We start from the raw sequence: 117,954 nt of genomic DNA, 5'->3' as shown, positions 1-117,954 counted from the left end.
GTAACCCGGACCCAATTTTTAACACGGCATGTTATATACCGAAATTTTCGTAGAAGTTTGTAGACTGTGAAAGTGCCGGCATAAATTGGCATAAATGGTGGCGAGCTGGCGAGCTGAGAAACCCAAGATGGCGTCCAAGATGGCCGCCATAAAATGAAAAAGGTGCTACATTCACTTTTGATGAAATAAAGTGCTGGCATACATTGTTTTGCAACACACCTTTCACGAAAGGTAAAACATTTAAATTGTTACATTTAAAGGTAAAAAAAATGTCAAAAGGTCAAATTCCTGCTAAAAATACAAATTTTACCCATTCATTATCACTAATTTGTAGTTTTGAAAATTAGAACTTATAAATCCTTTTGAAAGAATTCGAAGAATGACACAAAAAGATTATCTGATACAAAGAATGACAATTATTGATGTTTTACAGTAAAACATTAATAGCAGGTAAACAGAAAAGTACTTGAAGAAGTTGATACATATTGATATGAGCCGTGCCATGAGAAAACCAACATAGTGGGTTTGCGACCAGCATGGATGCAGATCAGCCTGCGCATCCGCTGTTCGCTTTCAAAGCCTATTGCAATTAGAGAAACCGTTAACGAACAGCATGGATCCTGACCAGACTGTGCGGATGCGCAGGCTGGTCTGGATCCATGCTGGTCGCAAAGCCACTCTGTTGTTTTTTACATGACGCGGCTCATATATGTGTCTAAGTTTCTTCCTCAAGTTATGCAAGTATGAAAAACAAATGTTGTGGTCAGCTTCTAGTTCTATTTTATGTTTTGTATTCCCCGAAGGATAGGGATTTTTTTTTTGTATCCATTATGAGGTCAGAATATCAGAATAGTTACATATTTGGTTCATTTACGATTCTGTATATCAGTACATTTAAATACATGTATTTGTTATCATGGACACTATCCATAGACAGGTTTTCAATGCTACTCAATTACTGTGCGCATATTGCCTCAAGCAAAGATTTGCATACAAAAATAGAGTATATTTTTGCATAACTTGAAATATATGCACCTTGATAGAACATTATAAAACGTTTTTAAAACGTTTCGACGATGTCACTGAAATAATTAAAAGTCTAATAAATAAGTTTTACAGGAGCTGAAAAAATAATCATCGTCATTTTTTCCAAAATATTATATAAGCATATTCGGTTTTAAATGTCAAAACTGAAAACAAATTGACAATATTTCCCTGCTTAAACGTAAGAAAGATGCCATATATAAACTATTTCTTCAATCCCAATGTTTAAAAGTTGACTGATAACCTATCCCAAAAAGGGATATGGTAGGTTGACAAAAATGTCGCTCCTTTTTCGTGAGAGAAAGGGGCATCGATCTGTGATGCTATAATGTTGGGTCGCATCAATTAATGTGTCCTGGTCATGGTAATTTCATAAGACTTAATTGTGTAAGCTTTCAGGTCTTTTAAGATATGTCAAAATGATCACATTGAGTATTTTCTACGGAAGCATTATCATCTATGTTTCACCGGTTATGTGACTAAAACCTACCTAAGGGTAGTGTTACGGTTACTGTGATGCTCCTCATGAGAGGGTCACGCACGTGTATGCTACTGAGTAGTGTGTCACATTACCATGGTACTGTCCCTAGTTATTCAGGTATGGTGAGTGCCAAAGTGTTACCACGGTGAGTACTCTATGGTGGGTTCACATATATTTCACCGTGACTGCTCACTTATTCACTTACGGTGAGTATTGTCCACTCTGAGTTTTTTCACGAACTTGTCATTAGTAGTGTTCACGGCGCACGTAGTACTCTACTGGTAGTGTTCACGGTATGTGAATGCGCTCATTGAGTAGTGTTCACGGCACCCGAGTACTGCTCACTGAGTAGTGTTCACATAGGATATGCACAATGTTTCAACGGTAATGTGAGTACTGCTCCACTGAGTATTGCACGTAGCTTAACATCACATGAATTTCACGCATGATTGTTCATGCGCTGAGTCTAGCCACAGTAGATTCCACGGTCACGCTGAGTACTTGCTCACTGCTGATTGCTGTCTCTAACGACGACTGAGATTTTCACAAGCGTCTATACCTCTTTACCTTTACGCCCTAGTTTGCTACTGAGTAGTTCCACTGAAGCTTTTCAAAGATAGCCCTCTGTTGCTGTAGCTCTAACATCAGACATGAACATTTTCACAAGCTCTAGCACCTCTTCCCTTCTCGCTGCTACTGTCTCCACTGCTGATTGCTGTAGCTCTAACATCAGACATGAACATTTTCACAAGCTCTAGCACCTCTTCCCTTCTCGCTGCTACTGTCTCCACTGCTAAATTGCTGTAGCTCTAACATGATAACATTTTCACACTCTAGACCTGTTCCTTCTCGCTGCTACTGTCTCCACTGCTGATGCTGTAGCTCTAACATAGACATGAACATTTTCACAAGCTCTAGCACCTGTTCCCTTCTCGCTGCTACTGTCTCCACTGCTGATTGCTGTAGCTCAACTCACGAATACATTTTCACAACTCTACACCTTCCCTTCTCGCTCTACTGTTTCACATTGTGTAGCTCCAAACATCATTTCACAAGCTCTAGCACATCTTCTCTTGTCGCTGCTACTGTCTCCACTGCTGATTGCTTTAGCTCCATCACCGATATTACCATTTCACCTCTAGTACCTGTTTTCTTCTCGCTGCTACTGTCTCCACTGCTGATTGCTGTAGCTCTAACATCAGACATGAACATTTTCACAAGCTCTAGCACCTCTTCCCTTCTCGCTGCTATTGTCTCCACTGCTGATTGCTGTAGCTCCAACATCACCGATATTACCATTTTCACCTCTAGTACCTGTTTTCTTCTCGCTGCTACTGTCTCCACTGCTGATTGCTGTAGCTCTAACATCAGACATGAACATTTTCACAAGCTCTAGCACCTGTTCCCTTCTCGCTGCTACTGTCTCCACTGCTGATTGCTGTAGCTCCAACATCACCGATATTACCATCTTCACCAACTCTAGCAGCACCTGTTCCCTTCTCGCTGCTACTGTCTCCACTGCTGATTGCTGTAGCTCTAACATCACAGACATGAACATTTTCACAAACTCTAGCACCTCTTCCCGTCTCGCTGCTACTGTCTCCACTGCTGATTGCTGTAGCTCCAACATCACAGACATGAACATCTTCACAAATTCTAGCACCTGTTCCCTTCTCGCTGCTACTGTCCCCACTGCTGATTGCTGTAGCTCTAACATCAGACATGAACATTTTCACAAGCTCTAGCACCTCTTCCCTTCTCGCTCCTACTGTCCCCACTGCTGATTGCTGTAGCTCTAACATCAGACATGAACATTTTCACCAACTCTAGCACCTCTTCCCGTCTCGCTGCTACTGTCTCCACTGCTGATTGCTGTAGCTCCAACATCACAGATATGGACATCTTCACAAGCTCTAGCACCTGTTCCCTTCTAGCTGCTACTGTCCCCACTGCTGATTGCTGTAGCTCTAATATCAGACATGAACATTTTCACAAGCTCTAACACCTGTTCCCTTCTCGCTCCTACTGTCTCCACTGCTGACTGCTGTAGCTCTAACATCAGACATGAACATTTCCACAAGCTCTAGCACCTCCCCGCTTCTCGCTCCTACTGTCTCCACTGCTGATTGCTGTAGCTCTAACATCAGACATGAACATTTTCACAAGCTCTAGCACCTCTTCCCTTCTCGCTGCTACTGTCTCCACTGCTGATTGCTGTAGCTCTAACATCACTGATTTTATCATATTCACCAACTCAAGCACCTCTTCCCTTCTCGCTGCTACTGTCTCCACTGCTGATTGCTGTAGCTCTAACATCACAAGCATGAACGTTTTCACAAGCTCTAGCACCTGTTCCCTTCTCGCTGCTACTGTCTCCACTGCAGATTGCTGTAGCTTTAACATCACTGAATTTACCATCTTCACCAACACTAGCACCTATTCCCTTCTCGCTCCTACTGTCTCCACTGCTGATTGCTGTAGCTCTAACATCAGACATGAACATTTTCACAAGCTCTAGCACCTCTTCCCTTCTCGCTGCTACTGTCTCCACTGCTGATTGCTGTAGCTCTAACATCAGACATGAACATTTTCACAAGCTCTAGCACCTGTTCCCTTCTCGCTGCTACTGTCTCCACTGCTGATTGCTGTAGCTCTAACATCAGACATGAACATTTTCACAAGCTCTAGCACCTGTTCCCTTCTAGCTGCTACTGTCTCCATTGCTGATTGCTGTAGCTCTAACATCGGAAATGAACATTTTCACAAGCTCTAGCACCTCTTCCCTTCTCGCTCCTACTGTCTCCACTGCTGATTGCTGTAGCTCCAACATCACAGACATGAACATTTTCACAAGCTCTAGCACATCTTCTCTTGTCGCTGCTACTGTCTCCACTGCTGATTGCTGTAGCTCCAACATCACTGATATTACCATCTTCACCAACTCTAGCACCTCTTCCCTTCTCGCTGCTACTGTCTTCACTGCTGATTGCTGTAGTTCTAACATCAGAAATGAACATTTTCACAAGCTCTATCACCTGTTCCCTTCTCGCTGCTACTGTCTCCACTGCTGATTGCTGTAGCTCCAACATCACAGACATGAACATTTTCATAAGCTCTAGCACCTCTTTCCTTCTCGCTGCTACTGTTTTCACTACTGATTGCTGTAGTTCTAATATCAGAAATGAACATTTTCACAAGCTCTATCACCTGTTCCCTTCTTGCTGCTACTGTCTCCACTGCTGATTGCTGTAGCTCCAACATCACTGATATTACCATCTTCACCAACTCCAGCACATCTTCCCTTCTCGCTGCTACTGTCTTCACTGCTGATTGCTGTAGTTCTAACATCAGAAATGAACATTTTCACAAGCTCTATCACCTGTTCCCTTCTCGCTGCTACTGTCTCCACTGCTGATTGCTGTAGCTCCAACATCACCGATATTACCATCTTCACCAACTCTAGCACATTTTCCCTTCTCGCTGCTACTGTCTTCACTGCTGATTGCTGTAGCTCTAACATCACAGACATGAACATTTTCGCAAGGTCTAACACCTCTTCCTTTCCCGCTGCTACTTCATCCGCCGTTGTTTATTGTATCTCCAGTACCACTGACATCATTAAAATCTTCACTTGACGTTGTTGGCTTGATGTTTGGAGGAATCGAAGGTTTTTTATTCATTTATTTTATTTATTTATTCTGTTATAGGTAAGTGACGTATGTATTGCCATGACATCTGCAAACAGACGAAAGTTGATATCTAGCATGCAAGAATGATGTCAAATTATCGAGACTATATAAATGACCTCCCACAAAACGACAGTTCCAAAGTCCGTCTGTTTGCAGATGACACGGCAATATATCTAACTCTGTCATCTGCAGACTAATCTGTCACTCTCCAAAATGACCTAAAACTTCTAGAAAAGTGGGAGTTGGAGTGGGATATGAAGTTCAACCCCTCCAAGTGTCAAGTGATCCACGCCACTAGAACGAAACATCCTATCCCTACCCAGTATTACCTACATGGAGTCCAACTTGAATCGGTCAGCTCTGCTAAATACCTAGGCGAGGATATCTCAAATGACCTATCATGGGACAATCACATAAACATGTCAACAAAGAAAGCTAACCAAACCCTAAGTGTTCTTACGAAGAAACATTAAGGTCAAATCCCAACCCATTAAGACCATTGCTTAGAAGACTCTAGTCCGACCCCAGCTCGCCCAGCCAGCATTCTATATCGGCCCGATATCAAACCGACGTCGTTGTCTATAACGGCCCGATATCAGCTTGAATTTCGGCTGCAAATAGGAATGATGTCGGCCCGACGTCGGCAGACGGTATCGGGCCAACATCATAATGACGTTGGTCCGATATTGGCAAACGATTTTTGGCCAACATCAAAATGATATCGGCCCGATATTGGCAGATCATATCGTGGTCGCGAAATAGTGTGATACGCAGTGCTTTATCAAAGTTTTCTTGAAATATACACTTTATAAATTCTCAGAGTAATTTTCTTGAGAACTTATGTGTCTCGCATCATGTGTATGATACTTATTTGATTTTATTGATATAATATTTTTCACAACTATATACTGCATGTTTTATACAGTTACGTAAGGTTATTGTATATTCTTGACACTGTTAAAATTGTTCAATTAGGATTTTAAACATATTTATATTTTCATTTGTTGTAAATATAGATATTTCTATGGCGGTATTTTACATATAAATAAAATTGCATTTTAATTATCACCTCTCTTTATTACATATAAAATTTTGATAAATACCGTCTACAAATTTTGTCTGGAACCTAGTTTGATTAATTCTGGCATACATCATATTTGCTTAATAAATTAGCACATATAAACAATTAGATTACTTTTTACGTTTATCAATAACATTTTGAAAAATATAGTTATATTAGAGAATCCAGTATCGACCGGATGTCAGTCCGACGTACGAAATAGTTATAGTGATTGATGTCGATCTACTGATTTCAATATTTTGCGGCACTACAACGGCCCGACGTCGGCCCTACATCGGCAAATTTTGCCGACATTCCGACATTATACCTATTTCGGGCCGATATAGTCATGCTGGCTGGGTCGAATATGCCTTCGAGGTATGGTCGCCCCACACCCAAACTGAAATTGACCAAATTGAAAGCAACCAAAGGAAAGCCGCCCGTTGGATCAAGACCGACTACGGCCGTACATCCAGTGTAATAGATATGCTACACTCACTAAACCTTCGTCGACTGGATTTAAGGCGTATAGATTCTAGGTTATCACTCTTCTATAAGATTCATCATGATCTGGTTGCTATCCCAATCGTAGATTACCTGACACCCGTTGTGTCCGCTATGGCCATTCCCTAAGTTATAGTTAATTACTGCAACCACCGACTATTACAAGTTTTCTTATTTTCCGAGAACACCAACTTCCCCCAGTGTCCCCCACCTTCCTACCCTAGAGCAGTTCAGTGCTGCAGCTTGCAGCATTGAACATGTCTCGCCCTAGTTATCCTGCAAACTCAAGTTTTAACCTTTTTATATCACCAAAGTTATTTTTAGTTTCCACCACTCTAAATTTTTTTCACTATATTCTTTCACTTTTTGATTTTGACGCGCAAAACGTCTATGTTCCTGCAAGGGGTTTATTGACGTCAACGGCAGATAGATAGATATACATGTAGGATATATCCCTATGTTACATTTGTAATTTGCTTCTTGAGAGTGTGGTTGAAATATTAATACACTTTAGCCTCTAACTATTTATATTATCATAAATAATAATAATAATAATAATAATAATAATAATAATAATAATAATGCATGAGCAAATTATCGGTGCAATTCACTGAGACCAAGATGACTATTATCTAACTATCGTCTCGGGTACAAGCCTAGGTCATGCGACACAGTGATAACCTGGGTTATAACTCCGGCCAGGATTTTAAGAGAAGTGAAAAGGTGCTTGACATGTTCTAAGAACAACTGGAGCTTAACTGGATCTCCTTGGCGTCAGTGAACAGACGCAAATTGCGTAAGTTGTTGCGGCACGTGCACCAGAAGGCCACAGATGGTATGAGTTGTCATAAAAGTTGTATGAACGGCGTAGATGGATTAGCTAGTACACTTGATGTGGTACATCCCACGCAAGAGTTTACCTCCAATAATCACCAAATTTTGTTGTTTTACATGATCAAATACAATTGCTTGCAAGGACAACATGTACCTGATTACCTAAAACTGCCACTCATAGCCGAGGCTTTATATTTGAGGCAACATGTTCTCCCAAGGTACGAGTTGTCATAAAAGTTGTACGAACGGCGTAGATGGATTAGCTAGTACACTTGATGTGGTACATCCCACGCAAGAGTTTACCTCCAATAATCACCAAATTTTGTTGTTTTACATGATCAAATACAATTGCTTGCAAGGACAACATGTACCTGATTACCTAAAACTGCCACTCATAGCCGAGGCTTTATATTTGAGGCAACATGTTCTCCCAAGGTACGCCAGAGTGTGCCATTTCCTATAAATATTTAGAAAAAGATCGAACATCGACAAGGAGTCTTCCCTTCCCGCACCAGCCCCCATCGCGGCCCCAATGTCCAAAACCTTCATACGCCCCTGCATTTGCTACAGAGGCATCTTGAGTGTTAAATGCCCGTCGTACAGAACGCACTCGAGCAAATTAATGACAAGTTATGGTTTGATATATATAGTCTAATGAAAGGGGAACACCCCCTTGATACGCACAAGTTTAGCGGAATTATAGATAAGACCAAAGAAGTATAAAGCTCTTTGATAAGACTGCTTGATCCCAAAGGACACGGAATTAGGTAATTTTGAATATTTTTCATACATTTTAGTTGAACCTTTCTAAAACTGAATTAATTTACTCACTACAATATCATTTAATGTGTACCTAAATTTATTCTAATTCAACGACAAGCTACGCCTCTGACATTGTTTTGCCAAAACCAAAACAAAAGCACGTGTTTTATAGCTATTTATAGCTCAAACGTGACAGTTCCGTGTAAACGTAATGCATTGTGGGGGAAAAGTTCAATAGCGAAGTAAAATACAGGCACCTGTGTAACGGACTTTAAGGAGTTTTAATTGCATAATACAGGGTGATGGCATCGCCCGAAAGCAAAGATGCCTCCTCCAAAGATCCTCGGCTTATCACGCATGAACTTAAAGATGGTAAGAGCTCCTAAATTTGATCTTATTCTCGTAAAACGACTGCCCCGGGTCGACGTTTCTACAATTTACACAACTGTCAATCAAGTCGCCAACTGTCAAATATTAGTGTATTGCAAAAGCAGGTGCTATGTCTTAATTGTATTTTGGTGCAAGGTAGTTTAAAAATGCACTGCCCCTTTTGCAACATGCGTAGTTAGGGAATTTGCGCACAGAATTTATTGGGAAAGGGAGGTAACAATTGCTTGTTAAAATAATTCAGACAATGAAACAGCTGATTCCAGTTTTTCTTCCTTTCAAGGAAGTTATGAACAGTCTAGAAAGTAAAATATTAGTACAAATGACCTTACAGAAAAAGGTACTACTTTTTAAACAGTACATGATAGATGAAAGCCATCTAAATTTTTAACCCATCCTTGTGATATTTGCACTTAAAGACATTTATAAGAGTCAGACATTATAAAGTTGATAGTTCACTTTTCTGAACAATGATAATTCAAAATATATGAATGGCTTATATTTACTGCAGTTTTTGAACTAGCTGTATGATGTAATGTGGTCTTGACTAAACTAACCTATACACTTGAAGAACGTATACAGTAGCTGAACGTAACAATGGAATTTTGGTATATATGTTGCATGTTTATATGTATTCCAGTTGTAAAACACATACATACTGTATATATAGGTCAGAAACCTTAATTCTAAGCAGAAAAATTATGAGTTAATTAAATTTTAATTTAATCCATTGAAATGAGAACAAGTTACTCAGTACATAAATCTTGCGAAAAAAACTTAGTTTTATTATTTGCTCATAGTCTGGGATTTTAAGTCAGAGAAACAAGATACTACTGTAGAATATGAGTTGGTTTTTTTGTAGGGTAATGTACAATTGCAGTTCATTTTTATGTATGTCAGGGTGTAGAACTTGAATATTAAAGCGGGGAGAAAGTGTGTAGCGGCCGAGTAGCTCAGTCGGTAGAGCATCAGAACGGTATTCCAAGGCCCCGGGTTCGAGTCCCGGTCTGGCTGCACATTTTTCTCACCCTGTGACATTTGGTGCCCAACAGGGGACCGTGACGGCATTACACTGGTTAGTCTCCGACGCCTGTAATCATGGTAATTGCCTATAATATAAAGTACCCGCTGAAATTCGAGGACTAATTTCAAAATGGTGGGGAAATATGTCATGGTATAGAACTTGAATATTAAAGCGGGGAGAAAGTGTGTAGGCGGCTGGGTAGCTCAGTTGGTAGAGCATCTGAACAGTATTCCGAGGCCCCTGGTTCGAGTCCCGGTCTGGCTGCTCATTTTTCTCACCCTGTGACATTGTTTTGGAGAATTCAGTACATTCACATCATTTATAAACATTTTTATTTGGATGCATTGGCCGAGAGGGCTATGATGCTTTCCTATGGAGTTGAAGGCCCTGGGTTCGATGAGGGCTATGATGCTTTCCTATGGAGTTGAAGGCCCTGGGTTCGATTCCTGGTCACTATCGTTGCAATGTGTCCTTGGGTACATGTACTTCATCGCAATTGTCTCAGTTGACCGAGCTGTAAGTGGGTACCAGCGTCTTGCTGAGGGTAAGGTGTAATTGGTTTTAATTGTTCTTAAAATAGGGTCGCAGTTGGAAAGCAGGACGTCTCTGGCAAATTTTAAGTGCATTTGTATTTTTATAAGGAAATATTATAAACTGACAACTTCGAATACACAAAACGTTTTTGCAGACAGATCATTATCCTGTTGTTTTCATTTTCCAGTTCTTTTATGAATGGGATAAACTTTGGCGGACAAATTTCATAACACTGTGCTAAATGCCATATTTTTACACATTATTTCGTTGTTGTTTTTCTACAGATTTTATGCGGAATAGGTTAAAGCACTCAGAATATAACCTAGAGCAAATTAAAAGGCTTTTTTGTTTCTTTATTAAGTTCTTAATAACTTATATTCTTAAGCATACAATTTTTGTTCGGCTGTGAATCAGTACTGGTTATTCTGTTTTTGCAGTGTGGCTAAATTAGACATTACCGGTATATCAGACTGAAGTGAAATGAAAGTGATAATTACGTCACTAGTAGTTAGACTATATCGTCACATGCATTCACATTTAAAGATTTTAACTTAGCTCTAATGAAAAAAATGAAAATGACAAAAAATCACTATAACAAAAAAAATAAATCCGTTTGAAAATCTTGAGCATTATTTTTATGTACAGTCAAACCTGTTTATAGTGGTCACCAAAGGGACTGACTGAAAGTGACCTCTTTCAACTGTTAATCCGATTCACTATATCCAGGTTTCCAGTGTAACACATCAACATTTTATTAGCTCACCTGAACTGAAGGTTCAGGGTATGCTATTAGTAAAGTTGGATGGTCTGGTGTACAGTGTCCATCGTGCACAATTTACATAAACATCTTCTCTGAAACAGCTGGTTAGAATTACACCTTACTTGGTGTATATCAACCTGGCAAGGTCTTCTGTCATATTTGTTCAAATGGTTTGGCTTGACCTCCTTTAAGGGGCCACTAGAGCTATTTGAAAAATTGAAAAATCTTCAGACATTTTCTTCTCATGAAGCACTTGATAGATCTTCATTGAACTGTGCCTGTAGCTTTGTTATAAGGTCCCCGCCAAAATTTGTTCATATGGGGACACTCAGCCCCTTTTACATAAGAGCTAAAAGTAGAAATACCTTTAAACAACCTCTTCTGATGAACGGCTTGACGGATCTTCATCAAACTTAGTCTGTAACATGATGATAAGATTTTCTTCCATTGTTTTTTTGCCCCCTGGTCATATACCGGTAGCTATCTGTATGAACCAGATTGCCTACAGCCCACATTAATTTCCCTATTTAGTTCATACTCACACTCCACAATCCTTGTGGCAAGCCCTGCAAAATGATCTAATTATGAAGGACCTTTACCCTCAATTGACCTTCATCTTTAAACTTAAAACCTTAATAAACAACATTTTTGGTTCTACAGCCCACATAAATGACCCAATTTAGTTCATACTCACACTCAACAAGCCTTGTGGCAAAACCTACAAACTGACCTATATATAGATGACCCTGACTGTCATAATGATCTTCACCTATAAATTTAATACCTAAAAAAAACAACATCTTTGGTCATACACCCGGGGGCTTGATTTTGCATTTTGAAAACTCAGCTCCTTGTTTCAAATGGGGGCACTCAGCCCCTTTTAGCAGTAGCTAGAGCTAAAAAAAGAAATACCTGAATAAACTTTTTCTCACGAAATGGACCTTCATCAAACTTGATCTGTAGCATCATTGTAAAGTAACTCATTATAAGGACCTCTCCCAGTTGATATAGAAATAACTTGAAACATCTTCATCAAACTTGCTCTGCAGCATTATTGTATAAAGGTCCTCTCCCACACTTTTTCAAATGGTGTTCGGCCCCTTTTAGGGGCAGCTAGAGCTAAAAATAGAAACGTCTTCAAATGACTTTTTCATGAATCACTTAATGGCTCTTCATCAGACTTGATCTGTACCATCTTTATAAGGTCCTCTCCCAAGTTTGTTCAAATGGGGCTCTTGGCTTCTTTTAGGGGTCTCTAGAGCTAAAAATGGAAAAATCTGTTAATAACATGAACTGCTTGATAGATCTTCATGAAGCTTGGTCTGTAGCATCATTGTAAGCTCCTCTCCCAAATTTGTCCAAATGGGGGCACTTTGCCCCTTTTAGAGACCAAGTTTATAAGTTGTTACCATTCATGATTTAGTGTGTCATACATACAAAATGTATATTCCAAAATCAAACAGTCAAGGTCAGGTGAGTGACTTAGGGACACTATGACCCTCTTGTTACATTTTTAATGTACATGAGGTATATTATTTCTTATAAAGTACATATTTTTATATATTTTTAGCTCAATATTCAGGTGATCGCTCAATGTCCAGCGTCTGTCTGTCATCTGTCAACTTTTAGCTTGTGTATGGGATAGAGGCTGTATTTTTCAACTGATCTTCATGAAATTTGGTCAGAATGATTACCTTGATAAAATCTAGGCCGAGTTTGAAAATGGATCATCTGGGGTCAAAAACTAGGTCACTAGGTCAAATCAAAGAAAAACCTTGTGTATGCGATAGAGGCTGTATTTTTCAATTGATCTTCATGAATTTTTGTCAGAATGATTACCTTGATGAAATCTAGGCCAAGTGCGAAAATGGATCATCTAGGGTCAAAAACAAGGTCACTAGGTCAAATCAAAGAAAAACTTTGTGAGTTTGTGTATGCGATAGAGGCTGTATTTTTCAACTGATCTTTAAGAAGTTTTGTCAGAATGATTGCCTTGATGAAAGCTAGGCCAAGCTCGAAAATGGTTCATCTGGGTTCAAAAACTAGGTCACTTGGTGAAATCAAGGAAAAACCTTGTGTATGAGATAGAGGCTGTATTTTTCAATGAATCTTCATGAAATTTGGTCGGAATGATTGCCTTGATGAAATCTAGGTTGAGTTTGAATATGGGTCATCTGAGGTCAAAAACTAGGTCACTAGGTCAAATTATAGAAAAATCTTATGTATGCGATAGAGACTGTATTTTTCAATTGATTTTCATAAAATTTAGTCAGAATGATTGCTTTGATAAAATCTAGGTCAAATTTGAATATTGGTCATCTGGGGTCGAAAAGCAGGTCACTAGGTCATATCAAAGAAAAAGCTTGTGTATGGAATTGGGACTGCATTTTACACCAAATCTTCATGAAATTTGATCACAATATTTGTCTGGATGAAATCTAGGTCAGGATTGAATGTGGGTCATCTTGGGTCAAAAACTAGGTCACCTGGTCAAATTAAAGAAAAACCTTGTGTATGCAATAGGGGCTGCATTTAACACTTGATACTCATAAAATTTGGTCAGAATGATGAAATCTAGGTCAATGTCGAATACAGGTCATCTGGGGTCAAAAACTAGGTCACTAGTTCAAATCAAAGAAAAACCTTGTGTATGCGATAGAGGCTGTATTTTTCAACTGATCTTCATGAAATTTGTCAGAATGATAGCCTTGATGAAATCTAGGCCAAGTTTGAAAATGGGTCGGGGTCAAAAACTAGGTCACTAGGTCAAATCAAGGAAAAACCTTGTGTATGCAATAGGGGCTGCATTTTACACTGGATTTTCATAAAATTTAGTCAGAATGGTTGATTTGATAAAATCTAGGTCAAGTTCGAATATGGGTAATTTTGGGTCAAAAACTAGGTCACTAGGTCAAATCAAAGAAAAAACATTGTGTATGCGATAGAGGCTGTATTTTCAATTGATCTTTACGAAATTTGGTCAGAATGATAGCCTTGATGATAGTCTTACTGAAAATTGGTCAGAATATTTGTTTCCATGAAATCACTAGGTCAAATATATTTACACTGTTATGGTGTGTTTCTCAGGTGAGCGACCTTGGGCCATCTTGGCCCTCTTGTTTATCATGTTGCTCCTAAATGATGTCCTCTTAAAAACTGATACATGCAATTATGTACATGTATCAGTGTTTCCCCCTATCTTGTTTAGTTCAAAATTCAGCTGCATGCCACTCTATGGAAAGTTAATTTTCTCGCTGATTCTCTGTTTAATTCCTTTCTTTCATCTAAAAAAAACCCCCACACACAAAACAAAGGTGCAGTATCCCTTTTGGAAGACATAATTATAAATGATCGTTTCTTTCCCAAGTGATGATAATTTTAACTTTGTTCTTTTATAACAGTTATAACATTTTTATAGTTTTTCTTTTGAAAGTTTTAATTAGGTTTTAACTAGTGTATAATATTGAGTGCACAAAATATTTCAACCTTTTTTGACATTTTGATGAAATAATGTCTACCTTTGACTATAGGTTTGCTCAAACAAGTATAACGGGCAACATTTGGTGTCATAGAAGCTAAATCACCTGAAAATTTGTTTTCAGCCATACAGTAGAAAAAGTAACACTCTGAATTTACCTCATTATGTTTTTAGCGACCAGTGTATCACATTTTTGTTGCTGCCATGCTTGCAGCATATAAAATTCCAACTATTGACCATTCTAAGTTTGGTCAAGTGCCTCCATATTGAAAAGCTGTCCTAACGTCGTTAAGCATTACAGTCTGTTTGGAAAAATAAAACAGTAAGGTTATATTTCTTTAAAATAAACTTTATTAAAAAAAATAGAAAAAAAAGGTATAGAGATAATAATAATTTTCATACAAGTTTACCTGCAACCTTACTTCAGAAACAAGGTAAAAATAATTGGTGGGACAAACTTTAATGCAGGTATTAAGCCTGTATGAATTTCATATGGAAAATTGTTGAGAAATGTTCCTTTATAAAAGGTATAAACAAAAATTGAATATTTTATTACGTATTGCAGATGCAATATCGTAACAGCTGATATATATGCTTGAATCTAGCCTGGCTCCCTGGCTGCATGGTTATCTTTTATATTAATACTGGAAACATTTTTTAAGAAACTTTTAAACCTCTAAAATAGCACAGTTTTATTTGATTGCTGAACCATACCTATGTTTGGAGCCAGGGGCAATAAAAAAATTCAATGCAGAAACAACCTTCTGGAGTTACTTCCCTCTTAATGAAGAAAACTGATATATGTAAATAAGAACAAACATAGGGACGGGAGCCAGTCTAGCTTGAATCCACAGGCTCTCCAAAGTTTGTTTTAACATCACAAAATAAAGACATCCTGCATATAAAAAGTAAGGATTGGAAGGCCCCTAATTTTTGTGTGCATACAAAAATGTACAAATGCCTTCATTTTGAATCTCAGTGTCACTTAGAATAATTGTGCACTCAGGAATATGATAATGATTTATCGATGCATTGTTCATGTTCAAGCCAGGATGATATGACCAGGCTTCAAACATGGTAATAGCCCATTACCTGAATATATACATGTATTTGAGACATGGTCATTTTGATTGGTAATATGATTGTCGTATGACAATCTGAATGTCAGAATGAAATGCTTATAAAATGGTCATGGTTTTACTGCGGTTAAACTGTGGGCTGATGATGAAGACATTAAAGGTCCAATACCTAGGAAAGTGAACATTTTAATTTCTTTTAAAAAGCACAGGAACTATTTCATTTTATTGGAAAATGAAAGTTGGTATGTAGAAATTCGAAATAAATCGCAGTACATGTACAATTATTTTTCTATGAAGTATGAAGAAAGTTAAAAAGACCTGGGGGGTCATTCTGTCGATTCATTGAAATTTCAACATAATACACATACATTTCTTTGAGTTCCAAAGACCTTCTGTAAATTTTGACCTGCCAGTCTTCATTATTTAGTGTCTTGCAGAAGTCTATGCACTGGCTATGAAAAAAATTGCCAACTCACTTTCCCTTAGTAATGGACCTTTAACATATCCATTTCATGGGAGACATGTTTTTGCTATTTTGCTCACGCTGTCTCTCTGACCGTCTGTATGTCCATTGGCTTGTCCATACATATACTTCTTTAAAAAAAAACCCCACTGGCCGACCAGTAATACTATTTCAATGAAAAATCACAGGAGTTATGGATATGAAGTCCAGCCTAATTGATTTTCTGCAGAGTTATGGCCCTTTATTTGTCATATTTTATGATGTTTTGACTATATCTCTTACACCAGTGGTAGATTTCTACCAAACCTTAATACTGGAGCTATCATTGCCAAGCCTAGTAATGCATAATTGTCGGCATGTTCTGGTTTTCATTGATTTTCACTGTGTTAGGCTCTTGATTTGTTGTATTTTACAATGTTTTCACTACTTGCTGTATGCCATGGGCTGAATTTCACCAAAACTCACAAGTGATCAGTGTGAAGTGTAGTTGGCATGGTCTGGTTTAAAGAGTTATGACCCTTGATTTGTCAAATTCTTTGACATCTGTGCTACTTCTCCTATGCCACTGGTTGGAATTACACCAGACTTCACATAGTGATCAGTGTCAAGCTTAGTTGTTTATATGGAGTTAAAGCCCTTGATTTTTGGCATTTTACTACATGTATGTCTACATTAGAGACATATTATGTTTGTCTTACAAAAAACAATCTCTAGTTTAATTTTAGATTGATATCAGACCTCATTTTCCAGTGAATTTCAGTTTTGTATGCCTATTGACCTGCAGTGACTTCCAGTGTGATATTGACTATCTGCCAGGAGAGAATAACCAAAGGTTTATGACCCTTTTTCAACAGTACACCTGGAATTATGTTGCAAGTACTATCATTAAATCTATAGTGTCAGAGTTAGTTCATTTACCTTCAAGCAGAGGTGAAATCTTACCATATATATTCTCTAGTATTTAAGGAAATAAGGCCTTGTGGCAAAGTTATTTCTTTCTATATACTGGTTATAAATTAATAAAACATATTGCTTATATTGTACAAGATTTTTTAGTGATTATTTTTTCTTAGATATATTTTCTCAATTGTGCTCTTTTTGTTGCAAAATTTGAAAGAAAGGATTATTTTGTTTTATGTTTATGCGCTTTTGGATATTAGGTACATGTTTGAAATAGATGTGCATTCAATGATGGGCATTCTAGGAGGTAAATTGTTATTTTATAAGTACAACTGTTATATTGATATTAAGTTATTTATTAGGCAGTCTCTTGCAAAACTGTATGTCTTATTCACTTTTAAGATTTTCTTTTATATAAACAAAGAATGATTTTACTGCATGTATAATTATTGTCTTGTCGATTAGAACACATTTCGCAAAATGACCTACTTCTGGCTATTCGTACTTACTCCCTCCTATTTAAAACCGCATTTTATTCCAGAATGGTATCCCTTCCTTGTGTAATTTGGAAATAGATTTTAGTTTTGCGTGCTTTGTTGACAAATAAAACACTTTTTTTGTTCAGATACGTCATAATTAATCACTCAGGCCTTCGGCCTTCGTGATTAGATTACTACGCACCATGTTTTATATGCAAACAAAGCACTCAAAACTAAAATCTGTTTCCCAAATTAAAGGCAGTCATATACTAGCGCAAGGTCTTAATTATGTGAAATAATGAAATAATTGAATTTTATTACTTAGCATAAAATTCTCACCAAAATAAAGAAAAACAAAAGTGCAGAACTTTCTTTGTTCTTCAGAATTCATCTTAGTGGGATATATAAAACCATAAAATTCAAGAAAATGACTCATCTACATTTTGAATTATACAGATTTTTAAAGTAATCAAAGTGAAAACAGTTTATTTAACTGAAGTATTGGTATGTTTTGAGCAGTTTCAGTTGCCATTTATCATTTGTGACAAAACCCATCTATAAATGTATAGTCTACTTTTTGCCTAGGTTCAACAATGAGTTTTTGATGGTCGGGCCATGACCTTGAGCTCCTTCTGTTAAATTACACACCATTCAGAACAGTTTGTAATTAATTTGTTTTGAGCAGAGCTGAAAACAATGGCAGCAGAGTAATCATACCATCTGATAAACAGCTTCTGTATGAGCCTGGAATTCTCTCTATTAAATCAATGATGAGAAAATATGATCCGTTTTCTGGCAGGGATGGTCCAATGTGACAGTCAGACAAATGTGTTTAATGACCAGTCATATAAAGAAAAATATGAAAAAATGATCATTCAATTTTGTAAAATCTCAGTTTTATAGCTAATGGCAAATAATGGTTCTCTGTTGTACAAGTTTTAGCATATTTTAATACAAGGTTGTGATTTCATTCTTGTAATATTATATTATTACAATTTTTGTCCATTATCTCACCAGTTCTCTGAGTCTGCAAAATATTATTTTAAATTTGTTTAGATACTGTTATAGATAAATATTATTATTTCCCTTTATTTTTTACTAAAGCACTGTTTAAATGCCCAAGATTTGCGCCCAATGCAAAATTTGCACCAAATCAAATCTTTCTGCATGTGCACAAAAAATATACCCTATGCAAAATCTCAATATTATTTGTGCATAATTATGCAGGATTTTGCGTGGTGTTTTTTTTGTCATGTGAACCAAAAATGAAAATACAGCGTGCATAATATTGTTGAAAATTCATTGTTATAGTTTTTAAAAGAAAATAATTTCACAAATGAAAAAAGTAAAAATAAAAAATTCTACAACCAAACATGTTCCATGTTACTGTTTTAGTTTATTAAAAATAAAATATGGAGAGGACTTCAATAAACCTACTGGCTTCCAGTCCAGTTCAACATTCATCTATGTATCTTTAATACATATTGGGAAATAAAAATATTTTTAAACCAAAAACAAAATATAGTCTAGCATCACATGTCAGAAACATTTTGTTGGCAACATTGATATCAATATAATTGTTACTTAAGGGTCTTTGTGGCCCAGTGGTTGAGTAGACTTGCTTTGAGTCACTTACCCGTCACTGCTATGGGTTTGAAACCTGAGACACTCTTTGGGTTTGGCAATTTTCATTTGAGGAATCCATCCAGTTGGTTTACAGAAGGTCAGTGGTTATACTCAGGTGCCCACCCATGCCAGAATTAATGCACAAAGGGGCACTTAGGATCTTCCTTCACCATTAAAAAAGCTGGAAAGATGCCATATGACCTGTAATTGTGTGAGTGTGATGTTAAACCCAAGACAAAATGGTTAGGTTTAATGGAAAGTATTGAATGAATCCATCACTAATGAATTTCATAAGCAAAATGATGAGAGTATAATTACTTATTTGCACCCCAAACCCAGATATTAAGTTGAATGCATGTGTACCAGTCCTGATAAGTATTTGTGTCTATGCAGATATTGCTTGGGTGCAAATTTTACACCTGGTGTATTAAGTTATAATTTTGTCATGTAAATCGAATATTAGTAATCCTTTGTTTTTTTAGCAATTTTTATGTGCCCTGGCCTACGTCACGTGCAGATGAGCTTATATTGTCAAAAAGGTGGTTCTCTTGTTCATATAGAGCGAGTTCTTATATTGTATTACTACTCCTAATATTTTGTTGATGCATACATTGTCGAAAATATACAATTTGTTTTACATTGTGTTGAAAAATATTCAACATTTCTTATTGATGTAATTTTGAAGTTTGACCCAAGTTACGTGTAAAATTTTATTTTTAAAGATTAATAAAGTTTTAGATATTGGTCCAGTAGAATTCGCCTGGGTTAGCTATAGTCTTGGGACTGTGATAAAATATCATTGACTAGAACACACTGGATATTCGGCTGCCTACTCGTGTGAGAGATACCATCCTGGTGTGATTTATATACATCTAGGCTGTATAGGGTAAATAAAAACAATGCCAACTTATGACACATATTTAAGGATGTTGAATATTTTATAAGCAGATTCATCCGAGGCAATGCATTAATTCATACTGGAGAAAATACCAGCCATCAATAATATTGATTTGACTACAAAATTTGAAGAAATGTATAGAAATTCGTGTATTTTGAGGTTTTGAGACATTTTTTTCTTTGTTCAAAGTTCAGATAACTGAATTTGTCACTCTCCTTGGTAGAACTATACATACTCAACTACAAAACGTATGGATCCTATACCTGCAATTTATTTTTGTTGATAAAATTTCAATTATATGCACCCTGTCACTGTATTTGATGATACTTCTGACGATGGATGAAAATAAACAAAGATACCTACCCATTTGCACATAGATTATACCGCCCTCGTTATGTCAATGAACATTTATAAAACTCCCCGCAGCGACTTCCCCTTATGGTACACTAAATGAACGCAATGAAAGGTACCGCTGTGAGGAGCGTGGCAATTTATAAGAACTAGATGATGGAGTACATCATGTAAAACCTGACCTTTAGTAGATCTATATGATTAGAATGTTAACTTTTAAGATGTAAGGAATTGAGAGTGGACGGTTTTGACAGTATTTCATCAATATTAAGCCTTCCATAACACCCACCCTCTACTCCTACACTTTATATCTTCTCGTCTTCTTGAAGTTCCTCATCTTTTTCTCCTTCAATGTCTTTCTAAAAACGGCAAAACTTGTGGACGCACCGTGCACCTGTGCATATGGTAAGACCTTCCTTTTCTTCGCTAAAGTGAATTCGGACCCCCTTCTCCTAATCTTCGCATGTATGCGTATAGGGAGAGGCTTCGCCTTATATCATATTGGGTAATATTCGTCTGTTTATAGGCGCAACCTCCATTAAGGTAGTGCTCATTACGCGACTTATTTACAAGTGCATACAATATACACAAATTGGTTTGTTCATACTTCAACTTACTACCCGGCTTCAGATTCATAATCACCATTTGCAGTACATGAATTCACAACATGATGACAGACGCCAGAACAGGTAAGATGGTATTTTAATAAAGTTTAAGTTTCAGACCAGTCACAACTTGTAATAACTTTGAAATAATATACAAATAGTTACCTAGAACAAGCATAGGGTGGATCCAGGACTTTTATCAATGGGGCCAAACTGCAATATATAATGCAAACCAAACTTGCCTAGTCATTACGGTCAAGTCCTCTGAAGAAGTTCACAACTGCTGAACGAAACCGGTCAGGGAAGATGTCAAACCAACAAGAGAGCATGTCCTCCATGGCTCACACCCAGCCACATCAGACTAGAAGCAACCCTACTTGGGCCATGGAGACATGCTCCGCAGCAACTCCAACTACGAATCCCACCTCTGGGAGTAACTCCAGCATCGGCAACTATCTATGCAACCTTACACTTGCCTCTAGCTACGCCAGCACGACAGTTACTGCAGGCACTAACAATACAGCGCCGCAGAACAGAGAGTGAAAATGGAACAACTCCAAAGATGAGGATAACCTTAGACATACCCAATATATGTATGCAGCTTTAGAAAGAAGCAACATAGACCCTAAGTATATATGTAAAGTCACAAGTCATTAAAGACTACACACTAAAGGTGCAGTAATAGTATATCAAATCAAAATCATTGAAATCATGCAGAATGACCCAGAGACAGCAAATAACACAAAGATATAAGATGAAACAGGTAATACAATTGGATCCACGAGCTTCGTACTCTCAACCCAGTAGGGATCAATATTTACGGATAGAATGGGAATACTCAGCTATTTGCAAAAAGTATATAGTTTCACCAAAATTTCTTGTCGTTTTCACTTTTTAGCTCGACTATTCATAGAATAGTAGAGCTATTGGACTCGCCCATGCGTCGGCGTCCGCGTCCCGATTTGGTTAAGTTTTTGTATGTAAGCTGGTATCTCAGCAACAACTTGTGGGAATGGATTGAAACTCCACACACTTATTCACTGTGATAAACTGACTTACATTGCACAGATTCCATAACTCTATTTTGCTTTTTTACAAAATTATGCCCCTTTTTTGACTTAGAAATTTTTGGTTAAGGTTTTGTATGTAAGCTAGTATCTCAGTAACCACTTGTTGGAATGGATTGAAACTTCACACACTTATTCACTGTGATAAACTGTCTTACATTGCACAGGTTCCATAACTCTATTTTGCTTTTTTACAAAATTATGCCCCTTTTTCGACTTAGAATTTTTTGGTTAAGGTTTGTATGTAAGCTGGTATCTCAGTACTCACTAATTGGAATGGATTGAAACTTCACACACTTGTTCACTGTCATGATCTGACATACACAAAGCAGGTTCCATAACTCTATTTTGCTTTTTTACAAAATTATGCCCCTTTTTCGACTTAGAATTTTTTGGTTAAGGTTTTGTATGTAAACTGGTATCTCAGTATCCACTAACGGGAAATGATTGAAACTTCACACACTTGTTCACTGTCATGATATGATTAGCACTATGCAGGTTCCATAACCCTATTTTACTTTTTTACTAAATTATGCCCCTTTTTCGACTTTCTTATTCATTCAAGCGACAAGGCTGTTAAATAGTCGAGCGTTGCTGTCCTCCGACAGCTCTTGTTTTCATTTCCCGCCATTTAAGGTCCGATTTTCAACATTTTGATAATTAGCAAATTTCTTGAGGCTTTAATTTGTCCGACAAACCTGCAAACCTACTGGAGGGGGTAACAATGAAACATCAGTCTCAATTTCAATTTATGCAGGGCCTACGGTCCTGGGTCTCTTCGGTTCATAGGGGCGTAGGAATGGGGGTGGGGGCAAGGGGGCACGTGCCCCTAATCCTGGCCAAAACTCGAGTAGTAGACATTAACAAAAGGGAAGGCAAATTTACATCTCCTGTCTATAGGCAATACTTCTATCTGTAGACACCACTGCAATGAAATATTAGTGGAACAGCCGAATTCATATCTTCTTGATGGGTAAATATTTTAAACAAGACCAGACAACACGTACTGACAGACTTTGCTGCTCAGAAGTAGCAATTCAGTCGGTAAGTACACACAAGAAAGGGTCTATGTGGATGGATCTTGGTAGCAAATTTGAAGAAATTATGCGAGAAGTCATTTTCTTCGGATAGTCTGCTTCCAGTAGCTGAAGGGTATAGAAGACCTAAGTTTTATCTTTGCATATTTCGCTGAATTTTAGAAAAGGGGTCTCTGTCAATGTAATGTTCATTTCTATAACGAGGATGGTATCCACTCGATTGACAGAAACAACAAGGATGGTATCATGGTACATCGTCAGAGGTATCCCTTTTTCTGCACAATGTCTTCGGAAAAAACGCTCTAATTTTACTATGCTTCCAGTTTTTGTGAAATGAAAGCAATGGCTAACTTACAGGATGCCTGCTTTTCATTTTCTTATCAAAAATTTCCTAATATAGTCCTAAATAATACCATTATTTATGAAAATAGATAGCATCGCCTTAAATATCTTCATTTTCACGACAAAAATCGTATTTTTTTTCACAATTATTCATGTCGTATGAGATAGAAATTTGACATGGATATAGTTAAGGTATGATCTTACACATTCAATACTAAAACTTTTCAAATCATAAAATACAGAATAAATACATGTTTTAGGTGTGAATATCCAGTACAGCTACATGTATATAAATCACACGACTATATCGCTCACACGAGTAGGTAGCCGAATACCAAGTGTGTAGAATGAATGGCAGTTACTTTCACAAATAAAATATTTGTTTATGGCCAGTAGAAGTTTAGTATCATACTAACAGCTATAAAACTTTTAAGTTTAGTGAACTTTTCTGTTCAATACATAATATAGCCATAATACTAACATTCCTGACCTGAATGAAAGTTCCTTCCCCTGGTCAATGGCCTTGATATTGGACAGGATAAGGCCTTGTACTGTAAAATATTGCTAAATCCTTATTTACTTTACATACTATGCCAATTAGGCAGCTGTAGAGTACTATATATTCTAAAATACTGACTTCCTGTGTGTGTTTATACCATTTTGTGATTCACACTTAGAAGCTGGTCAGCTCACAGTACTTAGACTGCAAGGTATAGCCATAAGAGAGTCCAGTCTCCAGGCCAGGCAATGTGCTTACATGTAGCAGACAGAATATCTTAATAAAATCTTGGAAATATCTAACACAACTAAGTGGAATAACAACAGTCTTATTACAGCACATGTAACGAAAAGTGCCAAACCCTTTATCCCACGTACCGCTGACTTAAGCAGAATTGTGTCTTTCAAAAACATTGAGTGGACTAGAAAATATAACAACACTTAGTCCACACTGTTTATATTCTCTACCACTGATTCATGTGAGGAAGTTGTCTGTTACTTGCACAGAACAACTTCTGTACCAGGTTCTAAATACAGTATACGTACTTACCACTGGCTAGGTTGTCTAACTGTTAGTGTAAAAAGCCATGTTTAACCCATTTCAAATATATTTGGTTGCTTAGCACACAAAATTTAATGAGATGTAACACTTGATTTGACGGACCTTGATGAAGTAGAAGAAACCTTTAACTTGCAAAGCTAAATCCAAGGACAGCTGCTGCAGGAATAAGTTGTCAGCAATTAGGTCTTAAAGAGTTGCCAGAAGAAGTCGCGAGTAAATAGATCCTTTTCCCCATTTATTTTGCATATTTTCATGTGGAATGGGTGCATTAATAACACTTTTTATACGCCCGTCTCTGAAAGAGCGGAGTGTATTATCTGAACACCCGTGGCGGACGGGTGATTGGCGTCCAAAGCATTTCACTCCCTAAGTCGAACAGTTTTCATCCGATCTTCTCCAAACTTGCTGACAATGTTTGTGGGCATAATATCTCGGCCAAGTTCGATAACCACACAAATCGCCCCAGGCACTCTTGAATTATGGCCCTAATATTACTTGAAAAACTGTGAATTTAGCCTTGTCCGCTCTCTTAAGCCGAACAGTTTTCATCTGAACTTCACCAAACTTGCTGACAATGTTTGTGGGCATAATATCTCGGCCAAGTTCGATAACCACACAAATCGCCCCAGGCACTCTTAGATTATGGCCCTTGAATTACTTGAAAAACTGCGAATTTATCCTTGTCCACTCTCTAAGTTGAACAGTTTTCATCTGATATTCACCAAACTTAATGACAATGTTTTTGACATAATATCTCAGCCAAGTTCGATAACCACCCAAATCGCCCCAGGCACTTTTGGATTATAGCCCTTGAATTACTCGAAAAACTGCGAATTTAGCCTTGTCCGCTCTCTTAAGTGGAACAGTTTTCTTCCGATCTTTACGAAACTTGCTGACTATGTTTGTGGGCATAACACTTGGATTATGGCCCTTGAATTAGGCCAAGTTCGATGACGGGCGTATTTTATGACAGTCTGGCACTCTTGTTCAGTGCATGCTGGAATCTGTTCTATAGGATAAAATAAGGTTTTCACATTTTGCAGATCAAAACCGAAATTAGGGGTTTTAATATCATATGCATCTCTTTGAGGGTAGCAGACCACTGTTCGTTGGATCTTCATGAGGAGCTATTCAAGCTCCTTTTTTACTTCTATAGATTCATACATTTGGGATGTAGGAAAAAGTTTATATTCTCTAAAGATAATTAAGCAAACCATTTTTAATGCTCTTAATTCTATGGACTTCCTTTTTTTAAGCAAAGGTAACGTTATCTTGAGGAAGTTTTAAAGAAGTAATTCATCAGTTTAAAGCTTTATATTTATTGGTCGATTACAACCACTTCCTTCCTACTCTTCCAAGAATAAGAACAATAATACAGATGACAATTATTTCAAATTAGTAAATGATAATTGTGCAACTTTAAATTTCAGATTAAGCCTTTTGTGAACTTTTAACCTATAAACATATATGTTTATTAACCTATATTTGAAACATACAGGAAATAATATCAGTTATATTATACCTGAACGTTTTTCGAAACGCCTTCATTTTTTTTTTACAAATTTTCAGAAAATTAATTTCATTCATGTATTCTAAGTAAAATTTATATATGCATGCCAACCATGTTGGCCTGATAGCCCCTTAAATAGATTTATTTTTTGTAATATATATTATACATGTACAGAAATTTTATGTTCATACTGAGTTATATTTTTTATGCAGTTGAAAATTTAATAGCTTTATGAATATTCAAAAGTACATGAGTCATGGTTTGAACAAATTTAGCGAGTACCTCATTTTACGTACCTACTTAGTTTTCAGGTCAATCAGTTCAGTACGTTTCACCATACCTTGCCAATATATCAGTAACATTTAGTAAGGTACTTATTTAGATTCTTGCATTAGTATATTACATACCAGGTATTTTGTGAATGAAACAAATGGGTAATAAAGTGAAAATTTGTCCTTTGGCAACTGACCCATTTCTGATAGATGCGGGGGTGGGGCGGGTGTCAGTGGCATGTAATTCCCCTGGTAATAGTTCAGGCATTGTGTCCTTGATGATATTTTGTGAACTTTATTTCTGTCTTTATCAATTCCCATTGTTATTTACTTTTAAATTTTTGCATATGATTCAACTCTTAATTTTAGAATATCAAACTGTTCACATTGGGATACTGATAGGTGGATAATACTGCGAAGTGGATAAAAATAGCTTTGAGCTGGGAAATTTAAAATTAGAACGAAACAGCTGACTTTGTTTATCATGATTTAACTGGTTTACTTTTATCTAACACAAATGCTGTTGCTTTATTGTTATATTTTTTACCATAAGTGGAGTGGATGTAACATTTTAATTGTGAGATGACTTTCCAGTGTAAGTAAATGTTTTTTTTTAAAGATACATGTATGGTTTAAGCATAAATTGAAATTTATTTGTACAGGTCTTTACAAATTTATAAATAGTCTTCTTTTAGCTAGCAGTTCTCTTTGGTTTTGTCAAGGTCAGGTTCTTTTATTCTAAAGTACACAATGTTTTATTTCAGCAAAATATTGTTAATGTTGGTTGAGTTGTGTTTTATGTTATTTTTGCTTCAAACTGGGTCTATATTCAGTCTGAAATTAAGTCAGTCCTTTAAAAAACTTCCTACAAAGGCAGATGTTTATTTCCCATTTGATAAGATTGCTTGTGAATTAACTTCTACAGAGTAGCAACAACCTACCTGTGCAGAGTAACAACCCAGCTACAGCTATATATAGTAACAACCTCCCTCTGCAGAGCAGTAACCTACCTCTGCAGAGCAACCTCTCATTGCAGAACAACCTTCCTCTGCAGAGCAGCAACCTACCTCTGCAGAGCAACCTCTCGTTGCAGAGCAGCAACCTAGCTGTACATAGTAATAACCTCCTTCTGTAGAGCAGCAACCTCCATATACAGAGACCCTACCTCTATAGAGGAACTATCTACCTCTACAGAGCAACAACCTCCCTCTACAGAGCAACAGCCTATAGCTACAGAGCAGCAAACTTAGTACAACAAACTTACTTGAGTTTTGCCAACAGTACATATATATATCATTTATATAGTACATAGAGGTTGAATTGTAAAAGTTTGGATTAACAAGTTCTCTGTTTTCATTTCAGTTAATATCGAGACCAGTGAACATGTGTCAGTCAGGGACTTCGAATTGCTGAAAGTTCTCGGAACAGGAGGTATGTTGATTATCAAATATTGCTTTTATTGCTGGGGTTATTATAATTTCTTTCTTGCGGTTGCCAATAAAGTTCTTGGTCTTCACAGGGAAAGGTTGAGTAAAAATTTCTTTTTATATAAAGACAATTATATTACTTTTGTAGTTTAACCCATTTTACATTTTAGATGAAATCAAGATATCGGAGCAAAGACTGCAATGAAATAATTTCCCAGTTTATCAGAAGAGAAAATAAATCAACTTGAGTCTTAATGTTCCTTGAAATGTGTAAAATGTCCTTGACTATTAGTATCCTTGTATGAAACTAATTTTAGATAGATGTAGATTGTAAACAATGCCCATGTTTTATAATGTGCTGCACAGTCAGTTTTGATTCATAAATGAGAGAATGAATATCAAAAAAAGGATTACTTTTGTTGTATAAGTTCGAAAATTTGAGTGTCAAAACTCAATCATTTGATTGGCTGTTTCTGAACACAATTTTTCAAATTGACCAATGTCTGGGCAGGATTCTGAGACTAGTCTCCAACCTCAGCTACATATATTTGACCTTGAGATCAGTCAGTTCCAATTATTTGTATTTTTGATTACCTCCCTTGAAGAGATACATAATTGTTCAAAATCATTTAAGAGAATGAGTTTTGGTAATGTGATAAGACACTTTCTAGTAACATTAGAGCTGTACATGTAGATCTTAAAGTACTAAAGAAAAGAAAAAAAATTGTTACAGCATATGGTAAAGTGTTCCTCGTACGTAAGCTGCATGGTTCGGATGAGAACAAGTTGTATGCTATGAAAGTGCTCAAGAAGGCTTCTATAGTACAGAAGACAAAGACTACAGAACATACAAAGACAGAGAGACAAGTGTTAGAGGCTATAAGACAGTCACCATTCCTCGTCACACTTCACTATGCATTTCAGACAGATGCAAAGTTACATCTTATATTAGGTAAGTTTACAGGAAGTTTTTTTTAAATATGGAGACTGTTGCTCTGTCCATCAGTGCGCATTAGCTTTTCCAATACTTTGTTCTTCTGAAATACATCCTGTCTCAGCTATTAAGTTTAAGATGATTCAAGGGATTCCATGAAGCTTTAACCAAATTAAGCATGATGAAGAGGGTTTGTAGTGCACAATAGTCAGGTCTGTACAACCAATTTTAAAGTTTAGTTTCATTTTGAACAGTATACTAGTGATTTATGGTGGTCAGTTAATGTTATAGTGTTATTCAGTTTCATACAGTATATAGTAAGTAACGACTTCCCCACATGTGGAAGACAAGGGACGTTTATATTGTATAAATTATGAGCCGCACCATGAGAAAACCAACATAGCGCATTTGCGACCAGCACAGATCCAGACCAGCCTGCGTATCCGCGCAGTCTGGTCAGGATCCATGCTGTTCGCTTTCAAAGCCTATTGCAATTAGAGAAACCGTTAGCGAACAGCATAGATCCTGACCAGACTGTGTGGATGCGCAGGCTGGTCTGGATCCATGCTGTTCGCAAACCCACTATGTTGGTTTTCTCATGGCGCGGCTCAATTATACGATATCATTCTCTGTTCATTAGAGAAAATTTGCCATGCCAGAAGATCCATACTGCTGGATTTATACTGTCTGATTACTGAAGAGCTCCAGTTACCAGTTACACTAGACATCTGTGGAAGTCTTGTCCTAGAAAAAAAAAAGTTGACAAATAAGATATTGGAAATTATCGTTCCAGCTTGGTAACTTGACTTTTCCAGTTAATGGATGTCTTGGGACTGAAATAAATTTCTTACCTAAGTGAAATGTCGTGTATTTCAAACAGAATTCATAGTATGACATGATTGTATTCATAACTGTAGTACACTCTATATTCTATATTAATATGTATAGGATTTACACTCTAACATCAATCCCAGTTTATTCAAAACAAGAGCTATGTCAATAACACCAGAACCCAGTCATGTGTCCTTAATTATAATACATTGCCCTATGAATGAACAGCTTGTGAAGGTAGACATTGATAAGCATTTTCTTTGTATAAATTGCAGACCCATTTCAATGGAAAAAATAGGGCCTATTTTGAATATAGCAGTTAAATGATTGAACATTTATGCATTTTAGAATATTAAACAATTTGTCTAGCATGCTACTTATACTAACACTTGTAACATGAGACATAATTTTGCTTGCATTTGCATAAATACATCTGTACCGGTATGTATTGTCTTTAAAGTAGATCGGATCTTTGTAGTATGTGCTCAGTGTGCCCTATTCATATTCATTGTTAATTAGAAAAGCAGAGAGAGTTTTTTGTCGTATTAATTGTTGCATGAGTAGGACAGAAAGTTCATTGATGATTTGTAGGGGAATTAATACAGAAAATGATTTAAGTGGCTTTAATAGCCTGAAATAGCTGATGTTATGCAAAATTTATTATATGTTGTTTTTTTTCCGGTTTCAATAATTTGTATTTTATGGCTTGTTTTAAACATTAAAGGGTTTGAGAAACTCAATATGTGCATGTTAAATTAGTTTATACTAATTTATTTTGCTGGATTGTGAGGAAAGCTTTAAGCTTCCTGCAGAAACCAGCACTGGTGTCATTATAAGAAGATGTGCTCATGACTCCTGTGGGGCTTAAACCCATGACTCCCGGGTTGAGTGGCCGACAGCTTAACCACTAGACCATGGCTCCCATACATAATTATGTCTCACCCAGTGAGAAGGTGGGGGTGGGGGGTGGAGACATTGGTTTTGCCCTGTCCGTCTGTCCGTCCAACCAGTTCATTTTGGGTCAATAACTGGAGAACCATTTGACCTAGAACCTTAAGGTTCATAGGATGGTAGGGCTCACGGAATAGATGACCCCTATTTTCTTTAGGTCTCTGGATCAAAGGCCAAGGTCACAGGGGCCTGAACATTGAAAACAGTTTCTGATCAATAACTTGAAAACCATTTGACCCAAAATGTTGAAACTTCATAGGATGATAGGACATGCAGAGAAGATGACTCTCATTCATTTTGGTGTCATTCAGTCAAAGGGGCCAGAACATCGGAAACCAATCAATAACTGGAGAACTATTTGACCCAGAACCTTCAAACTTTATGGAGTGATAGGGCTTGCAGAGTAGATCCCTATTGTTTTTAGAGTCACTCATTCAAAGGCCAAGGTAACAGGGGCCTGAACATAAAAAACCATTTCCGATCAATAACTTGAGAACCATTTGACTCAGAATGTTGAAACGTCATAGGATGATTGGACATGCAGAGTAGATGATCCCTATTGCATTTCAGTCACTGTCAACCATCAGTGTCCATTTGAATTTCGCTCCTGTCCCCTGTTGACTACTTGCCTTTGGGGGAGATATGTGCTTTTCTGCAAAAGCATCTTCTAGTTATTGATAAGTGCATGCTAAAAATTGTCTGTCAGTTGAATCAGTCAAGTGGCTTACTATAAGTAATTGTAATGTGGTTTTGAATTGCAGTTCCAGCAGTTACAAGTGTTTTATGAATATGTGTGTTTAAATTTGGCTTGAATTATAATGTTCTTATTATTGACATGACTGGTGCTTACTGAAGTATGTGTAATAAAATGTTACACATACAAAATTTACACCTTTGGTAAATCACCTATTAAATATGTGAGAGGGTCTTTAAGAAACAAACACAGAATAAAGAAATACTGAAGCAAAGGTATTTTTCAGACCAATATACAAATGAGCGTTCATGGATAAACAACATAGTGGCTTTGCGACCAGCTGGATCCAGACATGTCGCATTCGCAGTTGGTCAGATCATGCTGTTCCTAACAGTTGTGTAATTTCAATAGAACTTTATAAAAAAAAGGCGAACAGCATGGAGCCTGACCAGACTGGCGCGGCATGCGCAGGCTGGTCTGGATCCATGCTGGTCGCAAACCGACTATGTTGGTTTTTTCATGGCACGGCTCAAATATAATTGCCTATTGATCAATGAAAGATTAAGTTTGAGGATATATATTTATTTTAAGTAAGTCAATAATTAGTCTGTCTGTCAAAAACTTTATCCAGACTACTCGGACACTACCCATTTGATTTCAACCAAACTTTGTAGGAATATTTAGTACTCATTAAATCTGTAAGAAGATCCTTTGGAAGCGTAGAATGCTAGACTAAGTCTAGGTTTTTGTATTAATAGCATTTTTAGGATGGATTTATGACTCATAAAAGGTCCTTTCTTGACAAAGTTTGCCAAGACAACTTTTCCTATACCACTGTGTTTTGAAGAGTGCTTAGATTAGCCTTTGGCAGTCTTGTTTTTAAGTAGGAGATTTTTGTCGCTCACATGTAAAAAAGTATTTGACCTAAGAGTCATCAAACATTGAAGGATTGTTATTCAGCATGTGAATTAAGTTGTGTAGCTGTGGTTTTGTTTGGGATTTCGATCAGTAAAACCAGAGTTATAGCCCTTGACTTTGTAAAAAAAGAAAGTATTAAAGAAAGTTTAATATTTTTCCTTTAGGACACAATTGTTCGTTTCCTAGGCCTAGTTATGAATGCTTTTCTAGCTGTTTTTGATACATCACATATCTGAACGCACTTACTGCGTTTGCTGCTTATTGACCGAGACATTACAAACCGAGACTAGGCAGTTAATTTGTCATGAAAGGATAATGAACTTTATTTACTAAACTGAACTTTTCAAAATTGAAATAATTTCATAATGCAAAATACAGTGAAACACTGCTTACTTGAGCATCAATGGCTTGAGCACCCCTTCTGGCTCAAGCAATTAATGAAGTCCCCAGCTATTTTTGTGATATATTTAGCTAAAAGTGAGCTATTGTGATCACCCTGAGTGCGTCAGCTGTCTGTAGTCAGTCATTCATTGTCTGTCATCAATATTTTGACTGTTAACACTCTGGAGATCACAATTTTGGTCAAATCAGAATGAAACATTGTCAGAATGTTACACTCAGTAACATTTGGGACAAGTTTGGGTCATCTGGGGTAAAAAACTAGGTCACTGGGTCAATCAATAGGAAAACCTTAACCCTTAACAAAGGCTAGTTTTCTACCTCATATTCATAAAACTTTGCCAGATTGGTCCTCTCTATGAAATTTAGGTCAGTATTGAAGCCAGTTCACCTGAGGTCAAAATCTAGGTCAGTAGGTCAAATCATAGAAGAACCTTGTTAACATTGTAGAGGCCACATTTTGCATTTGATCTTCATAAAAAAATTGTCAGAATGTTTGTCTCCATGAAATAACGTCAAAACTATGAATACTGTGAAATCATTAATATTCATGGGGGACTAAATTTCGTGGATTTTGTGGCTGAGTCAATCCACGAACTTTAATCCCAACGAACAAGTAAAATTCCCATTCATTTTATATTCAAAAGTTAAAATCCACAAATTCATATCCCCACAAAATTGCCGTTTTGACCAAAACCACGAAATTTCATGCGCACGAAATTAAATAATTCTACAGTATGTGAAATCTCAGAAAAATATTGTTAACACTCTAGAGGCCACATTTTCTGCTTGATCTTCATAAAAAAATTTCAGAATGTTTGTCTATGAAATCAATGTCATGGTTTGAAACTGGATTATTTAGGCTAAAAACTAGGTCACTATGTCACTAGGTCATATCATAGAAAGACATGGGTAGCACTCAAAAGGTCACATTTTTTACTTGATTTTCATGAGTCTTGGTTGGAATATTTGTCTGTTTAAAAGCTAGGATAAATTTGTAACTGGGTCACTAAGAAAAATCTAGTTCAGTTGGTGAGATCATAGAAAAACTTTGTTAATACTTTACAGGCCACTTTTCAATTTGATCATCATAAATCTTTGTCAGAATTTTTGTCTGTATGAAATCGAGGTCAAAAACCATGTCATTAGGTCAAATTATTGAAAACCTTGGATAGTGATCTAACTTATTTGCATGAAACATGGTCAAAATATTTGTCTTTATGAAATCTAGGCCAAATTAGTTACTAGTTTATCTGTGGCCAGTACTAGGTTAGATGAGCGATTCAGGGTCATCAGAGCCCTCTTGTTTTCATCTTTGAAACGCTTGATAACATGAGCATTTTGCTCATCCCCTGGGACCTTAATTGATCCATATTTACCATAACTCACATTTTTGTATCCTGGCAAGTTAATTTAAAAAAGCTCTAAGTTCTTATGTACTATGTGGACTTATAGTAGATCTTCATTTGAATTTGGTGAAGTAACTGGCCATACTGTTGTATACCCAATTCCATACTTTAAATTTCAAAACTTGCTTTTAAACTATGTCTTAGCAAAAGTTCGGCAAAGTTAAAATTTTCCATTTTGCTAGTATAATTAACTTTTCTTTCTTTACTAGTCTATGCTGGTTTGAATTAATATTTGTGTTTATTGCAAACATAAATGACATTGTTTGCTTCTATTGAAAAAGAAAGATGCTGCTGCCGGCCTCCCTGACCCAGACCCGTGTCTTCAATGAGTGTACATTAAATGCTACCATAGCTATTCCCCTTGAACAGCTTGATAGATTCTTACCAAACCTGGTGTGTTACCTCTTTGCATTGCACTTCTTCAGGTTACTGTGAAATCATTTATATTCATGGGGGACTAATTTTTTTGTGGCAGAGTCAATCCACAAATATTAAATTCTAATAAAAAAGTAAATTCCCTTTCATTTTATATTCAAAAGTTAAAATCCACCAATTTATATTCTCATGAAATAGCTGTTTTGGCCAAAACCACAAACTTGCATGCCCACGAAATGAAATGATTTTACAATAGTTCAAAAATGGTTTTCTTCTTCAGCACAAATAGAGGACCAGAGCAGCTACAGATCAACTGCCATCTTGTTTGTTTGTTTGTTTTGGGTTTAACGCTGTTTTCAACAGTATTTCAGTTACGTATCGGCGGGCAGTTAACCTAACCAGTGTTCCTGGATTCTGTACCAGCACAAACCTGTTCTCTGCAAGTAACTGCCAACTTCTCCACATGAATCAGTGGTGGAGGAAGAATGATTTGAGACACAATGTCTTTTATCAAATCGTCACGGAGATCATACGCCTTGCCCAGGTCTCGAACTCGCAATCCCCCGTTTTGAGCTTGATTCTTAGTTTGTTTCATATTAACAGTTATCTATACATTATTAAAATGGAACTATTTTTCTTTCTAGATTATGTAAATGGTGGGGAACTGTTCACACATCTGAATCAGCGAGAACATTTCACAGAAGCAGAAGTGAAAATATATATAGGAGAGATTGTTCTTGCTCTTGAAACTTTACACAAGGTAAATTATTATTAGGTTATTTAACATTGTACCATACAATATGGCGATACATTTGGACAAGTACCTGTTTGAAAAAAACTTATTGGGTGAGTTGATAGGCAAGTCCAATATGTTTTGCAGATGGGTAAGAGTCCAAACATATCTTGTATTGTATACTAAATAATCTTTTTATTTTATAAATGGACACAATTTCATGTAATAAATGTTCACAGGAACATTGCGTCAAGTGTTTACAATTTTCTCTTATTTTGAGTGATGTTAACACATCATTTAAAGTTCACAATTATGTATGTAGAATATTGGATACATAAAGCTTTCAAGTGTTTAATGCTCAATAAATATTGTTACTGTGGTTGTTATACGCCGGAAGGGAAATATTATGTTATGATGCCGGTGTCCATCTATCCGTCCGTAAGATATTTCGTGTCCGCTCTGTAACTCTTGAACCCATTGAAGGATTTCAAAGACACTTGACACAATATTCACCACGTATAGACAATATGCAGAGCACATGTTTTGGATGGCTCGTTTTAAGGTCAAGGTCACACTTAGGGGTCAAATGTCATATGACTTTGTTTTGTGTCCGCTCTGTAACTCTTGAACTGCTTTGAGGATTTTAAAGAAACTTGGCACAAATGTTCACCAAGTCAGTGGCTTTTATCATTTAGTTAACATTGGGATTCAGACCAAAATTGTTTCATGATCCAATATGATATATATATCATATCCAATATGGAAATATGGTACAAATTTGAAGTGCTGATTGGAAGAGAGAAATAGATATAGAATGATACTTAAGTATACCCCCACAAACGAAGTGAAAGGCTTGACGGGTTTAAATGATTCTTGGTACACAGGTGTAATGTCATAAAGTACAGGTCAAGTTTGATTTTGGCTACAAAACACCATTTTTTGACTTAATTTTGGCCCTTTACAACTTAAAATTTGCCAAACTCATGGTTTCCAGACAACTCATGAAAGGCTTGAGAGATTGAAACAATATTTGATACACAGGTGTAACAACATAAAATACAGGTCAAGTTCCACTTTGGCTACAAACCAACAATTTTTTGACATAGTTGTGGCCTCTTTCCAATTTAAAATTTGCCATACTTCTGTGACAAGGCTGTATTGTGGGGGTATTATTCATCACTCCTGTGACAGCTCTAGTTTAAACTAACTGTTAATTGTGTAGTGGCCTTGACCAGTAACAGCATGGATACATTATTGTTTGTAATAGAAGAAATAACACATTCATTTAAGTCATTAACCTTTATATCAGAAACATATAACTGTTTGTCTCTTGTATTATACTTTTAGTTAGTCCATTGTTCACTGTTGTTCAGATATAAATTCATAGAAAATAATTGCATGATTATAATGAAAACAGTAGTTATGACAATAGGAGATTATTGTGCAGGTGATAATTCAAGCAGCCACAGTTTGTGAAATAAATGCCAGAATGTCAAATAGACTAAGTTTCAATTCAACAATGCATGTCTATACATAGAAAATTTTGGCATACTTATTAAAAACCACAATTTTAATTTTTTATCAAAACTGCTCCAAAAGTAAGATCAGTATTAGTATGCAAACATTACAAAATGAAAATACCTCCATCAGTATTCAGACATGTTCCAAAAATATGGCGGGCCTTAGAATTAAAGCCCCATATTAAAAACAAAACAATGCAGTATTATAATATTTATATTGTATCCAGACATCAACCTGAAATTTAAAACGGATTGCAAAATTCAAATTTTGTTGGGCTCTGTTTAACGACTATGGCTGCATAAAGCAGAGTAAACAAATAAAAACAGATAAAACAAAACAAAAAGTTATAATTCAAACCTATTTGTTTACAATTGTAGAGGTACTATGCTCCATGACTGTTTCCTGGACTTCTGACCACTCCCACCAGGATTCATACTTGCAACCTCTCGATCTGGAGTCCAGAGATCTAACCCGGCACCACTATGATAATGTTTTGATTTGTTTGATGTTTTTGGCTATATCATTATACATAGACTTGACCTTTTAGAAAAATTCTTGTGCTGTGTGCTTGCGGAAGACGTAAGATGGCGTACTGATGTATATATTTTTGTATGTTTCAGCTTGGCATAATATATCGTGACATAAAATTGGAAAATATATTGTTGGACAGTAGTGGTCATATAGTGCTTACAGATTTTGGTCTCAGTAAAGAATTTCTGCCAACGGATCAACTACATAGGGCATATTCATTCTGCGGGACCATAGAGTATATGGCTCCTGAGGTGGTTGAGGGAGGGCATTCAGGGCATGACTTTGTAAGTATGAAGTTAAAAAAATCCAGGGTTTGTTTGTAGATTTTGGACTAGATTGATAAAATTGATTAATTGATTATCATGTATGTGTGTGCAAGCTTATTTATAGTCGCCACTGATGATCATATGAGTGACTCCTCCAGAAGACTGTTAGTAATTTTTAGTAGGAGGATAGTGCAAGATAACAAGACACTTTGATTCCAGAATTTTGCCTGGTTCTTTAGCGTGCCTTTATCCTCTATTTATAATTTTTAGTTGGAGGGATGGGGGTTGAACTCACAACCCCTGGTTTTGTAGTCAGACTATGTTACTACTGGACTTCTATGTCTTTTCTGATTATCATGATAAATGTTTTATTTCTAATTAGGTTTTACTAGCATATTTTCTGGAAATCTGTAACACTGAGGAATGATAGTGTCTTTCCTTCAAAAGAACCAGTTGGCTCATTGATATTTGAGATTAAAACATGTGGTCTATTATTTTGCTTCATTTTGAAATAGCTAATTTTTTTAAGAAAAATGCATCATGCTCTTACTAGAGGCTGTATGTTTATCAAACTCCCAATTAGGGTTAGAGAAACCAATGATTATTATATTCTTTTTCTAGTTAAATATTATACATGTATTATCATTGTTTTTGGCCTAGGACAATAATAGTTGTCTGTATTTACCTAATTTCATGACAATCCATCTTTGTGTTAATATTTTCCAAACCTTCAGTAGATTTATTGAAGGTAATTGAAAGAAAAGAAATATTTTTAGGTAAATAGATGAATGTTTTCTTGACCGCTCTCTTTACAGGCTGTTGATTGGTGGTCGCTAGGGGTGTTGACCTATGAACTTTTGACTGGTGCCTCACCTTTCACAGTTGACGGAGCAAGTAATTCACAGTCTGAAATCTCAAGGTATGCAGTAGTATATTTCAGAAAAGTATTTTGAATATGGTCAAATATAAAGGTATTTTATTTTAAAGTGGTGTTTGGCAGGAAATAGCAGATATAGTATTTTGATTTCTACTTTCTGATGTAATTTCTTTCATATATGGAGAAATTGCTAATAATAAAAATAATAGAAATGTCAAATTACCCAGTTGGTTGGCTAAATTTAACTGATGTTTTGATATTGGCAACACAGTTTTTAGGGGACTCTTTTTCAAGGATTTCATGATTGTGTCAATCAGAAACTTACTGTAAATCACAACAAACAAAACTAGTAAACTTTTCATGGATTCATAGCCCCACAAAGCAGAACCACGAAATCTCGTGCCTACAAAATTAAATGATTTCACAGTAAACAAAAATGAAACTAACTAGAAATGCTTATAAGTTCTCAGTTCAGAAATAACTGGCTTTATATTTTAAGTTCATTTACTACAGGTTATTGCATAGTGATATTATATGTATTGATATTTCTTATGATAAGCAGTTGTATTTTTGTACTGTCATCTTATGATACTTAGTTATGCTGATTTACTTTAGCTTGATAGTGATGAAAGCTTCAAGCTTATTTGATTCATTTTTGAGTCTGCTTTCTTGAAAACTAGCACTGGCGTCATATGAAAAGGTGTGGTCGTGACACCAGTTGGGCTCATTTCCACGCCTCGCAGGTTGAGCGGTGGACACCATAACCAATAAAACCACCGCTCCCTTCAATATTTAATACTTGATAGAGCACAAGATTATGAATGAAGAGGTCCTACATGGATGGGATGTATATCTCCTCCACAACTTGCCGTAAAGTCATTGCTGAAGTAATTTGGACAACTTCTCTGACTCGTGTTAGGAAGTTGTCAGATGTTTAAGTGCAGGTCAGTTCTAGCACTTGTTAGATTAACCAGCTGCCATTACATAACTGAGATATTGACAATGTTTAAAATCAGCATGAAACCAAAATCAAAACAAAGAAATTAATCATTAATTTTGATATCTTGATACAGGAGGGTTACAAAAGCAAAACCGCCAATGCCAAAATCATTTTCACCAGTTGTCAGAGACTTTATCCTGGCACTGCTTACCAAAGAGCCAAAGAAAAGACTAGGGGCTAGTGGAGCGGAGGAAGTTAAATGTCACAGATTTTTCAAGGTTTGACATTTTTAGCATTTGTCTTATTGGATTCCAGATATAACAGTTTGCCGTTGATTTAGGATAATATGAGAGAACTAAATGATGTACTTTTAATAGACATTAAAATCAGTCTGGTACGTAACTTTTTTTAGGAAGTTCATACATGTACTATCATTGGAGTATTAATCAGAGACTTTTGTGACCAAAAGTTTGCGGAAATTAAAAGCAATCTAATAATACAAGGTTTAATTTTCACTTAAGCCATCAATTTTTCCTCATATCAAATAATGTGAAATTTGAAAAAATAATCTTTCGCAAATATTTACATTACTTTGATGATAGAGATTGAGAGCTCATACTTAATGTAGAAGTTCAGAAAGGTTTTAGTATGTGTCTGATGTGTCAAAGTTGAGAACATTAAAAATGCATCCATAATTGTTATTTAGACAAACACTTCTACCATGCAACACGTAAAATCTATTCTTGCAGTCAGAAATATGTACAGTAAGCTGCCTGATAAATTTACTGGATTATTTTTAGCAGAACCATTGCTATATCTAGCAATTTACTATATGCACTTATATAATATGCTCCTCAGTTTAAATCTCAGAGGTCAGTACTTTCCACGAAATAGGTCTAACTTATATCTGTGCTTTACAGAAGGAAGATTAGGGAACCAGTCTATATGTTCACAGAGAGCTCAGCTAAGTTTACCAGAATGCATGAACCTAAAACTTCTCTTTCAATTCTGCAGTTTCTCTCGCTCTGCCCCTGTGGTAAGATAGCACTGTTACTGCTGGTTTAGGATGAACTTCATGCCCTGAGTGGCTGCGTTTATATATAAAGCACCTTTGAAGTTGATTTGTCATGAGAAATGTACTAAAAAAATTCTAGTATGATATATCTACCTCTATATTGCCTTAAGGAAATTTTAGAGAACCACACTGGAATATGCAACTAAAAGATTTCTTTTCATGTGCAGGGAATCAACTGGAAAGACCTTGCAGCTAAAAGAATTCAAGCACCATTTGTGCCAAAAATCCGACATGAGTTAGATGTAAGCAATTTTGCGGATGAATTTACCCGCATGCAGGCAGCTGATTCCCCAGCTATCATACCAACTACTGGAGACAAACTTTTTAAGGTAAACAGTATCTTGGTTAGAAATGTAAACAAAACAAATGTAGTTTTCTATTTTCATAGATGTTTTTAAGTCAGAAATATGTGACATTCAGGCAGATTAAGGGTGTTTTATTTTAGATGTAAATACTAACTTTTCTGGTTAAAAGGTTAAAAGTAAATATGCCAGAAAGGTCATTAACCCTTAGCCTGCTGCAGGCGAATTAAACAGCCTTTGCAAACAGCTTGGAACCAGATCAGACGCCGATTAAATCGGCGTCTGATCAGGTTCCAAGCTGTTTGCTACTCTGACAATATTTCTTCCAATTTTGGAGCAAATTGAATGAACTTTACAATTTTAGCAGACGACATTTCCAGCAGACGACAATTTATCTAGCATGCTAAATGTTAAGTAGTAAGACCCTCTGCTTTTACTGTTTCCATTTTATACTTAATAGAATAACTGTAATTTAAGGTCTAAATAGAAAATTGGTAATTCATTTATCTTTGAGAACAAATTACAAATTATAACAGTTTCCATCATCCTGAGAATATTACAGGAACATGGTCAATAGTTGGATTAAAAGTATGCTTTTGTGGTGTATTGAACTTAATCTGAAATGAGAAGATCCTAAATATTGCATTCTTTGAGCATTTCCATATGGAACATGTGCTTTGTTCGCACTTTTTCACAGTGAGAAAGCATTCTACGGGGAATGAGACAGCTTATGTTTATGTTTCAGTGATGGCACGCTGTGTGCATCGGAACCATCTGTAGGGGTTTGATGTGTGGAAAGAGCCAGTGTGCATCTATTTTAGGGTCACAGACCACCACTGACTGGCATTTTGCTAGGACTGTGCAACCCTCTTATTATGTCTCCCACCACACAGTGGTGTGGGAGACATTGATTTACTCCAGTCTGTGTGTGTGTGTGTGTCTGTCTGTCACAAAGCTTGTCCGCACTCTGTCGAACATTTCTCATCCGATCTTCACCAAACTTCAACAAAATGTGTCTACCAATAAGTGCTCGGCCAAGTTCGATAACTAGCCAACTTGGCCTAGGCACTTCGGAATTATGGCCCTTGAATTACCAAAAACACTCAGATTTCTTGCGCAGTTTTACCCCCAAACCGATGCCTATACTACTAGTAGTATAGGCGTCTTTTTGGTGTCAAGAAAGCGCATGCACATGTGGATTAAGTAAACAGTATATAAAGACTGACTTACTATTTAGATGATTAGGCATTTGTGGGAGACATGCGCTTTTCTCAAAAGCATCTCTAGTTTTCTTTCTCATTTTCCAAAAATCTAGGATAGAACGTTTATGAAAGTTAGGAGTAGGAAAAGTGATGTTCTCTAAATATGACTAAGTCAGCCCTGATGTGGACATACTTTAAATGAAATATAGATGAATTTTAGATTAGTAACCTTTGACCTTTAATAACCAGGTCTGATTTATAATTTCAGGGTTATTCCTACGTAGCACCATCTGTTATATTCAGTGATAATACTGTGAGCAACGATCTCCTTAAACAAACAACAGATCTACAACCTGACAACAGACAACTTCTCTATGCTAGTCATTTCAAGGTAAGGCACCATGTTTACCTAGGCACTGCAAAATAATGATATTTGGGTTAAGTATATGTTTCTCTAGTCATTACAAAATTTTGATTACATGTCACCAGTCCTGTACTTTACACAACAATTATTTATTGCATCATTAAATGGATGTCTTTTTTGCACCTGGAATTGAAAAGAGGTTTTCCCATATAAATTTGATGAGAGTTAAGTCACTTAGCAACTGATACTTCGATGAACCTATATTTATTATTTTTATCCAAAAATTATTTTATGCAAACACTTTATGTGTAGTAAGTGAGCCATGCAGAGGCCAACTTAATTTTGCTGGAAGGAAACTTTGTCAAAACTAGTCCTGTTTAGATTAAAACATACAAAAATAATAAATAATTTCATTTTCCTTTTTTAGCCCACCATCATGATGATGGTGGGCTATTAAAATCACTCTGCGTCCGTGGTCCGTCCGTCCGTCATTCCGTCCGTCCGTCCGTCCGTCCGTCCGTCCGTTAACAATTTCTCGTTATCGCATCTCCTCAGAAACTACTGGGGGGATTTTGACCAAACTTTGTCAGAATGATGTATTGGTACCCTAGTTGTGTCCCCCTGAAAATCAGACTGGTTCAACAATTTATGAGTGAGTTATGGCCCTTTGTTTATTTCTATAATTTATATAGATTTATATAGGGAAAAACTTTGAAAACCTTCTTGTCCATAACCACAGAGCCTAGGGCTTTGATATTTGGTATGAAGCATCATCTAGTGGTCCTCTACCAAGATGATTCAAATTATTTCTCTGGGGTCAAATATGGCCCCGCCCTGGGGGTCACATGGTTTATATAGACTTATATAGGGAAAAACTTTGAATAACCTCTTGTCCAAAACCACAGGGCCTAGGGCTTTGATATTTTGTATGTGACATCATCTAGTGGTCTTCAACTAAGATTGTTCAAATTATACCCCTAGGGTCAAATATGGCCACGCCCTGGGGGTCATATGGTTTACATAGACTTATATAGGGAAAAACTTTGAAAATCTTCTTGTCCAAACCACAAAGCCTAGGGCTTTGATACTTGTAATGTAGCATCATCTAGTGGTTCTCTACCAAGTTTGTTCAAATTATCCTCCTAGGGTTAAATATGGCCCCGCCCCGGGGGTCACATGGTTCATATAGACTTATATAGGGAAAAGCTTTTAAAATGTTCTTGTCAGTAACTACAACATTCAAACTTGGACCACATGTATATTTTTGAGTGGCAAGATGAACCTTGACATGAGTTGACCTTGATTTTGACCTAGTGACCTACTTTCACATTTCTGTAGCTACAGCCTTCAAATTTGGACCACATGCATAATTTTGTGCACTGGAAAAAACTTTGACCTTTATTTTGACCTAGTGACCTACTTTCACATTTTTGAAGGTACAGGCATCAAATTTGGACCATATGCATAGTTTCATGTTTCAAAATGAAATTTGACATTGATTTTGACCTAGTGACCTACTTTCACATTTCTCAAGCTACAGCCTTCAAATTTGGACTACATGCATAGTTTTGTGTACCGAAAAAAACTTTGACCTTGACATTGACCTAGTGACCTACTTTCACATTTTTGAAGGTACAGGCTTCAAATTTGGACCACATGCATAGTTTTGTATTCTGAAATAAAATTTGACCTTGATTTTGACCAAGTGACCTACTTTTACATTTCTCAAGCTACAGCCTTCAAATCTGGACCACTTGCATAGTTTTGTGTACTGAAATGACCTTTGACCTTTACATTGACCTAGTGACCTACTTTCACATTTTTAAGGTACAGGCTTCAAATTTGGACCACATGCTATTTTGTATTCCGAAATAAAATTTGACCTTGATTTTGACCTAGTGACCTACTTTTACATTTCTCAAGCTACAGCCTTCAGATTTGGACCACATGCATAGTTTTGTGTACCGAAACAAACTTTGACCTTTACATTGACCTAGTGACCTACTTTCACATTTTTGAAGGTACAGGCTTCAAATTTGGACCACATGCATAGTTTTGTATTTCGGAGTAAAATTTGACCTGGATTTTGACCTAGTGACCTACTTTTACATTTCTCAAGCTACAGCCTTCAAATTTGGACCACTTGCATAGATTTGTGTTGTGTACGGAAATGAAATTTGACCTTGAGCTAGTCAGTAAGTCTTGAAATTTGGAACACTCAAAAATGGCACATTGGTGGGCGCCAAGATCACTCTGTGATCTCTTGTCTTTCAGAGTTCTGCATTCTTTCATCAGTATGATCTTGACTTTAAGACTCCACCATTAGGGGATGGCAGTTTTTCAATATGCAGGTAATGGTTTGACTCACTTCTTAAATTTGTTTTGATATTTCTGCAAGTGGCTATTTACAATGGTAATATGTCTTACATGTAACCTACACACGCTACCTTTTTGCGTGATAGGAGAAAAGATTTTTTTACAGAAAAGTTCTAGACTGACTCATAATCTTGAGTGAAATCTTTTCCATAAAGAAAATTACTGTCTCAGTTTGAAGAAATTAATGCATAATGAAACAGAAAAGAAAATCAAATTGTAGAACAACAAGTGCATATATTTGACATGTATTTGGAGATCAAGCTTACCAAGTTTGAAATCATGATAATTGAGCTGCGCCATGAGAAAACCAACAGAGTGGCTTTCTGACCAGCATGAATCCAGACCAGCCTGTGCATCTGTGCAGTCTGGTCAGGATCCATGCTGTTCACTTTCAAAGCCTATTGCAATTAGAGAAACCATTGGCGAACACGATGGATCCTGACCAGACTGCGTGGATGCGCAGGCTGGTCTGGATCCATGCTGGTCGCAAAGCCACTATGTTGGTTTTCTCATGGCACGGCTCATATAATAAATCATCCTTGTGAAAATGTTATTCAGGTCTGGAGCTACTGATTTCACATTACTTTTTTATGCAGAAGAATTTAATAAAAAGAGGTTGGGATGCCTCTGTTGTCTGCCAGATGTAAATGATTTGAAAATTGCAGGGGTCAGCCATTTTACTTGCGAATGCTGGAATTATAGTATAAGAAAACTAGACTAAGTGTAACTTCTTAAAAACTGGTATCTCAGTCACCTTTTCCCACCTGTTTCTTTAAATTTACAGGAAATGTTTACATAAGAAAACCCAGTTACCTTTTGCAGTGAAGATTGTTAGTCGGCGTATAGATGTAAACAGGGAGGTAACTCTGCTCAAACTGTGTCAGGGGCACGAAAATATAGTACAACTTGTTGATGTTTTCTTTGATGAGGTAAGGGGGATGTAGTTTTACCAATTTTTGTCGAGCCCGCTTGAGCTTGATATAGTTGTCACTTGGCGGGTTGGTGTATGTGCGTGCATGCGTCCGTCCGTGCGTGTGTCTATCCGATTTTGGCCGGACCATAACTTTGACATGCATGGACCAATCTTCTTTATATTTGGCATGAATGTTTACCTCAATGAGGAGGAGTGTCATGCGCAAACCCCATGTTCCTATCTCAAAGGTCAAGGTCACAGAGGTCAAAGGTCAAATTGAAGTTTGTCCAGAGCATTTCTTCTTCATGAAGGGTGGGATTTTGATGTAACTTGGTATGAATGTTCACCATTATGAGACGGAGTGTCATGCGCAAGAACCAGGTTCCTAGGTGTAAGGTTAAGGTAACACTTAGAGGTCAAATTGAAGTTTGTCTGGAGCATTTCTTCTTCATGCATGAATGTTCACCATTATAAGACGGAGTGTTGTGCGCAAGAACCAGGTCCCTAGATCTAAGGTCAAGGTCACACTTAGAGGCCAAAGGTGCTGGCGGGCTCAACATTCTGCCCTATGGCAGGCAGAATGTATTTCTAGTTTAAAACATTTGATTGCCCTATTTTCCCAAATTTTTCTCACAGTTCCCATGTTTTCCCAACAATTGCAAAAAAAAAAGATACTGTTCTTTCTAATCCATGTTTGTTTCTTTCTAATCCATGTTTGTGAGTCTTAGTCTGTTTGCATATGCTAGGGGGCCTCCGTGGCAGAGTGGTTAAGGGAGCTGACTTGGAATCACTTGCCACTCACCGTTGTGGGTTTGAGCCTCACTCACCAGTTCTTCAGCTGTCTTATTGAAGGTCGGTGGTTCTACCAGATGCAAGCCCGAGATGAAATAATGCACAGAGGGGCACCTTGGGTGTTCCTTCACCATCAAAAGCTGGAAAGTCGCAGTATGACCAGTAATTGTGCCGATGTGATGTTAAACTCAGCAAAGCTTACATAGCGTAGCATCATGATATGATCATAAATGTACCTTATGATATTAATGTATCTGGATGTTCAAGTTTCCCTGGCCATGCCATTGTCCATTGGGGTACAATACATAGTATCAAATAAGTCACACATTTGATAAAGTTAATGATAATTCTTGCAAACTTATAAAGCAAAAAATATGTATGGTATAAAAAACAGTGACAAAAGAGGGCCAATTTGAACTTACTGACAATTTTAAGTTACTTAAAGTTATTTTAATCAGCAGTAAATAAATAAACCTTTTTTCGTTGGATTTTCAGCTACATACATACATGGTGCTTGAGTTATGTCAGGGTGGGGAATTATTAAACAGAATACGTAAGAAGAAGAATTTTTGTGAGCCTGAGGCTAGTGAGATTATGTGGAAATTAGTACAGGCCGTGGATTTCATGCATAGTCGAGGGGTCGTTCATAGGGATCTGAAACCAGAGGTAAGTGTATCATAGTTTATTATAAACCTGCAAATTTTCTGTATGAAATACAGGATGAATATCACTAACGAATACAAAACCCAGTATTCATCTTCCTTCAGATTTGGAAAAATAATTCAATGGTGGGACTACTTGCTTTAGTTGTGATGTTAAATATGATGTCAGAAAGGATGTAATGGTGGCGTCTTGACGTTCCTAGTGACAAAAACTTTGATGTTTCAAATAAATTTTCAGTCTCATTTATCTTGAACTATACATTTGAAAATGATACATTCTTACCCAAGTATTAGATGATAATATGCTTACTTGGTGATGATGTTTTGCAGTTTTCATACTTTGTCTCTTTTCAGAATTTATTATTTAAAGATACTTCAGAACAAGCTGAGGTGAAGATTATAGATTTTGGGTTTGCTAGATTAAAACCTGGGAACCAGCCATTAAGTACACCATGCTTTACCTTGCCATACGGGGCACCAGAAGTGTTGCTACAGGCAACAACCAATCGGGACAAAGAAGGTTATGATGAGTCATGTGATCTCTGGAGTTTAGGTGTTATACTGGTGGGTATCTATAGGAACAGCTTCTGTTATATTCCAACTTCTCTGCAGGAATATTGTCAAACAGTCATCCCTGCCAACATGAAAATCACTTGATGATGGCAAAACCATTTGACAGAAAAGTGGTGATATGCTTGGCAATGCCTAGGAAATCAAACTCTTGCCATAACCTACAGGCGCATTTATGCATTTATGAAAATGCTTAAAAAGTATATAAACTGTTTAGGTTTTCCTGTAATTGTTCCATCAGATTTGTTTTAACCTTTACCCTGCTAAATTTCTAAAATGGACTGGTCTATCATTCAGTATGGGCAATACCTTGTATTATTTTTAGGGGTGTTCACTGAAAATTAACTGTTGTTTCCATTTTAACTGGTGCTTTTCACTGGTCACAAAGGCAGAATCACTTGCCGCCAGCAGGCTACATGTTAAACATTTTATCATTGTATTTCAGTACACTATGTTATCAGGAAAGGTTCCATTCCAAGTTTGTAGTTCAGAAGACCAAGCCAAGGCTATCATGCATGAGATCAAGATAGGCAGGTTCAACTTTAACAGTTCAGAATGGAACGATGTTTCAGATGCTGCTAAATCACTCATACAGGGTGTGTATATGTTTACCTACTACAGTAAAAACTGGATGTAACAGTCTTATATTAATATAACCTTGATCAAAAGGCACAGTTTATGATTGCCTTTACTTGGAGTTTTATCCAGTCAGTTTCTTTCATAAAAGAGTTTCCGATGTTTTAACCCTTAGTAGAAAACTCGTCCAGCCTCGGGGTGTTAGATGACTCTTGTACTGTGGTTGATGTCATAGAAGTCTGCATTTATGTTGTAGATATGTGTTTTGTATTAAATGGATAAGATTATATACCTTGATAGCTGGGATGAATTCTTTAGAGGGTAGTTAACCATTCCAAGGAGAGTCATTTTACAAGAAATGGAGTGACATTATGCTACAGACAGAAAAACTCGACGAGAACCCTATTTGGTTTCACCTTTGAAACATCATGATATCATTCCTGTTTGTTGATGTTCATTTCCTGAACTTTGTTTGAGTCTTTAAGAAAACAGTGCTGTACGTCTAGTGCTGTAAAGAAAGTGTTTCATCTTACTGTATTTCATCTGTAATTTGTATGTTACTGTTGCAAGAAAAAGAATTTATGACTGAATGTAGTTGCAGATGGAAAGATCCAGCTATTTGCTAACTGTTTTTGCAGTAACTCAGCAGAGCCTTGTTACCACATTAACAGTTACCCTCAAGTGGGATCGGTACCTACAGTTATTGAAAGATTCTTATTATCTGAATTCTATGAACAGAAATCACCTGGTTCTGAAGACCACTGGTTTCACTTCTGATCAGAACATTTGCAGTTTATGTAGCCTCTGAATAAAAAAACTCCTGCAAAATAAATTTCTTTGACTGTTCCATAGGTGATCTTTATAGACAAGATTGAGTGTTTCACAGTTTATTAACATTTTAACACAAAGTGACAAGGTGAGCTTTTGTGATCGCGCAGCGTCCGTCGTCCATCCGTCGGTGCGTGCATAAACTTTTGCTTGTGACCTCTCTAGAGGCCATATTTTTCATGGGATCTGTATGAAAGTTGGTCTGAATGTCCATCTTGATGATATCTAGTTCCAAGTTCAAAACTGGGTCAACTGCGGTCAAAAACTAGGTCAGTAGGTCTATATATAGAAAAACCTTGTGACCTCTCTAGAGGCCATACTTTTCAATGGATCTTCATGAAAATTGGTCAGAATGTTCAACTTGATGATTTCTAGGTCAGATTTGAAACTGGGTCACATGCCGTCAAAAACTAGGTCAGTAGGTCAAATAATAAAAAAACATTTTGACCTCTCTAGAGGCCATATTTTTCATGAGATCTTCATGAAAATTGGTGAGAATGTTCACCTTGATGATACCTAGGTCAAGTTCAAAAGTGGGTCATGTGCTTTCAAAAACTAGGTCTTTAGGTCAAATAATAGAAAAACATTGTGACCTCTCTAGAGGCCATATTTTTCAATGGATCTTCATGAAAATTGGTCAGAATTTTTATCTTTATGATATCTAGGTCAAGTTCAAAACTGGGTCACATGAGCTTAAAAACTAGGTCACTATGTCAAATAATAGAAAAAACGACCTCATACTCAGTTCAAAACTGGGTCACGTGGGGACAGGTGAGCGATTCAGGACCATCATGGTCCTCTTGTTTGTGTAGTAAGGAAGTCAGTAGCCAAAGAATAATGATGGGTTTATGTTTAGTATGTTATTTTTCACTGCCATTCGTTTCCTTTAGCAGTCTTTCTTTTTAAACTAAATTTGTAATAATTTTAACATCATTTATGAAAGTGCCATCTAATAACTTGAAATTATGTTTTTCAGGTTTATGATCTTTCATTCTTTTCTTCCAGTTACCACATTTTTTGTTCATGATTTCCAGGTCTGTTAACAGTTGATCCGAAGAAACGTTATACAATGGCAGATTTGAAGAAAAATGGATGGTTGCTTAGAAACAACAACAGTATGTTCTCAGAAAAGACATTGCCTACACCTGGTGTATTAAATACAACAAGTAATACACTACAGTTGCAGTTCTCCGCAACTATGGATGCCTTTCACAAAGCAACGCAGGAAGGTTTCCGTTTGCAAGATGTAAATAAGGCCCCTCTTGCTCAACGTCGTAAAAAAAAGAAAGCCTCGGACGAGAGAAGTTCAACAGATAGCAGCCACTCAGGCGGGTCTATACCTCAGGGGTCACAGGGTTCATCAGGGGGAGCAACTCTACACATCTCTCCCAGAGATTCCCCAGTGCGAAATCTGTCCAATAATTCCAACACATCGTCGGCATCTCATAGCTCCACTCATAGTCTTGGGTTCATTCCTCAACGGACTACCCCAGTTGAACTTACCTCTAGTCAAAATAAGCCAGGTTTTGGCTCATCGGAAGTTCTTGTGATTGAACCAAGTACCTCAGTAGACAATATAGCGTACCAAGAAATATTATCATCTGATTCAGAAAACTCTCTAAATGACGAACCGCCGTTTCAAAAATCACGGGGAATGAAACGTAAACATAGTTTAGAAGACGGTTATAGTGATTTAGAAGATGATTCTGATGATGAGGACGATGATGAAGACAACATAACAGACGATGATGATGATAATAGTGATTGTATAATAATTGATGATGACGATGATGATGATGATAATGAAAGTTTTGCTAGTGATGAGAGTTTAAGTGATTTACACAACAAGAAGATAGCACGGAGCAATAAAAAAGCAAGGGCAGAGAGTACTATAGTTATTGATGACTAGAAAGTTCAGACATTTTGTTTTTCATTACCTCTGTATCTGTGATGGTCTTGCATAGATTATTTTTTTCACAGAACAAGTTCACTCATGTTTGTTATTTTTTCTGCTTCAATGTTTTTATTGCTTTCCTGGGTTTGACTGTCATTGGAAAGTTATTGATTTCTTTAGAAAATCTGTTAAAAAATCAGAAACATGACTTTGTTAAATATTTATACTGATTCCAATACTTAAATACAAATGCACTCCTGAATATAGCATTATACTTGATTTTGTAAGTAAGGCCCGAATAGCTCAGTGTTTGGAGACTTTGTTCTGTCAAAAAGATTTGAAAAAAAAATTGGTTCCTTAATTTAATTTTGTGAGATACAAACCACATTCAGTTATAAAACAGAAAACGTGTTTTGAATATAATCTGTTTAAAATGTTATTTTCAAGATAGTCAGAAATAGTATGGCTTAAGAAAATCTGGGTCGAAAGGTAACTGATCTGGTATTATTCTCAGTCTATTGTTTTAGAGAATGAAGTTGTTGTAACTAAAATATACTGTACTTCTTAAACATCTTGAGCTCAAAATGTATCTCTCTAGAAAAAGGAAAGATTGTGATGTGTAATAGTGTCTGTGTTGCTCAGGAAAACCTTTTTTTTATGCCCCCGGCATCTACTGATGCGGGGGGCATATAGTGATTGTCCTGTCCGTCCATCCGTTCGTCCATCTGTCTGTACGAGGTTAACCAAATGGGACCGTTTTGTCTAGCATCAATACCCCTTACTAGAATGACTTGATACTAATGCAGATGTAACCTGTGACCATTCCTCATCTTCAGACATCTCACCTGACCTCAGTTTGACCTTGAACTTGACCTCGTTTTGGACTTAGGTTGCTTTGTATCGACAAGGGTGCCACCGGGGGCATCAAGCGTTTATTGAATGCAGCTTCTTGTTTTAAAAAATTATATGAGTCGAAAATTTGACAGATACCATTCACAAAGTATATATTTTCCATAGTTTGCAACATTTTTTTGTAAGAATTCAGTTGTTTTACATACAGTAAGCAGACTTTGTTTTTGAGATATTACATCCAGTTCAGACTAAGAAAGTGTATGCTCTGCTGTGTGTAATGAAACAAATTCCATGAAACTACATGAATGAGTTGAATCTGTAGGATTATTTACATTTTTATAATTTCATGAAAAATGCTAAATTTGACCCAAATTCAAGCTTTCAATTGAGTAAAAATTAGTATTATATTCTATTTTGGAATCAGTTTTATATGAAACCTTTGATATTTTGTTTTAGTACCTTTCATTTTACATTTTAATCTGACTATAAGAACAGGTTTTACAGACTGAAAACTCAGGGTGAGAGAGCATAAATGTTGACTGTTGTTTTGTTACCAGACCTGTTATCTTACAGACCCTGAGAATGTTATTACTAAGAAATGCTTTTTTCGGTCTCATTTTATCACCATTGTTGTGCGATGTCTTCTACATCCAAAACCTTACAGGCAATAAACAATATTTCATCATCCATAACATCAGTATAGAAAGTCATTTTTAGGTCTTAATCATTATTCTAATATGAAAAATCTTGGTACATTTCTTTAAAACCAGAACAACATAAACATAATGTAGGCATATCATTTGGTGCCATACAGACGCCAAGAAAAAGTGCTTACACATTTGACGTACTACTTTATATAATAAACATCATTTTTGAATCAAAATGATATAACTTACACTTAACTCACCACTCTGAATCAATTATTAAGCACATGCAGTAGAATAAGTCACTAGATGTCTACTTACTCCAGGGACATGTTACTTGCCACATTTTAACACTGTTAAGACATGGTTATGTGATGTTGACCTGCTATATTTGGTGCCATACCTGCACCAGGAAACAGTTCTTCCCTGTTTCGTCTACTTGTTTACATAAAAGACATAAAAGATTAAAAATAATACATAGCAGAACCATGTTTTAACATAACTCAAAAATACAAATCAATTGTAGGCTGCATGTATAATTCACTTTGGCTGTGCCATCATGAAATTATTCAGCAAATATATAAACGCATGAAATTTTTTCGATATGTTCAAATATGGATCTGCTATATATTATTTCAAAATTATTACAAAGAAATCTTGAAAGTGCTACTTATGTTTTTGTGCAGTGTTTATAATTATGTAAAAGGTAATTGTTTTGTTTGTTGTAATTACCAATGTTTTATTGATCAATGTATATTTTTTTAAAAGTTAAAGTCTGTTTTGTTTTAGTAATATAATTTATTGTGGTAAAACTTGTTAAAATTTTTACTTTTAAAATTTACAAATGAGCCGCTTCATGAGAAAACCAATATAGTGTGTTTTGGACCAACATGGATCCTGATCAGACTGGGCAGATGCCCAGGCTGGTCTGAATCCATGCTGATAGCAAATGCACTATGTTGGTTTTCTCATGGTGCGGCTCAGATGATTCAGAAATACAGTTGTGGAAGAGTATTTTTCAAATATTTTATTTTATTTTCAGTTAAATTATGAAATCTGTAAGGAGAAGTAATCTTGTTTGCTGGAACTAAATACTCTTAAGAAATTGCTTGTTTTTCCCTTCAAATATTATAATTATTATTTCTTTGAAATAGATACCTTTTTAGCTCACCAAAGGCTCAAGGTGAGCTATTGTGATCGCTGTCCGGTGTCCGTCCGTCCACACTTTCCTTTAAACAGCATCTCCTCCTAAACCATCAGGCCAAATTTGAAGAAACTTCACAGGGATGTTCCTTGGATGGTCTTCTTTGAAAATTATTCAAAGAATTGAATTCCATGTAGAACTCTTGTTGCCATGGCAGCCGAAAGGAAAAACTTAAAAAATCTTCTTGTCCAGAGCCACAGGTCATAGGGCTTTGACATTAGAAATATGAAGCCTATATTACTCAGGTGAGCGATCCAGGGTCATCATGACCCTCTTGTTTACACTAGTTATGTATTAAGTTAGTTTAGCACGTCTTGTTATTCTAAGCTTATTCAGCCTATAAAAAAATGCTGTTTTGGACTGATTTGAAAAATTGGAAGTTTAACAGTTAAATTAAAGTTTTAACAGCATGCCCATGTAGCTGAGTTGGGAGAGTGCAGTTACTGTTGAAAAAGGCATTAAGGCCAAAGACAAACAAACAAACAAAAATTTTAAAAACACAGTTTAAAATCTGCAGAACTACCTTAAATGTTATAAATTTAAATCTGCTTTTGTTGCTTGCTTTGACAGCAAACTCTTCTTATCCAACTTCTTCTTTAAATATTATACTATACCTTTACCTGTGATGACCAGCTCAATTTTAGTAATTTTTATATCTATTTCTTCATTGAACTGTTTTTATTTTTATATCTTTAAGATTATAGAAAACTCTTTTGTATTGGCGTTTTGTCAAAAATGTATTTATATTGGATAGTGTGGAGTTTCAGGGGGCATTTTTTGTAAAGTTTTGTAAATGCTGGTCATATCTTCAAAAAGTAAGTGAGTAGGAAAAAAATGACAAAAGCTTTTGTGTTGTAGATGGAGAAGAAGTGTTTAATATATTCATGAACTTTGAATTTAGTATATAAATGTTAACATTCTATGGTTCTTCATGCTATGTTTATTAATGAAATTACAGCATATCATTTAATGAAATGTTGTTGGTATATTTTAAGTGATAACACTATATCATTCCAAGAGTATACATTTTTGCTGGTCCTGACTTGGGACATTTGTTATGGTCACTTACCAACCTAAATAGGACCCCTGTAATTCATGCCAGATAGCTGGGCTAGTATTTTGCATGCTTAGCTATGGGGGGGATTCTTTTTGTGACAAACTAATTTGGAAGTATATTCAGGTAATCGGGCTACCAGGTAAAGCAAAATCTGAATTTGGAGACCAGTCTCTAAACACTAGCATCTCATTGGTTGTTTCTCAGCTCAATTTTGAAATCAACCAATGGCAAGGTTGCTTTCTTAGACTGGTATATATAGATAAATCATTATTGGTATGTAATATATTTACACAGCAAAATCACTTTTGTGCCACATTATTTACTTATGCTGTTTTATTAGCAGCAAAAAATATCAAAGAGTTGTAAATTTGTAGAAAAAGTGGTCAAATGATTTTTTGGAATTTTGCTCTTAATCAGAATCATGAATGAAATTATTATACACATGGTAATTATTAATGACAATGCATGATTTCTAAATAGTTGAAATTTGCCATTACCAGAATTTTTGTTGTCTTTTCTGTGACTAGAAAAATATATTTTAACTTTTCTTGTTGTTATTTGACAAATTTTTAAAATTGTTTAATGCCCATTAAATGGGATATGTAAATGTTAACTTAATTTGTTATATTTAATAAACTTTATACTTACAGTGAATTGTTAATAGATGTATTGTTTTAATATGTGTTTTCTGGATATTATCGCCAATGATGTTTTTGGAACAAGTAAAATTAGAGCTTTAAAAAAGCTTAAAACTTCGGTGTTTTTACCTCAATATAGAGAAAAGTGTTACAACTTGTATTAACTATGCTCAATGACTCTGTCAGGGACTTCTGAATGATGTCTCTGTAAAGGAGAGTGTAGCTTGCAGTAAAGTCCACTCTAGATCAGCTTCAAACTCACGTCCTCATGATTGGGAGTGTGATAGTGTACCCTTACATTGTAGCAGGTTATTTAAGGGCATTTCTTAAATTTAGATAAAAAAAACTGAAATTAAGTAAATATTTAGCATTATAAGCATAAAGTGAAAAAAATGAAGTGATTCAATGAGTTGAAAGAATTATTTATTTTTAAATCAGGATAATTAGAAAAACCTGCTACTGCATTAATTAGTGTTTGAGGTTTTAATGAAGATGAGATGTTTAAGAGCTGCAGTGGAAAACCGTTTTATATTTATATTCAGAACATAACCTGTGTATACTAATGAGGTATATGACTGTTATCACTTTTACCTGTTCTGCATATTGCCTATTGATTAAAAAAATGTTCTAAATAATTTTAAACCATGGGAACCATGTTGCCATGAAGCACCGAATATGATGTTAGACTACAAGTTACTTGATTACTTTGTTATACACAAGTTCAGTTTCCCTGGAATCATCTTATTTTGAATCATCTATGACCAGTTAGAGTGCAATCATTCTTATACATCTTTCATATTTATCTTTATATTTGTAAAATATATCTTTAGTTATGTATATATATGACATTTCATGTTTCCTCATGAATGGTAGAAAATGTAACATATTTTCATGTACAATTTTTTTTAATACATGTAGTATAAACTGTATGTAAGCTTACAATGTACAGATTTATAGAAAATCAATTTTCATCTTCAGATTCTGTTACATGTTTCATAAGTAGTTTAGTTTTGGAGTCAAAGGCTCAACCAGGTATTGTGATCATTGATAAATGAGCCGTGCCATGAGAAAACCAACATAGTGGCTTTGCGACCAGCATGGATCCAGACCAGCCTGCGCATCTGCGCAGTCTGGTCAGGATCCATGCTGTTCGCTTTCAAACCCTATTGCAATTAGAGAAACTGTTAGCAAACAGCATGGATCCTGACCAGACTGCGCGGATGCGCAGGCTGGTCTGGATCCATGCTGGTCGCAAAGCCACTATGTTGGTTTTCTCATGGCACGGCTCAAATGTCTGTGAATATCTTTTACCGTCACTTTAATAATTTCAGCTGTGATTAAAGTACATGCCTCCAGAAGTACATTAAAAATTTCAAACCAGTTCAATCACTTGATGCAGTAATATATCAATATCAGTAGTGTGTGTACTATAATTTAATGAGACAATTACTGATGATGATGATGATGATGATGATGATGATGAATATCATTTAAGAGTCTGGAACAAAGAACAGCTATAATCCTGTTTTTTTTATATGAAATTTTTATTGCTTGACGAACGTGTTAGAGTTTTCTGCATATTTACCAACTACACAAGTACTTTTGTAAATAATTACTGACTAGAACTCTGTGAATTACCTATTTTTATTGTAATTTATTAGCAACGAAAGAACTTTCTAAATTTTGAATATTTTATATGAATCTGGAGGCATGCCCATTTAACCTTTAGCCTGCTGGCAGCAAGTGATTCTGCATCCGTGCAGGCGAATCATGGTCTGCACTGTTAGCTATTTGTCAGTAAATTTTCAGTGAACACCCCTTGGAATAATAAATGGTATTGGTCAAGTTGAATGATGGACAGTCCATTTTAGAAATTTAGCAGGCTAAGAGTTAAAGAGTACTGGGCACGCCTGAAAATGGGTTGAATGAAATAAAGATATACAAGTGTTTTGCATTCATTCCTTTAAAAATCAAACCTTATGCTTGAGGGCGAAGTAGGGAAAAATAACGTGACCACGTTAAGGAGAAATTAAACAATCTCCTTTATCAATATCTGATAAAAATATGTGTGATTTACTACAAGATTTATATGGCATGCTTTTCATGACAAAAACATTTTTAATTGAAAGAAGTGCTGTCATTCAATTTTTATAAAAAGGGACTAAAATTCAAAATAAAAGAGTCAGAAAAATATGTTTCAGTCAATATTTTTACGATGAGTGACATTTAATGTCAAATAAACTTTTTTGCTTACCTTCTCTAAATCAAATGAGAAATAGATTTTGGTTTCATGTTATGTGTATCTTTTGTTTTAGCTGAATGTAATCAGAGAGTGTAAGAATATGTTTTAAAACGTTTTTGCCTCAAGTTTTTCTGTGTCACTTTTAACTTTTAGTCTGCTGTCTGCAAGTGATTCTGCCTTTGCCACCAGTGCAGACCAAGATCGGCCTGCATGTCCGTGCAGGCTGATCATGGTTTGAACTGTTCGCTATTCATGCAGTCAGTAAATTTTCATTTAACACCCCTTCATACTGTAAATGGTATTGTCCAGATTGTATGATCCATTTTAGAAATTGAGCAGGTTAAAGGAGATTTTAAGAACTAAAAACGTCTAAAGACACAGAGGAATTTACTGAAAACAGTCGTAAGGTTTCTTTGTTTAGTGAGTTATGCCAGCTGTCTGTTCAGCAAAGCATCACACATAATTTTGTTCATTTTGTTTATTCATGTTCATGTACTTCAGTGTGAATACAAATGATTTTACATGTGGCCTATTTTATTGTTTGATTTGTTGAAGATTGTATACAAAAAGAATACAAAGTAAAACAAAAATCGTTTTTATGTTGTTATTTATATATTTTTAATATGACTGTGGTAAGATACAAACTGTTGCAGAAATATCATGTCTGAACTGTGAGTAGTTTTAAAAATGTTCTAATTTGTACTCTATGTAGGGATAATGCATGTTTTATTTGTGTTATTACATCGGCAGAGTTTCGAGGGATTAGTTGGTGCACGAGTCTGGTAGGGCGAGGGTACCAGCGTATCCCGAGGGATTCTTAAGGGAAGAATAGATACTGTACTATATTGGGTAGATTTGCGTGAAACAAAGGAGTCTTGTTGCACATATATTATGGGTTTATTTTCACTGAGTTATGGCCCTTTGATTCTTAGATATGATACGAACATAGAAGAACTTGTCTGGACTTATCTCCAAAACTTATCTGTCAGGTTTCAGCAAAACTTCATAGGAGTGATCGGTATTAGATATAGTTGTGCATATCCTTGGAATGTCCTGCTCGGATGTTTTATCCCAGAGTTGTGGCCCCTTCAACGTAATTTTTGAATAAAAATTGTCTTGTACTATTAGTGCTATTTGAATCACTACCTTGAACTAAACTAAATTTCATGGGAAACTTCACTATCAAGAAAAAATACACATTATCAACCATTTCTGGTTTTGATGTTCTTTTTACGGAGTTATGGCCCTTTGATTTTGCTACATTATTATTATTATTATTTTGGTTGGGTTTAACGTCGCACCGACACAATTTTAGGTCATATGGCGACTTTCCAGCTTTGATGGTGGAGGAAGACCCCAGGTGCCCCTACGTGCATTATTTCATCACGAGTAGACACCTGGGTAGAACCACTGACCTTCCGTAAGCCAGCTGGATGGCTTCCTTACATGAAGAATTCAACGTCCCGAGTGAGGCTCGAACCCTCATCGATGAGGGGCAAGTGATTTGAAGCCAGCGACCTTAACCACTCGGCCACGGAGACCCCTTTGCTACATTAAGTTATCTGTAGCACTATTCTTGATATTCCTTGTCCAGAACTTAACTCCAAAAGTAAGGAGTAACATATTTCAATGAAACTTGGAATATTGATAGAGATCAATACATGACACAAGACTTTTACCTCTATATTGAATAATTCATTAAATATTTCCCTTGTTAACTCACCTTAACCACAGGTTCTAGGTGAGCTATTAGTATAGCTGGAAGGTCTGGTATCCACAATTTTACTGTTATTACACTGGAGGTCACTATTTAGTCCAATCCTTAATGTTTGCTTCAGTTAAACCTCAGATGAGCTTGATACAACGAAGAACAACGATAATCAGGTGATCGAAGTAGAGACCGCTTGTTGTTTTCATATACAGTCACGCCCAAAAATACAAGTATTCCACACCTTACCTGTAAATCTCACGAAAGACGAGTAACTATTTTCTAGATCAAAAGAAAGAAAATCATGAAATTTCATATCCGCAGAATATGGATTGTTATATTTGGGATACAAGGAAAGTTGTTTTAATCACTGTAAATATGTGGTTTATACAATAATACTATAACGAGAGAAACAAGCTGCTAAACTTTTATCTTCTGCCAACAATATTAGCACTAGGGTATGTCCTTTGCAAAAGGAAACCAGCAAATGTGCTTTATCCGTGTCCCCAGAGGCTTTCATCCTTCGCTTGGATGCATATTACAGCGATATCATCACCTTTATTAAGTTCATATACCACGGTTTGAGATCCGGTTTCTCCACGAAGATACATACTGGACACCACAGTACCATTCCTCCGGATTGCGTAATCACCAGACGTTGAATCGTGATACGTCATCAGGCTCACGGAAAATATGTAAATTCCAGTGGCAGGCGCTCTGAAGTCACCTGCGTGAGGGTTGTAGCCATTGCCAACATTTGTGATGACGTTTTCGAAAGGAATAACTTGATGGACCCCTGTGTTGACCATATGTTTTCTGAGCGTTGCGAAGAAAGCAACTGGTTCTTCGTTCACAGTTGTGAGTATCCTGTAATCATCACTACCTAAAAAAATAAAATACCTGTGAGTATCCTGTAATCACCACTACCTAAAATATAAAAACATGGTTGTCCAGAGCAAAGGTTGAACCCTCCTCTAGACGTGAGATTCGAACTCTGTCGCAAAAGTTTCTTGAAAGATTGCACAAAAAATAAATATAATAGTGAAAACCCACTTAAACGGAGCTGCCTAGGGTTTGATTACCTAAGTAAAACGTTTTCTGCATCACTGAGAATCGTTATTTATAAACATTGCTATGGCTATGAATGGTTGGGTAATAAGCACTCGATTCACCGACTGTATCAGTATTTGACTGTCCAAATATAAAAGAATAAACAAAAAATACCACACACCACAAGTATGCTTTGCTTTCTTCATCATGCTGTGCTTGTTTGCGTAGTTATGTTCGTGTGGCGGCATCAATTGTTTGAATTGAAATATATCGTCATCAGAATGGCTACCATGGCGACTGAAAGTATTTTGGTTCACTGGTGTATCAATCTCATTGGATCTTCTACTAATCATGTCTTGTCCCAATTTCGATTCCAGATGTTCACATCGTTTCTGAATCTCGGCTGTTTTTCTCGCTGTCTGTCTCAAGCTTCAAGTTGAATGACGCGCTCTTTCAAAATAAGATTGTTTTCATGTTCCTTCTCCGCAAAACGTTCGATATTCTCAATACGTTCAACAAGGTACTGGATGAGTGTATAGTCTCTTATTGCATTTGCAAGAAAATCACTGTTTTTTACTTCGTTATCCGACAAAAATTCAAACAACTTTGCGGAATCAGCTGTAAGACATTGTCGAAAAAGGAAAATTAGAATAAAATGGGTCCACATTTTTGAAGTGATGTTCAAATACTCTGTGGCTTATCTAATTAGTATGTCCTTAAGTAAAAGGATTTTTAATATAGGCCATGAAAAGTGATATACATTTGTATAAAGTAACGCTTATCTGGCTGGATCGGCATTTTAAAACATTGCTGTTGACATTTCAATGTCATTGTTAATCTAACACTGCCTAGCTATCTTCAAGTCACTTTATGGGAATGGATGGAAACTTCACACTTATCGGCGATAAACTGACTTGCACTGCACAGGTTCCATAACTCTTTTTTGCTTTTTTTTTTTTACAAAACTATGCCCCTTTATTGACTTAGTATCTCGATACCTACTAATGAGAATGAGTTGAAACTTCAAAAATGGTCCACTGTAATGAGTTGATATGCATTGTATAGATTTCATAACTCTGTTTTGCATTTCTACAAAATTATTCCCCTTTTTCGACTTTTGTGTTAGTCTGTTTAAAAGTCGAGCATTGCTGTCCTCTGTCAGCCCTTGCTCTGTTACTGTAATCGGCATCTTCATTTGAAATATTTTAAGTTATTCAACGAACAATATGTACAGGGAAATGATAAAATTAGTTGAATGAAAATACAGTTACCTGTTTCGAGAAGAAATGTCATTTATGTTGAACATAATTCTTTAAACACATACAAATGGTGCATTTCAGGCTCGTATCTTTCGTTGTTTTGTAGCCTGTTCTTTACAAAGATGTATTTTTTCAGGCCCAATATGGGTAACCCCATTTTATCATCCCCGTCATTGGCATAATAGGGGTCGGTGAGCACCCGCTTATTTATAAAATTAAATATTATGAAATAAATAGTATCAAACTTTAACAATAGTGCACAAACAGGTAATAAATATAATTATATATATTACAAATAGAACACAAGCATTGATTTGTCTTTGTTATGTCATCGGGTATTCAGTGTTAATAAATTATAGATTAAGTGTTAGCTTAGCGTAATAAATTATAGATCAATTAGAGATATGTTTGTTCATTCACCAAGATTATCTTTTTATTTTGTTTTTCGGGAATATGATATAGGGTATATATGTAAAAATAAAGTTATTGATTGTTGCTTTACCGAGTTCTTGATGTTCAAATGCACGCTGTGATCTCTGTCGCATTGTGAATTGTTTGCGATCTGAAAATATAATAACACCTAAAAAGCATGATTTATCGGACAAATTAGTGATTCGATATAAATGAACTATTTCGTTTCCAACTCTTGTTGGGCAGTCGTCACATAAGAGAACAATTCAGTTCTTGTAAAACTGACAAATTATGAAATGTACAAATTAAACCTGAAGTACTGCGACCCGTTTCCATAGGTGTGAAACTTCAACATTGCAATTCATCTACGTTATAAAATGGATCGTGACGAGGATTACCAAAATTTTGTTGTGGTATATAAAGGACTTTCGTACGTGGGAAAATTGTTAGAACCATACACAGAAAATGGCGTTAAGAGAACTCATCAGAATATCTACAAAGTGCTGGGAGGATACCCGCCATGTCAATCACAATGCAGCTTACAGTTCGGGAAAAATGTTAATTCGTAAGTACATGCTATTCTTTCATTGTGGTCCTTTGTAAAGGTCTTTCAAACGTTTCCTTATACATGTTTTAGTGATATAAAAATAAGAACATCTGTATGTTGCTGTTAGACATAGTTATTGCAAAATAAACTAAGCAAGCAAATTCAGTGAATTTATATCCCCTACAAAATTGGTTTGTTGATCAAAAGGAAAAAACTCTGCCATATAGTGGTCTATATTTAAAGTTTCATGTAGATCCTTCTAAATGTTACTTTGTTTTATGAATCTTAAAACATTTAACGGCCAAGAACTCTGCAGTGGCTGACGGACAGACGGACAAATGGATTTTACCTTAAACTTCAATCTTAAAACCTTAATTAACAAAATCCATTTGTCCGTCTGTCCATCCGTACGAACTAGATTGCCTACAGCCCACATGATTTCATATTCACACTCAACAATCCTTGAGGCAAGACCTACAAACTGACAAAGGCATATAGTGTTTGAACTGACCGTCTATCCCTTTATTCGGTCGTACGAACCAGATAGCATACAGCCCAACTGATTTTAGTTCATATTCGCACTCAACAAGCCTTGTGTTAAGACATATGTAGTTGACCTTATACGACTTTCATTTTCAAACTTAAAACCTTAACTAACAGTAATTGGTCCTACAGCCCACATTAATGGAGCGATTAAGTTCATACTCTTCATACTCAAACTCATCAAGCCTTGTGGCATGACCTACAAACTGAGCTATATAGATGACCTTGACCCTCATATGACCACATTAATGACCCAATTTAGTTTATATTAATTGTGGCAAGACCAACAAACGTACCTATACATGTATATAGATGACATTGACACTTATATTATGACCTTCACCTTCAAACTTAAAACCTTATTAATCAACATTTTTAGTTCTAAAGCCCACCTAAATGACCCGAATTAGTTTATACTTACACTCAATAAGCCTTGTAGCAAGATCTACAACCTGACCGATTTATAGATAGCTTTGACCCTCATATGACCTTCACTTTCAAACATAAAACCAAAGTAAACACCATTTTGGTCATAAAGCCAACATAAATAAGTCAGTTAAGTTCATACTCGCACACAACAAACATGAGGCAAGACCTACAAGCTGATATATATGATATGAGACCTTGACCCTCATATGACTTTTCAGCTTCAAACTACACAAATGACCCAATGTAGTTATTACTCACACTCAATAATACTTGTGGCATGACTTACATACAGACCTTTATATAAAAGACATAGACTGACATGATTATGACCTTCAATTTCAAAATTAAAACCTTAAAATAAAACGTATTTGGTCCTGCAGCCCATGTCATGGCCCATTGCAGTTCATACTCACACACAACAAACCTTGTGGCAAGAACTACAAACTGACTTTAATATAGATGACCTTGACCCTCAGATGATCTTCACCTTTAAACTTCATGAAACACCATCTTGGTCATACACCAGGGAGCATGATTTTGAGTTTTGAAAACGCAGCTCCTTGCTTGATTATATTATTTTTATCGTGTCAAATAGTTATTCATAGTCGGTTAATATATTGTTCGATTAAATTTGCTCCGTATAACTAAATGCATGCGATTAACAGTCGAATGACTGATTGCATGCATTTCGTATTCAGATGAACACGCACTTATTCTATTCAGAGAAGTACCTCAAAAAGAAAATGTTATTAGAATTAAAGTGAAGAATTTTACCTTTTAACGAGCTTCAATTAATTGTATATAATAATAGTCCAATTAATATAATCTGAAGAGCTATCAAATGACTATGGTGATGAATATATATTTCAATTTTAAAGTATAAAAGAAACCAAAATTCATGTTTGAAAGTATAAACAATTACTACATATAATTTATTTAAACACAAAAGTTTAAGTTATTAACTGTACTATACAGAAATTTAAAGCAATACACACTGAATACATGTATTTTAACATTCATAATTTGGACTCTTACTGCATGAAATTTAATTATGAATATATCTCTATATACACCAGTAATAGTTATACAATCTGATGGTGATTTTTTTTACATTTAAAGTAAATGTCTATAGATGACATATTTTAGTAAAAGATGGACAATGTACATCTTACAGTATTTTTATATTACAGTTGGTGTAACACGTGTAAGGAATGGAAGAAGTACCTGGCGAGAACAACTCGAATACCTTTTGAATCTTGGGACGAAATAGAGTCCTGGAAATGGCCAATGGATTTTAGAAGCATAGCTGCAATATATTTGCCGAAAGGCTCGGCAAATCAGCCAGTTGATTTAGCCGATCTTTCATTTGCATGCAACATCTGGTGTAATTGCAAAAACGCGTTTAGTGTTCGTAGGTTTGTAATTCAGCATTTAAGAGATACCAGAAATCGGTACTTCGCTCATAATCTCAGTAGGCTTCAGGTAACACCTAATGAAAAAGCAAGAGCTTTCGATGCCTTCAGTGACGCAATTAAAGATCCAGATATTGTAGGGTTTGTAGACAAGCAAGCATCACTACAAGAGTTAGAAAAGATCAAAGATGGAGATAAACTAATTGTATGGATGAAAGAACTTGCTGATAAAATAAATCAAATCAGTATGACCTTAGCAGAAACCGGCACTCAGCAAAGTCGGGCGTTATGTGATATACAACAAACCCAACTTAGGACAGGAGAAGTAGTTGTACAAGCGCTTGAGGAGATTAAAAAAGAAACTGTAAACATGGGAAAAGTAAAACGATCGTCTGTTTTTCTGAATATTCATAGGAAGATTGGTTCAGCTTCAGTAATCACAATGATTATATTCTTAACTTTAGCTGTAATATGGACAACCAAGAACAATACTCATGAAAGAAAGGGGAAAGGTATACTTTGATATTGAGTAAATAATTTAAATCTTATTTACCAGTAATTATCAATCTCGCGTACTTTATATAGCTTTAAATTGCTTTTATGTCAATATTTTCAAAAGGAAACACTTAAGATCTGTACCATACACAGACACTCTTAACGTCTATAACATACACAAACAAATAGAGAATATTAGGCTACGTACCTTTTAAACTTCAGTTTGTTCAGTAATTTTGAGAAAAGTTTGTCCTGCCCAGGCTTGCCGAGGGGATAAACTTTCAGGAGACGAGCTGGATAAACTTAAGTTCAGAAAGACTGAAGCTCAATATTCTTTTTATCCTGCAGCCAATAACATAATTTTGTTTTAAAACTAGAATGGTGTTCGTAGCACGTGAATGCCCTCACATACTGTGTCATCCTATAAATAGCAAAAACTATCAAAGGACATAACTGTAGTAAAATACTCAAAGAAAAAGATCCTTAAAAAAGGTTAATAATGTGGGGGAGTTTGAACACAGAAGAATTTTCTCTATATTACATATAGCAAAAATTATCAAAGGACCATAACTGCAGAAAAATATTCAGAGTAAAAATTTCTTCCTTTATGGTCATCTGCACATTAAGGTTGTTCATCTTTGAAAGTTTGAATCAAATCAGGCTTATAGTGTGGGAGAAGTTGAACACACACGATGTTTCTCTATATTCCATATAGAACAAATACTATAAAATAGAGAAAAGTGGAAACTTCACAGGTCGCTCAACACGACAAAAACGAAAATGTTGCAGGCTCGGTTTGATTGAGCCTGTTCATGGAAAAGCCATAACTGTGGTAACAATAGTATGGTCATCTGCACATCAAGGCTGTTCTTCTGTGAAAGTTTGAAGCAAATCAGTCTAATAGTGTGGGAGAAGTTGGACACCCAATATTTCGGAACGTACGGACGGACGAACGGACGGACGTACGGTCAGCAGCAACGCTATATGACCCAAAATAAATGCGTGGGGGCATAAAAAGGCGTTTCGAAACAAAAATAATCAATTCAGATATTTAACTGATTTGGTAATGTTCTACCCCTTTGCTTGATTCAGTTACACATGATTCCTGAAAATAAAATTTTTCCTTAGTTCAAGGTTTGCCTTCCATGTAACATATGTCATTGGAGCTAACCGGGGTATTCATGTACAAAACAAGCTAAGAGATTTTGAATCGGATAATATACAACCGAAACAATGCTTGGGATGAATTCAAATGCCCACAGTCTCTGCCTTAAATATATACACAATTTCTGAGCCAGACAGAGTGAAGGCACTGTACTTCTTTTCACTCTGAATGGCTTAGATCCAACAAATACAATCAGCGACTGCATAAATCGGGTTAATAGGCTAATGTTCTAACCATCAATGTACAAACACGCAAAGTCAATATCGATTCACTCAGACTTTAAAAGAAAAGCCGTCATCATACTATCCCGTATTTAGGTTTACTTAATACGAAATAGACTAATTTTTAATTTCTATCATACATGTTCTCATAAACTGATATTTTGTTTGAACGATCGTCACCTCATTCGAACACAGATTATACTCCTGATAAATGCATTGTGGTAGGATAAAATGTGCATCTCATGTTTCACACATTTATATTAAGGATTTAACATGTCCATATGTATATACCAGTGACTTATTGAACTCAAGTATAATGTCTAATGATTTCGTTTCAGCTTGCCTTTCAGAAATTTATAAGTACCCATTTAAACAGGACCTGCCATTGATGGGTTATCTAAACGAACACAAAGAACTGAAAGGTAGGAAATGGTTACTAGACAGTCTTGTTGGTTTACTTTTGGAATCGGAGTCAAATTATAATGGTGTTACGTTAGTTGCTGAAATGGGATACGGTAAATCTGCAATCGTGTCTCATCTACTTTGTGCAAATATTGAAGATAAAAGAAATACCTTGGGAGAGCATATATATGGATTTCATTTGTGCCGATTTAATGTGAAAAGTACTAAGTATCCTGAAAGATTTGTAAAAAGATTAGTAGGATTTTTGGCAACAAAGAATGCAGAGTATGGCTATATCATATCGCTCTTGCAAGGCTCTTCGATCTTGTTTAATTCCGATGCTTGTGCCAATGAAATAGACGCATGTTTCGACCAAGGCATAACCTTGCCACCTAAAAAAATGTTAACCCCAGGGGACATTCCTTGGATAATAGTAGTAGATGCTATAGATGAATGTTTTGATGAATCACTACACAAAAACCCAATTTTAGATATGCTGTCCAATCGTATCAAACTTTTGCCAAATTGGATAAAGTTTCTGATAACATCAAGGAACATTACAGAATTGAATAAATTGAAAAAGATGAAACAAGTCCATGTATTCAGAAACGATTCAAATAACATGAACGATATCAATAAATATATAAAAACATACTTTGGAAAAAAGAAATGGGCTGTTGATGAAGAAACGTTCGAAAATTTAACACAACAAAGTGAAGGCAACTTTTTATATATCATACATTTATTACCGTTTCTATCGAATACAAGGCATACTGGCATTTTACCACGAAGTCTAGCTGATATCTATGAAATAAATTTTGACAGACAATATACCGGTAATGTATCTTTTCACGTGTCGAAAGCTATTCTCGAAGTGGTATGTGCAGCGCTGAACCCATTAAGCAAAAGCACTATTTTAAATATACTTATTTCTAACAATATCAGCGACGAGCATAATTTTGAAGAGCACTTTGGAAGACTGAATTATTTTCTCAGGTTAGATAAGAAAGTGACGTTAATCCATCTAGCGATGTACAAATGGTTGTTGAGCGGACAGAATAATTTTTATCGTATCTTTCCAGAATCGGGACATGCACTCATTGCAAAACACTTATTCAAAAATCATCAAGTGAAATACATGAGAGGGATATTGTCAACCTTGCAATACATGTGAGCATTACAAATGATGCTTCACTGACAGACATGTTCATGTCTTTACGCTTTACAGAGGCCGATCAAAATAAGACAGCCTTTTCATTACATAACCTCGTTTGGAAAAGTTCATCAGTCAAAGCTCTGGATCTCATGCTCCATTTGCAACCTGATGTTGATAAACTGAATTCCGGCGGTGTCACTACAGGATTTGTAGCGGCTGCGAAAGGACACATTGAACAATTAAAACTATTACACAATAAAGGTGCAGACTTAAGTTTCACCGTAGAATCAAATTTTGCTATAACACCTGTGCATGTTCTTGAGAAAATATACATTATAAAAGAAACTTGCTACTACGGGTATAATTTGATACACATAGCTGCTCAGCATGGACATCAGCCTGTAGTAAAATATATAAGTGACGTTAACAAGACATTGATAAACTTTCAAAACTCTGTTGGAATGCGTCCGAGTGATATTGCATGTGAAAATGGTGATATGGATTCTTTGAAAACACTAGCTGCCTACAATAAATCATTTTTGGACGAAGTATGTATGCATTACGCAGTTAAAACGAACCAGCTTGATATTGTGACATTATTAAGAGAAAGTGGCCTCGAATTGTTATGCATAAACAATCACCAGTCTGAAAGAGCTTTTGATGAGATTACTAGAGTCGCTCCAGTAATAAAGGAAAATAGCAATTTATTACTGCCAAAGTTTCCAATAGAAGACGACATAATGTATTTCCACCCAATCAAACCCCTCGATATCTGGTGGAAAGTATTGAAGGAAAATCCTCTCCATGTTGCAATTAAAACTGGATCAGATTCAGCAGCGCTTTATTTAATTGAGAAATTTCCTAGACTTCTGAGATGCAGACATACCCTTAGATATACCGCGTCTCTTTTAGCTATTGTATACAATCGAACGTCTTTGTTGCCAGGAATTGAAAAACGAATGGTCGTAGATACATGCAAAATATCAAATAATTTAGAGAAATGTATAGTGCCGGGGTTAGAGATAAAAGAAATAACAGACATTGCCATTTGTGCAAACGGTTCAACCGTGGCACATTTGTTAGCTATCTATCCCCGGGAATTATTTCTTTTATCCGCGATTAGACAACAAGTGGTTGACTGGAATTCTCAAGATAGTAGCGGTAATACCCCTTTCCACTACGCGACTGCCAATTCGAACACGGATTTCATTAAATTTATGTTAAAACATAGAGCAGATATTGCTAGTGTACAGTCCAGAAATGGATCTACAGCCTTTCATATAGCTGCTATTACGAAATCAATATCAAGTTTCTATGTTTTAACTGAAAATCTACAGAAACATCCTTCTTATATAAACGACAATAACAATAGAAGTGTTTTACATTACGTAGTTCTTGGGAAACCAGCCAACACATACATAGCGTATAATTTATTTGTTATTCTTATTAAAAGTTTCAAATACGATCTGCACCAAAGGGATGATTATGGTCGAAACGTTCTTCATTATGCATTGCAATTTGGTCATTGGGATATCGTAGCTTATATTCAAAAGTACCACGCGCAGTCTTTGAAAATATTGCTTGAGCACAAGGACAAGGAAGGTTTATCACCGGTACCGTTCACGCTTGAGACAGGAGAATATATTGCTGTTGTGTCAGAACTGCCTACATGTAAATTTTATCATATTTTTAATCGAAACTGTTCATGGAATACCTTCGCATTTTCTGATTGGGAACATGCATTAATCGTTCTTATGGAAAAAATGTCGGTCACCCAATTCGATTCTTACATAGAACCATTTATTCAAAATATAATGGTTAAAAGCACACATCTCACAACGGCGGTTTTAGTGTACTACAGGAACATTTCTGACAGTTGTCCTCGAGATAATCTTTTAAAAAGTTACAGAAAACATCCGCCACCATCGCCGTTCACATTGCTTTCAATTGCTGTGCATAGGCCGAATCTATTACATCAATGCAACAAGTCATTATCAAAATCTCCATTGCATCTTGCATTGTTTAATGATTACAGATTGCAATATTTGCTTCTAAAAAAGGATTTTGAATCATTATTTGTAACACATATTTTTGGGAATCCAATAGATATCGGATTTTTAAGTTGTTTCGACCAAAATGGGTACAACATATTTCATTATGCTGTGATGAATGGAAATATACCTTTTGCAGAGTACCTAATGAGTAAAGGTGTACAAATAACTAACACAAAGGTTGAAATAGTAGATCTGTTTTATATGACACTTTTAGCTGGAAAAAAATTAGATCATAATATTACAGGTGAAGAACATTTTGCATATCTAAAACGACAGATTCTATTGTCTGACCACTTTTTAGCAGATGTACTTAAACTCAAACAATTTAAATATAACATGACGCCTAAAACTGTATGTGCAAACGAAGATTCATCGTTATCATTGATTCATATTCTGGTTATATGCGGGTTTCAAAATACTCTTAATGAAGTTAAAAATATCTTTGGAGAAAACATTTTAAAGTGTAAAAATGCGGATGGTTTTACACCAATATATTTCGCAAAGCTATTTGAGAATACTAACATGTTGCCGTCAAACATTAGCACTTACGTGGGTTATAGAAGCATTAGTAGAACTGCAGAGAAAATACTGATTCTCGGTATATTTACTGGATTTCCTCAAACAACTTTCTATGAAACAAAATGTGGGATTGATTATATGTTACCTTGGTTGAAACAAACAAAAGAAATTGAAAGTGTTAAACACTTTACACTATCATATCGTTATCAGAATCTTACAGATTCATTTATGTATCCACATATTGACTCAATGATTGAGTCTCATCGTGTTCTTCTTCATGGACTAGAAGTATCAGCTCGTATTTTGAGAAGAACTATGTTGCCTGATCTGTGTGTAGAACTTATAAATATCGTTCAGTCGATTTATTCGGAAAGAAACAAACTCCGTAGAATATGTTATCAGTTTAACGATACACTTCTCAACAATAAAGCATTATATTTATTTAATATCATGTTTGATAATTTAAGAACTGGATCGCCATCTTGTGAAAGAGACTGTTCATGTTCTGATTTGAACGTTATATACATGAAACTCCTACGGCTTTTTAAACTACTACAGCGTATCGTACATATTATATTGAAGGGCTTAAGACAAGCTGCAGTTAATGATTTCGAATATTATATAAATGGAATAGGATTATCCATTATTAGCTCAGAATTTCCCTTTCTAATATCCAGGGCCAAAACACTCGGATTTAGTTTGTATGAGTATCACAAACAAAATAGTGATATTATTTTCTTAAATTTTGAACCAGTGTCAAAAATTAACATTGTGGACATTAGACGACTGAACTATTTGCGGATGATTCGGTCGACACCTGTACATAGATACATGCTATCACATATCCATAACGTTAAACATGGAGAAAGAGGAGGTATATATCTGAATGAAACTGAAATTCAGAAACCTTTCAAGGACATGAATTAAAGTTTCTGGCGTTTTTCAACAGTGTAATGAAAAGTGAAAAGTATCTTGGACTGATCCAACCTTTTGTCAAAAAATAAGACCAAAGACAGGAAAGACGAAATTATGTAGTCAAAAAAGAAGAAGATTGACGAATAACAAAACCAATTTCAAACGATATATATATATAGTCTTATTACCATCAGTCTTTGACTGACATTGAAGTCTTTGTCATTTCTCTGCAAGCGTATGTAATGATAAATTCACTGATTGTTTAAAGGTCGTCTATTCTTAAACATCAATGCAGAATGAAAACCTCAGATTGAGTGCAGTTTTAAAGTCAAAAAGTGGTAACCCAAAACAACAAAACATTGAATGTGCAAAGTATAAACTGATGACATTGATCTCTGGGGTTGATTAACCTTTACTCTGCCAAATTTCTAAAATGGACTGGTCCATCATTCAATTTGGGCAGTACAGGGTTTTTTCGCTGTAAACGTACTGACTGAATACCGAACAGTACAGACCAGGCTGATCTTGGTCTGCTCTGGTCGCAGTGGCAGACTCGCTAAAGGCTACAGGTTAAAAAAATAGTTTCAAAATTAATTACACTTTGTTGACTTTCCTATTCCCTTAGTACCAGAAATCCAAAATGTCCATAATGTGAAAGTGATCTTCAGATGTTCTGATAAAAAGATGTCTAAAATTGCAAATGTTACGTATATAAACAAGTTGTTGACGACAGGGAACATGTATCAAAATACACTGACGACATCTGTTTACACTCTATATTTTAAATACGTGTTATTTTGATGGATAGGCCTGACATGGAAAAATTAAGAATGCATTTATAATAACTTTGTCTATTTGTTTTATTCATAGCTTTATCCCAGTATAAAACGATTTATTCCACTTTGCACTTCAGATTCAATTTGTTTTTCGAAGGAGTATTCAGTTGTTGTGCAATGATTTAATACATTTGTTTTTATGTGAGTCTTTTTCATTAACAGACTCTATTATATAATAATATATTTTACTGTAATTTAATGTTTTAATTTTGCAAAATGTATTTCTTCAATTGGTTTAGTTGAGAAATGACAAAGAAAAATACCATTAACAAATATTGACATTCTGCATGGCCGGAATGATAAAATAAACATTATACAAGGATCAGTTTCAGATCTGGTGTACTTGTATGAGATATGTTACATTCCAACGCTTTTAGGATTTTCTTTAATATAAACAAAGAACAATTTTATCATGTATTGGCACAGGGTCATGAAATCTCCAGACTCTTGATTACATAAATGCAAATGGAATATTAGTGAATAGTTAGACAAACAAATGTGAAAATGTTGCTGTCTGATCTAGGATTTTCATACTTGTGGAATTATATTAATATTGTTCAAATAAATGCAGTTATACAAAGAATATTTGATCATTATTTAAAACAGTGGTTTTCAGAACTTTTGAAATTACATTTTACATTTTGAAAACTAGAAAGTAATAATGTCTTTTTTAAAATGGTTTTTGCCAAGAAAAAATATCTATCGTCTATTGATAATATGAAATACAGAACAGCTTTATTTAGGTTCAGATGCTCTACACATAAATTGGCAATCGAAGAAGGTAGTTTCAGAAATATTGAAAGGAATCAGCGATTATGTAACAAGCATCAAATTAAAAATGAATACCATTTCTTATTAGTTTGTCCTTTTTATTATGATTTAAGGAAACAATATTTGCCAAATTATCACTGTATATGACCTAGTGTTCATAAATTCAAATCTATTAGAGTTCAACTAAAAAAACAAAGCTTGTCAGTTTATGAAAATATATTTACTTCGCAATACTTAAAAGAAATGAAGCAATTGGATGACTTTTTCATGCTAATGTAAAGAATGAAATGTTATCTACTTGTGTATATATCTGTTTATGATATTAAAAATATTTATAGTTGATTTTACATAACACTCATACCGTATATGACTCATACTTTTCTGTGTTACGTGTATGTACCGCCACATTGTAACTGACGATGAACATGTATTTGTTTTTGCCAAATAAACTTTGACTTGACTTCTCTTGTCGATTGAAACACTTTTAGCAAAATGACCTACGTCTGCTATTCCGCCTTAAAGTGATTCCAGATTAGTATCCCTTCCTGGTGTAATTCGAACGTGTTAGAATAGAAATAGATTTTAATTTTGCGTGCTTTGTTTGCAAAACACGTTTTGTTTTTGTTCAGATGCGTAGTAATCTAAACACGAAGACAAAATAAGTTTTTTTCTTCTTCAGATGTGTCGTAGTTACTCACGAAGGACTTTTATTTGCCAACAATGCATGCAAAACTAGAATCTATTTCCCAATTTCAAGTATGTCTTTGTTGATTACTCAGTTTGAAATTTTGACATTAGTCATTTTAACAGCCTGTGGACTTTTGCAACAAGACCCTTCTATACAAATAATATAACCAATCATAGTGAATCTTTAAACGGGTGTTATAACGAACCATCAGTTTTCACTGATACTGTGTTGATTTGTAAGCCAGAAAACGCTATAAATGAAAAGTATCACAATGCTGCTTCAAAAGCAAGAGCAAACAGTTGTAGCGTGATCACTGTTAATTAACTTATGTAGTTTTCTTTTTTTTAATTAGTTGGTCTTAAGATGACAAGACATGTTTCATTTTATTATCATGCTTATGTTTTTCGGGAAATGTAACTTGAAACAATTCTTGTTTTTGCCACCACGGCAATATCATTTCAGTATAAGACAAATAAAAGATAGATCAGACGCTACATATTATGAATGATACAAAGTTGTCTTATGCAATTAGATGTAAAGGGCGGTCACTCACATCCTTAAACTTAAAATTATAACATTCTAACCAGTCTTTATTAATTACGAGCGCAGGGGTCTTGTAACATATCGTGTATTTGTTAAATTTGTTAAAGTGAAATGCTTTTTACACAAATTGAATCAACTAGTTAAATCTTCAGCCGTGTGTCATATAGTAACTGTTTAATTTTTAAAAAATAGGGTGCTAGTTAAAATGTCTACACAAAGAGATTGAACAGATATAGGAGATTTGTTCTGTAATTTAAAGTGGAAGATCTGAAGGCTACTTATGCAAGTTGGAAAAAGTAATTAGGTACATAATTGCTCTTGCAAATCAGCTATATATTTCACATGTGCGCGGACATAGTAAAATAATGCATTTTGTATAAAATGTATTGAAGAAAGAAAAAGGTTTTCATTTACTGTTTGTGTTTCTAATATACACCAAAATACACCCTTTGCCGTCATTATTAAAACAAATACGTGGCAGGATACCCTTGACCCCATTCTCCTCCCCTCCTGTCTCCCGTACACCACCTCTGTGTATTATAAAAAAGGTCACAGCTACGCGCCTGTCAGATCTAAGAAATAATATTATACACGTATTCTGATAATAGCATTTGTCAAGAAACTGCTTAACAGTTCCAAACTTAACATAAGTCTAAATGTGGCTTCTTGAGTATTAAAAAGTACAAAAATGATTGGCCTAGTGAATCTATTTTTTTACCTCAGATGAGTTTCAAGTTTCAAGAAAATATGGAAGAAATATGGCCCTTTGCTTGATTAAGGTTTTTTCATTATTTGATTTAGACTCCAGTTGGTCTATTTTCATACTTGGCCTAAGTTGTTTTAAGTAATAAATGAGGTCGCTGGAAGGTTAACAAGATATCTCTTTGATTCAATCTAGTGACTTGGCTTTTGACATTTCAACTTTCTCATAGACTTTATAAACATAACCTTTGGATATTACTTTATGTAATTCAGCAAGTAAATATACAAGGTCTATAGAGTTTTAACAAAGTATTTATATGGTTTGACTTAAAACCAAAATAGCATAGTTTCAAACTTGAGCTATATTGCATAATGACAAGCATTCGGACAAAGATTCATAAAAAATACAAAGTAAATATGACCTCTGTGACGAAGTTTCTAACTTTAACTAGTTTTCATAAAACAACATTCTGATCTAATATCATGAAGATCATATATAAAATGTGGCATCTAGAGTCTTAACAAGATTTTTTTGTAAGATTTTACCGAGTAACCTTGTCGTAGACTCAAGATGACCCAGTCAGTACTCATAGTAATTCCTCGCTATGCAAGTTTTTTCCTTCGAGGAAGACCAGAAAGTGGGTGATCTGTAATAGATGTATATTCAATAATTGACTTTAACAAGAAAATGTTCGCATGTAAGGTTAGGATCAAAGGACAAGAATAATACTAATCTTATTTTTCAGATCGATTACGGCATGCTTGGTTAGACACGGTAATGTTGGTTTTATGCTTACTAAGATATCCTTGTTTATAACAATCCGTCAACAAATAACAAGAAAAATTAAAGTCAAAAACGGTAAGATATACTTTTGGACTAAATGACCTTCATCTTGTCATGAAGAACAGTCATACTCTTGTTTATTTTCATACACAGCCAAGCTTAAAACTACAGCTGTACCATTTCCACTCGTCAAATCTCACGAAATACGGGTAAAACAAAGAAAATAAATGAATTAATAAATGATACATTCCATATTCGCAGAATATGAATTTTGGTATTTATTTGGGATAAAAGGAGACGTTGGTCTAGAAAGTTGTTTTATTGACTGTAATCATGTATCCTATACAATTATATTCTAACGATACAATATGATGTTGTTAAGCTTTTATTTCCTGCCAACAAGATTAGAACTATGGTGTGTCTTTTGCAACAGAAAACCTGCAAATGTGCTGTATCCGTGGCCTCCGACGCTTTCATACTTCGCTTCCGAACAAATAACAGCGCCATCATCACCTTTGCTGAGTTCAAATATAACAGTTTGAGAACCAGTTTCTCCACGAAGGTACATACTGGACACCACGGTACCATTTCTCCAGACGGCATAGTCTCCAGATGTTGTATCGTGGTATGTCAGCAGGCTCACTGAAAACACATACACTTCAGCGACAGGCGCTCGGAAGTCACCCGCGTGAGGGTTGTAGCCATTGCCAACATTGGTAATGAGGTTATCGAAAGGAATTACTTGATGAACCCCTGTGTTGATGATATGTTTTCCGAGCGTTGCGAAGAATACAACTGGTTCTTCGTTCACAGGTGTGAGTATCCTGTAATCACCACTACCTAAAGATAAAAAACATAATTGTCCAGAGCAAAGGTCGAACCCTCATGGAGACATGACATCCGAACGCTATCGCAAAAAGTCTTATGAAAGACTGTACAAAAATTCCAATATTATAATAGTAAAAACCCACTTAAATACAGCTGCGTGAGGTTTGATAATCTAAGTAAAACTTGTCTGCATGAGAATCGTTATTATGAATGGTTCAGTAATAAGCTTCAATTTATCCATTGTATCCGTATCTGACTGTCCAGTTTAATCAATAAACAAACAATACCGCATACCATGAGTATGTTTTGCTTTTATTATGCTGTGCTTCTTTCCGTAGTTACGTTCATGTGACGTAATCAACTGTTTTAATCCTAACATAGCGTCACCAAAATGGACATCATGGCGCCTTTGAACATTCCGGTTCATTTGTGTATCAGTCTCATTGGATTTAATACTAATCATTTTTGCCCCTATTTCAATTCCAGATGTTCACATCGTATCTGAATCCCGGCAAACCGATGTTCGTGCTTCAAGTTGAATCACGCGCTCTGTCAAAATTTGTTTTCATGTTCAAAAGCATTTACATTTACTTCGTAATCCGAATTTAGTTTAAGCGAGTATGCGGAATCATCTGAAATATATTGTCCAGATAGGCAAACTAGAATAAAATGGGTCCTTAATTCTATAGTGATGACCATATACTACACGGCTTACCTAATTGATATGTCATTCGGTAAAAGCTTCTCTTCCACAAAAGCCATTGTTCCGTTTCTTCTTAATGTAAGTCGTTAAATTTGTTTTATTTTGGTGGGTTTAACGTCGTGCCGACACAATTGTATGTCATATGGCGACTTTTCAGTGTTATTATATTTTCTGGTCCTTCGGGGTCATTGATTTCAACTAATTTAGATTTGAAGATTGAATACTGCTTAAGCCGGTGCTACGGGGCGTGGGCAGTGTTGCATTTTCCATTACTGCTCATGAACAGACTCAATCAAACCGAGTCTGCAATTTTCACTGTTTGCCCTGTTCTCGGTACTTCCGAGGGATCTACCTTCCAGATTTTATTTCCAGCTTTGATGGTGGAGGAAGACTTCAGGTGCCCTTTCGTGTATTATTTCATCACGAGTGGGCACTCGGGTAGAACCACCGACCTTCCATAAGTCATGAAGAATTCAACACCATGAGTGAGGCTCGAACTCACAATGAGGAGGGACAAGTAACTTGAAGTTAGCGACCTCAACCACTCGGCCACGGAGGCCCTGTAGGTCGTTAAAAGTTGTTTACGAAGACATGCTTATTGGAAGGACCGACAGTTAAGAGATCCAGAAGAATTTAAAATAGTCTCTTTCATGTTAGTTGTTAAACAAATTTTCAGCGCCCCTCCATCGTCGCCGCAATGTTTTATACACTGTACATGTAGCGACGCGCATGTTAATGACCTCTTAATCCTATATCTATTCATTTTGACAAAAACACTTCATTGTTTAACGTAAAATGGATAATTAACATGGTAATTAACCGACTATATGTATTTATTTAATTGTTTATTGTTTATTAAGCTGAAACCAATTAGCAAATTGCAGGTTTTCAAGCCTGATATTCTAACAGATCTACTTGCATTACAATAGCAAATCATTTACAAAAACGAAAGTAAATTATGTTTATCAAGTTTGCATACTTTTAAGGACGCTCGCTACAGTTTCGTAATTTTTTTCACAATAATAGATTTTGATGAAATGTTTTGTATTAAAAGATCATGTTATGATGTATTGAAAAATGAAATAAAAATACTAGGTCACCAGCTTTGTTTCAATTTAATTTGCCCCTAGATATGGTGCTATTTTAAACATTTTTCAAAATTTCTGTAATCCTAAAATATGTTTCAGTAAAGTACAATAATCAGCATAAATTTGATTATCTAAGCATTTTTGTAACGGAAAACAATATATCTATTTGAAACATGCTCAGAGAAATCAAAAGAACATGATTTTGTAAAGAAAGGAATACTTGTTCAGCAGACACAAGGGCTATTTTTGCATATTTTTGTCAGTTTTAAGTTGGTACTTTTGCTATTTTATCAAGTTTCACATAACAGAATTTAATCAAACTCTGCACATACCTTTGGTTATGTCTACCTAATCTAAAACAAAAAGAAAATAGATAGGTCACCATATTAGATTTCGCTTAAATCAAATTACAACGAGGTGGGGTGTGGCGGGCATTTATACAACGCAAGTTGGTACGAAATACTCGTTCAGTGTTTGAGCAAATGACTTAGAAATATATATATAAAATTATCAAACGGCAGATTTCTTAATAAGCGGATTTTAAGGTGTTTCTGAAGCATTTTGATGGCATAGAACGATGAAAGTTTCCGCCCTATTTTTTTTTAACAAAACCTATAGTTTACGAATGTACGGTACGGGTACGGTACGGGATTAGAAACAGCTGTGACTCAATGCATAGATTGAGCGCTGGTATAAATATCAGACTCCAGTATATGTAGGATTGAAGCAATTTGAACTAAAAGTACTTTAAATGTATATATTTTGTAACCATGGTGATACTTACCCTAACCTTTTGTCAGTATATTATACATTTTGTACATTAAATGCATGGGAACATACAATAATTTGCGAAGTTTTGCCGTACGCGACATTAGATAATCACTTCCGGGCATGCGCAGAAGACCGCACCAACTCTGCAGTGAGCTACATCGATTAGAAACACAACCAAATTGGCACGGTGTTGGGATAGATATCGACCCGTCCGGAAAAACTGTAGCGAGTGCCTTTAAATGTTGGTTTAAATACGGTAAACATATGTAGTTACTCCTAGGTCACAATAGCCTAAATAGTTTTCCCTATATATTCTATATAAAACTGGCCTTTTTCAAAGAGCTACCAAACATAGCTAGACCCATTTCAGAGAACAAATCCTTACCTCATTTTAAAGAGTTATGATAAAACTGATATAAATTGAAGAAGAAAGTAGGGGTCATGTATCTTCTAAGAGAGATTTCTCTGGTCACATTTACTTACTGTAAACTGACATCAAAATCACACTGCTGTGACCTGGAAGTGCTACTCATACTAAAATTGAGCTTGACTTCACCAAATACAACCTGCTCTCCCATTTTTCCTACCAAAATGTCAAAAATACATCCACAATGAAATTTAAACAGAAACTAGCTTCAATTTAGACCTCTGTTGCCATGCCAAGTGAAAAATTAGTGTTCAAATACCCGGCAGCCATTACGCGACTAGACCAGATGGCTCCCACGCTGGTTCCTTTAGTTTAGTTAGGCCTATAAGAAAAACTGTTTTTCTGTAATAGTCTCATTTTCATTTGTATAGTACCAGTAACACATCTGCATGAAAAATACCAAGTTTCAGCTTGATTAAATCAGTTTTCCAGGTTTTATGGCATTTTCAGTAATGCGGGTCCCTGCGCCAATTTTCCTTCAAAATTGATGTCGCGACATAATTTTTAACCAGTTCTTCTAGCCAGAGCTGGTTTTTGCCCTATTTTATACATTTTTACCATAACTTGCAGGCAAATTACACACTAACACTTTAAAATATACCAAATGTCCCCTCTGAAAGGTATAGATGGGCAAAATTTAGAGTGTAAATGTGCATTTTTTAAAAAAAAATACACCCAACACAGTGAAAATGTGATTTTTTGGGTTTGTATCAATTTTTGCAGCAGAATTTCAATGAAATGCTCATTTTTTAACAAATTCTGACCAAACTAGTTCATTTATATCAATATCTGGACAAATCTCAATTTTTGCCCACATTTTCTTATAGGTCACAATAGCCTAAATAGTTTTCCCTATATATTCTATATAAAACTGGCCTTTTTCAAAGAGCTACCAAACATAGCTAGACCCATTTCAGAGAATAAATCCTTACCTCATTTTAAAGAGTTATGATAAAACTGATATAAAATGAAGAAGAAAGTAGGGGTCATGTATCTTCTAAGAGAGATTTCTCTGGTCACATTTGCTTACTGTAAACTGACATCAAAATCACACTGCTGTGACCTGGAAGTACTACTCATACTAAAATTGAGCTTGACTTCACCAAATACAACCTGCTCTCCCATTTTTCCTACCAAAATGTCAAAAATACATCCACAATGGTACCAGGGATCTGACTGACTGAAGTATACAATCTAAGTAAGGGATCTGACTGACTGAAGTACACAATCTTAGTAAGGGATCTGACTGACTGAAGTACACAATCTTAGTAAGGGATCTGACTGACTGAAGTACACAATCTTAGTAAGGGATCTGACTGACTGAAGTGCACAATCTTAGTTTGGGATCTGACTGACTGAAGTACACAATGTTAGTAAGGTATCTGACTAACTGAAGTACACAATCTTTGTAAGGGATCTGACTGACTGAAGTACACAATCTTACTAAGGTATCCGACTGGCTGAAGTACACAATCTTAGTAAGGGATCTGACTGACAGAAGTATACAGGGATAAGGGTGTGATAAAGGTAATACGACAAATAACTCTATCGGTCGTTTATTAATCTGATTAAATTCGACACCTGAAACGCTACGCATAGGATCTACTCCCACTAGTAAAATTGTGTACTTTAGCCAGTCAGATCCCTTACTAAGATTGTGTACTTCAGCCAGTCGGATACCTTACTAAGACTGTGTACTTCAGTTAGTCAGATCCCTTACTAAGATTGTGCACTTCAGTCAGTCAGATCCCAAACTAAGATTGTGTACTTCAGTCAGTCAGATCCCTACCTAAGATCGTGTACTTCAGCCAGTCGGATCCCTTACTAAGATTGTTTACTTCAGTCAGTCAGATCCCAAACTAAGATTGTGTACTTCAGTTAGTCAGATACCTTACTAAGATTGTGTACTTCAGTCAAGCAGATCCCAAACTAAGATTGTGTACTTCAGTCAGTCAGATCCCAAAGTAAGATTGTGTACTTCAGTTAGTCAGATCCCTTACTAAGATTGTGTACTTCAGTAGTCAGATACCTTACTAAGATTGTGTACTTCAGTTAGTCAGATACCTTACTAAGATTGTGTACTTCAGTAGTCAGATACCTTAGTAAGATTGTGTACTTCAGTCAGCCAGATCCCTTAATAAGATTGTGTACTTCAGTCAGTTGATCCCAAACTAAGATTGTGTACTTCAGTTAGTCAGATACCTTACTAAGATTGTGTACTTCAGTCAGTCAGATCCCAAACTAAGATTGTGTACTTCAGTCAGTCAGATCCCAAACTAAGATTGTGCACTTCAGTTAGTCAGATCCCTTACTAAGATTGTGTACTTCAGTCAGTCAGATCCCTTACTAAGATTGTGTACTTCAGTCAGTCAGATCCCTTACTAAGATTGTGTTCTTCAGTCAGACGGATTCCTTAGTAAGATTGTGTACTTCAGTCAGTCAGGTCCCTTACTAAGATTGTGTACTTCAGTCTGTCAGACCCCTTACTAAGATTGTGTAATTCAGTCAGTCAGATCCCTTACTAAGATTGTGTACTTCAGTCAGTCAGATCCCAAACTAAGATTGTGTTCTTCAGTTAGTCAGATCCCTTACTAAGATTGTGTACTTCAGTCAGTCAGATCCCAAACTCAGATTGTGTTCTTTAGTCAGTCAGATCCCTTACTAAGATTGTGTACTTCAGTTAGTCAGATACCTTACTAAGATTGTGTACTTCAGTCAGTCAGATCCCTTACTAAGATTGTGTACTTCAGTCAGTCAGATCCCTTACTAAGATTGTGTACTTCAGTCAGTCAGATACCTTACTAAGATTGTGTACTTCAGTCAGTCAGATCCCTTACTAAGATTGTGTTCTTCAGTCAGACGGATTCCTTAGTAAGATTGTGTACTTCAGTCAGTCAGGTCCCTTACTAAGATTGTGTACTTCAGTCTGTCAGATCCCTTACTAAGATTGTGTACTTCAGTCAGTCAGATCCCAAACTAAGATTGTGTACTTCAGTCAGTCAGATCCCAAACTAAGATTGTGTTCTTCAGTTAGTCAGATCCCTTACTAAGATTGTGTACTTCAGTCAGTCAGATCCCAAACTAAGATTGTGTTCTTTAGTCAGTCAGATCCCTTACTAAGATTGTGTACTTCAGTTAGTCAGATACCTTACTAAGATTGTGTACTTCAGTCAGTCAGATCCCTTACTAAGATTGTGTACTTCAGTCAGTCAGATCCCTTACTAAGATTGTGTACTTCAGTCAGTCAGATCCCTTACTAAGATTGTGTACTTTAGTCAGTCAGATCCCAAACTAAGATTGTGTTCTTCAGTCAGTCAGATCTCTTACTAAGATTGTATACTTCTGTCAGTCAGATCCCTTACTAAGATTGTGTACTTCAGCCAGTCGGATACCTTAGTAAGATTGTGTACTTCAGTCAGTCAGATCCCTTACAAAGATTGTGTACTTCAGTTAGTCAGATACCTTACTAACATTGTGTACTTCAGTCAGTCAGATCCCAAACTAAGATTGTGCACTTCAGTCAGTCAGATCCCTTACTAAGATTGTGTACTTCAGTCAGTCAGATCCCTTACTAAGATTGTGTACTTCAGTCAGTCAGATCCCTTACTAAGATTGTGTACTTCAGTCAGTGAGATCCCTTACTAAGATTGTGTACTTCAGTCAGTCCGATCCCTTACTAAGATTGTGTACTTCAGCCAGTCGGATACCTTAGTAAGATTGTGTACTTCAGTCAGTCGGATCCCTTACTAAGATTGTGTACTTCAGTCAGTCAGATCCCTTACTAAGAGTGTGTACTTCAGCCAGTCGGATACCTTAGTAAGATTGTGTACTTCAGTCAGTCAGATCCCTTACTAAGACTGCGTACTTCAGTTAGTCAGATACCTTACTAAGATTGTGTACTTCAGTCAGTCAGATCCCTTACTAAGATTGTGTACTTCAGCCAGTCGGATACCTTAGTAAGATTGTGTACTTCAGTCAGTCAGATCCTTTACTAAAATTGTGTACTTCAGTCAGTCAGATACCTTACTAAGATTTGTACTTCAGTCAGTCAGATCCCTTACTAAGATTGTGTACTTCAGCCAGTCGGATACCTTAGTAAGATTGTGCACTTCAGTCAGTCAGATCCCAAACTAAGATTGTGCACTTCAGTCAGTCAGATCCCTTACTAAGATTGTGTTCCTCAGTCAGTCGGATACCTTACTGAGATTGTGTACTTCAGCCAGTCGGATACCTTAGTAAGATTGTGTACTTCAGTCAGTCAGATCCTTTACTAATATTGTTTACTTCAGTCAGTTAGATACCTTACTATGATTGCATACTTCAGTCAGTCAGATCCCAAACTAAGATTGTGTACTTCAGTTAGTCAGATCTCTTACTAAAATTGTGTTCTTCAGTCTGTCAGATCCCTTACTAAGATTGCGTTCTTCAGTCAGTCAGATCCCCTAATAAGATTGTGTTCTTCAGCCAGCCGGATACCTTAGTAAGATTGTGTACTTCAGTCAGTCAGATCCCTTACTAAGATTGTGTACTTCAGTCAGTCAGATCCCTTACTAAGATTGTGTACTTCAGTCAGTCAGATACCTTAGTAAGATTGTGTACTTCAGTCAGTCAGATCCCTTACTAAGTTTGTGTACTTCAGTCTGTCAGATCCCTTACTAAGATTGTTTACTTCAGTCAGTCAGATCCCTTACTAAGATTGTGTACTTCAGTCAGTCAGATCCCTTACTAAGATTGTGTACTTCAGTCAGTCAGATCCCTTACTAAGATTGTGTACTTCAGCCAGTCGGATACCTTAGTAAGATTGTGTACTTCAGTCAGTCAGATCCCTTACTAAGATTGTGTACTTCAGTCAGTCAGATACCTTACTAAGATTTGTACTTCAGTCAGTCAGATCCCTTACTAAGATTGTGTACTTCAGCCAGTCGGATACCTTAGTAAGATTGTGTACTTCAGTCAGTCAGATCCCAAACTAAGATTGTGCACTTCAGTCAGTCAGATCCCTTACTAAGATCGTGTTCCTCAGTCAGTCGGATACCATACTAAGATTGTGTACTTCAGCCAGTGGATACCTTAGTAAGATTGTGTACTTCAGTCAGTCAGATCCCTTACTAAGATTGTGTACTTCAGTTAGTCAGATACCTTACTAAGATTGTGTACTTCAGTCAGTCAGATCCCTTACTAAGATTGTGAAACTTCAGCCAGTCGGATACCTTAGTAAGATTGTGTACTTCAGTCAGTCAGATCCCTTACTAAGATTGTGTACTTCAGTCAGTCAGATCCCTTACTTAGACTGTGTACTTCAGTCAGTCAGATCCCTTACTAAGATTGTGTACTTCAGTCTGTCAGATCCCTTACTAAGATTGTGTACTTCAGTCAGTCAGATCCCTTATTAAGATTGTGTACTTCAGTCAGTCAGATCCCTTACTAAGATTGTGTACTTCAGCCAGTCGGATACCTTAGTAAGATTGTGTACTTCAGTCAGTCAGATCCCTTACTAAGATTGTGTACTTCAGTCAGTCAGATACCTTACTAAGATTTGTACTTTAGTCAGTCAGATCCCTTACTAAGATTGTGTACTTCAGCCAGTCGGATACCTTAGTAAGATTGTATACTTCAGTCAGTCAGATCCCAAACTAAGATTGTGTACTTCAGTCAGTCAGATCCCTTACTAAGATTATGTTCCTCAGTCGGTCGGATACCTTACTAAGATTGTGTACTTCAGTCAGTCAGATCCTTTACTAATATTGTTTACTTCAGTTAGTTAGATACCTTACTAAGATTGCATACTTCAGTCAGTCAGATCCCAAACTAAGATTGTTTACTTCAGTTAGTCAGATCTCTTACTAAGATTGTGTTCTTCAGTCAGTCAGATCCCTTACTAAGATTGCGTTCTTCAGTCAGTCAGATCCCTTAATAAGATTGTGTACTTCAGCCAGACGGATACCTTAGTAAGATTGTGTACTTCAGTCAGTCAGATCCCTTACTAAGATTGTGTACTTCAGTCAGTCAGATACCTTACAAAGATTGTGTACTTCAGTCAGTCAGATCCCTTACTAAGATTGTGTACTTCAGCCAGTCGGATACCTTAGTAAGATTGTATACTTCAGTCAGTCAGATCCCTTACTAAGATTGTGTACTTCAGTCAGTCAGATCCCTTACTAAGATTGTGTACTTCAGTCAGTCAGATCCCTTACTAAGATTGTGTACTTTAGTCAGTCAGATCCCAAACTAAGATTGTGTTCTTCAGTCAGTCAGATCTCTTACTAAGATTGTATACTTCTGTCAGTCAGATCCCTTACTAAGATTGTGTACTTCAGCCAGTCGGATACCTTAGTAAGATTGTGTACTTCAGTCAGTCAGATCCCTTACAAAGATTGTGTACTTCAGTTAGTCAGATACCTTACTAACATTGTGTACTTCAGTCAGTCAGATCCCAAACTAAGATTGTGCACTTCAGTCAGTCAGATCCCTTACTAAGATTGTGTACTTCAGTCAGTCAGATCCCTTACTAAGATTGTGTACTTCAGTCAGTCAGATCCCTTACTAAGATTGTGTACTTCAGTCAGTCAGATCCCTTACTAAGATTGTGTACTTCAGTCAGTCCGATCCCTTACTAAGATTGTGTACTTCAGCCAGTCGGATACCTTAGTAAGATTGTGTACTTCAGTCAGTCGGATCCCTTACTAAGATTGTGTACTTCAGTCAGTCAGATCCCTTACTAAGAGTGTGTACTTCAGCCAGTCGGATACCTTAGTAAGATTGTGTACTTCAGTCAGTCAGATCCCTTACTAAGACTGTGTACTTCAGTTAGTCAGATACCTTACTAAGATTGTGTACTTCAGTCAGTCAGATCCCTTACTAAGATTGTGTACTTCAGCCAGTCGGATACCTTAGTAAGATTGTGTACTTCAGTCAGTCAGATCCTTTACTAAAATTGTGTACTTCAGTCAGTCAGATACCTTACTAAGATTTGTACTTCAGTCAGTCAGATCCCTTACTAAGATTGTGTACTTCAGCCAGTCGGATACCTTAGTAAGATTGTGCACTTCAGTCAGTCAGATCCCAAACTAAGATTGTGCACTTCAGTCAGTCAGATCCCTTACTAAGATTGTGTTCCTCAGTCAGTCGGATACCTTACTGAGATTGTGTACTTCAGCCAGTCGGATACCTTAGTAAGATTGTGTACTTCAGTCAGTCAGATCCTTTACTAATATTGTTTACTTCAGTCAGTTAGATACCTTACTATGATTGCATACTTCAGTCAGTCAGATCCCAAACTAAGATTGTGTACTTCAGTTAGTCAGATCTCTTACTAAAATTGTGTTCTTCAGTCTGTCAGATCCCTTACTAAGATTGCGTTCTTCAGTCAGTCAGATCCCTTAATAAGATTGTGTTCTTCAGCCAGCCGGATACCTTAGTAAGATTGTGTACTTCAGTCAGTCAGATCCCTTACTAAGATTGTGTACTTCAGTCAGTCAGATCCCTTACTAAGATTGTGTACTTCAGTCAGTCAGATACCTTAGTAAGATTGTGTACTTCAGTCAGTCAGATCCCTTACTAAGTTTGTGTACTTCAGTCTGTCAGATCCCTTACTAAGATTGTTTACTTCAGTCAGTCAGATCCCTTACTAAGATTGTGTACTTCAGTCAGTCAGATCCCTTACTAAGATTGTGTACTTCAGTCAGTCAGATCCCTTACTAAGATTGTGTACTTCAGCCAGTCGGATACCTTAGTAAGATTGTGTACTTCAGTCAGTCAGATCCCTTACTAAGATTGTGTACTTCAGTCAGTCAGATACCTTACTAAGATTTGTACTTCAGTCAGTCAGATCCCTTACTAAGATTGTGTACTTCAGCCAGTCGGATACCTTAGTAAGATTGTGTACTTCAGTCAGTCAGATCCCAAACTAAGATTGTGCACTTCAGTCAGTCAGATCCCTTACTAAGATCGTGTTCCTCAGTCAGTCGGATACCATACTAAGATTGTGTACTTCAGCCAGTCGGATACCTTAGTAAGATTGTGTACTTCAGTCAGTCAGATCCCTTACTAAGATTGTGTACTTCAGTTAGTCAGATACCTTACTAAGATTGTGTACTTCAGTCAGTCAGATCCCTTACTAAGATTGTGTACTTCAGCCAGTCGGATACCTTAGTAAGATTGTGTACTTCAGTCAGTCAGATCCCTTACTAAGATTGTGTACTTCAGTCAGTCAGATCCCTTACTTAGACTGTGTACTTCAGTCAGTCAGATCCCTTACTAAGATTGTGTACTTCAGTCTGTCAGATCCCTTACTAAGATTGTGTACTTCAGTCAGTCAGATCCCTTATTAAGATTGTGTACTTCAGTCAGTCAGATCCCTTACTAAGATTGTGTACTTCAGCCAGTCGGATACCTTAGTAAGATTGTGTACTTCAGTCAGTCAGATCCCTTACTAAGATTGTGTACTTCAGTCAGTCAGATACCTTACTAAGATTTGTACTTTAGTCAGTCAGATCCCTTACTAAGATTGTGTACTTCAGCCAGTCGGATACCTTAGTAAGATTGTATACTTCAGTCAGTCAGATCCCAAACTAAGATTGTGTACTTCAGTCAGTCAGATCCCTTACTAAGATTATGTTCCTCAGTCGGTCGGATACCTTACTAAGATTGTGTACTTCAGTCAGTCAGATCCTTTACTAATATTGTTTACTTCAGTTAGTTAGATACCTTACTAAGATTGCATACTTCAGTCAGTCAGATCCCAAACTAAGATTGTTTACTTCAGTTAGTCAGATCTCTTACTAAGATTGTGTTCTTCAGTCTGTCAGATCCCTTACTAAGATTGCGTTCTTCAGTCAGTCAGATCCCTTAATAAGATTGTGTACTTCAGCCAGACGGATACCTTAGTAAGATTGTGTACTTCAGTCAGTCAGATCCCTTACTAAGATTGTGTACTTCAGTCAGTCAGATACCTTACAAAGATTGTGTACTTCAGTCAGTCAGATCCCTTACTAAGATTGTGTACTTCAGCCAGTCGGATACCTTAGTAAGATTGTGTACTTCAGTCAGTCAGATACCTTAGTAAGATTGTGTACTTCAGTCAGTCAGATCCCTTACTAAGATTGTGTACTTCAGCCAGTCGGATACCTTACTAAGATTGTGTACTTCAGTCAGTCAGATCCCAAACTAAGATTGTGCACTTCAGTCAGTCAGAACCCTTACTAAGATTGTGTTCCTCAGTCAGTCGGATACCTTACTAAGATTGTGTACTTCAGCCAGTCGGATACCTTAATAAGATTGTGTACTTCAGTCAGTCCGATCCCTTACTAAGATTGTGTTCTTCAGTTAGTCAGATACCTTACTAAGATTGTGTACTTCAGTCAGTCAGATCCCTTACTAAGATTGTGTACTTCAGCCAGTCGGATACCTTAGTAAGATTGTGTACTTCAGCCAGTCAGATCCCTTACTAAGATTGTGTACTTCAGTCAGTCAGATCCCTTACTTAGATTGTGTACTTCAGTCAGTCAGATCCCTTACTTAGATTGTGTACTTCAGTCAGTCAGATCCCTTACTAAGATTGTGTACTTCAGTCACTCAGATCCCTTACTAAGATTGTGTACTTCAGTCAGTCAGATCCCTTACTAAGATTGTGTACTTCAGTCAGTCAGATCCCTTACTAAGATTGTGTACTTCAGTCAGTCAGATCCCTTACTAAGATTGTGTACTTCAGTTAGTCAGATACCTTACTAAGATTGTGTACTTCAGTAAGTCAGATCTCTTAGTAAGATTGTGTACTTCAGCAAGTCGGATACCTTAGTAAGATTGTGTACTTCAGTCAGTCAGATCCCTTACTAAGATTGTGTACTTCAGTCAGTCAGATACCTTACTAAGATTTGTACTTCAGTCAGTCAGATCCCTTACTAAGATTGTGTACTTCAGCCAGTCGGATACCTTAGTAAGATTGTATACTTCAGTCAGTCAGATCCCAAACTAAGATTGTGCGCTTCAGTCAGTCAGATCCCTTACTAAGATTATGTTCCTCAGTCAGTCGGATACCTTACTAAGATTGTGTACTTCAGCCAATCGGATACCTTAGTAAGATTGTGTACTTCAGTCAGTCAGATCCTTTACTAATATTGTTTACTTCAGTCAGTCAGATCCCTTACTAAGATTGCATACTTTAGTCAGTCAGATCCCAAACTAAGATTGTGTACTTCAGTTAGTCAGATCTCTTACTAAGATTGTGTTCTTCAGTCAGTCAGACCCCTTACTAAGATTGTGTTCTTCAGTCAGTCAGATCCCTTACTAAGATTGTGTACTTTAGCCAGCCGGATACCTTAATAAGATTGTGTACTTCAGCCAGTCAGATCCCTTACTAAGATTGTGTACTTCAGTCAGTCAGATCCCTTACTAAGATTGTGTACTTCAGTCAGTCAGATCCCTTACTAAGATTGTGTACTTCAGCCAGTCGGATACCTTAGTAAGATTGTGTACTTCAGTCAGTCAGATCCCTTACTTAGATTGCGTACTTCAGTCAGTCAGATACCTTACTAAGATTGTGTACTTCAGCCAGTCGGATACCTTAGTAAGATTGTGTACTTCAGTCAGTCAGATCCTTTACTAATATTGGAAACTTCAGTCAGTCAGATCCCTTACTAAGATTGCATACTTCAGTCAGTCAGATCCCAAACTAAGATTGTGTAATTCAGTAGTCAGATTTCTTAGCAAGACTGTGTTCTTCAGCCAGTCGGATCCCTTTCTAAGATTGTGTACTTCAGTTAGTCAGATCCCTTACTTAGATTGTGTAGTTCAGTTAGTCAGATACCTTAATAAGATTTTGTTTTTTAGTCAGTCAGATACCTTAGCAAGACCGTGTAATTCAGTAGTCAGATTTCTTAATAAGACTGTGTTCTTCAGTCAGTCGGATACCTTTGTAAGATTGTGTACTTCAGTCAGTCAGATCCCTTAGTAAGACTGTGTTCTTCAGCCAGTCGGATACCTTTGTAAGATTGTGTACTTCAGCCAGTCAGATCCCTTACTAAGACTGTGTTCTTCAGCCAGTCGGATACCTTAGTAAGATTGTGTACTTCAGTCAGTCAGATCCCTTAGTAAGAGTGTGTAGTTCAGTTAGTCAGATACCTTAATAAGATTTTGTTTTTTAGTCAGTCAGATACCTTAGCAAGACCGTGTAATTCAGTAGTCAGATTTCTTAGTAAGACTGTGTTCTTCAGTCAGTCGGATACCTTTGTAAGATTGTGTACTTCTGTAGTCAGATACCTTAGTAAGAGTGTGTACTTCAGTAATCAGATTTGTTAGTAAGATTGTGTACTTCAGTCTGTCGGATACGTTTGTAAGATTGTGTACTTCAGTCAGTCAGATACCTTAGTAAGATTTTGTTCTTCGGTAGTCAGATACCATAGTATGATTTTGTTCTTCAGTCAGTCAGATTCCTTAGTAAGATTGTGTTCTTCAGTCAGTCGGATTCCTTAGTAAGATTGTGTACTTCAGTTTGTCGGATACCTTACTAAGATTATGCACTTTCAGATACCTTAGTAATAGTTTGTTCTTCAGTAGTCAGATATTTTAGTAAAGTTGTGTTCTTCAGTCAGTCAGATTCCTTAGTAGGATTATGCACTTCAGTCAGTCGGATACCTTTGTAAGATTGTGCATTTCAGTCAGTCAGATCTCTTACTAAGATTATGTACTTCAGTCAGTCGGTTACCTTTGTAAGATTATGTACTTCAGTTAGATTCTGTTCGTCAGGCAGTCAGATCCCTTACTAAAATTGTGTAATTCCGTCAGTAAGATCCCTAACTCTGATTGTGTACTTCAGTCAGTCAGTTACATTAGTAAGATTGCGTACTTCAGTCAGTCAGTTACATTAGTAAGATTGCGTACTTCAGTCAGTCAGATACCTTAGTAAGATTGTGTAATTCAAGCAATCAGAGACCTGAGTTAGATTGTACTGGTAACTCAGATACCTTAAAAAGAGTGTGCACTTCAGTCAGGTTGGTAATTTATTACTTTACAGTGATTATCAGACAAAATAATTATGAACATGTATTTCGCTATTTTGCTGGCAGTGACCAGTCTTTATGTAAAATTTCAGAGAGTTTTAGGTCCAAAACACTTCGTTCTGGTAATCACACACACGTACGCACACATAAACGCACGTACACACAAACAGTGTGGCCTGGACTAAAAGATTTTCGGAAGTTTTTGAAGAATAAACTTTGGAAAAAAGAGACATGAGCAAGTTGTCAGAATGAGACCACTTCAGACAAACTGATGCAGGTACTCAGCAGAATTTGAGAAAAAGTTGAATGACATTTTTGCCACCTACCTTATCCCATCCTACTTGGTACATTTAAGACAAGCTGGTGATAAAACATAAATATCGTAGTAGTATAGCTGTTGGCAAGCAAGTCATTCAGTATGTGTGGGATATCCCACGATTAGTACATTTGTAATTTTGGTTCCATGTTAATAACGTTTCGAATTAGAATTTTAGAAAAAGAACCTCTTTTTTTTAACACCAATTCTCTTTTGCAATAAGAAAACCATCAGAAACAGATATGGAGATCCCTAAACAAAAATGTATGTAAACTATTTATTTTAGAAATAAATAAATTGGCAAGGGTATTCATTTTCTTAGTTACATCATTTTCTTTCCACGTATATGAGTTAAAAAACAGAAAAGAAAACATTTCTTTTTTCCTATCCATCCTTATCGAACTTGTCAAAGTGAAAACTAAACTTGAAACATAGCTTTGAAAATGTATTTCTGATGTCATGCAATAAAATATTGAATGGCTTGTTATGCCTGAGGAGAGTTTTGTCTATTGACTGATAAGCCATTTTATAAATGTGTATTATTATACACCCTGTTCAAATAATTACGCTCATTTAAATGGTTGAGAACACTCCAAGTAAGGGTTTGCAAAATTCATAATGACTCGAAAAATAAATTACGACATTTTACTACGAGGTATATAATCTATGTTTCCGTCAACATTTAGAGGTTACACAGTAATTGTGGTGTTCGATAATGGCGTGCTGTTTCACTCGATTGGCTGTTAATCAGAAAGCAAAATATCAACACACAAGCATCCATAGAAGAAATGTTTGTTTGTTTGCAAAAATGACGAAACTACATGCATATTACATTAAAATTAATGTGCTGCCTCTGGAGGACCGAGATTTCTCACAGAGTGTGATGTAGTATATTTCGGAAGAGATCTGTCCTTGCAAATATCAGATACTTGTAGAATATATTACATATTTTCATGGAAGAAATAATGTATAACTTATTCTTCCCAAAAATTACAGACCGAGAGCGGATATGATGCTATTTCTTGTTGTATTAATGCAATACATTCATCAATTGCTCTAAAATACATGTAAACTAAACTCCGTATGCACGTCTGTGGACTAAGCAGGCAGATAGATAGAAACGGTTGTAAGCTTACCTCCAGTGGGCAGTCTGTATCTCAGTAGTTATGCTGATTATGGACTGGATGCCATCAGTTTGAATAAAGTGGAATTTTTCCTTTTTCCTTTGAACACGTACTAGAATCTTTTGTACCGCCCGTACAAATCATCATTATTAGTTATATGCTACTTTAGATGTTGATAATTTCCTACTTTAGATGTTGATAATTTCGATGAGTTTCATCAAAATTGTCGACAACGTTTCCATTAACATAGCCGGTTTAGAATGAGTTTTTAGCTCACCTGTCACAAAGTGACAAGGTGAGCTTTTGTGATCGCGCGGTGTCCGTCGTCCGTGCGTCCGTGCGTGCGTAAGCTTTTCCATATGACATCTCTAGAGGTCACATTTTTCATGGGATCTTTATGAAAATGGGTCAGAATGTTCATCTTGGTAAATTGTAGGTCAAGTTCGAAACTGGGTCACGTGCCATCAAAAACTAGGTCAGTAGGTCTAAAAATAGAAAAACCTTGTGACCTCTCTAGAGGCCATAATTCTCAATGGATCTTCATGAAAATTGGTCAGAATGTTCAACTTGATAATATCTAGATCAAGTTTGAAACTGGGTCACGTGCCTTCAAAAACTAGGTCAGTAGATCTAAAAATAGAAAAACCTTGTGACCTCTCTAGAGGCCATATATTTCACAAGATCTTCATGAAAGTTGGTCAGAACGTTTACCTTGATGATATCTACATCAAGTTCGAAACTGGGTCACGTGCCTCAAAAACTAGGTCAGTAGGTCAAATGATAGAAAAACCTTGTGACCTCTCTAAAGGCCATATTTTTCATGGGATCTGTATGAAAGTTGGTCTAAATGTTCATCTTGATGATATCTAGGTCAAGTTTGAAACTGGGTCAGGTACGGTCAAAAACTAGGTCAGTAGGTCTAAAAATAGAAAAACCTTGTGACCTCTCTAAAGGCCATATTTTTCACGGGATCTGTATGAAAATTGGTCAGAATGTTCACCTTGATGATATCTAGGTCAAGTTTGAAACTGGGTCACGTGCCTTAAAAAAATAGGTCAATAGGTCAAATAGTAGAAAAACCTTGTGACCTCTCTAGAGACCATATTTTTCAATGGATCTTCATGAAAATTGGTCAGAATGTTCATCTTGATGATATCTAAGTCAAATTCGAAAGTGGGTCACGTGCCATCAAAAACTAGGTCAGTAGGTCAAATAATAGAAAAACCTTGTGACCTCTCTAGAGGCCATATTTTCCATGGGATCTGTATGAAAGTTGGTCTGAATGTTCATCTTGATGATATTTAAATCAAGTTTGAAAGTGGGTCACGTGCCATCAAAAGCTAGGTCAGTAGGTCAAATAATAGAAAAACTTTGTGACCTCTCTAAAAGCCATACTTTTCAATGGATCTTCATGAAAGGTGGTCTGAATGTTCATCTTGATGATATCTAGGTCAAGTTCGAAACAGGGTCATGTGCGGTCAAAAACCAGGTCAGTGGGTCTAAAAATAGAAAAAACCTTGTTACCTGTCTAGAGGCCATACTTGTGAATGGATCTCCATAAAAATTAGTCAGAATGTTCATCTTGATGATATCTAGGTCAGGTTCGAAAGTGGGTCACGTGCCATCAAAAAGTAGGTCAGTAGGTCAAATAATGAGAAAACGTTGTGACCTCTCTAGAGGCCATATTTTTCATGGGATCTGTATGAAAGTTGGTCTGAATGTTTATCTTGATGATATCTAGGTCAATTTTGAAACTGGGTCAACTGCGATCAAAAACTAGGTCAGTAGGTCTTGAAATAGAAAAACCTTGTGACCTCTCTAGAGGCCATACCCTTGAATGGATCTTCATGAAAATTGGTCAGAATGTTCACCTTGATGATATCTAGGTCAAGTTTGAAACTGGGTCACGTGCCTTAAAAAAATAGGTCAATAGGTCAAATAGTAGAAAAACCTTGTGACCTCTCTAGAGACCATATTTTTCAATGGATCTTCATGAAAATTGGTCAGAATTTTTATCTTGATAATATCTAGGTCAAATTCAAAACTGGGTCACATGAGCTCAAAAACTAGGTCACTATGTCAAATAATAGAAAAAATGACGTCATACTCAAAACTGGATCATGTGGGAAGAGGTGAGCGATTCAGGACCATCATGGTCCTCTTGTTTTCTATTATTTTCAAAACGTATTTTTAGGCGTCAAAGAAATTGCTGGTTGGTGCTATTGACTTTGGAACTACGTACTCGGGATGGGCATTCTCATTTTTACACGAGTATGAATCTGATCCTACTAAAGCCTCTATAAAGCAATGGCATTCCGGTTCCGGTACACTTACAACAGAAAAAACGCCGACTGTTGCCCTCATTGACCCGGATGGGAAAACGTTGACAGCATTCGGATACGATGCCGAAAACATGTACAAAGACTTGACAGACACAGGAGGATATGAGGATTACTTCTACTTCCGCAGATTCAAAATGGCGCTCCATAAAAAATTAGGAGAGGTTAAAACATTTCGTTTTAGTAGTATTTCCCCACAAGCGCTGGGCCATTTGATAAATAACACCTTCCGCATATTTGAATAAAGTTAAGTCATGGACAGATAGAATAAATGAATATCAAAATGTCTACATATCTGGTTGGGCTCTTGGTTGGCTAAAATGTAGACTATTCTTACGACTTTAGGGCGTAACAGCAATTAAAGAGCATAGCAATTTGTGGTGAAAAATTCCCAGGGCCTTAGGCGGGATTCGAATCCAGGTCTCTTGGCTGCTAGTCCAATGCTCTAACCACAAAGAGTCGACACCCTGATGCAGTTGTTAGAGACTGGCTTTAAAGGTGAAGGCTATGCGTAAGCGACCATAACACTTCCCCCTCTTCAAAGAAGTCAGCATTTATGATGACGTGTAAGCCATTTTGGCATAGAAAGTGCAATTTTTCAGCACGAGATAAAGCCTCATATTGCGATGGTAAATTACGATGGTAAGCTGTAACAAATCAAAGAGCATAGCATTTCTATGATGAAAAAACTCAAATGCCCGTGGCGGGATTCGAACACGGGTCGCTCGGGTGCTAGTCCAATGCTCTAATCACTGAGCCAAAGAGTCTACCTGACGCAGTTGTCAGAGATTGGTTTTAAGTGTACAGAATAATACGTAAGCGACCGTAACACTATGTTTAAACTAAGTATGTGATTATTGTAGGCAAGTTTCATTTAGACAAAGTTAAAAATTATTAATGTTATTGAATGTTGTTTATTCTATTAAGTTATAATAGTCTCCTTACTCGTTTTAGAAATTAGATCGTCATTTGACCATAGAAGATGAGATGGGACATTCTTTGCTAGCGATTGATGTCTTTTCGTTGTCAATTAAATATTTAGTGGAAGATATGATGAAAGTGGTAAAGGACCGACTGACTGGGAATGTAACGCTAGCGGATATTCATTGGGTGCTCACCGTCCCTGCTATTTGGACCGATGGTGCTAAGCAGTTTATGAGAGAAGCAGCTGTTCAAGTAATTTTGTAACATCTGTTTAATCAAAATTTGAATGATTATACACATACTAATATATTCATTAAAATACTCTCCTTTTACTGATCCATTTCTAGTTGAACCAAAATAGAATTACTTACTTTAACCTATTTTGAAATAGTATATGACTTAGAAATAATAACGACAGTACTTATCTTTTCTATATGATCATATATACCCTGTTTTAAGGCTTGTATATACAGAAGCGTAAAATTGAGTTTAAAATGTCGGACAAACAATAGTGGGGATTAGCGTATACATTTTCATTGCTTTGAGTAATTGTACAAATGTATTAGTCCGTGTCATACTTTTAAGGCTGATTGTCACAAAAGTTTTTCTACTGGCGAATTTTAGCCAAAAGTTAGTCGTACATTGTCTGTAAATCTGTTTAACAGAGTCGACGTTCATCTTTGACAGCTTTCGCATCACAGGTTGTGCTTGTTCATTTCGTATGTCGCAAATAACGCCAACTCGCAAAATCATCTGCCTCTATATGCCGCACCTTTTACGTAAATGTCGCAAGAATTTGTCCACCGTTATATGCTAAATGGCGCACTGCCTATTCAAAACTAAAACATATACATGTATTAACAATACATTGTGTTTTCTTTTTCAAATTTTATTTTATGTAATAAACTTGAACCTTCGATATCAAAATATGGTGTTGGTTTTAAGCCAGACGGAAGTCTTGTGTACTTTTTTTTGAGAGCATCAGACTTAACATGTTAAAGTTATAGAAACAATCATCTTTATACTTATTGCTGGAACAAATGGAAACGAGAGGGTCGTGATGGCCCTAGACCGCTTACATGACTTTCACCGGAACACGGCTTATGTTAATAGGCTGCGGGCGTATGACAAACACGACGCGCGACGTTACTATCGCAAAGGGCTTGGTTCACTTATAGGTTAAAATGGCACAACATCAAATGTTGTTGAAATATTATTTTATTTTATGTTTTTCGGTGGTTTATCGAAATATAACGGTGAATTATATCCTGATAAACTCACTGGCCACACAGTGAAAATTATCAAATCTGATACCCGGATTAATGTCAAAAAGTTTACCGAGCGTACTGAAAGCCGGAAACAATATGACGATGACGTCGTTAAAATGACGTCATCTTTGCGATGCTTCCTGATAAAATTTCCCGCAAATTTCGACATTTTATTGAAATAAACGCAACAAAAGTAGAGTTTTAGACATAAAATAAACAGAAAAATTGTTGGTATCGATGTAATATCACGGTAATTTCACTCGTGAACACCAAAAGTTGTTATTTTCACTCGTGGCTGCGCCACTCGTGAAAATATCACTTCTGGTGCCCACTCGGTGAAATTATAACGTGATATTACACCGAAACCAACAATTATCCTCTATATAATGAATGATCAACAACTCAGAATGAAAAATCCCATATTTTAATTCATTTGAAATTGTGCTGTTGCCATGGCAACCGATTGATTTTCTTTATGGAAACACGAAAATCTCTTATAACAATTACATCAGAACGTATAATTAACATTCAGATATGCTAAGATATAACCCTAAGCAACGCCTATAATTTGAGGCAAAAAAATATATGGTTGCCATGGAAACGGAGATAAAAATGAGAATATTTGCTATGTCTGTTTTTTTATGGAATAAAACCAATTTAGGTCATTCTTTAAGAAAAATAACATATGTAATTTGTTTGTGAAGATCATTATTCATAAATAATACAATAAGACTGTCTTGGCTACAAGTATATTCTGCCATCATGAAAACTTACAAATACACAGGAAAGATATTAAAAGTAGATCTATTTGACAGCAGACAGTCGAATCGAAATGTCAACACTGCCATTTTTCGCTGCAAAGTTGTGTCTTCGATAAGTCAACAAACGAAGCGGTCTGTCCATTTTGTTTTGCCTCCAATTACGAATAAATTTATAATGAAAATTAACACTTACCATAACAATTATTAAATCCGCCATGCACTTTAAATATCCGCGTGTTTTCAGAGCAATAATTGCATGTATTCTCTGACCCAGTTTCAGACATGTATCCACCGATAATGGCGTGTTGATTTCAAAGGGAAACAATTCGCTAATTCACTTATTAGGTTTGTGATATTTCACTAAATGTTGAAACGTTTAAACTTAAAAATCTTCGTCCGATATTATTGATTTTAACACTAGCTCTAATGGCTGTTGCTTGAAAAACAAATTAATGAAAACAAATATCTAATTAAGTGACGTCAACTTCAACGTCATTTTACCGAAATCGAGGCTTGTGTAATTTCGGATAAAAATGTGTCTCTGAGAAGGACGTTTTTTTCGTTTTTGAATATGGCAGCATTGCTCACCAGCGATGATTTTTGCACTTTTTGTTGGTTTTTCATGTACGAAGTAGTGGTTAAAATATTAAGACTGGTAAAGGATGCCGCCAAGTCGAAAATCATAAATAAAGTCTCAAATTTCATGGAAAATTCACATTTTTTTGGAAAGTGGGGCATGTTTGGAGTAATATATAAACACAACAACACATTATTTTTCAAAGTTTATTACTTATATATGAAGCATTGTGTTTACTTGTTACGAACAGCATATGTATCAATGTAGAATAAGTAATGTATAATATGGCTAAATTCGGTGCCATTTACGTACATTAGTGAACCAAGCCCTTAGCCGTTTGATTCTGTAGTTTGGACCTAAAATAACTTTAGTTTTGTGGCGAGTACCGCATCGAGGCTCAAACTTCTAAAAATCAAATCAATAACGTATGTATGGCGTTGAAAAACAAACATGCAGTTCAGAACATTTATCATTTCTAAGCCCGATAATGCATACTCACGCATGCATGCACACACTCAACTAATCTTATCTCGGGTTCAAAAGTTTCGGAAGTTGTAATGTATGGAAGCGTCCTGGTGCCAGCAGAGAGATTTAAATTTGTCTTACGTACGACTTACTATCTCCTATGTAGGACTTAGTATCTCCTACGTAGGATATAGTATCTCCTACGTAGGACTTAGTATCTCCTACGTAGGACATAGTATCTCCTACGTAAGACTTAGTATCTCCTACGTAGGAGTTAGTATCTCCTACGTAGGACATAGTATCTCCTACGTAGGACGTAGTAACTCATACGTAAGGGTTCCTATTTTGTGGCGCTGCAACGTTCTGTGGTCCTTCTTGCGTTTCCGGTACAAGTATTAATTGAACATTGCTGGTTGACTTTTTAATTGCGTCCTGATAAATGGCATTTATTGCAATATTTAATTTATTTTCTAAAGTATTTTTATTCCTGTATTTTATGTCTTGTCTCGAGAAGGGGCCTAAATAAATAATTTTTCATTGGATTAATATTCAAAACTGTTTGTCTGTTGACCAGCAAACAATTCTCTAAAGGTACATTATTACATGAATTCTTATATAAACTTTATAAAGATCACCCAGCCATTGTTTGAGCTAACTCAGCACTAAATTTCGCTTGACTTAAGTCAAAACGTAAAGAAAAAGATCATGTAATAAAACACTTAATGAATGGCTTGCCAGTCAATAGGCATAATTGATTGGCAGTCAGTCCATCAGTCCTGAATCTGTTGAAATCTTGCTTTTACTTGAAATCAACATATTATAGTCCCTCTTTTATAGACGTTAAAGTGGCATTATGAGCATCTTACTTCACATACTATGTTTTTGGTGAATGTTTTATAAAAGCAATTTTTGGTTGTTGTGCATTTAAATGTGTTAAATTAACGATAAAGTATTTGACGTTGATGCTTAAGAAATAAAGAAATCGGGCTAATAAAATAATTTTTTCTTCAATCTTCTGCGCAGAGATTTCCCTTACATATAGGTAGAGATTTCTGAAGTTGAAGGGAAGCAACTCCTGTGTACAGTTTGAATTTTCTTATAAAAATGCCCCATTCTAAATAAGAAAAGTCATATTTGGAAACTTATTATTTCGTACTGGTAACAAGAAGAGTTTGGTATATTTGGTTAAAAGATTTAATTTCCTCCACTTTTTTACATACACAGCTATTTTAACTGGATTTTACTAGAAAAATAATTCCACTGATTTCATTGCAATGTAAAGTAAATTTCTTTCAGAAAAATATAATATTGATAAACATACATTTTGATAAAAATGAAATACTGCAATAATTGGAACTAATCTGTATGCCATACAGATTTTATTTAAGTATGTCAGATATTGTGTAACCGCGGACAACTCCACTGGCACTTCGTCTTTAGATAGCGATTTACCCTTCAGCACCGGGGGAGGATCAAAACTGGATCCTTGTTAAACATAATAAGTGCATACAGGAATCAGACGGCTGTTTTTGCCAAAATGCAAGGCGAGGCTCCATCTATAGTGGAATGTAGCCATAATGCCTCTGACGTACGGGGATATCTGGTTCGATGCTAACTATTTGGCGGTGACATATATAAAGTACTGCAAAAATACATATAAACATAAACAGTGGTAGTTCACCTGTACAGCTGCTTCTCTCATAAACTGCTTAGCCCCATCGGTCCAGATAGCAGGGACGGTGAGCAACCAACGAATGTCCGACTGCGTGACATTACCCGAGAGCCGGGAATTTACGACCTTCATCATATCTTTCAGCAGGTATTGTATTGACAAAGAAAACACATCAATTGCAGGCAAGGAACGACCCATCTCGTCTTCCAGAGTCAAATGACGATCAAGTTTCTAAAATGGCAAGAATTTGTTAATGTGTTAGAATGCTGCAATAAATTAGTTGTCCACACGATTATGCAATTTTCACCACAAAAGTCCTTTAAATTTGACAATACTGCGCATTGTTGATTACTAATATACAAGCCGGTGGCATTATGTAAGACATATAACAACAAGAGATCACAGAGTGATCTTGGCGCCAACCAATGTGCCATTTTTGAGTGTTCCAAATTTCAAGACTTATTGACAAGCTCAAGGTCAAATTTCATTTCCATACACAACACTGTGCATGTGGTCCCAATTCGAAAGCTGTAGCTTGAGAAATGTGAAAGTAGGTCACTAGATCAATTTCAAGGACAAAGTTCTTCGTACACAAAACTATGCATGTGCATCAAGTTTGAAGGCTGTAGTTTGAGAAATTTGAAAGTAGGTCACGAGGCCAATCTTAAGGTCAAAGTTTATTTCGGTATACAAAACTATGCAAGTGGTCCAAATTTGAAGGCTGTAGCTTGAGAAATGTGAAAGTAGGTCACTAGGTCAAAATCAAGGCCAAATTACACTTCAGAACAAAAATCTATGCATGTGGTCCAAATTTAAAGCCTGTACCTTCAAAAATGTGAAAGTAGGTCAATAGGTCAATGTCAAATTCAAAGTTTGTTTCGGTACACAATCCTATGCATGTGGTCTAAATCTGAAGCCTGTAGCTACAGAAATGTGAAAGTATGTCACTAGGTCAATCTTAAGGTCAAAGTTCATTTCGGTACATAAAACTATGCAAGTGGTCTAAATTTGAAGGCTGTAGTTCGATGCCACATACAAAATATCAAAGCCCTAGGCCCTGTGGTTTTGAACAAGAGGTTTTTCAAAGTTTTTCCCTATATAAGTCTATATAAACCATGTGACCCCCAGGGCGGGGCCATATTAGACCCCTGGGAAATAATTTGATTCATCTTGGTAGAGGACCACTAGATGATGCTTCATACCAAATATCAAAGCCCTAGGCTCTGTGGTTTTGGACAAGAAGATTTTCAAAGTTTTTCCCTTTATAAATCTATGTAAGTTATAGAAATAAACAAAGGGCCATAACTCACTAAAAATTGTTGAACCAGTCTGATTTTCAGGGGGACACAACTAGGGTACCAATACATCATTCTGACAAAGTTTGGTCAAATAACGAGAAATTGTTAACGGAATGACGGACGGACTGACGGACGGACGGACGGAAGGACGACGGACCACGGACGAAAGAGTGATTTGAATAGCCCACCATCTGATGATGGTGGGCTAAAAATATGAAAAATTGAAAATAAACCTCTCCCAACTTTTTATGGAGCGCCAATTTGAATCTGCAGAAGTAGAAATAATTTTCATATCCGCCTGTATCTGTCAAGTTTTTGTACTTGTTTTCGGCATCGTATCCAAACGCTTTTAATGTCTTCCCATCCGGGTTAATGAGGGCAACAGTCGGCGTTTTTTCTGTTGTAAGTGTACCGGAACCGGAATTCCATTGCTTTATAAAAGCTTTAGTAGGATCAGACTCATACTCGTGTAAAAATGAGAATGCCCATCCCGAGTACGTAGTTCCAAAGTCAATCGCCCCTACCAATAGATTCTTTGGCGCCTGAAACGAAAATGGAATTTAACCGGCATTTAAATCAGTTCACACGATATGTATTTTCATAATCATTGATTTTTCTATCACCAACGCTGTTAAAATAAACAAAAGCCGGATAGTTTATAATATTTTTGTATTTATCATTAGAATCTCCGAGGGGTGGATGCAACGGGATTGACTTTTAGTACCGTAGCTGTGGTAGGACGTATGATGGTATGTTGTAAGGATTAAGTGAGCGAAATGTATCGCTGTAACAAAAATGGCGGAAATTTAAACAGAAAATACACGTGGCAGAGATAATTATGACCAGTAAGTGGGTTTATACTTTACATTTCACTAAATAAATATGCCAGTGCTGTGACGCAAAGCTTTATGCTACATTGTCTTTAGAGTCGGATAAGTATAAAGACAAAATATGTTTTACGCAAGGTTTTGCGCTCGGGTGTAATGTTTACAAATAAATGTCTTGATTTTTGACGTACTTTTGCCCTTTTCCCATGAAAATATGACACTTTTCTGCTTGTTATACGTGTCAGTTCATATAGTTGTTCCCATTTACTAACAGTGATGGTTCTACTTCAACTACCCACAGTTTCTGGTCATTTTCTTTTACTGTAAGCCCTGTTTAGGTATAGTGAAAACACATTAAGCACGTTTAGTCTGACTGTAAACTTATGTTTGTCAAGCGGTTTTGGTTTTCGGATGTTCCTGTCACTTCCAATGATTATTAGTGATCGTTTTCCATATAAGTTATATAATTTTATTTTTTATTTTTCTGTTTTATTGAAAATGGAGTTATACATAATGCCTGACCTTGCAAACTGTACTCGATTACGAATATTATCTTTTGTTACGAAGAAGATGGAAAAAACCTATATATCTGTATAAAATAACGTGTTTATTACTTTTTCTAAGCTAAAAAGTGAAATTTATTTCAAGTTTGGATCTTTTCTAAAGCAAACGCTTTGCCGTTCTGCATCAGTCCTCCTTTACGTTTATTTTATTGATAAAGATGTTGTATCATATGTTACTGTTGTACACTTAATGGTACTTTTCAGTCCGTACATTGAACACAAGAAAATTTTATATACAACATTACTAAACGCTTTAAAGGCACATAAATAATCAAGATAAGCTCAAGAAAAAACTTAACGTTTCGCGAACCATGTATTACTGAAGGTTTTACACGAAAAGTTTGAGAGTTTTCGATCCTATCATAAACAATTTGTGATTGTAATTTTGCACATTTTCTAACAGCGTTAGTTACAGGAAATGTATAAAATGATATAAAATGTTTTGAAATTGTCACATAATCATGTTTGGTAAAATAGTTAATATATGTTCGTTTTATCATTATACTATAAAGTGCAGATAATAGGTTTGGCCAATAGATAAAAACTTGACTCATTTACTCAACCATTCTCTCAGTGCTTCTGATAATCATATTTAGCGAGAATACCTTTATTTCTAAATTATGTTCAAATCAAGGTATTTCATTTTTGAATAAAGGCAATTGAATTATACACTTAAACTATTGTTTAAATGTAGGTTTGTGCCTCAAGTACATTGTCATTTTGGTTTAGAGTAAGTTATATACACAATCGTTGGGGGGAAAAAAAGCTTTAAAGGTATCTCTGATTTGATCGCCTCTCTCATATTCAATATCTATTTATTGGAATCCTCTATTGATTATATAGGGACGTCAGACTATATATCTTGGTACCCGAAATGATAAACAAAAAATGGAACGTATTTGAACAGCTACTTTCGTTTTAATCAAAAGTTTTCTTTTATCATGCAAATATCAAATTAAAGGAGAAAGAAATCTTAACTGTTTAATATGTTTAAATTCTTATTATATACAACTTAAATATTTTATGCACCAAAACAAAATCTAAACAACCTACCATTTTAAACGTCCATTTAACACAGGTGAAAAAGGAAGTTATTTAGACTTAATATGCGAGGTTATAAAATCGGAAGTACACAACCACGGTGAGGATGCGTACACCGGATGTTGCCGTTTTGTGATAAGGTATTTTCCGAAAACGTGATTAATTTTCGCGAACAAGATTCTAAGTAAAAGTCCGGTTTTAATACAATTTCAATTTACTACTATAGAAGAAAAGAGCACTATTTTGAATAACAAGATATACTGTGTATATGCTCTGATAAGCGTAAAATGAGTCAGTCATAAGAAGAAACGCTAAAATGTGTGATAAAATGACAACTTTATCATTTGATGAATGCATGCCGTAAACACATTTCTTCCGATACCGTCACCTATTTGCATAATGGGGAAATTCTGAATCGTACAATTTATTTAGTTACATACAAAGAAAAAGTGTGCAAAATTCCAGCTTTGCAAATGTTCAAATGACGGAGAAATCGGCCATAAATGAGCGCCGACGAATAATATTTGAACTGTGTATTGCAGTTTGGTGAACTGAGTATTGATATTGATTATCGTGCATATTTTCAGTATGGATGATCATTAAAAAAAGACCAGGCATGTAATGACATTTACCCATGTAATCGTTATTTAAAAATGGAACGCCTTTTTTTGTTTGCAGATGGTATTACACTTCACAGTGGGTTCTATAGTACCATACATGAAAATATAACAAGCACCAGTTTAATCACTGAAATTACACCTTACAATTACAGGGGCATGCCAATAGTCTTTCCGAGAAACTGTCTAAAAACTGGCCATTGCCAAATGCAGGCCCAGCCGCAAGTACACCCATGATATTTTATAATAATATAACACAGGATATGATGACGATACGTGTGGAAAAGATTTCCCCTTATAAGAACACACATGACAATATGTAATTCTGTTGCTTTTACGCTTCATAGAGACTTAAGCCTTGGTCAATGATCCCTATTGGTTTTGGTGTCAGTTGTTCCAGTATCAAAATGGTTTCTCCTCAATAACTTTAGACTCATTTGACCTAGAATCTTCGCCTTTCATTGACCTTCTAGTTTCTCTTGAAAATTTCTACAAACGTTTAGTCAATTTCTTATGTAACATATGAGAAAGGTGACAGGTATATTTATTAACAAATGATATAGTCAAAGTTTTTTATTGCTTTAAATGTATTTCTTACTTTCAAAGTTTCTGAAAGGTAATCAGCTCACCACTTCTTCATACGAAACAATACGCATAGAGCAATATGTTTTTAAAGTAGGAGGAAACACTGCCCATGTGCTATACTCAAAATATATTTTGCACAATTTAGTTACACGATACGTAATATATATGCAAATAATTGTTATTACTTTTGTGCGACCAGCTTCCCTGTTGGTTAAAATAGTTATTTCTTGAATGTCATTCCGAATTTTTGCAGGCATTCATACAGTTAAATGTAAAATGTTAATGATGTTTGTTATTTTTTGAATTTGTCTTTACGTTTCAAGAATGTTTAATAAATATTTTAATGAACATAACTATTTGTTATCTATCAAAGTAAAATATGTTTTTTTTTTAAATATTGTTTAGTAAGATAAATCTGTCACAACAGAACCTATTTCAATACTTCAGTATCAATGCCCGGTCTTTTATGTGGGAGTTAATTATTCTTACGGCGGTGTACATGGAACCTTCAGTGACATACAGAGTGTAATTCCATGGAAAGACGTAATTAATACGCTCGATCAATACATTTATGCAATAAGTAGCTGCTTCTTTTCATGCCAATAAGTCTTCGTCTGTCGGGTTTTTCTCTTTCCTGTTGATTTAGCGTCAGAAATATGGTTTATGTTGCGCAAGTAATTGTATAATACGTTTAAGCATTGGACGTGTTTTAAATCGGTTCTTCCAAACAAATTACATTCTTCACTATACCTCATATTAGCCTAGATGCCATTGGAAAACATCTTGCATCGTCAAGAAATAAAACGAAAAATCTATACCATTTAAAGAAATATTTCCTTGGCAAACAACTTGACTAAAGTTTATGTATTCATTTACTTTGTCACATTCTTTCAAAGACTGTATAACAGTGTTTACTCTATCAAAATCTCGTCTTTCCATGGAATTACACTCTGTATGTCATTGAAGGTTCCATGTACACCGCCGTAAGAATACATCTGTGGGTGTCTCTAAATTGTATTTTGGTACTGATACCATGTGCAAATGTTACGTTCTGTTCAACCCGGGGCTAGAGGGCGATTGCGGCAGCTTGCATTTCCACTACCGTCCATGAACAGGCTCAATCAAACCGAGCCTGCATCATTTTCATCTATGCTGTTTTGGGCGACCTGTGGTTTTCCACTTTTTCTGTTTCATCCTCTAGATCTCACAATTTTCCCTAATCAAATCAGTCTTATCAGCCTCTTTGAAGGGGTTTTCTATGAGCAATGGGTCCCTTTTGTAAGTGGATTCCTTTTTTAAACATGTATTTTTATATTTTCTGAATCTACAGTAATTATTCTGCTTTGTTCCCTGCATAAAATATTACAATTTTGTATTCAATATTTATTAGTAGGACCGGGCTTTCTGCGAGATATTGAGCATACATTTACAACTGGTAAGCATAAAAAATTATTGCATACTATGGCACTATTGGGACTATTACGAATTAAAGCTTATTACATAAACTACAACGATGTAAACGTTATAAATATTAATGTAAAACACTACGTATCTGCATGGCAAAAGACATTACTGTTTTGTACTATTAAAAGGAAATGATAATATGCATTTTAATGATTTATTCTATAAAACTCAGTGATAATGTCAACGTTACACAGTACATTAAAATGTGACACATGGCAATACACAGTACATATATATTCAATACACAGTGCACTATCGGCGCTCATTTTTAACTGATTTCTCAGTCATTTTAACATTTGCAAAGCTGAAATTTTGCACATATTTTCTTTGTATGTAACTAAATAAATCATACAATTCAGAATTTTCATCACAAAAAATAGGGGACATTATCGGCACGCATTTATCAAATGATAAATAATAGAATCTGTAAAAAGGTTCTTCGGAATCATAGAATGCAACCAAGCAGAACAATAGCAGACTCGGTAAGACTGAGTCTGTCCATGAGAGGTAACTGAAAGTTCAGCACAGTCTGTTCATGAGAGATAATGGAAAGTTGCCATTTTACCACAAATGTAGCGTTTATACTTAAGATTGACTCAGAGCATATACACAGTAGCTGGTAACTAAAAATAAAATCCCGTCTTTCTGTGATAATAAAATACAGTAGTAAATTAGATTTTTATTTACCTTGTTGACAAAAATGAATCATGTTTTCGCAAAATATCTTATCACAAAATGGCAATATCCGGTGTACGCATCCTCACCGTGGCAACTAGCAAATTTAATCTAAAAAAATGAAATTGTAACATGCCAAATTATAGACATCTCATTATCTTTGACATCAACTGTGACCTACCATTTTCACCGTCCAAACAACATAGCATTCCACGGAGTAATCATAGTTTACACAAAATGTTGACGAGGTAAGAAAATCGTTAAATATGACAGATTAAAACTTAGGTTCAGTAATAATGATAAATTTCTGCTTCTCCTTCTTATCCTGCAGGCTCGGATCCTGGGCCGGGCCGAGGGGGATCGTGCCCCCACCCTCCACCCCGTTGGCTGAGAAGTGACCTATAATCATCAAAGGTGCACCATACTATTTTGGCAATGGAATGCTATTTTCTCAAAATTTAGACCCAGAAACGCACTAGAGGCCACAAATTAATACCTGTATTTTCCAGTATATGAAGAGTACAAATTTTCATTTTCAACAAGATATCTCTGGTTTTCTACAAAGTATCAGAAGTTTCTATTGGTGTTTTCCCATGTTCTTGCACTATTTAATGTTTATGGCACCAGTGATACTACATTGCGCATTAAAGGGACAAAGTTGTAGCGCAAGTCTACGTATTTAATGAACAGCCCTCGTAGATATAGAAATACTTATGGCAGGGGGGAGCGGGAAAACCAACTAGTCAGTTTCTCCATAATCAATTATTCAGATATGCAGACACGTACATACCAGTGGGGAAAAGAACTCCTTCACCGTCTATTATTCAGACATGTGGATACTTAAATACTACCCGCGAGTTCGATCCCCGGGCGGGGCGTATGTTCTCCGTGACGATTTGATAAAAGACATTGTGTCTGACATCATTCCTCCTCCACCTCTGGTAATTCATGTAGGGAAGTTGGCAGTAACTTGCGGAGAACAGGTTTGCACTGGTACAGAATCCAGGAACACTGGTTAGGTCAACTGTCCGCCGTTACATGACTGAAATACTTTTGAAAAACAGTGTTAAACCCAAAACAAACAAACAAACTTAAATATTAGGGGAGGGGGACCAATAAATAAGTGTCTTCTCCCTTTAGTATCTATTATCATGGAAAACTAAGGGGGGTAAAACTAACCAGAGGAGAGGAGGAAAAGGCAACTGGTCAGTTTTTTCCCTTGTTTATATATATATATAAACTAAGGGGGAACAACTTACCAGGGAGGAGAAAAACAGCTTGTCAGTTTTACGTCCTTGTTTATGTCAACTAACATTTATGTTCACCCTTTTTGTTGAAGGAACAAAACATTCGACTGGGGCTGTCCCCCTAGAAAATTTTGAAATACAGGTATGAAATTGTGGCCTCTAGTGCGTTTCTGGGTCTAAATTTTGAGAAAATATCATTCCATTGCCAAAATAGTAGGGTGCACCTTTGATGAGTATAGGTCACTTCTCAGCCAACTTCGTGGGGGAGGGGGGAGCACGAGCCCCCTCGGCCTGGCCCAGGAACCGGGCCCGCAGGATAAGAAGGAGAAGCAGAAATTTATCATTATTACTGAACCTAAGTTTATATCTGTCATATTTAACGATTTTCTTACCTCGTCAATATTTTGTGTAAACTATGATTACTCCGTGGAATGTTACGTTGTTTGGACTTTGAAAATGGTAGGTCATAGTTGGTGTCAAAGATTATGAGATGTCTATAAGTTGGCATGTTACAATTTCAATTTTTTGGACTAAATTTGCTAGTTGCAACGGTGAGGATGCGTACACCGGATATTGCCATTTTGTAATAAGATATCCAGCTAGATTACGGAAGGTCGGTGGTTCTACCCAGGTGGCCGCTCGTGATGAAATAATGCACGGAGGGGCATCTAGGGTCTTCCTCCACTATCAAAGCTGGAAAATCGCCATATGACCTGTAATTGTGTCGATGCGACGTTAAATCCAACAAAAACAAAACCAAAAAAAAAAAAAAAAAAAATAAAGAAAAGAAAAAAAAAAAAAGAGAAAGGAATCAACAACAACAACAAAAACAAAACAAACTTCATTTACTAATTTATGCGTTTTGCCTTTTTGTGGACGTTGAACATTTTTTGTCGTACAAGAAGTCGATAATGCGACGGACATCTACATGTACGACCCTATATTTCGGCCATCTTTTTCTTGACGTTTAATACATTTACATTTTATAGAAATAACAAACGAGAAAGGTATGGAAATCAATCCACCAATAAAAAATGTAGACACAAACATGTCTTAGAACAGTATTCTCAGCTATTTCAGCATATTTACACTAAACTAAAGCGACAACGTGCTTATCATCTCAATATTCTAAAATTGCTATAAATTATTATTATTATTATTATTATTATTATTATTATTCTAAAGTGTTAGCATACCTCCTAGTTAAAGTTGTATGGGGGACTATATCGAAAGATTTTTACTAAGAGAATATAAAAAATCACAATGATATTTTTGCCATTTGCTCATGTAACGTGGATCAACACATTTTGATATTGTTGTTCTGTCATGCATGTTTAGACAAGTTTAGTTGCTAAAATAGCATAACCTACTCTTAATTTGGATACAATATTATTTCAACCAACTTTGACTTTTTTTGCTGTCAGTAGAATTGTTAATATGTATCTTAATAATGGATGCTTTTTTGAAAAGTGACATTTTGAAAGGTCAAATACGCATGGAAGCTTTTACCAAAGAGCCTATATTACAAGTTTTGGTCTTTGAAGTAAAATATATTATATTCATTACCAAAACGCTACCGACGTAAAAGCATCTACTAGTTATTGGCTGTATAAATGGTTTGCAATATGTATTTTGAAATTGACAGAATGGCCGTATAAATAAAGTAATAAGGTATATGTTTATTAAGCGAACTGGAACGCTTCATTTACACATTTACTTCAGCCAGACATTGATTTACTAAACATTGAATAAATTTTCAAAACTGTATATATTTCATGAAATTTACGCCCATCAGTAAAATAGATGAGAAAGTAGATTAACTGTTTAACAGTTTGCCTTTGTAATATACAAAATGCAAAATTTTGATTAAATTTGTGGAGTTCTAAACGTTTCTCCTAATTTAAGTTCTGAAATAACTAATTTACTACTCTTCTGAGAAACATTCAATCCAAACTTCGTGCTCGTCATTTGTTTTCAAACTTCTCACGTGCACGTGTATTTCTGTTTCTCCAAAAATATAAGAAATGGCAACTTTTTTGTCTTCAATTTCGGAAGAATCTGGAACCTTGAAACAAAGACTTCCCAATTCTTGACAATCAAGTTCTGTTGTATATTTCACATCCCGTTTCGTTGAACTGAACAGTTTAATCATGACTCCCTCACTGTCTGCAGATACTGGCGTAGTCTGTTCCTCGTATGAATGCATCTTCGTTATTTCCTGGTCAATTTCAACCATCTTCTGAAAGACATCTTTACATCGTTCTGTTCCACCAACTTCAACTTTCTTGTCAGGATCATGATGAGCTTCGAAAATTGGCCAGCCTTCCCGGCCAATCGTAAATCTTGATATTCTTGTGGACACTATTTCTGGGAGATGACCAAATCTAACAGCCCCTTTTAGAACAGCTAAACCTGCTTCTGGTGGAATCATTAATCGTTTATCTGGGAAGGATTCCTCAAATGCTGCTTTTACAAGTCCACATTCTCCAAACCCGCCAACAAGAAGGACTGTACCAACGTCTTGGACTTTTGGCTCTGTAAATAGCTCTTTTATATGGTTTATCAACATTTTCAGCGGGATATCGAACAATTGTATTGTAGTAGTCTTTTCAATTCTTAATTTGTCTCCAGTCCATGTTACAATTCCCTTAAATCTCGATTCTGCTATTTTCTCCTTCACACTTACACCTTCTGATTCAGCTAATTCACGAAGAGCAGCAGGAATTCTGAATGCTATTTTCCCATCTGTATCAGTAGTTATTGTTCGCTTTTTTGTTTCAAAATCTCTCAGAAGATCAAAATAATCAGTCATCGCTTCTAATTTGAATTTTTCCATAGCATCTTTTCCGACAAGTTCTGTAAGCAATTGTACATAGGCTTTATCTACTTCGTTGCCACCCCATGCTCCGCCACTTGCCTTATGGAGTTCCTTCAGGCTTCCGTCATCCATCTTCTGATGAACTGTTATATCAGCTGTTCCTCCTGCAACAACAAGACAAAAATGGCTTCATCACAGCTGGAGAAATATGTTATCAAGCCACTGTTCAAAACGATTTATATTGATAGCCTAATCATTAAAGCGCGATTGAAGGATGGTACGATGGGTGAAGGTAGGGTAGTCGGAAAGCGATGGTAGGATAATGGAATGATATTTAACCATCCTAATACCCTATTGTCGCTGTCCTACCAGCCTACCATAGTCATCCTACTATCCTTCTATTAAGTAAGCGATGGACGATGGTAGGATATGAACAAAACAGTACTTCGTAATGTTTCACTTACTAGTATTACACATTTATTACACAGGTACCGTTTAACTTCGTTAACTCGAATTCGACGGGGCTAGCAAAATTTGTTCGAGTTATCGGTAGTTTGAGCCATCAAGGTTTTGGGCCATGTCACCAAATTATGTATCTGGTTACTCGACTAAAGATATGTGTATACCGTATGCGTTTTAACCTTCTTCAAATCAAAACAGTAAATGGTACACATATTTCAAGTATAAACTTTATTGAAAGATAATAACCAAAGTATACTCGTAAAACATGTACAAAATAATCAGTAAACAATCTATTTTAGCACATAAATTATTAGGAATCGACGCAAACCAAATATTTAACATCTTTTTACAGACTGAAAACATAATTACACTGTGCCGTGGTTACTCAGGCACTCTTAAAAGGTTAGGAATTAAGTGCAAAAATCCAGGGACAGGTTTGTAATTTAAGTGTGTTAATTTAAACTTTCCTTTGCTGCAAACTACAATTATATTCATAATTGACCCTTACCATGCTAAGCTTCTATAATGAACTTGTCAATCATGCAATTTGGACAGTACTATTAATTGTTTAAAGGGGTGCTCACCAAAAAGATACTGACTAGATGGCGAACAGTGCAGACCATGATCAGACTGCACGGATGTGCAGGCTGATCTTGGTCTGCACTGGTCGCAAAGGCAGAATCACTGCAACCAGCAGGCTAAGGGTTAAACACACCTATCATCCTACCGTCGATATCCTATCATCCTACTTTCCTACCATCTTACTTTCCTACCATCGCCTTTCCTTCCTACTTGGATTGGCATGGCATTTAATTAGACAGGATGGTAAGATAGTACGATTGTAGGATAGGATAGCAATAGTAGGATTGTAGGATAGCGATAGTAGGATAATAGGATGGCAGTATATCATCCTATCATCCTACCATCGCAATCCTACTATCCTACCATCGCAATCCTACCATCCTACCATCGCGCTTTGATAATAAGACGATGGGCAATGGTAGAATATGAGCAACACAGTAATCCGTAGTGTTGGTTGTTCTACTTTTCCTATTTATGGCCATTACCAGTTTTGATTTCCGACCGCGCTGTTAAACATCTTTTATTTGTAAGTATGTTTACTTCGTCGAATGAATTGTCATTGGGGCAAGAAATGCTATGAAAACATCATTACCTCCTAAGTCTACGACCATGTATTTAGCAGAGGGTTCCGAGAGACCAGTTAGCTTCTCCTTAGTAACAACCTGACACCATATCGAGGCTGCTTCCGGTTCCAGTGCAAATGTGATCTGCTTGTTTGGAATATCTGCCTAGTAGAACAAACAAACAAATATATTTCATGTAAATCTTAATCTGATCGGAACAATTTGGGAAGTTTGTCCGTCTATCTTTTAAAATCACGTTTATCGTACTTTGTTGTATATTTGAAACTAATATATGAGACTATTTAAAGAAAAGGCAGTGTTTCGTAGGAACTTATATCTGATTATCTTAACATGAAACAAATTTGAAATTTGAAAGTCTTTTCATGAAATTAGTAGATGACAAGAGATAAATTTTATGACATAACTACGAATCATAAAAATTATTTCTGTATCTAACTGATACTAAAACTTGTCACAGATTGTCACCAAATGAATTATTCCATCACTGTTGCCCCAGGACAGTAGGGCTATTATTTCATTTAAAAGTGAATAAATGCAGAAAAATATTCTGTCGCTAAACAGCCATATGCGTATTGTATCATTACCTTGTTTGCAGCTCTCCTCATGAACTGCTTCGCTCTTTCATTCCATATTGCTGGAACTGTGATGACATATTGTATTTCGTTTTCTCGAATTCCTATTGTTCTAATGTTCAATGTCGACAAAAGATGATTTTTCAGAAAACGAATAGAATGGGAAAATATATCTATCGCTGGCATCGCTTTACCCATGATGTCCTCCAAAGGCGTGTCTATTTGTAAATTCTGTAAGTAGAAATGTAAACGTTTAAAGGGAAAGCAATATGAATTCTACAATTTATGAAACATTGAAATTTCAGAAACTCAGTGTAAGAGATACTGATAGTATTTGATATGTATAATAAACATTGCCATATCGAGTTAATCAATTGATTGCAAACAAGATGTATACATGTATTGATTTATAACTTTATTTAAAAAATGTAAAACTGTATACATAGAATTTCATTTTGTTATCTTAGTACCAATCGTGTCATTTAAGCATTTTATTATCTCAGTACAAATGGTAGAGATTTTTTGTTGTTGAAAATTTGCTCAGAAAGAAAATTAGAAGGATATTAACAAAATCCTTTTTGTCGTAGAATAGAATTTCATGTTTGTAGCGTTTTTTTGTAGTCACATTTTAATAGTAACCTTTCTATTTTCAAAGTTTTGCTAGTTTTATGATTTTTTTTGTGCAATCTGTCGCGGATTTATAATCAAGTTAAAATACAATATCAGACATCATTTAAGAATTCTGTTCACGTGTACTTGTAGAAAGGAATGCACGAGCATAATGTGATGTAGATTGCGCAACATTCGGGATGGTTTTATTTTTCGTAAAAGCAACATGCAAATACAAGACACTCGTGAATATTAGACAAACAAAACTATATCCAAAACGAGTAATCAAATGCAGACTCTCAACAGCATACATTTGACTGCTGTCTTTCAAATTACGTAATAAAATAGACGCGAAAATGTCTGTATCTACAGTATTATTCTAGGCATTACCAACAAAACGTGTATTGTTTGAGAGAGATGCTATATGTTTGAGGCACATATTATTTAGTATTTACTTACTTTGGCTGAATCATACAAGGTCATTTTGAAGCGCCTGAATAGGTACCAGTCATGGTGGCAGTCATCCTCTGCCAGATCGGCAAACTTGTTTTCTGCCTCAAATCCGAATGAATGAAACTTTTTGTCTGGTGTCAGTAGCACTGTTGTCGGACATTTCATTGACATAAGCTGAGCGGATCCTGCTACCCATTTTTCATTTGTCTCAATGCGATCTGGGTCATCACGAAATGAAAATGCATACCCACTGTATGTAGTTCCAAAATCCATGGCCGCAACGACAAGTTTGCAACTGCTTGAACTAACTTGCGTCATTGTTGTGTTCTTGTAAAAGAAGTTAACATTTACAATGTACAACAAGAAGTTGTGTTAAAGTCGAAAAGGCAACACTAAATAGGACAACGGCGCGAAAAAACATAATGGCGGATTCAATTAGTCCTCATGATTTTTTGTTGTTTTTTTTTTGCTTTGTAGAGCTATTTTCCTTACTTTCTTTTCTTTGCTGAAATTACATGACAAATCTATGCTTGACACGTAGGTAGCATTTTCAGAAATAATAACATGACAGAATTTGTCATGGAAATTTAGATCATGCACCACCACCTCAATTTGGGATCTCATTTGTAGCTGATTTCGCAGTTTGTGTGCTTGACTGATATTATATTTTACATGCATCAAACTTGATCCCAACTTTTCTTTTGATTTTTTATTTAGTGCTGACAATACTCTTCAAGATATGTAAGTTACAGACATTTAAAATGGGTCTAGATATGTGTTGCAGCCATTGGAAATATGTTAGTTTCATATAGAAGTCATGGAAATTTAGATCATGCACCACCACCTCAATTTGGGATCTCATTTTTAGCTGATTTTGCAGTTTGTGTACTTGACTGATATTATATTTTACATGCATCAAACTTGATCCCAACTTTTCTTTTGATTTTTTATTTAGTGCTGACAATACTCTTCAAGATATGTAAGTTACAGACATTTAAAATGGGTCTAGATATGTGTTGCAGCCATTGGAAATATGTCAGTTTCATATAGAATAAAGAAGATAAGCTGTTTAGTGTGTTGTAACCAAAAGCATATTGTAGATTGGCTACTCAGTGGTATTATTTGGAAACGTGCCATACCAAATTTATCGTGTTTTTGCAGCAAGTTAAGAGGTCTGAATGGCGTGGTGGGTGATCGGTGGTGATGATGAGGGTCAAAAGTCGAGATTTAAAACGGCGGGACCATGGGATGAAAACCCGCTAAACAGCAAAAAGACGATATTTAAGAGACACATGGACTGAAAAAACGCAAAGATGTCGAATTTTCGTCCAGCGATTCCCGGTATTTAACGAGTTTTCGCTCCGCGCCCTGCCATTTGAACTTCTTAAATCTCGTAATTTTGCTTGAGATAGAGTGTGATGGGGGTTTTGGGGGCGAAATTACGAAATGGCACAAATCAGTCCCCATAGTGGTACTGAAAATTCATTATGTAAGCTGTTACTCACGGTAACTTCTGTTACTAGTACAAGTTGTATTGAGTACGGCAGAGCTTAACCAGCATTTTTCTTACTTGTCAAGACTTCACCGTAAGATATTATTTTTATCACCCGTTTTATTGTTATTTATTCTAGGTTTGTAGGTAACTGCTCAAGTATGTAATGGTTCTGGTTATGTTTCTATATAGACGAATTTTGAGTAGTCAAGATTTCTACCACTTCGAATAATACTAGTTTTTACTTATTTAAAAGAGTATGTGTTCATTATTTTAAAGATTTTTTAACATCAAAGCAAGCGGACAAATGTTTAAATGGTTAATTTTTATTTTGAGAGAAGTGCATTGAAAGAGAAAGCAATAGACTTCGAAAAACGATAAATATTATACTTTCTGTTTCGAAAGAGAAGGACATAAAAATACGATCAATCAAAACTTTATTCAAAAAGCGTTTCTTAATATTATATTATATAAGACTGATAAAGTTTTCGATACAATAATATTACTTTAATTATATAATATGTTGTTAACTCCAATTGATGTACTTTCCTTTTTCCCTAAATATTTGTTATTTTGTAGTTCGTTTAAACAGGAAGTTGCTTCATGTCGATACGTTAAACATCCAAAGTTAAAATTGATTAGCCCGCATGAGAAAATCAACAAGTAATTGCGACAGCATGATCCAGACCACCTGCGCATATCGTCAGTCTGATCAGGCTCATGCGTTCGCTTTCAAAGCCTATTCATTAAGAAACCGTAGCGAACACATGATCCTGACAACTGCGCGGATGCCAGTGTTGGATCATGCTGGTCCAAATGCACTATGTTTGTTTCATGGCGCGTTCATTAAGAAACTGTATAATAAAACTGTGTAATGTTTTTCTTCTGTAATAGACGATATAGACTCATTTAATAACTTTTTGTTGGCTTCGTGATTGTGTTTTAATCCATTA

At 36.0% G+C, this 117,954-nt stretch overlaps 6 protein-coding genes across 7 annotated transcripts; 2 read left to right on the top strand and 4 right to left on the bottom strand.

Annotated features, from left to right (window-relative positions):
• The first annotated feature begins 8,602 nt into the window (after window positions 1-8,602).
• Window positions 8,603-57,838, top strand: LOC123541392 (ribosomal protein S6 kinase alpha-5-like). 2 transcript variants are annotated; one of them, XM_053544633.1, is made up of 15 exons: window positions 8,603-8,746; window positions 27,609-27,677; window positions 28,407-28,625; window positions 34,829-34,944; window positions 37,059-37,253; window positions 38,051-38,154; window positions 39,186-39,330; window positions 40,295-40,456; window positions 41,900-42,022; window positions 44,270-44,346; window positions 45,156-45,300; window positions 46,572-46,742; window positions 47,093-47,302; window positions 47,754-47,904; window positions 49,747-57,838. In XM_053544633.1, exons 1-15 carry the CDS (start codon window positions 8,677-8,679, stop codon window positions 50,619-50,621), a joined length of 2,832 nt encoding a protein of 943 aa, XP_053400608.1. In that variant the 5' UTR covers window positions 8,603-8,676; the 3' UTR covers window positions 50,622-57,838. The 2 variants fall into 2 exon arrangements, with proteins under 2 accessions (XP_053400608.1, XP_053400613.1); XM_053544638.1 differs by lacking the exon at window positions 8,603-8,746 and adding an exon at window positions 26,678-26,841.
• Window positions 57,839-59,445: 1,607 nt separating this feature from the next.
• LOC123545670 (complement C1q tumor necrosis factor-related protein 3-like) lies at window positions 59,446-60,354 on the bottom strand. Its single transcript, XM_053541505.1, has 2 exons — window positions 60,183-60,354; window positions 59,446-59,834 (listed from the first exon to the last, which is right to left on the bottom strand). The coding sequence occupies exons 1-2, from the start codon at window positions 60,352-60,354 to the stop codon at window positions 59,446-59,448; spliced, it is 561 nt and encodes a 186-aa protein (XP_053397480.1).
• A 1,429-nt stretch (window positions 60,355-61,783) lies between these two features.
• On the top strand, window positions 61,784-72,167 carry LOC123541403 (uncharacterized). The gene is given in 4 exon segments (XM_045326861.2): window positions 61,784-62,236; window positions 64,381-65,114; window positions 66,822-68,062; window positions 68,065-72,167. Coding segments are annotated over 4 exon segments (5,640 nt in total). The 5' UTR covers window positions 61,784-62,048; the 3' UTR covers window positions 71,542-72,167.
• Window positions 72,168-76,238: 4,071 nt separating this feature from the next.
• On the bottom strand, window positions 76,239-77,144 carry LOC128556400 (complement C1q tumor necrosis factor-related protein 3-like). Its single transcript, XM_053541436.1, has 2 exons — window positions 76,976-77,144; window positions 76,239-76,693 (listed from the first exon to the last, which is right to left on the bottom strand). Exons 1-2 carry the CDS (start codon window positions 77,142-77,144, stop codon window positions 76,239-76,241), a joined length of 624 nt encoding a protein of 207 aa, XP_053397411.1.
• Window positions 77,145-97,202: 20,058 nt separating this feature from the next.
• LOC128556390 (heat shock 70 kDa protein 12A-like) lies at window positions 97,203-104,946 on the bottom strand. Its single transcript, XM_053541376.1, has 4 exons — window positions 104,854-104,946; window positions 102,644-102,952; window positions 101,122-101,343; window positions 97,203-97,208 (listed from the first exon to the last, which is right to left on the bottom strand). Exons 1-4 carry the CDS (start codon window positions 104,854-104,856, stop codon window positions 97,203-97,205), a joined length of 540 nt encoding a protein of 179 aa, XP_053397351.1. The 5' UTR covers window positions 104,857-104,946.
• A 5,311-nt stretch (window positions 104,947-110,257) lies between these two features.
• LOC123541435 (heat shock 70 kDa protein 12A-like) lies at window positions 110,258-115,870 on the bottom strand. Its single transcript, XM_053544620.1, has 4 exons — window positions 115,516-115,870; window positions 114,460-114,678; window positions 113,884-114,019; window positions 110,258-112,411 (listed from the first exon to the last, which is right to left on the bottom strand). The coding sequence occupies exons 1-4, from the start codon at window positions 115,825-115,827 to the stop codon at window positions 111,354-111,356; spliced, it is 1,725 nt and encodes a 574-aa protein (XP_053400595.1). The 5' UTR covers window positions 115,828-115,870; the 3' UTR covers window positions 110,258-111,353.
• Between the last annotated feature and the right edge of the window lie 2,084 nt (window positions 115,871-117,954).

The sequence above is a fragment of the Mercenaria mercenaria genome, chromosome 1 (genome assembly GCF_021730395.1).
Source record: "Mercenaria mercenaria strain notata chromosome 1, MADL_Memer_1, whole genome shotgun sequence".
In the NCBI taxonomy this organism is placed as follows: domain Eukaryota; kingdom Metazoa; phylum Mollusca; class Bivalvia; order Venerida; family Veneridae; genus Mercenaria; species Mercenaria mercenaria.
Note: the sequence above shows the minus strand (reverse complement) of the source record. Positions and strands in the feature narration are given on the sequence as shown.

Coding starts and splice junctions, on each gene's coding strand:
- LOC123541435 (XM_053544620.1), bottom strand. CDS start 115,827: ATGACGCAAGTTAGTTCAAGCAGTTGCAAACTTGTCGTTGCGGCCATG. Junction 114,020..114,459: donor TGAGGAGAGCTGCAAACAAG/GTAATGATACAA, acceptor TTGTTCTACTAG/GCAGATATTCCAAACAAGCA. Junction 112,412..113,883: donor CATGGTCGTAGACTTAGGAG/GTAATGATGTTT, acceptor TTGTTGTTGCAG/GAGGAACAGCTGATATAACA.
- LOC128556400 (XM_053541436.1), bottom strand. CDS start 77,144: ATGATTAGTATTAAATCCAATGAGACTGATACACAAATGAACCGGAAT. Junction 76,694..76,975: donor AAAAGCAAAACATACTCATG/GTATGCGGTATT, acceptor TTTTATCTTTAG/GTAGTGGTGATTACAGGATA.
- LOC123545670 (XM_053541505.1), bottom strand. CDS start 60,354: ATGATTAGTAGAAGATCCAATGAGATTGATACACCAGTGAACCAAAAT. Junction 59,835..60,182: donor GAAAGCAAAGCATACTTGTG/GTGTGTGGTATT, acceptor TTATTTTTTTAG/GTAGTGATGATTACAGGATA.
- LOC128556390 (XM_053541376.1), bottom strand. Junction 101,344..102,643: donor TCCATAAAAAGTTGGGAGAG/GTTTATTTTCAA, acceptor TTGCCATTTTAG/AAACTTGATCGTCATTTGAC.
- LOC123541392 (XM_053544633.1), top strand. CDS start 8,677: ATGGCATCGCCCGAAAGCAAAGATGCCTCCTCCAAAGATCCTCGGCTT. Junction 44,347..45,155: donor GGCAGTTTTTCAATATGCAG/GTAATGGTTTGA, acceptor TTAAATTTACAG/GAAATGTTTACATAAGAAAA. Junction 47,303..47,753: donor GGAGTTTAGGTGTTATACTG/GTGGGTATCTAT, acceptor ATTGTATTTCAG/TACACTATGTTATCAGGAAA.